The 121,896-nt window shown below is 37.4% G+C and overlaps 1 protein-coding gene across 3 annotated transcripts; it reads right to left on the bottom strand.

The window, feature by feature from the left end:
• Positions 1 to 24,530: 24,530 nt before the first annotated feature.
• insyn1 (inhibitory synaptic factor 1) lies at positions 24,531 to 114,121 on the bottom strand. Of its 3 annotated transcripts, none has more exons than XM_046863825.1 (4): positions 113,676 to 114,121; positions 112,823 to 113,217; positions 111,674 to 112,155; positions 24,531 to 26,085 (listed from the first exon to the last, which is right to left on the bottom strand). In XM_046863825.1, the coding sequence occupies exons 3-4, from the start codon at positions 111,815 to 111,817 to the stop codon at positions 25,279 to 25,281; spliced, it is 951 nt and encodes a 316-aa protein (XP_046719781.1). In that variant the 5' UTR covers positions 111,818 to 112,155; positions 112,823 to 113,217; positions 113,676 to 114,121; the 3' UTR covers positions 24,531 to 25,278. The 3 variants fall into 3 exon arrangements, with proteins under 3 accessions (XP_046719781.1, XP_046719783.1, XP_046719782.1); XM_046863827.1 differs by having other exon boundaries at positions 111,674 to 112,055; XM_046863826.1 differs by having other exon boundaries at positions 112,823 to 114,121.
• Positions 114,122 to 121,896: the final 7,775 nt, after the last annotated feature.

Raw genomic sequence — 121,896 nt, 5'->3', positions numbered from 1 at the left:
AATAAACAAAAACTGCAATAATAATAATAGCTAGAGATGTCAGAATGAATGCATTATTAGCGAGTTCATTTTAGTTTAGAAGTTCAAAATTCATTTTACGGCACACATTTTTTATTAACGTGCGATTAATGCAGTGTGCATTTCTGTTTTAATTACGAAAAAATTGATTTGAAAAATCCAAATGAAAACATTCAACGCAACACACATTTGTTCACGACATTCTTTCTTTGTTATCCTTTATGTGTATTTTGCACTGTTTATGCACTTTTTTTTGGACCACCCATAACTCACATTTGCACTACTGTACATTCCACCCGTATTTATACTGTATATAATACAGTATATACAGTATAAATACGGGTGGAATGTACAGTAGTGCAAATGTGAGTTATGGGTGGTGCAAAAAAAAGTGCATAAACAGTGCAATTGACGTGTGTCGTTTGCACAGTATATTGTATATTACTATACAGTATATACCATATATTATTACCTAATGCATCTTCTGAACATTCATCACCTCATCCCTGTATATATGAACCTTATACCATATTTATCTCATTGTTAATAGGTCACTTATGCACTTTTAGTTAGATGCTAATTGCATATCATTAGCTCTGTAAATGTACCTTGCACAATGACAATAAAGTTGAATCTAATCTAAAAATAATAATAACAATAAACATATATTTGCATAGAGCCTCCAATTTTTGTCCATGCCCATGTTGATTAGTGTAATAAAAACTTAAAAAGTATAAATTTAAGTTACACATGGAACAGATAAAAATGTGCGATTAAGTTGCGAAGAAATATTTGAATTGATTGACAGACCTAGAAATAATAAAATAAGATTAATAATAATAATAGTTTAAAAAATCTTTGACATTATTATTATTATAAAAAGAATAAAATAAGATAATAAGGCAGACAGCTTCTAATGACGCATGCTAATGGCATATTCTTACTACCTCAAGCTAAAAACTTTTTTGTTGTTTTTATAATCCTCCCTCCATGAGTCAGGGAATGAGTGAGAGAAGCAATTACAGCACGAGTGAAAAAAACAATACAAATAAACAAGCAAAAGCTTTTTCTCCTCCCTCACCTTGCTCTCCAGCAACTAACTGCTTCCCTAGCTATGCCGAACATCCTAAAGCGATCGTTTGCACATATTAGCTCCATTTAGCATTAGCCACAGCTTTTATTTTGTCTCCTCTTTAATTAGGTTACTCTAATAGTCAGACCTCCCGTCTGGATATCATGCTGCTTTGCTGAGAATGGAAGCTGGAAGCCTCGGATTTTCTATCAATCACACCCGGTAATGAACACCTAGTGCTGCGTTACTATCCGAGAGATCCGAAGCTGAGGATCATGCTGCGTTCACACTCCGTGGTGTCCGTAGTGATGAAGCAGCTCAGGCAATGGTACAATGCTAAGAGAAAAGGGGGATGAAAATGCGGAAAGGAGACAAAGGCAACTGGGAGAAATTCCACCACAGAGGCTAGGACCGATTTAAACGTATCCATAAAACGTATGAAAAATGATTAGGCTGTGACTAATTGCCCATTTAGCATCGCGGAAAGTTGTTAAACAGACCATTGCTTTTTAATACCTCAAGTAAGGAATGGGATTAATTAAGCAGAAATGTATTCTTCCATCCTGCCAAGTAGAAGTCGCTCCAAATGCTGCCAAACAATAGAGTCTAGTGACCTGATCACCTCAGTAAAACCTATAGGTAAGGAATGAAACACAATGGGGTGCATTGTGGGTAAATATTTCATAGCAGGGAATCAGGGAGCCATTTTTGTCCCCTGTAACGACACATCCTGTAGTCTTATAGCACGTTAAACATGAATAGAACAATTTTTGTCACATTTTTCTAAAGAAATCCATGTATAGGTACATTTAATGTTATGGATAGTTATGATAAAGCAACTAGAAACCTTTTCTTGCCAGTCAAACCTTCTCATTATATCTCTGTGTCTTTCTTTATCTCTCTCTCTTTCTATTTACCTTCCCAACACAAACATGACGTGCAATCTGCAAAATGTAAAACTGTCGAAAACTGTTCTCCAGACTCCAGATGTTCAGTAAACATTCTTCTTCACTTTTAGTACATTTGAGAAGATCATCAAGGTCTTTCTTGCCTCCATTGTGGTCATTTACACCACATGCTGCATCTGAAGAGCCAATAGCATTATGGCTGACCACACACATCCTTTACACCCACACTTCACCCTTCTGGTGTCTGGAAAAAGGTACTGAAGCATCCGAACCCTCGCATCTGGACTGTGTAGCAGTTTCCTTCCATAAGACATTTAACTAATCAACACAAGAGATTGAACTGACACACACACACACACACACACACACACACACGCACTCAAAAGAACAAATTGTTTCCACTGTAGGGGAAATTGTAGTGGAAATTTGTTTCCATTAACACACATCTACTGTCCTGGTCGTTGCTATGCTGTTGTTGTGTTTATTGTCTAGTGTTGTTTGCGAATGTTTTCATTCGAATACGCATATTTCTCTCTCTCTGTTTTGGCCTTCTGTCTACACTGAGACGGCGTTTTCAGTAAATGAAAAGGTAGCATTTTGAAAACGCTCTCCAGAGTGGATACATTTGAAAACCCAGTTTATGTGCGCAATGTGGGCCGTGAAAACGGAGGCTTTTGAAAAACGACGACACGTTTTTAGTCATTGCCGCGACGATTCATAGAAACCGAAAAGTAAACAAACGGCAGGTGGAAATAACGCAGGACGGATCGCCTGACGTTTTGCTAAAGCACAGTACAGGGATGTGACCGTTTTTAGTTGTTTCATTGGGAATCCGCTCTTGGGAAAAGTTTTTAGACAAAACACCTTTTTTAAATTTATTCAGATTAGTGTAGATATAGCCTTAAGGTTCCCTGGTGGTCTAGTGGTTAGGATGCGGCACTCTCACCGCTGCAGCACGGGTTCGACGCTGGTTAGGGAACCAATCCCAGCCACTTTCAGTGCCGGTCCCAAGCCTGGATAAATTGGGGAGGGTTGCGTTAGGAAGGCATCCAGCGTAAAAACGTGTCAAATCGAACATGCGGAGGATCCGCTGTGGCGACCCCTAACGAGAAAAGCTGAAAGAAAGTTTGGTGTAGATGTAGCCTTAGTTAATTTTCGTTATATCTTGCATTAATTGCTGTTAATTCATGCAGCCCCTCTGTCCGAGAAAAACGTTCCATACTATAGATGGCCGAAAGGACAATAAATGCCTACTTGACTAAACTTGACTTGACCTACTTGAATTACACACCGCTTTTAATCCATAGATGTGCAGCCTCATCTTTTCAAGCCCTCGTGTATGCTTTTACTACAGAAGCGTAATGTATGAGCACGAGTGTATTAACGTAATCTTGTGATGTGAATTACCTGTCGGAACTGCTATCAGAGTGATGAAAAATGCATCAACGCTGTCTGACCAATCAAGTGTCAGAATTCAACAGCATGTGATGTGTTGTATAATAAACTATAACACACAAAAAAAATAAAACCCCTCAAGGGATGCATATTTTACAATTATAAAAAAAACTATCCATATGTCAAAACATGAAGTAGAACTGCTAAGCGAGCATTATGCATTTTAGGGAGCTATTATCATATATAAATCTGGCGCAGTAGAATAAAATTAGAATAAAGTGCCCTGTCCTCTTTATTATAGTCCTAAAGATTTGTGGTCTCGAGGTTTTTCTAAAGGACTGCTCCCAGCGTGGCTTTAAAGTTCATTTTAAGCTTTCCAGTTCCTCACAATGACAGACTCTTGGCACGTCCTTTTATGAACAGAGGTGAAGTACTTTCGAATTGGCCAATAAACCATCATCTCAAGCATGGTGTGAGTGTAAAAAACATATACTGGCGACGCCACACACCTGCGAAAGGAGAGCCTGAAGAGAGCTTTTTGAGCGACTAGAGTCACTTGCAAATCAAATGGATGATGTGAAGTATAGACTTGGTAATTGAGATCATAGATGTGGATGAGGGGAAAGAGGAGGTCAATTTTACTGGGGCAAGAGATAGTTCTATTTATATTTCCTATAAAATGCTGATCCCAATTACGCCTGACTATAAGACCTATGAGTTCCCATTTGCTGTTATAATAATCTCCAATCTTCTGGGAAGATGTTCTACTAGACTTTGGAGTGTAGTTATGGAGATTTGTGCTCATTCAGCCACAAGGGTGTTAGTTAAGTTTGGTACTGATGTTGGTGAGGTGAGGAGGTCAGAGGTGCAGTGTTCAGCGTTCCAATTAATCCCAAAGGTGTTTAATAGGGTTGAGGTCAGAGCTCTATAGCAGGCCACTCAAGATCTTCCACTAAAACCTAGTAAACCATATCTTCATGGAGCTGTCTTAGTGCACATTGGAATTGCCATGCTTCCATGCCATGCATTTGAAAATTGACATTTTAAGGTTTCTAAAGACATATTCCTATATTACTATTTATATACGCCATGTCTGGGAAACAATGTAAATGCCGAGTTTCAGGTTTATTTTTGTGGCACGTTTTTATGCAAAAACCCAGAGAGTTGGAGAAAGCAGAAATTGCATTCGGTTTGTTTTATATCGTTTACAAAATATTTTTTTCAAATATAGGTAAATAAAAATAGACCTGGGGTAGTGTAGAATGTTTGTAGTTTTTTTTGTATGGCTAGAAATGATGGAGTATTTTAGCCTCTAGCTACAGTATATATAAAACAAACAAACAAACAAACAAACAAACAAACAAACAAACAAACAAACAAACAAATAAATAAATAAATAAATAAATTTATAATTGAAGTGGTCTCACCTGTGCTTTTATAAACTAATTAATTGTGATTCAATAAATGAACAAATAAATAAATAAAAATGTATCTTTTTTTAAACAAAAAGTGTAAGTATAAAATAAAAGTATTGAACAGCTTAATTAAATCTTTTAGCATAATACATTTAATTGAATATAATAATTGAATAATATAATTTTAAATATCTTTTTTTTTTTTTTTTTTTTACAGAACCATTTTATAAATGAAAGAGAAAAATCAAACACTAAAAAAATTACTAAATGTATCATCCTGTTAATAATAATACTAGTCTTTTTTTAATGATGTAATGCATGTGCTATGTGTAATTCCATCTGTTTTCTTGGTTTTTGGATTTCCTTCTTGGCTGCTCGAGTATTCTTTTTTTCACATTTCTAAGTTTGTTTGCCTACAACTCTGAGTACAAATGATCAAAACCATCAAATTACTGCCATTCTTTATTTCGCTTCCCAGCAGTCTTGGTAAATTTCCCACATTACCAAGAGTGCTGGATATTGATCATTTTATCATCACATTGCTTTCACTCATTAGCCCAGTTAACTCATTTGTATTTTATAAGTGCTATCAGAATTCTTTGTCAGTCAGCAGCAATACAAAAAGGTTAAAAAAAATCTGCTGCTATGGATCATGTTAAGGTCTCTTAAGGCAAATGGCTGAAGTTTAATTACTTTCTCTCCGTATTTTCGCACTCCCCAAGCAAACGACTTAATGAAATTCCACAGCTATTAATCTTTTAGCTTTACCTCTGAGCTACTATGCCAGTAAGCCATGGAGAGAGGTGGGAATGGGACATGACATTTGACTAATTACTCTCATTTGAGAACGATCACTGCTCCGATGTATTTGTGACACAGTGCCGAGCAAAAAAACGACACAAGGAGAACCCCTGACAGGCTTATGACCCTCGGTGCTGCCAGGAATCTACGAAACTAGTAAATATGTCCAATTAAAGCCATAATTGCATGAATTAATTAAACTCCAGGGGAGCAAAGGTGAAATTAAAGCTGGTGAAATTTCTTTCGTTAGCCCCTCTGGATGGTGGTGGTTGTAGCATGGCAGGTCAAGGCCTCTGAAACAATTCGTTTTGTGAGACGCTGTCAACTTAGTGTAGAGCGCAAGTACTCATAATGGCATTTATAGTTGCCTTGTAAGGGCTTCATTTAAAACCTGTCACTCTTCAAACCACAATAATGCTAAATGTGGAAGGCCAGAGAAGATAAAAATCAATGGAATGCTTTGCACCTTTTTTTTTTTTTAAAGCATGTTAAACATTCTTTAACTCTCACAATTGCCGTTTTTGAAATTAGAAATTTCCCCACTGTGGGACGAATAAAGGTTTAAAGGTTTATCTTTTGTGTGTCACTGATTTCACATTTTAAAATCAGCAAACCACTCGAAAATTCTTAAAGAAATTAATAAATAAAATTCCCCCACCACATCTATGTGACATGTGATCCTGGAATGAATGAATAACAGCTCCATAGGTTTTAAACACTAATCTCTAATATATTTCACCTCCAGCTCACTGAAACCATTTAACATGGCCTCCTGTTCGCTCTAAAATATTCACTCAAGACTGTTATCTGAACACATATGGAATATTTAAGGCCAAGTTACATGTTTAGCAGGAAGTTCACAAGAAGGGAAAAAACAATTAAAGAGGACATAACAAACACGCACACACACACACACACGCACACGCACACGCACACACACACACACACACACACACACACACACACACACAGTTTCAGTTTAATCTCATGAATATCTTGCGTAACTATAAAGTAGTATTGCATCCTTAATAATCCGAAGTCTTTAGTTTGATCAGATTTACAAAAGAAAGATGCAGCTTTTCTTTGAAAACAGCCGAACTTCTAGAGGCGTGTTGTGGGCGGAGTTAAAGAGTCACGAGCATGCACAGCATTTGTGTAGTTGTAACATTATTAATAAAGCAGAACAATAACTTTTTAGTCTTAAAGCATCGACTGTTAACAATCAGATCCAGACGTACATATTTCATCTAGAATCGGATACTGAGTCTGAATTTGAACATCAAGAACAACATCAGCAACACGTGTCTATATGGTAAGTATTAAACAAGGTTCTCCTTCCTTCACATTTAAAAATGGATTTCTTTGCAGACGATCTTCTCGAGCAAGTCTTGTATAGCGTTACTTAAAACCTCAGTAAACGAATGAAGAACAGTGATGGGTGTGCTCTTTTTCTCTATCTCTGGGTGCTGTGGTTCATCTGCTCTGCTTCCAGAAATTTCACCATTCATGACGTCACAAAAATTCATGACCCAGAAGGAGTGTATTTGGCAAAGAAATACTCCATCATAGGTCCAAATAGTTTTTTTAAACTTTAGCCATGTTTAGAATTAGCATCCAATTCTTTAACAGTGTAAATAACTCAAAATGCATGAAATACAATTTTGCAGGTACAAATCCTTTACCTAAATTCTAGATTGAAAGCTAATGAATTCATTTATTTTGTATTTTGTAATGTTTGTGTGCTAATAGCATTATGTTAAATTTGCTAGGTTTATGCTGAAAAAACATCTCCCTTAAACCTGTCAGTTAATTAACAGCAAAATGTGAACCATTACAAGTAGGGGAAAAAAGCCTTTTGTAAATTGTTAAATGCATGCTTTATTAATTCATTGTGGGAAAAAAATACAAAAAGGCCACATTTTCTAGATTTTAAAATGCCATTCTTCATTGGGCTTCATAAATGTCCATATATGTTTTTAAGGTGATAAACTACACCAACACATAAACCGAAGAGCGACTAGTTACACTTACACCTCCATTCAAGCTCATTTAACTCAGATTGTTTCCCATCCTGTAGATGGTCTTGTAAATAAGTGCTTCATCTTTCCTTGTTGTTGTTGTTGCAAAGTATTTCTGCGTGTTGCGTAAGTTAAATAATTAGATCTCAGCCTTTAAGTAGATCACATCACTGCTGTTGTTATTGTTGTTGGTTTCTTGCCCTGCAATAATGTTAAGTGAATTTACTTAATGTTGCCGCTGAGATTGCTCGCTAATTCAATGTTTTATTCATTTATTCTCAGTAAATTCTTTATCCTTGTCTGGGCCATGGTGGATTCAGTGTTTATTGTGGGAACACTGGATGGGATGAAAATGTACACAAATATTCACAGAGCTTAACAGTCAATGTTCTTGAAGAAATTTGAAATAAAATCCAGTAAAGCAAGCTTAGGATTGAAAAAAACCCCAGGACATGGAGCTATGAAGTAGTGTCTTAAGTCTGTTGCTTTAGACCCTCTCATCATAATTTGAAGCCCTAATTACTGTAAACACACCTTCAGGACGTTACTGATTTAAATGTAAGAACTTCTCATACACCATATAGACAGAAGTTTGTGGGCATATATATATATATATATATATATATATATATATATATATATATATATATATATATATATATATATACACAGTGCAACCTCGTTACTCAAGGGGTTACGTTCTATGACCCCTCGCGAGTAACCAAAAATGTCGAGGTTTTGACTCTCTTCTTAAGATCAAGGGGAATTGTACATGCACTGTACTGTAAACTCAACAAAAATTGTGAATTACTTGTCATAAATGTTTTATTACTACATTTTACTCTGTTTTGAAATCCGAACTTTCGAGCCACTCGCGGCTTCTCAGAACTATCAGAGTTTTCATGAGTTACTCTTGAAAAGTACGGTTCCAAATGGAAAGTTAAAATGTAATTATCTACTTAAAAATGAATAAATCTTATTATTTAGATACATCCATATTAACAATTTTTGACCATAAAATTCATATTTTTGTAATATCAATCCCATTCCACTTTTGGACCCATTTTCTGTTAACCTTCATTCTTCTGGGAAGCTGTTCCAGTAGATTATGGAGTGCTGATGCAGCCACAAGGGTGTTAGAGTGTTAGAAAAGTCAAGTATTGTCATGCTGGAACAGGTTTGGGTCTCCTAGTTCAAATGAGGTAAAGATTTCATGCTACTGTATCCAAAGACACCCTGTTCAATTGGGTGCCTCCAACATGTTTGTGGAAGGACCTCATATAGCTGGAAAAGTCCGGTGTCCCAATATTTTGGTTTGTATAATGTACATATGAAAAAAATAATAATAAAAATTGATTTTTTTTCTAATTATAGCAGATTTATATGTTTGTCTCTTATCCAGACCGACTTACAATTATGTCATCTACAGTATATTTTGTATAATACAGTGTAGTTTGGTGGCGCTGGGATTTGAACCTTCTGTTCATAAGTCCAGCAACTTAACCAGCATCTCCCATTTCCCCATATCATTACACATCAGGAGGACTTAATGTTTTGAATATTTATCTGACCGGAGGGAAACTAAACTAACGTCTGTCATATTCGTGCAATAAAAATAAGACGAGAAAACGATTGCATATGCTGTAATGTCTTGGGTGAACACAGCTACGGAAGACAGAAATGAATTTATATGTTCCCGAAGACAGCTACATATTTAACTGTCAAAAGGTATCGCCGTGCAGCGCGACGTCGATATACGCCATCCGAAATAAACTGTCTCAGTGCATTTGTGGTCATTAACTTCAACGAAGTGTCAGAAGGAAAAAGTGTCGTCGAGAAAATGCTTGTGTACGAAAAGATGGTCAGTTTCGATTGCTTTTGTAAAACCAAACGCCCATTTTTTTGCTTTCACCTTGAATGTGGCTTCCAGTGGTGGACGGTACTGAAGTGTCTTTACAGTTTTGTACATAAGTTCATTTTACATGTATTTGTACTTTATGTGAGTATTTTCATGTGGGGAACTTTGACTTCACTTGCATTTTAATGTGTAATTTTTCTTTTTTTCCTTAACCTTTTTGCATACGTTGCATTAAATGAGAAGCCGCTCTCATTTTTTACACAAAGGGAACACCATGGTAACCCCACTGTGTGTCTGTAACTATAGAAAACTCTCTCCTTGTAAAGGTCTGATAGGCAGGAGAAAGAAACACTGAATACATTCATTATTAATTTGATTTCTCACAGATCAGTACTTTTTATACCTTTAAAAGCAAGTACTTAAGTCAAAATATATAGGAAATGTAGAACAGCATTTATGAAAGTAATAGTAAAAAAATAAAAGTGTCACCTTATGAGTTCAAGTCTATGAAGCAGCTGAGGTGGTTGAATTTTTAATAAGGTGTGGCCACTGGGGGTTTTTAGGTCCTAGCAAAATTCACAAGTTTCTGACGCATTTCTGATTCATCTCACAACAACCAGTATAAGCCTTTTGGTACAGCTATTAATTCTTCTTTCTGTTTTTTTGACATACACAGCAATACACTTCAATCGCTACTGAATCATTCAGTAAATAAGTATTAATGATATGGTAATAACATTTACCTGACCTTTTCCAGTCCAGGACATTTGTGTTTGCTATGTGTATATAAGTAATAACCTCCACTCTTTTCTGGAAAGCCTGTCTGAAAGATTTTGGAGCATGGCTGTGGAGATTTGTGATCATTCAGATAAAATGCATTATCTACTGATATCAGGTGAGAAGGTCTGGGGTTTGGTTGGCATTTGATCTCATGCCAAAAATGTTTGTGCAGGACAATATTTTCACTCGAAACTTAACACACCATGTATTCATGGAGCTTACTTTGTGTAGAGGTATTTTCAGACAGAAGCAGGTTCAAACCTCTAAGTTCTAGAGAATGTAAATTATAATGTTACAGTACACAATGAGATTGAATACAAATTGTGTGTTTCCAACCTTGATTCTGAAATGACCACTATAAGGGTGCAATGGTCTGAAAGAAAGAAATGGTTTTGCACATCATTGTTGCAACTTTATATTTTGTTGCAACTTGTTGATTTTTTATTATTTTTTGCAAAATCTCTGTGACTTACACTTTGTATTTTGACTACTTTGGCTACTGTGCTTGTGGAGTTGATAATGTAAACCTACAGACCTACAGTTCTATTGCACATTTTATGTCATTATTTTTTTTTGTATTTGTATTTCTGCTTTAACATATTATTATCAAACAAACAAACAAACTAACACATAAATAAAAATCAGAAATCATAAATGATAACAGTTTACTCTAAAATGACCATTGCGGTAGTCCTGTAATAATGCTTGGAATTAAAAAAAATTCTCCCATTAGGGGGCGCCACAGCGGATCATCCACATGTTTGATTTGGCACATGTTTTTACGCTGGATGCACTTCCTAACGCAACCCTCCCCATTTATCCGGGCTTGGGACCGGCACTTAGGTTTGTGCAACCCTAATGGCTGGGGTTGGTTCCCTGACCGGGGATCGAACCCACGCCGCAGCGGTGGGAGCACCGCATCCTAACCACTAGACTACCAGGGTAACAATGCTAGGAACACTTGTTTTTAATCCCTGTACGTAGCTGTGTACTTGCACAGTTTTCATTATAATCAAGGCTGAGCAAAATTCAGAGAAAATCAAGGTTTGTTTGTACAGTAATCTCTACAAAAAAAATGCAATGATTTCATTCTTATTATTGCTTGACATTGATATAGACTTCTTTCTGTCATCATTAAAACCTTATCTTTTCATACCAATTTTTTCATACCATCAAATTTTTCTTAAAGTTATATTATTAATTTTTGCTATAATTCTATAGATTAAAAAAGTAAACATTGCCAGTATGGGTACATGTTTCTGTGTCTGTTTGCATGACCTTTTCTTTTTTGTTGTAATTAAATATACACCCAAGGAAATAATTTTAGCAAATATTCTGATAATCCCAACACTCTCACAGTTTATTAGCCTTAGCTTCATCACTCCAGGACTTTATTGTGCAGGTGCAGTTTGTAGTTTTGTTTATACCTGTTGTGATATTTTCTATTTAGTTTCATTTGTTCCATTTATTAATAGTAATATAAGGTACACTATATGGACAAACAAATCGGTGAACCTGACCTTTCTAGCCATATGTAGTTCTTCTTTAAACTCTTACAACAAACTTGAAGACACATAACTTTATGTCTTTGGATGTGGCATTAAATTTTCCTTTCACTTTAACTAGAAGATCCAAACCTGTTTTGAGATGCTAATACTGTGCACAAAGTAAGTTTAATGAAGATTTAAATGGGATGAAGCAGAAGATCTTGAGTGGCCTGCTATAGAGCTCTGACCTCAACCCTACTGAACACCTTTGGGATAAATTGAAACCCTGATTGCACCCCAGACCTTCTCACTTCACCCTAGATCAGTATCTGTCTTTACTAACATCTACAAACAAAAAAAAATCTTAATTATTATACAATACAATGCACTTTGGCTTTTTATTTAAATCTAAACATTAGAAAAAATTCAACATTAAGAAACACATATTTTAGATAGAATAAGTATAGTTTAAGTATTTGTTTTTTAATCCAGACCCTGCCACCCAATCCTTGAAAAGAGACTTAAAGTCCAGCATTAGTGATGCGACCACGGTGCCTACCTTGTCTCCTCGTCATTCCTCTGAAGGTCTTATCAGTACCCGGACTGAGGCTGTTCATGAATCACTCACAAAGCCCATTGAAAATGTGAGTGATGTTGAATATAGCCTTGTGCAGAACTCCCTCTGCGAATAACAACATAGCACTTCCTTTCCTTTCATGCTTACCTGTGGCTCAGTTGTACACATTTGCTGTGATTTAAGTCATAGCGCTGTTGAATTCCAATCGGCCGGCTCCCGATTATTTTCGTTCGGTTGGATACTTGAATGTGATTGGTCAGGAGGTGTGAACGAATTATATGTAACAGTACCTGAACTGTGGTTCTGCCTGAAGCATATCCACACATATACAGTATATATATATTATATATATATACTGTATATACTGTATATACTGTATATATAGATAGATAGATAGATAGATAGATAGATAGATAGATAGATAGATAGATAGATAGATAGATAGATAGATAGATAGATAGATAAAATGGTGGTTACATTTTTGCATACATTTTACATTCACAGCATTTCACAGATGCCCTTATCCAGATCTTACATATAATTAATTTATACAATGAGGCAATTGAGGGTAAAGGACCTTGTTAATGGGCCATATCAGTGGCAGCATGGTGGACCTGGGATTTGAAGAAATTACATTCTAAACAGTGTCTAAGTGTCTTAACCCTGAAATACCACTTCTCCAGCAGTGCTCGATGCAAGTCTCTTCCATTGCTGGTTAGAAAATGTTGAATTAATACGTCAAAAAAAAAAAATTTAGATTGTAGAGTGTAGCTTTATCTGGATCTAGTTCTACTAGTAGAGCAAATATAAACAGTAATTTGGACATAATATGTTGAAAATTAACTTCTATACTTTTTTGCTTAGGGAATGTAATTACTGTTATATAAATGCAATATTACACTCACAACTGTGTGGTTGTTTTATATATTCACATTTATGGCATTTGGCCGACACCCTTATCCAGAGTGACTTACATTTGTAATATTTTTATACAACCGAGCAGTTCAGGGCTTTGCTCAAGGACCAAACAGTGGCAGCTTGGCAGTGCTGGGGCTTGAACACCCGACCTTCCGATCAGGAACTCAAAGCCATAAACACTGAGCTATCACATACCAAAATATCAGAAAATTTGCTATGAAGGATGAAGGTTTCATTCCTTAATGGATTACAAGTTTATTTCTGTATTATTTGTATAAAAAGGCACCCCTTTAGTTTATTATTTCTTATATAAACATCACTCAAAGTAGTTTCAACTAAAAGATAAATTACTAATATTATAATAATGCACAGGTTCTAAAGTGTAATTGACTTAATTAATTAATTTCTTTGGCTAAGGCTTAACATTGACAGTTTCGTACATTGCAGTGGCCCAATATTGTGAACTTCTTTCTTTGATCATTTTTAGTTTTCTTTTTTTTTATTTTATGTCAATGATTTTATTTAATTTGGTTGAACAGTGGTGGCTGTCTTTGTGTCAACAAATTTTAGTTATACTAAAGTAAAACTGGTTAGTTGTATACAGTATTATTTATATTTTAGTTAACTGATTACAGAAACCTCAATAATCTCGCCTCAAGATGAACCAACTGTAGCTCCTTGGAACACCAATCTCAAGAGCACAATGGAATACAAGGTACATGGACATATCTAAAGCTTTAGTTGTTGCTCAAGGTTGCTCACAGATCTAATAATAATTCCTAATGGAAAAACTATACAGTAAGTCTCGGTTTTATATCATTGTAGAAAAATAGAATCGGCTTTATATGTCACATAAACATAGCAGCACAGTGAAATTTCTTTCATAACATATTTCAGCTTGTCCAGACCCTGGGGTAAGAGTGCAGGGTCAGCCATGATATGATACAGAGCACAGAGGATTAAGGGCCTTGCTTAAGGGCCCAATAGTGGCATCTTAGCATTAGGATTGAACCCTTGACCTTCCAATCATTAATGCAACATCTTAACAAATGAGCTACCACCTCTTCAGATATCTAGAGTTTAGCTCCACCCTCCTCATGGTCACTGTTGTTGTATATTAGCATTTAAAAAGCCAAGGATAATAAGTTTACAACATGCCTGATGATTACCAAATCAACTCACAATAGGACAGAAACCCTTCTAAACACTTATAAACCAGACAACCACTTAATAGCATTTTTAAACAGCAGACTTATCTTTTACAAAACAACCGCTCGAGACAGATCAGAAATCTGCCCTCACACAGGGGATTTCTTGAAACAGAATGTGATTAAAGGCCATCACTGATTCATACTTGTCATTGCACTGACCTGTGTCTAACCCAATTTGCTGAGACATTCAAACACCCTCTAGTGAATTACAGTAGCTGGTTTCAAGATCCACTCAGAAGACCTGTTAGTCTTTTAGAGCCCATGAATAATATCCAGAACATTATTACATCTAAAAGGTTGTAGAATATTTCCAAGCAAAAGTTCATGTAAAAAAAAAACCACAGTATTGCTTTACACATATTGTTTGAAAAAAAAAGAAAAAAGTTTGTATTTATTACTCATAGATGAAAAAAAAAATTACTTGCGATTGGAATGCAAATAAATTGTAAGAACTCTTTGTCTTTTCCAAACACACCACAAAAACACTGGACAATTTCTAAATTGCACTTTCATCAAATCAACCCAGAGGTCCAAACCCTGACTCTACGATGTCTGTTCCATTTAAATATAACATCAGAGTGTTCTTACGTGAGACATTTCCATGGTCCGTCCAATAGAGTAAAAAAAAAAAAGAAAAAAAAAGAAGAGAAATAGTTTGTTCTGGATGCGGCAGGACATAAATGACAGAGATGAAACAAATCAAGCCTGAGTAGCGATGGCGAGCCAGCCAATCCATAGTAATCAGTGTGACTGTACTGAGCTCTCTGCTTCACAGAGTCCCATTCGCCAAGCAAAACACACACCTGTCATCCATTTTCCACAATTCAGTAGAGGAGTGACCTCTAATGTCTCCGTGACATGTGCCTCCATCATTCGGCGAGCGTCTGATAGAGGCTGCGCTGACTCCCGAGAGCCATTTCAGACACTGATAACACATGCGGCACACTCTCTATGTAATTGGACAGTGACAGAATTTTTGTTCTTTTGGCTTGGTGCTCTGGTGCACTGAATTCAAAATGAAACAATGCTGACATTAAAGCTGACATTCAGCACTTTAACCACACAGGTATTGTTTCATTTGAAATCCAATGTACTGGAGTAGAAAACCAAAAAAATTACAGGAAGAAGGAAAAAAGAGGAAACATTCATTCGGACTGGGTCCAATTACGCACAAACTGAAACGTGTCCCGGAAATGCGAGCGCCATTGCTTTTAGTGTTATAGTGTTATAGGGGACAGGAAACGGCAAAGTGGAACGTGCCACTTTTACATGCGTTAAAGATTATTGTCGTTTTCGTTAACCGCGATCTGAACACATAAACAGTGCTTTGCTTCCATCAATCAAGGGGCTGTTTACAATGCAGCCATTTCCTTTGGGTTCTCTCTGATTAGCATATGATAATAATGTTAAAACAAAATAGCATTTTAATAAGCATATGCTTTATATCGCCACCCAAATGAGATCCATTTTACATCCATTATATATCCATTGTGCCTGTGTCTCATTGTTAAGACTGTATTATACCTTCATTTCATTTCAAACTGGATTGAACTCAAATTACAATACACGATTCAGAATCAAATTTGTCGACACCTGACCATAATAAAAAACCTGGTATCATTTTTTTAGAAAATCCCATTCTACATTTAGTCCCCATTTAGTCCCTATATCTTCTGGTAAGATGAAAGTCAGCATTCCGATTCATCCCTATATCTTCTGGCAGTCAGCATTCCAATTCATCCCAAAGATATTAAGAACCCAAACATCTTTTTAGCTGGGGCTGATTTCTTTTTATCTCAAGCTGTAGATATACAAGTAGATATGCAAGTGGAAAGCTTTTTTTAAAAGAAAGCTGAATTAAAATATACTATACAACTGGGATAATTTACTAGTTATTACTGTTTCACTGTGTAATAATACTACCTGTGGTTATAATATTATACGTATTGCAATATTACCTGCAAGACGTGCAATATTACCTGTGTGCAATACTACCTGCAATACATACTTTTTCCTCATTTGTATTTATACATTGTGTTGTGTATATACTTGTATACTATAGTATGTCTATTAGTCTATTCTTTTATATATTTGCATTTATTTTTTCATGCTGCTGTAACAAAGGAATTTCCCCACTGTGGGACGAATAAAGGTTTATTTTATCTTATCTCTTAATGTGAAGCAGCGAAAGCTAAAAACACTGAAGTTCAAGGTACTGTCTGTGTGGAGGATTTTTTTCATGCACATAGGTGGATTAGCTGTTCTTAAACAACTCTTAGTTTTTTATATGCACATGCATAGTGGACTTATTTGCCCAGTGTTACCAGAAAAATGCTCTGGAAATCCTGTAACAGTGGCTAAATTAAGTGTGGCTAGCTGTCTAAAAGATAACAGAAATAGTTTTTAAAATCAGATGCTAAGCTACTTTTTAAAAAATCATTGCATCATACTTTTACACTTTTTCTGTTGGTAGTTGCACCATAGAACTTTCATTCTGGATTCATCTTTAAGAAATTATTTATTGCTCTTATTATTCATTGCTCTGTACCAATGCTGCACTACAGACGCTTTAATCCACCAGTTCTGAATTATTGCATTCATTATAAAAAAAAAAGCAATAAATGTGATCGATTATTTAATAATTTCATCATATTATCTCATTCTGACTTGTTATTTAATCCAGCAATCCATCACTAGCACTAATTCTTGAACGTAACTTGGAATTCTCTTTCTGTATGCTGTTTTCCATATTTCCAGGCTTATGCAATTTTGTTCCCACATGAGTACACAGTATGTCTCATGAGTGATATTTATTCATTATTTATTTATTGTTATTGATCAAGGTTTTGTCTCCTGATTGTAGGAATAGGAGTAGGCGGTGGTGTAAAGTATTTGAGTAAATGTACTTCGTTACTGTACTTAAGCAATCTTTTGGCTAATTTCTGGATTTTCTAGAGTATCAAAGAGATAAGCAACTTTTACTCTCTACTCAACTACATTTTAGACTGAATAGATGTGCTTTTTAATCCATTATATTTTAAGCAACAATGAGCGCTACCAATTACATTTTGCACCACTGTTAAAGATGTCATTAAGGCTCAACATCCCCTACCCACATCTACTGCCTATGAGGGACATTTTAGCACTGCTGGCCTCATTTTTAGTCCGAAAAGAGCTCGAATAAAAAGAGGGTCTTCTCCTATTAGGGGTCGCCACAGTGGACCCTCCGCATGTTTGATTTGGCACGTTTTTACGCTGGATGCCCTTTCTAATTCAACCCTCCCCATTTATCCGGGGCTTGGGACCGGCACTGAGAGTGCACTGGCTTGTGCAACCCTAATGGCTGGGGTTGGTTCCCTGACCGGGGATCGAACCCGGGCCGCAGCGGTGAGAGTGCCGCATCCTAACCACTAGACCACCAGGGAACTTCCGAAAAAAGCTCAAATAAATTCCAAAAAATTTTAGAAACAGCTTTTGTTGATGTTGAATAAAAATAGACTGAGAGGTATCTGAAATCACAGCCAGCTCTAAATATTTGCTTCTACTTTATCTAAAATTATCTACTTTACTTTTATTTGTCCAGTGAATATTAATGGTTCTTTTACTTTGTCACATTATGCTGTAATTGTATTTGCTAATTGAAAAAACCTTTTTAAAAGATTGTTTTACTACTTAGTTTTTTAAGGACTTGCTTGATCTGTGTTTCACTCTGGCATGTTGAAAAGGCTGTTGTGTTGATGGTTAATGCAGTGTTGAGGTGAACAATTTAGTTTAGATTTTAGGAAATTAAACCTCACAGATCAGCTGTCTGAGGCTTTTCATTAACACGTGTCTTGGTGTTAAGGATTAGTGCATCTTTGAGCCTACAGTCAATATGACTCAAATACTTTAGTGCTATTAAAGTCAGATATTCTAAAGACTTTTAGAATAAGTTTTGCAGTTAGTTATTTATACTTTTACTCAGATATGATTTTTAGGTACACCTCTCAGATTAGGAATTCGATAATGGTCATGAGTGTCATTTTTCAATAAAAAAATATTTTTTTGTTTATTATTTATATATATATATATATATATATATATATATATATATATATATATATATATATATATATATACATACTTTTTTTATAGAAAGAAATATGCAAATGATATTCAGGAGACTTTTTAACTATTAAAAAGAACCCTCATTTCTCCAGCAAATTTCATTTGCAGATTAAAAAAACTAATTAATAAACTATCTATAACAAACTAAATGTGTATCAACAATGGATAAAGAAAAGCTAGCCATTAGTGCCAGATGCACAAACTCTGCTAACGTAGATCACTGTGTACTTTTTGAGAATAGCAGAATAGTGACAGTAAAGTAGAACGATAAATCAGCAAGATTTATCAGGTCCTGCAATATAAGAACATTTTGGTCACTGAAAATGTATTTCTCCATATGCTGGTCCTATTTTTATCTTTTTTTTAAAATAAAAACCAGAAGAAGTTTCCAGAGTAGACATCTGGTGCACAAGCAGAGAATACGCTATGGAATAGCTTACCTGTACATCCAGGTTAACTCTGTGCACTCTGAACTGTATGAGCAGATGAACTGAAATGTATTTAAAGAGATGAAAAGTTTCTTTTTTTGTATTTAAAAGTTTGGTTTCTAAACTTTGTGCGGTGGAAACAAGTCGAACAATTTTACATTTAAAAGTCTAAATTAAAAAATGTTATAAAAAAAAGGTAGATAGATAGATAGATAGATAGATAGATAGATAGATAGATAGATAGATAGATAGATAGATAGATAGATTGATTGATTGATTGATTGATTGATTGATTGATTGATTGATTGATTGATTGATTGATAGATAGATAGATAGATAGATAGATAGATAGATAGATAGATAGATAGATAGATAGATTACACTATAAACAAACAAACAGACAAACAAATAAATAATTGTTTCCTTTAAAATAAATATACACAAAAAAATTCAATGTACAGTACATTGATTGGCCAATCAGCAGTCGATACACTTATATTGGTACATACATGTCATTAGAAAACACCCTTCATCTATTCTATGTAAGAATGTGAAATATTAAGCTGAAATAAGAAGAAGAAAAGAAAAACGCGCTAGCAAGTCAATAACGATAACTCAAATTAACCATTTAAGTCACAAAAAATGAAATATTAACCTAAAATAAAACAATTGTAAAAAATAGGATTATTTGATTAATGAGATTTAATATTGTGATTAATAATATCATATTTTAAAATGAGAAATGTCCAAATAATGCCATCTGATAATATTTTTCTCTCAATATGTGGTTCAGGGCTTACACACCAAACAACTGAGGTTCATTTCAAATACTTTTCATTGGATCAAAAGAGGTATTTGATTTCAGAGTGTTTGTGCTTATTGTGGGTATTGGCTAGTTCAATCACTTATGGTTTGCTCACAGTATTACTATGTGACTTGCTTGGAAATGCATTCTTAGTATATACTGTATACACTTTCTGTTCAAAATGTATTCAAGTTATTGTAGCCTACACTTTACTGTGTCATTTTCTGCTGTGGATGAAGGCCAAGGATGATGTAAAAGAAGGTTTGGATTTTAAAATGATGTCTGCTTTTTTGCCCAAGATCACATATGTATTTTTTTTTATTCCAAATAAGAACAAGCATCAAAAAGCAGCTACATATTGCACCAATAATGATAGAAGTTAATGTTGGCCTTGAAGCAGTGGAATCTTAAAGTCTGAAAATGCTGTTTTATTTATTTATTATTTCTCCTTGCTAGTTAATAATATTCTTCAACCTTCTCCCGAGCTCTCAAAGCTGGAAGGCGTATTACTTCCTGTCTCTTGGATTGGACTTTCCAATAGGTTTGCACCACCAACCTGCACTTCATTATATGTTTTAATTGGCTAAATAACCTCTCAAATCTTTCCCAGCAGTGTTTTTTTTTTTCACAGTGAGTATTGAGTTGTTGCTTCTGGGGAGTTGTTGAGCTCATAAGATGAACAGCAGGACATCAATGTTCTGATTTATGACTACATCATCATTCGTCTATAAAACAGAAATATTTGCTTCTTTTTTGTCTGTTTATCTCGATTGTTAAGCCCATGTCTATCATTTCTATCTGCGCATTTTCTTCCTTATGCTTTTTTTTAAATAGGCAAGGTTAAAAACAAAACAAAATCAATCGATAAATAAATCATGGCTGGGCGTAACGAGTGGCCAAAGCATGGCTTTTAGAGCCTGGCCGTGTTTCCATTCATGGTGATTGATGCGCTTTCTGCGCGCCAGAGCCGCTGCTTTGTTTGTTCATGTTAATGTGTCTGCTGACCTGTTGGTCCTCAATCTAGCTGAAGAAATGACAGGCAGAACAGCTGGGTGTGATTTTTTTCGATTGTTATTCGATGCACCCTTCTCCCTGAGTGTCTCCGGAATTAAACGTGCAAGACAAATGGAAATGTAAGCAAAATGTCGACCAGTGTGGCAGCTCTACTCAGGTCTGCCAAAGCCCTGCATTCAAAGATTATCAAGAATTTGTGTTACCTTGACCGCATAAACAATGCGAATCAAGCATATTGACACTGTTGAGGAAATTGCATGCTCTAGACAATGTTAGATTGGACAACAAACTCATTGAATGTCTTTATGTTAAACTGTTGTTTCACTAATAACCTGTAATATTCAGACTGGAGAGATGGAAGTACATTATCACATGTATATGTTTTATACAAATCTCAGTAGTGGTTTAAATGAACTTACTTTGATTTAGTCAGTTGTAAAAAGCTATTGATTTTTATAAGAAACTTCCAAAAACGATTCTTCATTTTTGTGCAGTAATAAAAGTAAAAAGTAAAAAAGGTGTTTTCTCTGAAATCAGGAAAAAAAAACATAGGAAATATATTGTTTAATAGGAATTTGAGGTGAGCATGGCTGTTTTTTATAATGAGCCATTTTACAATGTTACATAAGTCCTAAGAGGCCATGCATTATAATATATTTCTTTCTTTCAATATTGATTTTCTCATGATCTCCACATACGTTTTTTCTTGTGATCATTACATCATTTTCTTGTGATTTTGACATTGCATTGTTTCCTCGTCATCAGCGCTTCATTTTTCTGTACATTATTAGTCACCATTTCAATAACTATAAAACAGGAATAGAAAAACCTCATGGTAATACAGAATCTTAACAACAGGCCTACCATTTTTTTTTCATTTTTGTCAGTAATGTAAAGATAAAGCCCATATTTTTGAAATTTACTTTTGGTATTATTATAAAGTAATAAAAAGTCTCGAGATTTTATCGTGACACAATTACGCCGTGAGAATTTTTTTTTTATGTTGAGATTATAAGAAAACTATTTTTAATCATGAGAATATATCTAATTATGTTGGGATTATAAAAAACATTGTCATGAAAAAATAATCGTGAGAAAATTATTTATGTCAAGGTCGTGATCACGAGAAAACAAGAAAGAAAAATATTGTATGTACATTGTAATGTACATATTTGTATATTATAATGTATTGCCTATTAGGACTTTTATACTTTACATAAAAAAAAAACTAGTAAAGGTGAATATGTAAAGACTGTCAGCATGTTCTCGCCCTGACAAACAAATATTTGTTATTCATAACAAACTCAAGATTTGTGTACAGCACTTATGCAGTGTGTGATTAATTTTCTGGTTGTTGTATGCTAATTTAATTGGTTCTATCACCTACAATCTAAACAAAAGTTACTAACGATGAATTAAATATTGAACTCGCGACATATTATTTGCCTCCCCCCTTCTAATGTGAATAAAATATAATTTGTATAATGATGTATTTGCATTTGGTTTTGCTGTGAACAAACAACAACAAACAAACAAACAACAACAAAAATGCAATGAATATTTTCCTGGAATAATGAATAGACCCTTATGGATAACTATCATATGATCCCCATATAGATTTTCATAGAAATTGAATGAATATTTAGACGGAAGCCAATTGAGCGTTCAATTGGTGCCCATGGAATATACGATTTTTTAATAGGGATTCGTGCTACATTACAAGAATTACTTCACAAACCAATTGATTTTTTATGGGTTTCTTATTGGAGTTTGATTACTGTGGTGTTCCTTTTGGGTTTTCACTAGACAAGTTATAAACAACATCATATTATATCATAGAAAAGTATACCGAACTTGTGTTTGCATTTTAGATGAACTTTAATGAATTTTAAGCTTTAATGGTAGCGATTTAATGGTTGTCATATGGCATTTAATTAGTTTATGGCTGCCATGTGCACGTCAAGTGAGTCCCTAAGAGGCTCTAGAGCTTATAGACCCGACCACACGAGCCATAAGCCAACGAGACAAATTACTTCACTTAGAGTTCCAATTGATAAGCCATGGATTGCATTGGAAATCCTTTTGGTAGGCATTTTTCCAAAATTTTCACTAATGATTTCAGTAAAAATAATTGTTGATTGCCTCGAATGTTAGGACACAACTTGACAGTCGTTTAAGCTTGGGTTTGTTCTTATAGATCACTGAGGAGGAACCTAGTGCATTGCCCATTCCCCTGGGAGATGAGTCAGCACTAGGTGATTTGGGAAGCAAATGATCATGTTTGGGGGTAATTAAGACCAATCTGTTCCTTTAAATGGTTACATTGCCCTTCATTTATACTATTCTACAGCCTCTCGTTCTCTCCCTTTTTGTCCTGTTTATCACTAACCCACTATTTCTCACTTCCAGATCGTTTACCCCTCATAGATTAAATACCAAGCTCTCTGGCGGAGAGGTAGGTTTTGTTATAGAATCTCTGAGCACACAGTGTAGAAGCCCACTCGCTGGGCCTTGAACCAACGTTATCGATCGGACCCTATTGGCATCATCCCTGTGAATAAAACACAGTACTATTGAGTCTCAACTCCCTACCGGGCCTCCAAATGGAGAGACATAACCTTTTGCATCTCAGCTTTGTGCTCTGGGTTTTAAGTTGTCGCCCCCAACAACCTTGGCCTACAAGTTCATGGAGAGGGAGGGTGGTGCTGCTGGTGGCGGTGGTGTTGATGGCTAAATGTCACAGAGGAGAGGAAGCACACTCGAAAAAATTGTGTTTCTTTGCTCGAACCACTTTCAAACTCAGCTGCAGATGAAGTGTTATACAGGAATGCTTTATAAAAAATCAAGGACAACAACCATGGTTTAAGGTCAGCTTGCTTTTCTCATATTAGTGCCCAGGATAATATACTGCAGTATATTCATAATACCCATGACACCATGATATACTGTAGTTGTAAGGTGAGGGCAAATAATGACATAAAATCAAAACAGATATGTATAAGAATGAGTTGTGCAGTATGGCTCATGTACTGAAACAATATTTTTCAAGCATCTTAATATTTATGCGCAAGATCCGTACTAAAGTTGATTGCCTAGGTTGCCCGGTGGAATAACTGAAATTACTTGCATGCAATTTGCAACCTGAAGGTCACCATACATCTCTTGAGTAGAATTGGTCAAAATTGGGTAATTCATTAACATCCGTATTACCGCTTTAGAACACAAGCACTTGCCTGTAAAAAGTCTAGAAATTCTAGAAAATGAAAATTGAACAATATCATACTTTTAATTACACCGATCAGGCATAAAATTATGACATTATAACTTTATGACCAATTAAATTAGTAACACTGATTATCTTCTTATCATGGACCTGTTAGTTGGTAAGAAATATTAGGCAGCAAGTGCACCATTTCTCCTTAATGTTGTGTTAGAAGCATTAAAAATTCGAAAGCGTAAGGAGTTTGACAAGGGCCAATTTGTTATCTCTAGATGAGTGGGTCAGAGCATCTCCAAAACTACACCCCTTGTGGGATGTTCTCTGCAGTGGTCAGTATCTATCAAAAGTGGTCCAAGGAAGGAACAGTGATGAACCAGTGACAGTTTCATGGGCGGCCGATGATCATTGATGCACGTGGAGAGCGAAGGCTGGCCCGTGTGGTCCGAGCAAACAGACGAGCTCCTGTAGCTCAAACTGCTGAAGAAGTTCATGCTGTTTATGCTCAAAAGGTCATGATTGTTTTGGCAGCAAAAGGGGGTCCAACACAATATTAGGCAGGTGGTCATAATGTTCTGCCTGATCGGTGGTCATAAAGGTATGCCTTGTCAGTGTATTATAGGTTATAGGTTATAAATGCAGAACATTGGATAAACATGAACAAAAACTTAACAAATGTGATGCTATACGAATAGGAAAATGCATTCAAATAAGCTTTTTACAGGAATTTGGTATAGTGCCATGAATATTATACTGCATAAGTAGTCCTCATTGTAATATTACTAACTGCAGTTCTGGATAAAAAAAATAGCCCCCCTCCTCTTCATTATTGTGACTTTGTAATCGTAATCAATATGCACACTTTGGGGTCAAATTCCTCATTAGAGATATATAACCCAACTCTAAATATGCTTTTATATATATAATATGTTTAAGCAGCACTCCAGCTATTTATTGTGCATAGAGAACCTTTATACAGTATATATTAATTATAAAATAATTGTATGAAAATATATGATGCTTCCCACAAAAACTGGCACCATGAACCATGAAGTGCACCTCTGTGTACGTGCTCCAGCTGTAGAATGACTTCAAAGTCAGACTGTTTTCCCATATATTATTTATTTTATTTAGTAATTCATTTTATTAATTTGTGTTTTAATCTAGTATCTATGTGTTTGATATTAAATAATATACAGTCACTCAAATATTCTTTCAGTTTGCTTTGCTCTTTCGGTTGAAGGTCTCCTTAGGGCTCTTTGCTTTTCTGTTTCGCTGGGACGTATGGCAATACTGTTTGCGTGCTTTTGTCTGAGACTGTCTGAGTGCTGCTGTTGCGCAGCAGTTTTTTTCGGCTGCCCGGTTTTAATGGACCCTTTCTAGGCAGAGTGTGTGGCCCTAGCATAGCCATCTTAACGGGCGATGGTCCGGCCGAAGAGGTTTCCCGCCATTTGTGAAGAGTGGTTGAGCATTTGGAGGAAGAGGAGAGAGGAGGGACAGGTGAAGACGCCAAAGGACTTGGCTCGCTGTCTGTGTCTGGCATCCCGCAGTCCACTTTGTCATCATCCTCTCCTCCGTCCTCCTCCTCTGGTTCATCTTCTTCATCGTCATCGTCGCAACATAGCGCGTGGTAGAGGACCTTATCGCTGAAGCGAACTCGTTCTCTCGTCCCCGAGTTGCGTGATGTTTTTTGACTGTGTGTTGAACTCGATGCCTCCTCACTGGAAGAGTCTGGAGTGACCATCAGAGGTCCATTGGGGATTGGGAGGCCACCGTTCATCTGCGAATATGTGTTGACAGTGGGCGTAGGTGTGGCCGAGGCCGAGCTCCCTGGCTCTTCCTCTTCCAGCAAGTCGTCTTCTTCCCGAGCCATTTTGCGGTAGCCGCAGAAATCCCAGGCGTCTGAAAGCACATCGTGGCTGAGGAAGTCGAGTCTGAATGCCTCAGTGAGGCCACGTTCACTACTCGATGTGCTGCTCGCTGTCGCCACTGTCCATTCGTCTGGCTCTGGGTCGAAGTCGAAGTCTGCTGTGAGCTTGTCGATCTGACCCACCACCTGACATGAGAAAAAAGGAAGAGATCACTGAGCAGTTTTGGATCACATAGCTTAGGAAATTGGTAATTATGCATATTGTCTGTGTAATATTTAGATAGCTTGTATCTGGTTAACATATGATGAGTTTTCATCAGTGTCAGATGTGGTGCAATAACACCAAGGTTTTTTTGTTGTTGCTGTAGTTTTACCTTATTTTGTCTTTTTTGACTTGCATATTATTCATCAAATGCTAAGTGCAAAAAGGGCGAATAAAAAACTCACAAAAGAGTCAACATAAGTAGCACAGTGTCAATCTCAAATAGAAAGAATCTGGAACTGGGACTATTACACTCTGGTATCATTTCCTTCTTGCTTCTTTCCCAGTTTCTAGTCCTGTAAACAAAACTCCTAAAAAAGGTTTCACCCAAGACCCAGAAGGGTTTCTGTCCAAACAAGGAAACTTCTTATGTCTTTAGGTAGTTGTATATCCAATGCTTCAATCCAGCACCTCTCCAATTCAGCAAAAATCATTAAAAATGATTGTGTGTATTGTGAATTGTAACAAATTGAATACACTTCCTTAATTGGTTGAAAGATAATGAGGAAAAAGTCATGAAAGTCACCTGTGTTCAGTTTGGTATGAAGATCGAAATATGAACTTAGAATAGGGTTCATTACGAGCTCATAGTTACTTATAAATGTTGTAGGGTTATACTTAAAATCTTTGTGGATGTTCTCCAAAGGTACAACAACAAAAATTAAAGGAGACTACATTCCAATGTAGGTTTCTAAAGTAAGTTCTAAAGTTTCCTCACTTTTTTATTCAAATATTTTGTATGTATTTTTGGTACTTTATATGTTTTCTGCTTTGTATTTTGATATCAAGCATAATGTTTGTTTTAAATTCCTGAAATACATGGTATATATTACATTTCTACATACTTGCTATAGATGCTACACTTTTCTGAAAGCATCCCAATTCCATGAAGGCCTATAAACTATGAAGGCCCTACAGTAACTAGGAATAATGCACAAACGTTGTTGAATAAAGTTTCATATATGTGTCCTTGCAATTTTTCAGTTGGAATATTATTCTTTTGACTTATGGAAAGATTATTGCATATGAATAAAAGAAATAAAGTCCACAATTTGTTCCCAGAGAAAGTGCTTTTAAAGAAGCAATTACAACATCCGAAGGTCTTGCCTATGCCACAGTACAGATGTAAAAGGCACAATGTATCTCTGATCACTGACTTCTGCGCGATGTGTTAAATCAGTGATTTTCTGACTGATTTAACAGATGAATGGTCGCGGTGCGCTTGTCTCTCTGAGTCTATAATCACTCAATGTGCTTTAAATACGGTTTATGCACATACACACAGTATAACCGTTAAAAGACAAACAAAAAAACAACAGCAGGGAACTATTTGGTTGTCAGTTGCCAGGCAGAGAAAAGCTCTATACCTTGTGGAAACGATTGCTTTATTGTTGCGTATGGAGTGCTATTGATAGTTTTTCTTTGGCAGCATATGTTAGCCTGAGCAGGTTTAAATTCAAGTCAGGTGGAAAGGAAGACATGTTTGTTTATGGCTATAAATAAAACACTTTTTATGTGGTTATGTTTTATTTTTTACTCTCACCTTCACCTTTTTCCTTTTTTTTAACTAATGCCTGACCAAAACTTCAAGATGTTTTAGTTAGTCTAATTCTGTTCAGGCAAAATCCTATTCTCTAGCCAACTCTCTCTCCACCCAGAATGAAGGCTAGCACAAGCTTCGTTCAAGACACAAGGATCGAACCGTTCTTTATAATTCTTGCATCACAAAACAATGTAAAACTTGAAGAAACAACTTTTTTTACTCTGCGTAAGTTCATGGTGTTGGTAATCGTCTCACAGATTGACAAACCAAAAGGAGTTCTACTTGATGCATCTAAGCATGTTTTAGATGACCATAAAGAAGCCAATGTAATGAAAAATGTAAAACAGTCCTTGAAACTCCACCTCTTTTGTCCTGCTCTCCTAACCTTATAGCTAATCTTTAGTCTGATGTGTCCATTTATGTATTTATTTATTTATGTATTCATTCATTCATTCATTCATTAGGCAGTTTATTATGCTCAGGGTGCCAGATCAGCACAGGGACTATAAACACACATTAAAACCTGGAGCAATTTTCAAGTGTAAGGAAACAAAGAACCCTGGAGAAAACCCACATGAATTTAGGATTAACATAACGTAAAACAGCTGATCTACTTTATTGGCTAAATCAGAACTAGGTCTAGAACTATTTGGACAAAAGTATTTGGACACCTGACTTTTCCTTCCATATGTGGTTATTCTCCAAACTGTTACCACAAAGCTGGAGGCACACACTTGTACAGTCTTTTGATGCGATATAATAAAATATTTCGTTCACGTGGACTTCGAAACAAAAACCTGTTCCAGCATGGCAATGGCCCTGTGCAGATATGGTTTACATTGTTTGGGGAGAAAGATCTTGAGTGGCCTGCTATAGAGCTCTGATCTCATCCCTACTGAACATTTTTTGGGATGAATGTGAACACTAACTGCACCCCAGGCCTTCTCACCTACATCAGTACCTGATTGTGGCTGATGAACACAAATGTCCACAAGCACACTACAAAATCCAGTGGAACATCTTCCCAGAAGAGTGGAGGAAATTATAAGAGAAAATTTGGACTAAATGTGGAATGTGAGGCTCAAAAAGCACATACCATACTTACATATAGTGTACAGTATGTATGTGCCAGTGGGCATGTGGACACGCTGCTACGTTTGCCTATTTTCACATATACAATTTTGGTTACATCGTTATTGTCACTGAAAGATCGAAAAATTGTAAGTTGAACCATCTTAAACACTGGACCCCACTGACTGATATACTTTTTACTCAGTCCATACCCAGAACACAGTTCTCTAATTGATAACCCCTGGCCTAGAGTATGAAACATGAACAAGTTATTGTTTTATGAATTGGTGATACAGTATTTGGCAGGTTTGTTAGCAAGATACAATTTCCCTCTTCCACCACAACCAAAAAAGGGATTTAATTTTATCAGTGAAATTGACTAGGTCCAAATGCTGGCATTTCAAAAAATGATTTCAAAATCCTTTGTCAATCAAAACAGTGACCTAATTTCCTCTTCATCTGGTCCGTCCTGACTCACCCTATTTTTAACAGTAATTACTACCATAACATAATAACGCATTTTGCCAGGAACAAGTGAACTGTCAGTCAAGATAAAGCTCCATTTTAATACCATTATCATAATCTACTTGAACAGCACAAAAACAAATGAGGACCACCAGCAATCACGTTTTTCTAAAACACTGTAGATTGCGCCAAATTTCTACAGCCGTCGACATAACTGCAGTTCCTCCTGCTCTGAGAAACCCAACTCAGCATTGAAATGATGTCAAAGTACAGTGTTTTTTCCCCAATATAAATCCAAATCACACAAATGAGCATGCATTGAGCTTCACGCCCGCACCCTGTGCTATAACGTAGCCTGCAGTTCCACCAGCAATTCAGCTAGATAACAGTGCCAGGAGCTTAAGGCGGATGCTAAAGCTTTCTAGGTCACAGATGGGCTTAACAGAGCTACAATGAGATGAAATTCCTGAGCTTTTTTTTTTTTTTCTCTCTTCTTATGAGCCACACTGAGCGGGTAGGCTATGGAGTAAATTATTGGGTAAACACATTGCCTAAGTGCAAAAAGGATGAATGAACACATCAGGAACAAGTCATTAGTGAAGGGACACAGTGTGTTTTAAATGGAAGAAACACAATGAGGACCTGCAACCGTAATTGCAGTCTATAGACTAAAAATCACATCCTTTTGTTGGCCCCATCCCCAAAAATGGTGGAGTTTGCAGCTGGATTATTCAAAGGTGAAAAAAAACCTCCTTATCTTCCTTAGATGTATGTAGATACAGTTTAAACTAAATTATATGGCACCAGGCTGAATAAAAAAAGCTTTCAGGCCACATGGGAAGCCTGGCAAGAAATGAAACAAAGAAATACTAATATTCAAGTCATCGTATATCAAATTAGAACAGATTGTTGACTATTTTAAAGGTAGACGAATGTAAACTAAGATAAGAAGACATCCCCGTCATCTTTTCTAAACTACCAAATCCATCCTGATGCCCTACTTTTTACAAGGAGTTCTCATCAATTGAAAACCCACTCGCTACAGCTGAGGATGGTTCCACATGAACAGCCTAAAGATGTGTGAGATTACTGTGGATGGTTCCGCTTACGAACCATAAAGATGGATTTCGGCTGTAATTAATATGAACAATTTGCTACAATGGTTTAGGGCTGCAATTACCCCAAACACTCAAATGTCCATTGTTGAAACAGTGATGAAATAATATGATGAATTGGCATTTGGTGTCACCCAGATGAGGACATACTTCCTATTTCAGTCTGGTTTCTCTCAAAGGTTCTTTCTAAGATCATTTCAGGGAGTTTTATCTAGCCACTGTCAGCACTAGTGTGCTCATTAGGGAAAAACGTATCACTACGCACAGTCACAGGGAGCACTGACCTTTATAAGTCTGTGTGCCAAATGACATCATCCAGTTTAAATTGGGAGATGTGCAACTGTTCCTATTCTGACCATGTGCATTACCACGTCTGCTATTCTGAACACGTGCACACCCTGTCTCCTCGCTCTCCTTGCAGGTGAGTTTCTCGTCTGAAACAACATGATTTCACTTCCTCCCCCACCCTACTAGCCAGATTTGGCTTCTGCAGACTTCAGCCTTTTTCCAAAGAAAAAGATTCAGAGCTTTATTGCCAAGTATGTATGCACTTGGTTTACACAAGAAATTTGTTTTGGTGACAGAAGCTTCTAGTTGAACCTTCCCCTGTAGTCTTCTGATGTCTGATTGTGTAGCTAAGCCAAACCAGACGGTAAACAAAGTGCACAGGACAGACTCAATGATGGATGAGTAGAACTGTTTGAGTAGCTCCTTTGGCAGGTTGAACTTCCTTAGTTGCCAAAGGAAGTACATACTATTTGATTGTACCACTTCAGGCCCTGAGATGGTGGTGCCCAGGAACCTGAATAAGTCGACTGCGGCCACAGTGCTTCTATGATGGTGAGTGGGGGGAGTGCAGGGGGGTTTCTCCTGAAATCCACAATCATTTCCACTGTTTTAGGCGAGTTAAGCTCCAGGTTGTTATGACTGCACCAGACAGCCAACTGTTGAACCTTGCTTCGGTGTGCGGACTCATCACCGTCATCAATGAGGCCGATGACTGTAGTGTCATCTGCAAACTTCAGAAGCTTAACAGAGGGGTCTTAAGAGGTGCAGTCGTTGGTGTAAAGATAAAAAGAGCAGTGGGGAGAGGACACATCCCTGGGGGGCACCATAGTACGGCTGATAGTACAGCTGTTTGACATGAATTTCCCTATTCCCACTAGCTGTTGCCTATCTGTCAGAAAGTTGGTGATTCATTGACAGATTAAACTAGGAAAAGAGAACTGGGTTAGTTTGGTCTGGAGGAGTGTTGGAATGATGGTATTGAAGGCTGAACTCAAGTCCACGAACAAGATCCTCACATTAGGCCTTGGTTTGATCCGATGTTGCAGTATGAAGTGCAGCCCTATGTTCACCGCATCATCCACAGACCTGTTTGCTTAGTAAGCAAACTGCGTGGGGTCCAGTGATGTCCTTCAGATAAGCCAACACCAGTCTCTCAAAGAATTGTGATCAGTATGGTCCAAATTATTGATATTAAATGACTAACAAATTGCAGTACATAATTTAGCAAAACAGAGTAATTTACACTAAAGTACTATATAAACTTTACAGGATATTTGTAGGTAGGAGAGGCATGTGGACGAGTGGAGAGCTGAGCAGGACGAAACGAGCGGTAAGAAGCGTCTCTCTGCTTTAGTGTCCGACAACATCGATAAAAATAAGAGAGACAAGAGCTTAAATTGTGCTTTGAAACACGAAAAAAACCCACAAAAATATACATGTTCTAATACAGAGAAACTAAACTCTGTGGACCCCTGGCGAGATTAAGACATCTCACAATTGATGCCTTACTTGATTCAATTCAATTTTATTTGTAAAGCACTTTTTACAATGGATTTGAATTTGAATTAATAATTTAAGAATACATGAAAGTCAATTATTTTTTTTGACTATTGATAATACAAGATGTGAAAGGTTTATGGTATCTCTCTGTGCAGTAAACAGTACCACCCTGTCCATGCTGTGCTGTGTGTATGTGTATGGGTATGTGTATGTGTGTAGTGGTGTGAATGTGACTCCAGCTGAGCTCCATCTGCAAAGATTGGGTCGGGTAATTGCAGGTCAGAGTGGAGGCGGCCTCTTTCCACCGTTTGGGCCGAATGCAGGCTGCTGTAACTGAGAGTGACACTTGACACTCTGACCAGGACGCCTGCAAAATGGCACTGGCAGCAGCGATCCGTGAACGCAACCCAAAAGTGCTCCTTAAACAATAGCCACTATACCATATACCATATACACATCATGGCCACACACTTCTAGGGATCGCTGAGAGTCTGTGAAGTGAAGCAGGGAGGAGCCTGTTCAACTAAAAGCAATAATATACTGTCAATGGCATTTCTTTGATTTAAAGTCCATTTTAATGTATAATATTTTACTTTACCACATTTCAGTAAATCATTCCATCCTACTCTTCATTGAAGTAAGAGAACAAGAGTAACCATATGGTATGGTTCCCTGTGTAGAAAACCATAAAAAGGTTTGATGTGCAGGAGAATAGAACACATAATAATAATAATAATAATAATAATAATAATAATAATAATAATAATAATACTTGTTACATGTACAATCACTTGTAGTTTAACTTTTCTGCCATCTGTTTTCACTTCTGCTGCACATTTCATTTCATGCTGCTACACATTTCATTTCACTGAATATCTAACTTAATATGTATATTTATTTAAATATTTGTATTACTTTGATCTTTGCATATTTTTTTTTATGTGAGCAACTGCAACTTGATTTGATGTGACAAATAAAATTTGATTTGATTTGAACCAAACAATTTCCCAATTTCCTTGGGATCAATCATGTATTCTGATTCTGATTAATTCTGAACAGTGACAATTTTTAAAATATCGTTTTTATAAATCAGTACTTTTGATCCAGTCCATCACAAATTCTAGAGAAGTTGTAAGGCTTTGTGGGTTAATGATCGGAAGGTCGGGGATTTAAGTCCAGATCGCCACGCTGCCACTTTTGGGGCCCTTGAGTAAGACCCTTAACACTCTGTGCTCTAAAGGTGCTGTATCATGGCTGACCCCAGCTTCTTAACATCACTGGGATATGCAAAGAACAAATTTCATTGTGCTAAAATGTATATGAAAAGCGCATTTACTCAACCCAAATTGTAAAAGGAGTACGATATTTTTCGGACTATAAGCCGCTACTTTTTTCCCACGTTTTGAACCCCTCGGCTTAAACAACGAAACGGCTTATTTATTAATTTTTCCTGGGTTTTTCCCGGTTTCACAAACTTCAAGCCAAAAAACATTAGACCAATGAAATTTCCGAACGGAAACGAAAAAACGCACCTCACCTGTGTTCTGAGCTGCACGGCATCGGGAGAAAAAAACGATGTTTTTTAAACGCACGACGATGCCAAAAGAAAAACTCCTGAGAGAAATAGTTGTGAAAGGAAGGAGGAAGACAGTAAACAATGACTTTCTTGGTAGGCTACTGTTTAGATACAAGCCGTTGTACTGCGTTGAGTCTGGGTGAAGGGAGAGCTCGCTAACTCCAGTTGCAACAGAAATCATATAAGCACAGACAGGTTTCCAAAATTCGTGCTTTTTTATTTTTCTTGGCAACAGCGTTACGGGTTCGTCAAAGAAACTTAGAAATGAGCATCAGAAAATAATACGGACATAATCTTTGTCTTGCACACATGCAGTCATACCGGAAAAAATGCGGCGGCAGGCGATTCCCAAAATGCCGCTATGCTCCTAAAGGAGCCACAACATATTTCACCCGTGTAACAGACACTGTCCTTAAAGCCTGTGTAAAGTTCATTAGTTTCAGTGTAGACGGCTTATTTATGTTTAAAATAAAAATATTTGTCAAATTCAGTGGGTGTGGCTTATATTTGGGTGCGCTTTATAGTCCGAAAATTACGGTACTTTTACTTTCATTGGATTATTATCTAAGCAGGAGATTTGAAGTAATTTAACAGACTTTTTATATTAACACCTTCACACACAATCGCTTTTTTGGAAGGAGACTCCATTGTAATTTCTTTCTAGCAGTCAAAAGGTCAAGCTGTAATTTGAAGTTTTCTGCCATTGGAGGGTTTCCAATTTTAGTTTGAACTGCTTTGCGCTGGGATTTTAATTTTTATTAGTTTTACAACAAATGAAAAAAGATGCCAGGCTTCCAATAAAACAATCTTTTTTAGCTTCCTGAACATGAGCAATAATATTAATAGACATTCCAAACAATTTCAATGACTAAAAATGGATAAACTGGTTCAGAGTGATTTCTATCAAAAGACATTTTACTATAAAACTGACGCAAGAGAATGCAAGTGTCTGAATGAATCAGCGTTTATTTCCCTACTGATGTAGAAACAGAGATCAGTGGAGTAAAGAGACAGCGATGAGATTTGTGTTTAAACTGTGTGACTGATTCATACCTCAGGTGACAAGGCAGAGGCTGACGTCGATCTGATCAACTTACAATATGAATGTGAGTAGATTACAGTATGAGAGAAATCTATAAAATGTTATTGTCAACTCAAAAATGATCAAACATTATGATTCAGATACTTCCTATATAAACAAAACGTTGTAAACACCTCACTATAAGATTCATATTTTTTTAACTACATATAATTATCATTATACATTGCTGTTAGAATAACCTCCACAAGACGTTCCACTAGATTTGGAAGTGTGCGTGTGGAGATTTTGTGCTCATTCAGCCACAAGGGTGTTAATAAAGACCGGTACTGATGTAGATGAGGTGAGGAGGCCTGGGGTGCAGTCAGTGTTCACATTCATCCCAAAGGTGTTTAATAGGGTTGAGGTTTGACTTGTACAGCAGGAAATCTTCCACTCTGACTCATGTGAACCATATCTTCATGGATCTGACTTTGTTTACAAATGCATTGCACAAATGCACAGGTTTGGATCTTCTATTTCAAGTGAAGAGAAACGTAATGCTTGAATGAAACACTCAAAATAAAGAAAAAAAAAAGAAAACCAATAAAGACAAACACTATAATCTGAAGTGTGAGCCATGAAGCATGGGGAAATAGAGACACTGAGTGTGGTGTTAAGTGTATCTTTATACAAGTGCTAATTATGAGTGAATGTGAATCAGGTGCATGAGATCATGTGACATGGTAAAGTGGCTTATGGGTTCTGCAGTCTTGTGCAATAAACCTGACAAATTGACCATAGTTTAAGGCATCTAACTGACTAACTAACTACTAACTAACTAACTTAAAAATATGTCCATTGTATTTCTAATAAAATAAAAAGAAAGAAAGAAAGAAAGAAAGAAAGAAAGAAAGAAAGAAAGAAAGAAAGAAAGAAAAAGAAAGAAGGAGAGGAAGAAAGAAATGGATGGATGGATGGATGGATGGATGATGGATGGATGGACGAATGAACGAAATAACAAATAAATGAACAAATAAACAAATAAATAAAATAAAAAAAATGCATCTGATCTGTGCTTTTTATTTCTGAGACTAAAGTCATGATTCGAGCATCTTTTGTCAAAACTAATCACATTTCTTTTCGAAGAAGCTTTGTAGGAGGAGCACACTTCACCTTTTTCTCCAAGAGACATCTTCAACGTCACGTCTTGTCCCAGAAGACGTTCAAAGAAAGTTTGCTGAGCAAAGTTTTCATGCTTATTTTTATATAAAGCTTCTAGTGTGATTTTCTCCCTGAACCTGACAGAAACCTGAGCATCCTGTGATAACAATTAGAAACGTGTCTATGACTAAGGTGAACATTTTTTAATCCCCATGCTGATTTTCCTATGAACAACATCTGAGCGACTTTCACTCATCCTGTATCCCTGTAGTTTGGGCTTTTCTCTGCTCAATTTAGTTTTGTTTTCGCCCAAGCAAAGCGGACTCTGTTGACTCTTCCTCAGTACTGTTTATTATACCCCGCTGAGGGGAATTCATCATCCTCTATATTTTCCTGAGCTGCAGGGATACTCCATTACTGCTGGTGCAAAATGTGGAGTAGGTCTTTAGTTGATTATGGATGCTCTTTCTAGAAAGTGTGAACTTCTATTGTGTTTATTTCAATCATTTTCTGATGAGTTTTAGATGGCCACACTCTCCATAAGTGTCTATCCGAGCAGTAACAGAGAGAGAGAGAGAGAGAGAGAGAGAGAGAGAGAGAGAGAGAGAGAGAGAGTGTGAAACAGATGCTTCTAATAGCACATGTAAAGAAGACTGATCTAAGACTGGTTAGACATGTCACTCGCACTTGGCTTTTGTACAGTATAAATAAATTGGGTCTTTGAAGTCCTCCTTTTGAGCATTAGCAGCTAATTATAATGACATACACAGGGGGTAGCGGCCAGGGCGTTCATTAAGAACGCACCTCCTTCTTTTTCATCTCACCTCCAGAATTGCTCTTCAGCCAAGACCTTGGTCCAAACGGCAAAAAAAAACAACAACAACACCATTTTGATGAGCGCGTTAACAGGCCTCTCGACAGTCAGCTAATCAAAGACAGCATCAGAACGTTAGTGTGTAATGGGCATCGGGGCATCAGCTGGATTGTGCAGTGTGGGTTTGTACCAAGTGTCTGATCCACAGTGTGGATTGTGCTACTCCTAATTGCTTGTCAAAACAGGCTATTATTTTTCCTCCATTTCCCTGGACTCTAGAAGTGTTTGAGGACTTGAACAGTTATTATATGTGGGCCACTGCTATAGATATGGGTAAAGCTATCTTTAGATATGGGTTTGTCTATTTCAGGATGTGGGTTTGCTAGTTATTAATGGAAGTATGCAGATGGTAGTGAGTGTCGAAATCTTTTTACATAACTCCGAACCTGCAGGAGGCTTAAAGTAGGTTACACGTCAAGTCAACGCTGAAAGCCTAAGAAGGTCATCGTGAAAATATAGTTACAAACATCAATCCGACTTCAATCACATGAATGTGTATCACATGCAGGATGTGAATTGTGTTTATATCAGTTATGAAGTGGTGATCACTCTCACGTTTACAAATGGTATATATCCTGTATACTGTATATGCAGGATGTAGACAATATGAACAAGATAAAAAAAACCTACATTAGAAGATCTGTTCTCAAAAAGTCTTGGGAAAACATGTTTACTATCGGTTTTGTGGCCTTATTTCAGTGAGGTTTTTTTTTTTTTTGCTTTTTCAAAAACCACGCATAAACCTTATTTAGTCAAAAATACAAACACACACATATAAGTTGTTAACATATTATGGTAGCCCAGTTTGTGCTGAATACAGTGTAATGAGTCTTTTGTCAAAAATATATTTTAAAAGCAACTAAAAAGAACCAGATGTAAGAGCACGTCAAAATCTCTCAAGAGGCCAAAAACACCCTCAGACTCCAGAGGGTTAAGTATTAGAAGTTAAAAGAATAAAAGATGTTAAAAGAAGATGTATGTCTAGAATGCAGTTATATGTGGTTTCAATTTTGCAAACAGGATAAACTTACAAACAAAAAAAATGAATGAATGAATAATAATAAAATGATAAAATAATAATAATACAAAATAAACAAACACACAGCTGATTTAAATCATTATAATGATGATAATATAGTTATTATTATTTATTTTATTATTGGGCAGTTTCACTGTATAATAATAATAATAATAATAATAATAATAATAATAATAATAATAATAAGAAGAAGAAGAAGAAGAAGAAGAAGAAGAAGAAGAAGAAGAAGAAGAAATAATAAATAATAATAATAATAAATAGCACATCTGTATCGAGTTCTGTATTGTATTACATTCCAAACATGGCAAAGAAACAAAGAACTAAAAAAAAAAATAATTGTCCATTTTTATCCTAATCAGTACAAAGGTTCATATCACATTCACACCAACACCATAAAAATGACTCAGTTTCTGTGAGTTTTTCTCCCACTCCCAGTAAACGAACACTGTATGTGTGTGTGTGTGTGTGTGTGTGTGTGTGTGTGTGTGTGTGTGTGTGGGAGGAGAGTCCTGAACCTTGAGTCATGAACCCTGGTTGAGAAATAAAAGGCTTGCGATCTGTATTTCTGAAGCTTTACATGTATGTATGAAAACGGAGCTACAAATTCAATCAAATGCTCACTGTTGGTTTTACACAGAGTTTGAAACAGATCAGTTTGCTACCACGATTTACGAGATGGATAGTTACAGCAGGACTGAATGAATGTTCTTTTCTGCTGAATGTTCAAGATGATGAAGTGGAACACTGACTGCACCCCAGGCCTCCTCACCTCACCTATATCAGTACCTATTTTTACTAACACCCATGGTTGAATGAGCACAGATCTTCACAAGTACACTCCAAAATCCAGTAGCGCATCTTCCCAGAAGAGTGGAGGTTGTTATAACAGTAAATGGTCACTAAATGTGAAACGAGATGTTAAAAAATCACATGCAAATCTAAAACAGTGTGTGTGTGTGTGTGTGTGTGTGTGTGTGTTTAAAGAAAAATACAATGGAATAATGTGTTGATTCTGGTGTAAATGATGATATAAACTTTATGATGCTCCTGAGCATATGGCATGTATGTTGTAAATTCATTGACTCAAGTAATGAATCCACATTTGGCATTAAGCATGCTGGAAATTCCTGCAAAATAATTATCGATAATATGTCAGAATTGTGGGGAAAAAAAAAGAAAAACCTAATTTAAAATTTGATCAGAAAAGAACCATATTTGTGAATGACCTTGCTGGACCCTGATGATTGACAGTTGTATCAGGATTGAACCGTATGTTGGGAGATGTAGTGTATATGTGTTCTATTAATACATTACAGGAATATCTTATAAGATGTTCTTCCTTTTCCTATAAATCTTCCCAGCGTATGTAGTCTGAATTCAGAGCAGATCAAATAACCGTCGTTCTCTGATGCATCTTTCGCTTATCTTGTCAGTGCTCGCTAAAGTGATAAAGCAGCAAATGTCTTCTCTTGCAAAACATGAGCAGAAGTTTCAATAAATACAAAACTTCACTGTGTGCATGCATAGGTTATATATAATTTTATAATCCGATTCGGGAATAATCAATTGGTAGGTACAGTATATTTACTGTCCTGAGATCAGAACCTCAGAGATATGAGGTAATCGATCTAGAAAACTAAATGCTAATGCTAACATTAGTGACTAGCACCTAGAGCAGAATTGTAACTGTCATTTTTTTCCATACTGAAATTATGTCCTATGTACAAATCATGCATTTTGTATGTCTTATTGCGTCTTTCAGCAAAAATCATTGTAATCGATGATAGTGCACAGGACTGGCCAGACGATTTCTCCAAGTTTAGCCACTCATTTTGCATTTGTTTTTATGTTTGAAGATAACAACTCCATTTTATTTATGCATTTTAATGATAGCCTTAAAAAAAAGGACCTAAATTATACATTACAGGCAAATTGACTGGCCTGTCTTGGTGTTTGACAGCATTTACTGCACTTTTTTCCAATTCCTGCTGTGTAGCGAGGAAAATTGGAAGCAAGTTGAGGGAGTGTGTAAGGAACGACTTAATAAGACCTCATTCTCACTAATGAATTTGCATGCATTTCCTTTCCCCTGACACATTCATCAGCTTTTAAAACCTCCTGCAAATTTCCCAGTAAGAGAGATTGACATTGGGAGAGAGTGAGAGAAAAAAGGAGGTAGGTCAAGAACTGCTTTTAGAATAGCTGCTGTGGTTTTATCATTTTTTGGTGCTGTTACATAAAATCAGAAAAAAAAAAGATAAATATAGATAAATTTTGCCTGAAAACTATGAACACTAACTCTTTTCCTAATCCAAACATTAACATCTGGAGCTTTGCTGCCTGAATATTGATGTCCAGATTTCAAATCATGTCACGTCATGTAAAACGTGTTACACACCAGTTGTCAGAGTTCACATCAAACCATCTGCTAGAACAAAAAGCTCAGAGCACAGATTAATACAGTAACAGATTCATGCAGATGGGCTTTATGTAATAGACGTTTATTTGGGAGAAACTAAACTCGTGAATATGTATCAAATTATTATCTACCTACTTCATTTTATACTATTTCTTTAATGTTTTATACCATTTCTTTAGTGTATTTAGAGTCTCGATCCAATCAGATTTCAGCAGTCACATCACATGTTGCCAGGGTCAAAGGAATCTGCCATAAGGCCTTCAACATAAACTCAACGTTATCAAAGCTGTTGCTTTAACCAATCAGATTGTGGCTTAACTCCCTAGAAGGCGTCCAAACACATCTGAGCTCTCAAACCACATCTGTAGCAAAATGCACAAGTACAAATATGTTCATGTGGATGATAAAAGCTGTAAAGTTTTTATCATTCCATTTTGGCTGACAGAGGAGAAATGAATTTGTTTGGAAATACACTTACAAGGACATTAACAAGTGGATATATATAGAAAAGTTGAATTTCGGAAAAGGAAAAACACAGTCGTAAAGCTTCTTCATGAACCATTTATACTTTTGCGTTTTCTTTCCTGTCGAATGAACACAAAAAGACACAATGTGCCTTCATTTAAGATCTCGAAAACTACGTGGTGCCGGATAAAATGCACAAAATACATTGATTCATTTCTTTCTTAAGTTAATATCGATGCTTCTGCTGGAGATGATGCATGTGGGTGGTGCAGCTGTGGCTGCATTGAAAGGAGACTTGTTGAATTGGGATTAATGGGTTTCTTGCTTTAGTAATGACATTAACTCTTACTGCATGATATACCATTTTGTGATGCAGCCCTTTGTTATACTACATTTTTCTATAACATTGATAGTTTCTATGGCCATGTTGTCATAATGATGGTATTTAGAGGTGGATTGTCTCACCACTAAAGGCCTGCCAGTGGTCAAAATGGAGGTGGTTTCATGTGTTAACCAAAATTAAAAGACAATGGGAGTGCTTTTAAAGAAAAATAATCAACGACAGGCTGGCGTTACGCATCTTTACTCAAAGCAGGATGTGCTGTTAGATAATTATAATGCTTTGTTTTATTCCTAGACCAAGGTTCCAATTATGCTAAACAAGTTCCTCATCTGAGGTAGGTTATAGCAGCTATAAACACTCATTTCCTTACCACTCTCTCTACAGACCGATCAGATTTATGAACTGTTGTTGAATAAAGTATTTTATGGAATAGCATAAAAATTCTCTGCACTCTTGCACTTTGTTTAAGCCTGCAAACGATCTAACAAAAATAAAATAAATAAAAAAATCACATTAACCTCTTATGCTCCTTTACATTTACACAACCTGAGGCAGTGACTGCATCAGAACTAATGCAAAATGAATGAGCTTGTGCTCAACAAATGAGAAACTCTAGAACCATCAACAGTTTATTCTCGGGTAGAAGGTTAAGTATCAGAATTTAGCAGCTACACTTATGAACATACTGCATGGACTAAGGTTTGTGGACACTTGAACTTTAGATTTTTTTTTAAACATCCCATTCCACATTTAGTCCCTGTTTTCTGTTATAATAAGCTACAGACCTCTGGGAAGATGTTCCACTAGATTATGAAGTGTGGTTATGGAGATTTTGTTCAATTAGTCACAAGGGCAAGTCCAATAATCACCAAAGGTGTTCAGACCATTTCTTCATGGAGATGGCTTTGTGTACAGGGGCATTGTCATGCTGGAACAGGTTTGGATCAGTTCAATTGGAGGGAAAACTCAATACTACCACATCCAAGACTACAAATAGGACAGAGATATAAACAGTCAACCATCAGGTCAACACAAACTGAGAGAATTTAGTTTAAATGTAGAGTATAAGTTGCATTTTTCTTTTCAATATTCAAAACACAAAGAGTGCTTCAGCAATTCGGGCCTTCAAGGAAGTTCAGCTTACTACCTGGGTGTTAGTGCAAAGAAGAGTGTATCCTGGAAGATCCTGGGTCAAGTTAAGCAATGCTAGGGTCTTGAGTGGGGGTTTCACAGTGGTGTAAAGTATTTGAGTAAATGTTCTTCACTACTGTACATAAGTAATGTTTTGGCTACTTAACTGAGTATCAAAAATATAAGCAACTCTCTACTCAACTACATTAATGATTCAGTAGATGTACTTTTTACTCCACTTTATTTTAATTGACAATGAACTTTAGCAATTAGATTAGCAGCTTTATCTGCCATGGCTTGTTTATTTAGCAGAAGACGTGACATTTTATTTATCTTCTACTTTGTGCCATGATACTGTAATTTTATTTGTTAATTAAAGAAACCTTTTTGGAAGGTTAATTCACTACTTTTTCCTTTGAATTTTTTTACCGACTCGAAGAGTCTCGTGTGTTGATGTTTAATCCAGTGTTGAGGTGTACAATGTGATTCGGATTTTAGGAAATAAAACCTTACAAATCAACTGTTTTTGGCTTTTCACTAATATGTGTATTAAAGTCGACAATTAGTTCATCTCTGAGCTTACGTTCAATATGAGTAAAATACTCCAGTAGTGTTTAAATCATATTTGCAGTAAGCTACTTTAAATCAAAATATGATTTTTTTAAATACTTTCTACACCTTTGGGGTTTAATACTATACCATAATAAACAATTGTAATAAATAATAATGCATGTATTATTATAATCTATTCATGTTAAATAAAAATGAAAAATTCTCCAAATATGTAATTTCTATAGAAACAATAATGTATTTGAATCAGCATTTTGATAAACTATTAAACACTGTAAAAACATTTCACATATTTTCTCATATATCTCCTTTAATCCCAGCCCATCTCCTTTAAGAAAGAAAGCCAGGATTTGCATGATGTGTCCAGGGACCGGTGTAAAACTTGCAGAGGCTGAAATAGAAACTAATTAATCAGGTTTAGACCTTACAATATGTTGAGGAAAAGGTTGTGTTTGGCCATAAATATGCAAACTCTGTAGCTAAGCAGCTCGAGGCCACGGCGCAAAAAAAGAAACGTATAACGCATGCAGTACAGCAAAAGTAATTTTTTTTTTTTTGCTCAGGTACTCAGAAAATCCCAAATCACTGAACATTAAGGAGCAAATAAACAGCGGATTATGCAATGTTTACAGGGTATGGCAAACACTTTCTTATTTGCCGAGAGTTCGCTGGTCAGTCCAGTACCAGGGAATATAATTAAAAAATAAATCGAATCGAATTTAATAACATTTTATGTGATTTTCCCAAAGTTTAACAAGCTTTCGTTACGGAATAACATATTCATATTCTAGCCACAGTTCAAGTGCAAAGCATACCCTTAAAATAGAATAATGACTACAGAGACTCTGCAAAGCTCTTTCTCTTGTACTCTCTTTCTTTTTTTTACTCTCTCTTTCTGTGTCCAGTTTAGGCCAGTGGATCAATTGGACTCTGGCATTTCTCAGCATTTTCTTTTTCTTCCCTTGGCCTACAGTGCCATTTTAATGGCACCCCTTTCCCATTCAGTTTTATTGTGCCGTTTTAAGTTCCATATATCATTACCCAACAAACATAGCCAGCTCGACCATAGCAAAGTGGAAATACCGAAGCCCAGGGAGAAACAATTTATGCAATTTATTTTTATATTCACAGAGCAGCTCAGGCTGTTTTGGGAGGCATGGCTGCTACAATTTTTTATTTATTTATTTTTCTTCTTTCATTATTTTTTTATATGGCTCTTTTGATGTCAAGGCCTCTAGAACCTCAGTTCACACTCAATGATGCACTGATTATTATGTGGAATGGGTCAGGTCAGATCATAAAACAGAAACAGTCAGCAAAACATATGAATTTACTGTTTAAATAATTCACTTATATAACGTCATGAGTGCTTGCTTAGGATTTATAGCACAGCCATGCTGAATTCTTAACGCTGATTGGTCGGATGTTGATTTATTTTTATGTAAAACGGTTTCTACATATTACAGGTTTATCGTCATGCGCTTGTTCCGATTCATTATAAAAATGTGTTTTATGTATGGGTTTTTTTTTTGGAACATATAATTATTATTGATTAATAACATTAAATATACTATATATATTATATATCATAATATTATTATCATAATATTTATAGACAGAGTATCCCAGGTAAGCGTTTTGTAATGGGAAAGGGATATTGAACTGTGATTTGCAGTTTCGTGTTGAGTTGTGTTTGTGGTAAAGGAAGGAAGGAAGGAAGGAAGGAAGGAAGGAAGGAAGGAAGGAAGGAAGGAAGGAAGAAAGGAAGGAAGGAAAAAAGAAAGAAACATGAAAGTTTACAGCTACTATAACATAAGCAATAACAGGAACTAATTGGTTTCTCTTTTATTACATACATTTAAAGAGATAAAAAGTTGGAGGTTTTACCAAATAAAATTTGGAAACCAAATGCCTATTTACTATAAGGACAAAAGTTTGTGGCCACATGATCATAAAATTGGTACAGTATGTGATTTCTGAGCATCCTATTCCACATTTTGTCCCAATTTGCTGTTATAATAACCTCCACTGAAGATGTTCCACTGGATTATGGTGTGTGCTTGTGTAGATTTTAGCTCATTCAGCCACAACAATGTTAATAAAGTCAGGTACGGATTTACAGTGAGGAGGCGTGGGGTGCAGTCAGCGTTCCAACGGGTCTCCTAGTTCAAGTAAAGGGAAAATGTAAAGCTACGACACCCAAAAACATCCTATACAATTAAGTGCCTCCCACGTTGTGGTAACAGTTTGGGGAAGAACCACATATGGCTGGAAATGTCAGGTGTAACAATACTTTTGTCCGCATTGTGTAGCACAACTTATAATACTTTTGAAAGTATTTTGAAAATGAAGGAAATATATTTCATGTGTGCTCTCACTTAATATAAAACCATAAGCATGATCATGCCAGTAGTTTAATCGGTAAGGAATAAACCACTATCGGACATTTTCAGGGGTCCTGTTAATTTAAAAAAAGATTCCCAAAGTGGTTTATTAACGATTTTAATACTGTCATAATTGTGGCTTATGGATTTATATTGATTGAGTGCACACACTAAATATGTTTCATTCATTTTCAAGCCACTTTACAAAATGCAGCTGTCTTTCAGCTATCAGGATTCGGAAGTCAGCAGAGGCGTTAAACACTGACAGGAGCAATGCAAACGAAGGAAACATCCCAATTCATCCCAAACAACCCTTTAGTGTGTCTTTTTTCAGACAATTTTCTGGACAGACTTCCTTAGAAAGTGACCAGTCCTGGTATGCTAGGTATGTCTCTGTTAATCTCCATCTTTCTCTCTCTCATGGATCCAGAATTATTAGGATTCCTTAAATCAAATGAGCAAAAAACATAATAATAATAATAATAATAATAATAATAATAATAATAATAATAATAATAATAATAATAATAAAGGCATAAATATAAAGCCATATGGATCTCACTTGTTTGGGTGTTTTATAGGTAATACAGGATTGGGTAATGCATTTAGAATGCACCTACAATTTAAATGCTAATTATGTGAATATTACTTATAGAATAAGTTCATGTCTATGTCTTTATCTTTGTTTATTATTTTATTATCATATTTTCCAAGTTGTTATAGATTTTCGTGTTATTATAGCACCAGCACACCATGACAGACTCCTTGTACATGCAACCCACGATACTTGGCAATAAAGATGATTCTGATATTATCTTAAACATGGAACTATACAATTTTTAACATTTATTTTTAATTATTCTAAGTCATACTCGACATAGTGAGTTTTATTTATATATTAATAGTAACAAAATTGTATTGATGCAGCTTTCAATGCCAGGGCCAAAACTATCATTGAGAAGATCCAAGAAACGTAAAAAAAGAATTTATTACTGTTATTCCTCAACAATTAAAAAACAATTAAACTGTATACTGTATATGTATCGATAAATTTATGTTGCTTCCAAAAAAAAAAAAAAACAAGCAAGCTTCTGTTAGTGATTTAATGCTCACATCTAAAAATAATCTTGTCATGATAAAGTCACTCTATAAGTTTTTACTATAGAACTAATACCATATTAAAATGAGCATGTTAATATACACCACTCCTCCACATGGTGGATGAAGTCTGTTGCTATAAATCCTAACTTTCTCACCAATCAGATTTCAGCATTCAGCTGCACCATGTGATTTATTTACTTTTTACTCAAAATAGCTGAAATGACATTAATTTGAACCCGTTTGACAGTTTAAATATTAGTAAATTTACTACAGATTTTTTAAATGGATAAACCCCTGTCCATTACCGCACCAATAAATTACCTCAAGAAGTGCAGTTACCATGTAATCATCATTTTCTGGTTTGCAGTTTGGACATCAGCTTCAAGTTCGAAGACATAACGTTGATTACTTGTCAAGCAGATCCTCAATTAACTACCTTTAAAATACAGAGAATAACACGTTGTTGTCAGGGTTTCTTTCCTTGCTGCTGACAGTATGCTCGGTGCTTTACAGCCCATAAACTGGCCATTAGTGTCATGATTCTATGGATCGTGCCACTCCTGGCATCTTTGCTTTACAAGCTGAGCATTTCACATTACTTTCTTGCGAGTAAGCAGGTTCTCTGGATCTATGTCTGCGAATATACTGATTAACTGCTGGCGTATTTAGACTAATATAGCAAGAACTATGTGAACCCCATGTGCTTATCAGCATATTTGACAAATAAGTGCATGATCTATTGTTGGCATCATGGATTAATGTATAGTAATGTGACAATAAAAAAGTACTAAATGTTGATAAAGATATTAAAAAAGCACACATTTTTAACACTTTAAAAGCATATGCAGCATTTTTATTTGAAAAAATCTCTAAAAACAAGAAAATAAAGAAAATACGAAACCACAAAGAAGGTGTATATCCAATATTTTGGTTCAAGCTGCCATTTATATATGAGAATATAAAAATGATTAGCAAATTACAAAAGCAGTCATTACAAAGTACAAATCGAATAAATTTTTTTTTCAGTGTTATAAGCAACATTTCCCGATTCACACAAAAAAAAAAGAAAATAAAATAAAATAAAAAAAGAGAACATTTTACTGACCAAAAATTTACGCAAAAAATGTAAAAACCAAAATCCCACTTTGAATAATACACTATATGGACAAAGGTATTGGGAAATCTGATCTTTCCTGCCAAAGATGGAGACACACAATTGTTTAGAATGTCTTTGGGTGCGGTATAACAACTTTTGCGTTCACTTGAACTTGTAAACCCGAACCTGTTCCAGCATTGCAATGCCCTTGTGCACAAAGTGGGCTCCTTGAAGATCTGCTTTACATGGTTTGAAGAGAGGAAGATCTTGAGTGGCCTGCTATAGCGCTCTGATCTCATCCCTACTGAACACCTTTAGGATGAATTGGAATGCTGACTGCACCCCAGGCCTCCTCACCTACAGTACATCAGTGCTTGACTGTATTAACACAATTGTAGCTGACGAACACAAATGTCTACAAGCACACTCTAAAATCTAGTGGAACATCTTTGAAAAAGGGTGGATGGAATAATAGGAGAAAATTGGAACTAAATGTTGAATGCGATGCTCAAAAAGCACATACCATACTTATGACCAGGTGTCCACAAACTTTTGGCACTTTTTGTGTGTCTATATGTATCCGAACAGAACCTCAGACACTGCACCGAATCAGCCGCTGAAAGATTCTCAAGCTTTCTGTGCTGCTTAGCATATCGTCCCGGGAGTTTGCATGCATCCCTCCTGAGCTGGGATACAGCGTAGGGGATCGAGGTTTTCTCACCAAACCTCATGGGAAAATTCTCATTGCAGACGGCTGGCGATAAAAAAAAACAACAGAGAAGTGCATAGAGGGTGCACGATAAGTGACGCGTTTTAGATGAGTCAATGAGTGGGCAGGGCCTGTGGCCCTTGAAAAGATGGAGGGAGGTGATGTGAGGCAAAGAGTACGATTGTAGAGAAGCAAGATAGCAAACTGAGGTAAGAGACAGATGGAGGGGGGGCAAGGAGAAGAGAGGAGGAGATAAAGGATAAATGATAAGAGAGTGAAAGAGAGAAAAGGGAGAGAGAGAGAGAGAGAGAGAGAGAGAGAGAGAGAGAGAGAGAGAGAAGGATAAGAACGTGAGAAAGATACATGAGTACAGGGAGATTAGGAGATCAGTGCGGCCAGAAAGATGGTAAATATAAGAGGGGGAATAAAGAAAGGATGAGCAAGGAAGAGAAAGTAGAGATTGAAGCTTTGAGAGTTTCGCAGCAGGGTTCCGGTTACGCACCACTGCCTCCATCTTGCCCCTCTCCATGTGAGGAAGATGATGACATCACAAGGGATCACCGAAAGCTCAGTTGGAGCCAAGAGGGGAGTTAAAACAGAGTTCCAGAGAGAGGGGAAAAGACAGACTCACCACACCGCACACACACACACACACACACACACACACACACACACACACTCTCACTTTAAAGCCGAACTGAAATGTGTGAGCATCAGAAAGCAGTACTGTTTGATAACTGCAGTACATTTACCTAATTATGGAAGGACTCTTTGTACATAGCTGCCATAACCTACAATGCCCTCCACTTACACTATCATGTGTGTTACCTCATAATTGTACCCTGTGAAACAGGAAGTCATAGTTGGGTAATTTCTGCTCGCTAGCCACCCAGGTGCAGTAAAAAATGTAAAATATGAATGATAATTATAATTATAAATTCATAGTGTGCCACATTGTGCCACATATATTTTACATTTCAATACAAGTAGTATTCAGTATATAACGATGTTTGTGACTAATAAAAATCTTGAATCTTGAATTTAACACGTTTTTATGTTGTGTTTGTAATTGTTTGATCTACATGGGACCAAAGTCTTTGTTTTAACAATATACAGTTAAGCAATATACAACAATTAGGCATAACATTATGACCACCTGACTAATATTGTGTTGGTCCCCCCTTTGCTGCCAAAACAGTTCTGACCCATTGAGTATTAACAGCATGAACTTCTTCAGCAATTTGAGCCACAAGAGATCGTCTGCTGGATCGGACCACACTGGCCAGCCTTCGCTCCCCACGTGCATCAATGAGCATGATGAATGAACAGTTCAAAAAAAAAAATGTAAAAAACAATATCATTTTGTGAGGTTAATATCTATGCTTCTGCTAAAGATGATGTATGCAGGCAGTGCAGGTGTGGGTACAGTGAAACAAGACTTGTTGAATTGTGTTTATTGGGTTTCTTGCTTTAATAATGCCATTCATTCTCACTGCATGGGATACTTGTCTGTAATGCAGCGCTCTGTTATACTGCGTTTCTCTATTATAATGATAGTTTCTATTACCATGGTGTATACTGTCGAAGAACAACTGACAGTAGTTTGATCGCTGTCGAGCCTGCACCCGTTCCGATTCTTGCTTTTCTGCTCAACACTGCTGTAAAAAGTGGGTAGTTAAATTACAGGAGCTTTATCCTATGACCTCTTTTATTAACCTGGAGTGCATTCAATAATTTTTTGGTCGTCCAATTCAGAAGCTCTTCACCAGCATCCGCTTGATTTTATGTATAGTACTGTATAGCAATTGGATGAATAAAGATAAGAACATGCACATGTTCTAATTCAAGTGAACACTGAGACAGTATCCACTGTATATAAACCATAAATGTACTGAACTGTATACATCTGTATGTGTCTATGTTTGACCATGTATTGTTCTGTGTGTGTGTGTGTGTGTGTGTGTGTGTGTGTGTGTGTGTGTGTGTGTGTGCTGGACTGCTTTAAATAGCTCCTGATTTTAATCTGCAGACAGCAGCACACTCCTGACAGCTTCAGCCTGCATGCCTCCTCCTCCCACTGCATGACACATTCTTTATTTATTTCTCCAGTTCTCGCTCTTTTTGTGTTTCTCTCTCTCTCTCTCTCTCTCTCTCTCTCTCTCTCTCTCTCTCTCTCTCTCTGTCTGTATGTCTATATCCCTCTTACTCTTGCATCTCCTGTATTCCGCCTATAGTGGTCCAGCCCTTGAAGCCATTGTCACTTCTATTCTGCTTCTCTGTCTGAAAAAACTATGGATTTACTGGCTAACTCCTTACTGTCCTCTCTTTCTCACTCCCTCTCTCTATAGTTAATTCTCCCCATGTCTCTCTATCTCTGTACATGTCCCTGTCTCTCCCCATGCTTCCTGCTTTCTCACTCTCTATCATTCTCTTCTCCTCCGCCACATGCGATTCCATTTTTTCACGCCATCTTCTCAGTCTGTTGACACTGTCCTTATTCTCATTATGCTCTCTGTGCCACTGATGTCTAGCTCAATGGAGAAAGTGCCACTATCACTTGGATGTGTCTAGCATGTCTATGTGTGTGTGTCTGGGTGTTTATGTGATTTCATGCGTCTGTGTCTGTCTGTATCTGTGACTACGTCTGCCGTTCTATCCCCTTGTCTCTTCCTCTGTCGGGTACTTTAATAATCACGATAACATAAAGAACTCGAAAACTGTACACCAAATAAACACACCTCCACCTGCTACTCCTGACGTTTCTGTCAAATCTGTACAGGTGACACCTTCCTCGGAGAACCCATCAGCCATAATGACATCTCTACAGATGGCTCGTTGGTTATGTGGTGCACACGAAACAACTCGGAAATCACCAACCGAGAACATTCCAAATGAGTGCTGGCAGTTTTTCACAGGATTTATTATCTACAGTCTTCTAGAGTATTGGACTAGCAAAGCCAGTTCTTTTCAGAATCAGAATCAGGTTTACTGGCCAAGTGTGTTGACACACACAAGGAATTTGCTTCCAGCTGTTGGTGACTATCAAAAGTACAGACATAAATAACACTACATTTAGCATAGACTACACAAGAAATACAGACTACATGAGACAATACAGATTTAATGAGAACCCAATATACGGAGAACATGAAAGATCAGTAATGTACATACAGTGTAAGAGTGCATGGTAGTGCAAATAGCAATATTGTTTGTCACATAAGATAAAGAGGTTACTTTAGGAATTTTGTACAATATACAGCAGCAATAGTGTGTAACATATGGGGTTGATGTGATGCGTGACTGTTCTGATAATGCAGTACTTATAGATATGAAGCAGGGCATATAATTAAGGTCAGTTGTTAATGAGGGTGATTGCCTGGGGAAAGAAACTGTTCCTGTATCTGGCAGTTTTGGTGAACAAGTTCTGTAGCACATGCCAGAAGGGAGGAGTTGAAAAAAGTTGTGTCCAGGGTGTGAAGGGTCAGTAGTGATTTTTCCTATCCGTATCCTGGTTCTTGCATAGTCCTGGAGAGCGAGCAGGGGAGCACCAATGATTTATTCTGCTGTTTTTATTGTTTGCTGCAGTCTGTTCCTGTCCTGTTTTGTTGCTGCTCCAAATCAGATGGTGATGGATGTGCACAGGACTGATCCAATGTCTGCAGTGTAGAACTGTATCAACAGCTCCTGTAGCAGACCATGCTTCCTTAATTGGCATAGAAAGTACATTCTCTGCTGGGTCCTTTTGAGAATAACGTTTATGTTGTACTCCAATTCAGGTCTTGGGAAATGGTAGTTCCCAGAAACTTGAAGGTCTCCACAAAAGACACAGGCCTGTTGGATATTGTGAGGAGAAGTGTTGAGGGGTGTTGCCTAAAGTCTACTATCATCTCCACAGTTTTGAGTGTGTTTAGCTCTCATATATATATATATATATATATATATATAATATTGAAGCATGATTAAGGGTGTAAAAAGCTGATTCAACAACTTGCAATGTCCTCAAAAATAGAAACAAATCCAGACATCAAACAGGTCAGCCAAAGGAAATTAACAAAGAAATTCGGACAGCTTTGAAGTAAAACCCTAAAACGAGAGTCTGTGATATCTGTAGCAAGAAGGGCAAGAATTAAGGCATCCTAATCCACTATTTAAAAAAAGAAAGATAGAAGCCATAACACTTGATACATACCGCTAATCAGCAGTAAGGATTAGAATGCTAGAACTTCAGAGAATGGCCACATAAATTTTGAAACCAATATTAGCCTTTAACAATGTAATAAAAAGGCCAAAACAGAAAGGATCTGCTCATAATCCAAAGTAAATATAGTATTTGTCAAGCACAGTGGAATACTACCATTGCCAGTGCTAGCATGACTATTTCTGGAACAGGCTAAATGATCTTTACTGATGATGTAAGTAGTGTAAGATGTAAAATGATGATAGAAAGAAGTCAGAAATCTACAGAAAGATTCTAACAATTTACAGAAAAATGCACCCAGTTTTATTAGGAGGGACTCCATCATGAAGCAGGACACTGAGCCAAAACACACCGCCAAATTTAACCGAAAAAAAAAAAAGGAAGTCGATTTGCCAATTTAATCACCAGACATTAACCCAGATGTGCGTGCGTTACACCTCCTAAATAAAGAGATAAGATAAGAAACTGATAATTTTGGGTATTATTTTGTGTGTGTGCCCAAATCTGTATTTTTTGTACCAGGAGAGTCTCTGTAAACCATATCACTTGAAAATGTTATTTGACTGATCCTTATCAGTTTGTTGATTTAAATGGTAAGGTCTCCACACTCTCTGAGGTAAAGTTCGGTGTTCCGCAAGGATTTGTCTTTGGCCCACTGCTTTTCTCTTTATATATGCTGCCTCTGGGTGAAATTATAAATAAACATGTTATTAGCTTCCATTGCTATGCTAAAGATACACAGTTGTATGTTTCAGCGAAACCAGATGAGAGAGATCAGCTTAACAATGTTGAGGAGTGTGTAAAAGACATAAGACAGTGGATGCTTGATTACTTCCTTCTGCTTAACTTAAATATGATAGAAGTACTTTTACTGGGACTATCTCTGGATGGTCTTTTTTCTCAGCATGTACAGCAGTCAAAAACCTTGGTGTGATTATTTACTCTAGACCTTGCTTTCGAGGTGTATATGAATAACATAACCAGGATAGCCTTTTTTTCACCTCAGAAATATTGCTTATATTAGAAATCTGATGTCATTACAGGATGAAGAAAACTAGTTCATGCTTTTTATACATCTAAATTAGACTATTGTAACGCTTTAATGTCTGGCTGTACTATCAAGTGCAGAAATAAACTTCAAATAGTCCAGAATGAGGCAGCAATAGTCCTTACACATCACCCAGAAAACATCACCAAGTTTATTTATTTTGTCAGTAGGTATTTCTTAGGTAAAGAAGCAGATCTGTAGGGATCATTGTTATAGAGTGTTTGGTGAACTGGGATATTTATATGCTGTCTTCCTCTCACTCTCATGTGTTCACTCAAGTTTGTTGACAGAGGTGTGGTGGGCCGTCTCTTATCCCAGAGATCCCTTATGTCTGAGTTACCTTCTGGCTCTCCATTCTAATTAAGCTGGCATAGCGAGTTTTGCCAGAGTCCCAACCTTAACTTTTATACAGCAAAAAAGACACTTAATAACCAATATTTCTGCCCCACTGTCACCCCTCACTCTCTCTCTCGGTCGAGTTAAACATGCTCCTGAGGTACCAGTGACCAGAGTGTTTGTCTTTTCCCTTTTCTTGGATCTGCCCGCTTTGTCTGGCCTGCCTCTGGATGAGGTTCTCTTTGATTCAAGGCCACTCTATGCAACTGGGAATGGGTTCACATGGTTTCACATCAGCCTGGGGATCCATGAAATTACGACACAACACAGGAGCTTTTGAGGAGGATTTGGACTGCATTTAATGTCAAAAGTCTTCTACACTGACTCAAGACTACAAGTTGTATTTGATTACCATCACTGCACACCTCAACAATGTTTAACTGTAATAAATGGACATTCGTTGCCACACAGATGAGGATGGATTCCCTCTTGAGTCTGATTCCTTTCAAGGTTTCTTCCTAATGCCATCTCTGGGAGTTTTTTCCTTGCCAGAGTTGCCACCGACTTGCTCATTAGGGACATTCGTACACTTATAAAGAACATCTTATTTACTCTTTATTAACACATTATCTGTGTAAAGATGCTTTGAGACAATGTCCATTGTTAAAGCGCGATACAAAAAAATTAATTTGATTAAATATAATGGAAACTAAATTCATCAGCTTAACCATCTCTAGATGCTGAAACAACCTCTGGAATTGAGGTTGTTTCAGTAGCAGAAATCATCCTAAACGAAACTAAATACAATTTAAGGAAGCCGTCAATCCCTTACCTATTCCAAATAAGCTTCTGGGAATCTAAATTCATTTTGGATTCTTCAGTAAGCTCTTGAACATGAACCAGTGACCAATCCAGAGACAACCTAGGGCGAATTTATAATCACCAATTCACCTACATGATACACTATGTTAATAGGAGGAAACTAGGAATCCCAGAAGGAAACCTACATAGACACAAAGAAAAGATGCAAAACACTGCTTACCCCACAGCTGTGATGAAACAATTCTAGAAACTGCATCACTGTACCACCTTCTACAAGTACAGCACACTAAATTACAATCGCTCTGTATTAAAAAGTGAAATTTATCGTTTTAATAACTGCATAATTGTTCCCTTGTTAACGGTTTAATCTTTTTTTTGAAATTATATAGTATTAAATTCTGTAAATCTGCCTTCTGAAAATTGAAGCTACTGTACCCTGCACTGTTAAACACTCTATATAGAACAATGTGTAGAAAGTATATATATGATTTTATACTTATATGCTTTTTAAAATAAAGACCTTTAGTCAGATGTAATGTTAATGGCTAGATAATGTATTAATTAATAGGGAAATGGTGTCATTTTTACCTGGAAAAGAAACAGAATTTTATGGAAGTCCTAAGAGGCCATGCATTATAAAAATTCTTTTTTTCTTGTTTTCTCGTGATCAACACTTAATTTTCTCATGATCTAGACATAAAAAAAGGCTTCCTCTATTTTTGTCAGGTTGACCTCTCTCTCAATGCAGAGATAAAGTCAATAACTTAGTAAAATTAATCATTATATATTAGTAACTTCATGATAGATATTCCAGATGTGAATGGACACTCCATAATCTATACCAGAAACATTCACAATGCGTGAAATTATGTCTGAGGAAAATGTGTTTTTATGTTGAGATCATGAGAAAACTAAGTTGGGATAACGAGAAGACAACATCTGTTATGTTGATATCATGAGAAAATTAAATCGTGTAATGAGAAAAAACTTTTGTTATGTTGATAAAATTAAGTTGTGATCACGAGAAAACAACTTTTTATGTCGAGATCACAAAAAAGTATGTCTTTTTTGTAGGCATTTTGTAAAGATAGTAAGTTGTGGTATGGTATGGTATGGTATGGTATAGTATGGTAAGGTAAGGAAAGGAAAGGAAAGCAAAAGGAAAGGAAAGGAAAGGAAATGTAAGGAAAGGAAAGGAAAGGAAAGGAAAGGAAATGTAAGGAAAGGAAAGGAAAGGAAAGGAAAGGAAAGGAAAGGAAAGGAAAGGAAAGGAAAGGAAAGGAAAGGAAAGGAAAGGAAAGTGATGTAAAGGAAAGGGGGAAAAAAAAGAAAATAAGTTTAAGCCACACCCACTCCTTGTTTAATTATAAATAACAACAAAAAGATAAACATATACTTCATGGCATTGTGTTAGACCCATGATTTGTTTTTTGCCAGATATTAAAACTGAAAGCATGTCATTGCCCTATATCAAGCTCCGATCCAGTCCCAGTTCCTCAGGCACATCAATGAAAACTACTGTCAGTTCATTTAATTGCAGTGTGGTTTCGTTCGACCCTGGCTTGCACTTAGGACAAACAACTGTGAATCGTTCCCATGGCAGCTCTCAAGGAAGTCCAGAAACAAATATGAAAAGATCATGCCAAATGACATGTTTCTACAAAAATGCCGTTTTTGCCTCTGCATCAGCTGGGAGATATGACACATAAATACTAATCCTAGTCTCATACTGTAACTATATGAAATATAGTGCAAAAAGGCCAGTTGCTTGAACTCAGCACTATAGCCACAGTAATACTGGCAGTCACTCCATGTCATTTTCTGTTACAGACCCACCCGGCCACCGTTAAAGAAAGAAAAATGATGTGGCCCTCAAAGAAAAAAATGTGGGGACCCCAGACTTAACTCATGAAGCCTACATAGAAGTCATGGTGGTGAAGTGCACTGTCTCTGTGACAAATATCTTTCAGGTATTCTTTCTGAATGTTTCTTGCATCTGGGCCTAGTTTTTTGACTAACCTTCAGATTCTAGAAATTCATCAGTAATCATATTTCTTATATACAGTAAAACATCCATTAATTTCGAAATGTTTTGGTAGAGGTCTTTGACTCTTCCCATCATGAGATACTTGCATTCACAGGTAGGTAAGCATTTTTTCTAACCTACCATCAACATGAACTAACCCAGCTGATCCCAATTTGCACAGGTAGAAAATGCTTAGTGAAATCGTCTCCAGCCTTGCCTGGTCTTGGTGTACTGCTTTTTTCTAACATATTCAATAAATTGTTTCTCCTTCCGATTTATTTAATATATTTTTAATATATTTATTATATTTTTCCTATATTTTTATGGATTGATGTAGAGTTATTATTATTGTCTGGTCAAATTTTTATTAGAACCTTTTTGTTCAAACTTTAGTTAGAAAACAGTTTTAATAACAGAAAAAAGGGGGATTGTATCAAGGATCGACTCTGAGCCCTTTCCTGTTTTCAGTGGTGATAGACAGGTTGACAGACAAGGTCAGAGAGGAGTCTCCAATGACTATAATTTTTGTGGATGATATTGTGATTTGTGGGAAGAGTAGGGAGCAGGTTGAGGAGAGCCTGAATAGGTGGAGGTACGCGCTGGAGAGAAGGGGAATGAAAGTCAGTAGGAGTAAAACAGAGTACATGTGTGTGAATGAGAGGGAGGGCAGTGGAGTGGTGCAGTTGCAGGGAGAAGAGGAGGAGAAGGTGGAGGAGTTCAGGTACCTGGGGTCAACAGTGCAAAGTAATGAAGAGTGTGTTAGAGAAGTGAAGAAAAGAGTGTAGGCAGGGTGGAGAAGAGTGATAGCAGGAGTGATTTGTGATAGAAAAGTATTTGCAAGAGTAAAAGGGAAAGTTTATAGGACTGTGGTGAGACCTGAGATGTTGTATGGTTTAGAGACAGTGGCAATGAGTAAAAGACAGGAGGTGGAGCTGGAGGTAGCAGAGCTAAAGGTGTGAAGGTTTTCGTTGGGAGTGACAAGGATGGACAGTATTGGAAACGAGTTAATTAGCGGGACAGCGCATCCAGGACGTTTTGGAGACAAGGTGAGGGAGGCCTGATTGAGATGGTTTGGACATGTGTAGAGGAGGGACATGGGGTATATTGGTAAGAGAATGCTGAGGATGGAGATGCCAGGAAGGAGAAGAAAGAAGAAGGCCAAAGAGGAGGTTTATAGATGTGGTGAGGGAAGACATACAGGTAGTTGATTTGAAAGAGGCAGATGTAGAGGACAGGGGGGTATGGAGACGGATGATCCGCTGTTGCGACCCCTAATGTTATTAAAAGAAAAAAGACCCAAAAGAAACCTCAATTTTAGTCAGCAACTGATTTTTTTATCATAAGCTACAAATGTATTGTAATTGTATTTCGATTACAGGAGACACGCTACATGTATCCAATGAAGAATTGAGACTTCCACTCCTCTGTAAACACCTGTGGAGCGATAAGCGCACAGGCATCTCAGTGGAACGATCCACAGAAACTCCCCAGCTTACCTGCTTCTGTATCACTTGCTATTTGTTGTTGTGATGAAGGGCTCCCTTTCTGGATGAGACATTTATCCCTGTGTAAATGCTGGATGTGTAGTTAATACAGGCTAAATTAGACCTGTGTGAGTCACCCACTGCTGGGGAAGTGCTGCTTTCTTCCTGGCTCAGCTTTTGCGAGAGGCGAGCACCTGTATGAGCGTGTTTCATAAGCCTTGTGATTACTGCTGCCACAGGAGAAAAGACTCATTCTGGAAGAATGGGTTTCTTTGAATGCTGCAAGATGTACACTCCTGGGCAAAAGAAATATAAGACAGGCCCAAAATGGCAAAATATTGTGCTTTTAATAATTGTAACAACAAATCATTGGTCAGGAAATGGGCAAGAAGTAAACATGTAGATAAACTGCATAAGTATGAGTTAGCGTTTAGCTTTATCTTATTTAAAATGAGCCTTATGGGTGAACATACAGTACAGACAGATTGTTAGACTTAAAACGGTTCATGAGTAGTTTGTTTTTCATAAAATTTAAATATATCATTCTATTGCATTTTATTTCTACATACATATTAGCATAGTAACATATTTACTATATGTTTATCCCCCTTGGTGAAAGCCAGTGGCGAAAGTGGAAAAACTTCCTTAGATGGGATAAGGAAGAAACTAGAGAGAGGAACCAGACTCGAAAGGGAACCAATGCTCATCTAGGTGCTACCAAATGTTTATTCATTATAGTTGAGACTATTAGCTGTTCACTGATGGACACTTTAGTGTGTTCAAGCTGGCAGGTGCAGCCCTAAATCATTGTAGCAGACTGCTTATATTAAATACAGTCCAAATCCATCTTGATTTTTCTTGAGGTTAACCCTCAACTGTCACCTCATGGATTTTTAGGCTGTTTATGTGGAACCCTAACTTAGTTGCAATGAGTGGAGAGAACTAAATCCAGAAGAAAGGCATCATGATGGTTTAGTTGGGTGCAGAAGAAAAAAAAAAGATTATTGATTATATAAAACAAATTCATATGTTCACAAGCCAGCTTTGGGGAATAAGGTGAGGTAAATTGGATCTTTTTGGAAATATAACACCTTTTTCATACAAACATGTCAATCATAAGAAAATCAAGCTTTCTGCATTCTCAAGCTTTAATTGACATTCCACATTGAAGCAGCTTACTAGTGGAAAACGCTCTCTACACCATGCCGACTCATCCACCATGCTTAACTATGTTACAGGTGTATTTCCCTCCACTTCTGTAAAAACACCTTTCTGAAATAAGAGAATACAAGTCAAATCATGATTCATCACTTTCCACATCCAGGTAGTTCTCCACTTACGACGGAGATACGTTATGACGACGCCATCCTAAGTCAAAAATATCGTGGGCTGCAGATGGTACTATGACTGTGACAGTCTTTCCTGCTTCATGCTGATTTTAATTGTAATTTTCTGCTCTAAACTGATGGCTTTCCTCTTCTTCTTTTCATTACAAGCAGAAGGCATACTTGGCGCTTGAAAGACACGCTTTTATCACTGAAATGACAACTTTACTCCGTCGACCGCTAGCAAGAATAGGACATCTCACAGGGCAGGAGATACGGTCATCCCAGCTACATGTCTAATGTATCGTACATCATACGCTGCTGCCTGTGGCTGTTGCGTGAAATTTTTTAGATTTGTACAATTTTGTCGTATCGTCATCGTAAGATAAAAAAATATTATGAATGGTAAGACAAACCATCGTCGAACCATCGTAACTCGGGGATGATCTGTATATGGTTTTCCTTTAGATGATTTTATATATATACTGTATATTTTTGTATTGTCAGGAATTTCTCCTTTTAAAATAAATAATTTTAGCTATAAATAAAAACACAAAACAATCTCTTTTTTTAGACTGTCCGTGATATTTATATATTTGATATTTATGGTATTTGGCAGACGCCCTTATCCAGAGCGACTTACAACTGAGCAGTAGAGGGTTAAGGGCCTTGCTCAAGGGCCCAGCAGGGGCAGCTCGGTGTTGGTGGGATTTGAACCTGTGACCTTTTGATCGAAAGTCCAATGCCTCTACCACTGAGCCACCACCTCCTGGCGAAACGTTGGTGATGGCAGGAAGTGGCAGCAATTTTGCGCATGTGCATTTCGCATAACAAAATGCAGAGTTTTCACACATGCACATTATAAAGCATGGTTCTGGTACGGATCGAGTAGCCACACTGACAAAACTTAACAAACTTGCCAAGACTAAACAAACTTGATATTTGTACTTTATATAAATACGTTCCTGAGGAACTCAGATTTGAACTATATTTCACATGTGAAATGAGGATTGCATTTGGTACACACCAAATGTGCATGTATATATATACATATAGTATAGAAAGTATATTGTATTTAGGTTTATGGCCAGTCATCAGTCATACTCACATGAAAAATGGCGCTCGTATAAACCGACCTTCCCACGACCTTCAGAGGTGTGTCAGGCTGTAAAGTCTCTTGAAATGCAGTCTGTAATTCCACTAAATAACATGTACAACAGCAGGACATGCACACATGGGCTTTTCCATTATCTTTGTCCCTTTGAGTCATGCAATTCCTCAAACATGCTGAATGATTTCCCTGCCCTGGAGGACACCTAGTAATATTTAAACACTCCTGTGCATGCGCATCCAGGCTCAGTGTGCATCGCAGTGCCGCCTTTTCGCATGTTAATTCGAAATATATTACACACGAGGACAGATGAGCGAAATGTGTTCGAGTCTGGGGCGTATATTTTTTAATAACACGAGAACGAGGTGAAATCCATTTCTGTAAGTTATTCTCCTTGCCCTATTGCCAGTATGTGCAATTAATGTAATACAAGCCCTTTTCAAACCCCCTCCCCTTCCCCCAAACATAAATTCCCAGATGATTATTTGGTGTTCAGGAGTGAGGAGCGGCAGATATTCCAATCTGCTGCTGCATTAGGAAATTACTTGTGTTGTATTATGCAAAAGTTGTTACATTCTCCATGTTCCGAAGAAGAGGAACGCTGAAGAAAAGAGGGCGCTCAGTAGGAGCGGACATTAGATTTAAAAAAATTACATAATTCATCGCGAAATGGTTTGATGATGCACACCAAGATGCAATCCTTGCTTGTGTTTGTGCTTCACTTTAATAGGCACCCTGTTTTTTTTTTTTCTTGTATTAATGTTGCAGGTTGGAACACTCCATTTTGCTCTCCATTAATAGCATGTGACAAGGAGCCTTTCTTTTATTCATTTAGAGCACACTTCGGGGTTCTTACCTTAACCACTGAAAGATTGCCCAGTAGCTCGGAGTGTTTCCACAATTTTCCACACTGCAGTGCAGTAAATGCTTTAAAAGGTGCTTTTCTGCTCTGTAGACTTAGATTCCAAGAATGCTTTAGGAGACAGGAAACTGCTAAACCATTACGGCTTCATTACAACGTTTATATTTTTGATAATTTTTTTGCCTTTGAATTATTACAGATATATCACTTTTTTTTTTTTATAATTATTTAGATTTATATCACAGTGGGGATAAATTCAAAAAGATGACTGGTGAGACAATTTAGATTTATTTTCCTTTATAACTTATATTGAGGTTGTTCGGATTTGTAATGTGTGAGGTGATGATTATTAGGCATGTCGTGACATTTTCAATGAAATGTTCAGTTAGATTTTATGGATGTAGTCCCAGTAAATATGCACTTTTACAACTCATTCACTTAGATATCAACATATCCATTTCATAGATTATTGTGTTTATTGAACATATCACATTTAACATAAACTATACCTTTATTATTCATGTATTTTTTTAGAGCGAGGGTGTATTGGTGATCGACCTGAGTGTGCAGAACAAAACCAATAACAGGGTCATTCACAATGGCCGCAAGTAAATTGCACCTTGATCCAGTGGTGTAAAGTATTTGAGTAAATGTACTTTGTTACTGTACTTAAATCTGTTGTTACTGTAAGTAAATCTTTGGCTACTTTCTAGTTTTGCAGAGTATTAAAGATATATGCAACATTTACAAAATGTTATTTACATACATTCCTTTTATACTTATATTTTAATTGACATTAACAGTAACCAACTACAATTAGCAATCAGTCAGTTAGCTCCAAATATTTGATACATTTTTCATTTTTATTAATATAGATAAAGTAAATATTGACTTTATCTAAAATGATTTATTGGAATTTTATTTGTCTGATGAATACTAATGACCAAAAGTTTGGACACACCTTCTCATTCAAAGAGTTTTCTTTATTTTCATGACTATGAAAATTGTAGAGTCACACTGAAGGCATCAAGGGCTATTTGACCAAGAAGGAGAGTGATGGGGTGCTGAGCCAGATGACCTGGCCTCCACAGTCACCGGACCTGAACCCAATCGAGATGGTTTAGAGGTGAGCTGGACCGCAGAGTGAAGGCAAAAGGGCCAACAAGTGCCAAGCATCTCTCGGGGAACTCCTTCAAGACTGTTGGAAGACCATTTCAGGTGACTACCTCTTGAAGCTCATCAAGAGAATGCCAAGAGTGTGCAAAGCAGTAATCAAAGCAAAAGATGGCTACTTTGAAGAACCTAGAATATGACATTTTCAGTTGTTTCACACTTTTTTGTTATGTATATAATTCCATATATAATTCCACGTGTTCATTCATAGTTTTGATGCCTTCAGTGTGAATCTACAATTTTCATAGTCATGAAAATAAAGAAAACTCTTTGAATGAGAAGGTGTGTCCAAACTTTTGGTCTGTACTGTATATATATATATATATATATATATATATATATATATATATATATATATATATATATATATATACGAATTTAACAGAAAGGGATGAATGTCTGTGAATGATATTGACAGATGGTTAATGCAATAAACAGTTTTAGGAAATAAAACCTCACAAACCAACTGTTTTGCGTTTTTCACTAACATGGGATGGAGTGGAAGATCTTGAGTGGCCTGCTATAGATCTCTGACCTCAACCTTATTGAACACTTTTGAGATGAATTGGAATCAGGCTTCCTCACCCTACAACAGACCTTGACTTTACTAACACCCTTGTAACTAAATGAGCACAAATATCCACTAGAACATTCCAAAATCTAGTGTAACATCTTCCTAGAAGAATGAAGGTTATTGTAATAGCAAATGGGGACTAAGTGTAAAATGGGATGCTGAAATAGTACATGTGAATGTTATGGTGAGGTGTCCACAAAACATTTGCCCCTATAGTGTATAAGACTTAAACTTGCACCTTGCTTTAACCTTGACATCATGACAATTGATGCAAGTTGGCTCGTGTCTTTCCTTGCACTAGCAAGACTTTGTAGCTTACAGAGAAGGTCACAATCGGACGAGTTCGATACAATTAAAGCCAGATGTTTCGAATAAAGCAGCTTCCGTTCGAGGTAAGTAAATCCCTGCCAGCTAACATCCATATGGCCAAGCAGGCTGCCGTGAAAGCTGGCATGTGCTCAGCTGGAGGTATGAGGAGGAATTTCAGTGACCTTTTCATAATCACCATCGACATGATCATAACACAACACAGGAACATGTAGTGGAGGGAGCAGGGACAGTACTGGAGCTGGAACCTGGATGCAGGCCAGATGTTGGAGAATGACCGCTGATGATGTTACTCCAATGTGCACATACATGCACAAACACAACACACTCACACACATACACACACTCAAACACAGGAACACGCCGCCATACGTTGCATGACCGCCGTGCTTGTCGCTCAAGATGATGAACCACCTGGACACTCCCTTTTCTCGTCCTTATTCCCTGACTCACTCCCCCCGACTCATCTGAATCTCGCTCTTTCTCCACTCTGTTTTCGAATTCATTGTCCTTTCTGCTGGCTCTCATGCCAGGGTTATATCTGGATTTCTCTTTATCCTGGTCATCCTTCAATATCCTTCAACTTTCTTCGCCTCGTCTTTGATTTTTTTACCACCCCTGCCTATTTTTTATCTCTTTCTCTTTTCTCACCCTTTGATTTCGATTTGTCTTTGACCAACCCTCTGTTTTTGTGCAAACCAGTTTGATCTGTATCCTGGAGCACTGAAGTTGCCGAACGCTGTCTCTGAAACTAAAACCAGTGCTGCCTAAATGATTTGTGGGCACTTTGAATAATCCATGTATGTGATTTTACTTGATTTTTATTTTTTTTTTATATGAAAAATGGTAACTACAGAACTAACTTGAACCCCAGGCTAATCTTGACTATTTTAGACTTTACACATGAGTTGGCCTGAATTCTTATCAGAATTCTTAAACTAAGTGCATTAATCACTGGGGTCGAGTTTAAATTTTACTGTAGACGATCAATCTGGGCTTCACACAATTTTGGCTAGTCATATATAGATGTCTATAATATTATATATATATATATATATATATATATATATATATATATATATATATATATATATATATATATATATATATGGGTGTTAGCGTGGCGGTACTACATGCAGTAGTAAGTGGCTAACGTGTCCTATTACAGATAGGTGGCGCACATGTCGAGAAGAATGTCCAAAGACTGTAAATTAAGATGCCAGATAACAGTGTTAGTGCTTGCATGGAACAGCATTTGGTGGTGAAGATTCTTGTGAACAAAGGTGTAAAACCTGCAGATATCTACAGAAGATTTCAAGCACAGTACGTCAAAAACGACGATCCCAGTCATGGTGGTTCTCATCTCATCTTTCCAGGAATTAGTTAAACGATGTGATATGTGTCAAAAATTTAGCAAAGTAGTATGCAGTCTTGGTTTGATTGAATACCCCTTGTATCTATATATAGTTTATAACTAATGGAGCACAACCTGTTCCAGCATGACAATATCCCTGTGCACAAAGCAGGAGCTAGGTATCCAAATTTGACTGTCTTGCACAAAGCCTTGACCTCAATGCTATGCTACAGTGGGACTAACTGGAATGCAAATTGAACCCAAACCTTCTCACTCAATATCAGTGACTGATCTCAATAAATCTCTTGTGGTTGAATGAACACAAATTCCCTCAGACACACTCCAACACACTAAATCTAGAAAGAAATGTTCAACAATCACATATGGCTATGATGGTTATCTGTCCAAAGTTTTACACAGATTGCATAGTTAACTTTAGGAGCCTGAAGGTTTTCTTATGCACAAGAAGCCAATGAATAATATTCTATAACCGGTGGTGATCATATTATTTAACATTATTTAATATTATTTCATGATTTCAAGAATTGATACTATTTAATTTTAGTGAAAAATGCTATATTGTTGATGTAATGCTATACTACCATCGATTTTTGTGAATCAAAGTGAATTTCAGGCTGAATTATTCAAAATGACTACAAAAGACAGGCATTTATAGTCTCATACAGGAAATGTTGGGCTATATTTGTCTAATTCCAACTATGCAGAAGCCACCCCTGAGTCACACTCCCATATTTTCTACTCCTACACCAGCCCTTACACTGTGGATACACTGTGGTACATGCTTCACATAAGAAACAAAGGTATTGTGGGCTGATATCAGATACTACTACTACTATTATTACTACTTTTAAGATAAATAAGTTTATAGTTATATGTACAGGAAACAATCAGTTAAAATATTCAATGAAGTTCTTACTATGAGAATCCCCAAGCAGCTTATGACATAATTTAAAGATATAAGGAAAATCCTGAAGTGTATTATTCCTCATATCTTATACCACCAACAAAAACACACTGTTTATGTTTTTATTTGAATTTTTATTAGACACCAAATCAAATATTTGATCCATTTAGAGTTATGGTTAATGTTATGTCTTTGAAACAAGTACCTGATGTATGTTATAGCAGCTGTGAACAGTTATTAACTCACTGAGAAAACCAGAGAGAGTCAGAGAGAGAAGAAAAACCCTGTCAGGAGCATGCAGTGTCATTTGGGTGTTACAAATACATCCATTAGAGACTTGTATAAGAAAATACTGAAACTTTTTCCTCACAGAAAACTCCCACAATTACTTTTTTTTATAGGTCATCTATGGTTTGTATAGCACATCCACCATATAATGTGCAGGTTAATTTAGACTGTTATATATTATATAATATATACCACCAACATCAACACCATCTTCCCTATATTTCTATATATCTTCATGCTGAAGCATGCCTGGACACAGCATCAGTAATGCAGGTGCATTGATATCTTCATCTGAATGCTAGTTTTTGGTTTCTGCTGTTTTCCTTTGTCTGAGAGAGAGAGAGAGAGAAAGAGAGAGAGAGAGAGAGAGAGAGAGAGAGAGAGAGAGAGAGAGAGAGAAAGAGAAAGAGAGAGAGAGAGAGAGAGAGAGAGAGAGAGAGATAGTTGGAGAGACGAGAGATAAACCAGACTTTGGAAATGAACAGCTGAGGTAGGCTGAAAGTGTAAACGTTGTGAGAAGTTGTGCTATCTGAAGAAAAGATAAATACACTGAACCAGCCTTCCACATGACACAGCTTTATATCCAAATATAGTTCTGTATCCACACTATGTGCTTCTTTCCTAAAAATGTTGCAACGAAGTTAGAAGCACACAACTGTGGGTGTCTTTCTATGCTTTAACAGCACAATTTCACTTCACTGGTTTGCAACTAAGAAAGTAAAAATAATGTTCCAGCATGACAGTGTAACTGTAAAGCAAACTCATGTGTGTTGCACAAAGCCTTGACCTCAGTGCTACAATTGGGTGAACTAGAATGCAGATTGAACCCCAGACCTCACTCAATAGCAGTGCTTAATCTCAGTAAATCTCTTGTAGCTTAATAAACAAAACTTCTCAGCCACACTCCAAAATCTAGTGGAACATCTTCCCAGAAGAGTGGTGCTTATTATAACAGCAAACAGGGACTAAATCTGGAAAGACATGCTCAAAAAACACGTCAAAAACCTGACTATAGAGTGTACATACTGTATGTTCTATGATTCTACAGATTTCTAACAAAACTGAGCAAATATCTTCTGGTATAATATTGAAATAAAGCCTCTGATGAACTCAGTCTCGATTTCATTTCGACTTGATCTTGACTTTCCTTGACCTCCTTCATACTAGTCATGGAGCTGGTGGATGTGAGTTGAGAATAAGGGATTTGAATACAATCTTACAAAGGGCACTATTCAAAGAACTGTTGAAGGAACCTTTGAAGAATCGTTGTTTTTGAAATGTTCATTCATCCACATGTTCATCTTTAGTTGGGATTTTATCATGGTTTAAGTATCATCATCTTACTTTTACTAACTTTTCAGTTTAAATAGACATCCAGAAATGCCACTATCCCTTATAGGCCAAAGCTCATTTAAAATGTACTAAAGTAAAGTGGAAATTGTAAAAAAAATAATAATAATAATAAAAAAATGGATGGCGGTGTCTCTGGATCATGTTCACGCATACCTTCTTTTTTGCATGATAGAGATGTTACTGTACTGTATTTGTCGAAAACTGTGTTCACAGCTAATGATTTCTAGAGGTGATAATCAGCCCATGCAGTGATTTCTATTACAGAATCATGACTGTTTTAAATGCAGTGCCACCTGAAGGCCAGAAGATCACAAGCATTTAATATTGATTTTCACCCTAATTTCTAGTGCACAGAAATTTCTCCAGATTCCTCAAGATTTTTGATGATATTATGTACTGTAAATGATAATATATTTACCTGTTTTGCAATTTTATGTTAAGGAATATTATTCTGAAATTGTTCTACAATTTGTAGACAGTCTTTCATAGATTGGTGAAGCTCTGTCCATCTTTACTTCTGAGAAACTCTGCATCGCTAAGATACACTATTTATACCTAATCATCTTACTGACCTGCTGCCAATTAACCTTATTAGTTGCAAAATCTTTCTCCAACTGTTTATTTTAATAACACTTAGTTTTTCCAGACTTTTATTGAGACATGTTGCAGTTATCAAATTCAAAATATATATTTTTTTCCTTAAAATAGTTCATTTTTCAGTTTAAATATTTGATATGTTTTAGTGTAAATAAAAAATGGGTTTATGAGATTTGCAAATTACTGCATTCTATTTTTATTGACATTACGCAGTGTGCCACAGTGGTTGTATATTGATTGATATATCATGATGTCATGTTAATCAACATTCTTGGGTGAGGTCAGGTTATATGAACGGTCTATAGAACTAAAAAGATTATATAGACTAGGGAGTTGTCATAACCTAAATGGCTTTTTGTCAGGACTTGATAATTATATTAGTGAATGCTAGCTAATGTTATTGAAGACAGGCGCAGTAATTTATCCTGGTTGACCCGAGCCCTCATTTGAACCACTTTCCTGATGCTTTAATTTATACAATATTGATTGTTGTTGTGTGACTTTAGTTTTAAGAGCAATATATTTTCCAGTGTATTCAGATCCCTCATAGCAAGTATGCTTTAATTCTGTAAATAGTATTCATTTATTTTACTATATTGTTATGTTTTATCATAATTCGTTTTATATTAAACATCACATACACTATTACATTATATCTCAAGGTGGTGTACTGTGCCATACCCAGTAGCACTACGTTCCTAGCAGTTAATTAAGTTAACAACTAAATTTCCTCTGATTCACTGACTGCTACCATTTCCTGTGCTTACATCTAAAGCTTCCTACACAACGTTTGCGGTTGAGCAAATTAGTACCTGATGTTAGCCGTATCCATGGAGAGCCCATAGAGAACGCATTTAACATGCGTGGAAAACATTTCGTCTGGCTCACTGCGTTTTTGAAAATATGTGTTCATCACCGTTTATAGCGGCGTCTCTATAAGGGTTGATCGATATCCCAAGTCAGCCGAGCACATAACCGTTTCTGCAATGTTTATCCCTTTTCTCAGGCGTTCCTTTTCCAGGCATTCCCTCCTCCTCTCGTTTGTAGATCAGGGCAAAATTTGCAATGAGACAGGTGGATGGAAACCCCACTAGAGCCCCTGTTTCATTCTCCCAACCATATTGGAGAATTTATTATGGGAAGTGAACATTATTGGGCTGGGAGATTATAGTGCACTCAAGTTGTGTGTGTGTGTGTGTGTGTGTGTGTGTGTGTGTGTGTGTATGCATGAGCTTAACGGTGCAGAAAGATGAGTCTGCCACTTGCTATCCACTCTGGCTCTGGCTTCACACAGCACTCATTAGTATTCTATCTGCAGAGGAGCAGGCCACTCTAAATATAGCCAATGAAAACAAGTCCAGTGGCACGATGCTGTAGCAGAATGCCTGACCGGCTGAGCGTGTGGAGCCGTCAAAAAAAAGAACAAACAAATCTGTACTAATGATTCCTGGATTGTCCTCCATTGTCCCTATATGGTCCTGGTATATATATATATATATATATATATATATATATATATATATATATATATATATATATATATATATATACATACATACATACATACGGTATATACACACACACATACTATCTCTTCATCACGTGGGACTTATTAGGCAGCAAGTAAATATTTTGTCCTCAAAGTTGACGTGTTGGAAGGAGGGAAAAATGAGCAAGCATAAGGATTCCAGCGAGTTTTACAAGGACCAAATTGTGATAGCTAGACAACTTTGTCAAGTCATCTCCAAAACAGCAGCTCTTGTGGGGTGCTTCTGGGCTGCAGTGGTCAGTATTTATCATAAGTAACCAGCGACAGGTTCATGGGCAGCAAATATTAATTGATGCAGGTGGGCATCAAAGGCTGGTCTGTGTGATCCGATCCAACGGACGAGCTCCTGTAGCTCAAATTACTAAAAAAAGGTCATACCAGGCAGGTGGTCCTAATGTTATGTCTGATCGTTACATATATTATATGAGTTTATATGATAAAACGTTTTTCAATGATTTATGGAATAAGTACGTACATCCTAGAACAAAAATAATGAAAAAGAGTACATCATGAATCGCACTGACATGGATTTATTGTTTATATGTTGTGGTAGAGACTCTAGCATTGGCTCATGGGAAAATTCTTGAAATGCACACCATGCTTACAAGTGTTGATGCTATTTCCACTGAAACACGGTCAGAGCATCTCATATCAAGTGTCCTTATATCTCACTATGTGGACAAAAGTTTCATAAGATTTGTAGGTACTTTTTGAACATTCAGTAATTCATCCCCATTTGTTAATAACCTCTATTGTTTTGGGAAGATGTTGAACTCAATTTTAGAGTCTGCTTGTGGATATTGTTGCTCATTCAGCAACAGTGTTCCCCAGAGGGACAACTAAAGACTTTAAGAAGCTCTAGAGAAACAGGAAGAAAATCACATAAGGCTGCATACACACTAGACATTCGACAGGCGAAAAATCAGAGACTTGAAGTAACAAAATATGACAATGTTAAAATATACAATTGGTTTGTGTTTGCAGTGACACCGCAAACCAGAGAGCTTTTATGCCACGACATATCGATTTTCTATCACTCACATGTTTTCACGTGATATGAATTGACAGGTCAGACAGGTCAAAAAAATATAGCTATATATAACTTTGCTGTACAGTGAAGTGTAAATGTTCTTCGCACTACGATTGTGTTTCCACGCTCCACTATTTATTATTTAAGCAGAAAAGTGTAATGTGACTGTGGCTTGAGGGTGTTTTTGTGAAAGTAGAAGGATTAAAAATCAATCAAAGTACCCTTGATAAAATAAATAATCCAATTATTAAGGAGATAAGTATCCGTATATGAAAATTATAAATGCAGTATGTCAGGAAAAAACAAAGTAAGAACATTGCTTACAAGAGTTAATAATTCAACAAATTACAGTATATTATTTAGCGAAACAAAATTTGCTGATAAAAAGAAGAAAGAGAAAGACATGAGTTAAAACTGGGCTTTAAAACAACTAAAACACAGAAAAATAAACCTTGGCTTTGTGCGAAGGGGCATTGTCGTGCTGAAAGTAGGTATATAAGGCATTTATTTAAATGTATATGTAAATGTATAATCATATATAGATTATGATTTTGTTCATAATGATTTTATGATAATGTGATAAATGTGATAAAGCCTTGCAAACCATCATCCGGTATCAATGCCAATCAATCAAAAATGTATCATGCAACATTCGATCTAATAAAAAAGTCATGCCCTTTTTTTTCAGTGTCTTTTTTTAGCTAATAAGAAAAAAACTGAGGGTTTCTACTAGGAAACCACTAAGGAAGTCTTCTGTCATTATGATCATTACAAAAGTAAGGAAAAATGTAAACCACCAAAGAAAAATCTTCACTGATTGTTACAAAGTGTTGACACTGGAGACTCCTTTGAAAAAAACGTTTGCGAAAATGTTCCTTATGCCGTAAGAGTCCTTGTATAAAGTGTTACTATAGAAACGATAATGCATTAGAATAAGAACATTAATCAACACCTTCACACAGCTCTCATCAGCTTGTGCGTGCACACACACACACACACACACACACACACACACACACACACACACACACACAGAGACCCACACTACAAACTGGGACACAGTCAGTCTATTTAAATGATAGCAGCAGTGCGCTGTTAAATCAGAGCACCGCGATTACTTGCTGGAAAGGCAGTGTGAATCACACGTGTGAGATCTAAACGATAATCACTACCTTTGTAACCAATTTAGGGATTTTAATTTATTTATTTCAGCCACACTAGACAGGCAGGTAGGCAATAAAGCTCAGATTCTTGCCTGGAAATTCAATTGTCTCTTCAATGTGCCCCACAAAACACATACACCCCCCCCCAACACACCCCAGGAAGATCACTTATTTACCCATCAGTGTCATAAAGCAGCATTCAACGTGTTGACGTGCTGATGTGTGGTGTGATCAAGCTGTCGTGACGTGCCTGTCGTTTTGTTTTTGACTATTCAGAAATCTGTTAGCCACTACCCCTGACGCTGTTCTGTCAGTTAGCGTGAATCAGCTTCGCCTTGGAGAACCGAATCGTCTGAAATACAGCTTCCATGAATTTCAAGATGTCTGCCAGTCTTCCCAAAGCAGAAAACGCTCTTGACAGATTTCTAATAAAGTACTTCCACTGTGTTGTTTTCTATTATAAAACAAAATCCACTATTTCAATCCATGTTTTATCTACTACCTCCATGTACAGACATGATTCCATCAGCGCAATCATGCTTTTGTCTTAGCTACTATCTAACTACTAGATCTTTTTTATATTCTTCTATATCTCAAAATAATGAACAATAAAGCTTTCAAGCACATGATTCAGAAACTCACAAACCCTCACTACAGGCTCAGAGGTAGTGATCACTCTCCTCTCCAAAGGATGCCGTTGCTCAAATACTTTTATCCGAGGTGGCCTTGAGTATTTTACAGTCGACTGCTGAAGGGGTTAATGCTACACCAAGAAAAGAGAAGGCCGGCTGTCATGCTGGCCTTTACTGCAGTGCTTAAATCTAAACGCGTTGTGTTCGCTATTTACTCGAGCACTTATTATTACTTGTGCAATATTGGATTTGTCATTTTTTTACTATTCAGAGCTTCAATTATACTGTAGCATTGGTGATATAATAATAAAAAAAAGTGTCTCCAGGCTCCTGGGTTCTAGGTTTTAACTTGGTAATTATGTGGGGAAGGTAATAAATAACTATTATGGGTGATAAGATATGAAATAAAAATTTTGGGGGGAAAAATCATAGATATTAGGGATATTAAACAGATTTTTTAAACAGATACACTATATAGACATAAGATTTATAGGTGAACATCCCATTCCACATTTACAGTATATATATATATATATATATATATATATATATATATATATATATATATATATATATATATATATATATATATATATATATATATATATATGTGTGTGTGTGTGTGTGTGTGTGTGTGTATATCGCCTGATATACACACGCCTGATATATATATATACAGGAGTGCAGAATTATTAGGCAAGTTGTATTTTGAGGATTAATTTTATTTGAGGATTAATTTGAACAACAACCATGTTCTCAATGAACACAAAAACTCATTAATATCAAAGCTGAATATTTTTGGAAGTAGTTTTAGTTTTAGCTATTTTAGGGGATATCTGTGTGTGCAGGTGACTATTACTGTGCATAATTATTAGGCAACTTAACAAAAACAAATTCATACCCATTTCAATTATTTATTTTACCAGTGAAACCAATATAACATCTCAACATTCACAAATATACATTTCTGACATTCAAAACCAAACAAAACAAATCAGTGACCAATATAGCCACCTTTCTTTGCAAGGACACTCAAAAGCCTGCCATCCATGGATTCTGTCAGTGTTTTGATCTGTTCACCATCAACATTGCGTGCAGCAGCAACCACAGCCTCCCAGACACTGTTCAGAGAGGTGTACTGTTTTCCTCCTTGTAAATCGCACATTTGATGATGGACCACAGGTTCTCAATGGGGTTCAGATCAGGTGAACAAGGAGGCCATATCATTAGATTTTCTTCTTTTATACCCTTTCTTGCCAGTCACGCTGTGGAGTACTTGGGCGTGTGTGATGGAGCATTGTCCTGCATGAAAATCATGTTTTTCTTGAAGGATGCAGACTTCTTCCTGTACCACTGCTTGAAGAAGGTGTCTTCCAGAAACTGGCAGTAGGACTGGGAGTTCAGCTTGACTCCATCCTCAACCCGAAAAGGCCCCACAAGCTCATCTTTGATGATACCAGCCCAAACCAGTACTCCACCTCCACCTTGCTGGCGCCTGAGTCGGACTGGAGCTCTCTGCCCTTTACCAATCCAGCCACGGGCCCATCCATCTGGCCCATCAAGACTCACTCTCATTTCATCAGTCCATAAAACCTTAGAAAAATCAGTCTTGAGATATTTCTTGGCCCAGTCTTGACGTTTCAGCTTGTGTGTCTTGTTCAGTGGTGGTCGACTTTCTGCCTTTCTTACCTTGGCCATGTCTCTGAGTATTGCACACCTTGTGCTTTTGGGCACCCAGTGATGTTGCAGCTCTGAAATATGGCCAAACTGGTGGCAAGTGGCATCTTGGCAGCTGCACGCTTGACTTTTCTCAGTTCACGGGCAGTTATTTTGCGCCTTGGTTTTCCACACGCTTCTTGCGACCCTGTCGACTATTTTGAATGAAACGCTTGATTGTTCGATGATCACGCTTCAGAAGCTTGGCTATTTTAAGACTGCTGCATCCTCTGCAATATATCTCACTATTTTTGACTTTTCTGAGCCTGTCAAGTCCTTCTTTTGACCCATTTTGCCAAAGGAAAGGAAGTTGCCTAATAATTATGCACACCTGATATAGGGTGTTGATGTCATTAGACCACACCCCTTCTCATTACAGAGATGCACATCACCTAATATGCTTAATTGGTAGTAGGCTTTCCAGCCTATACAGCTTGGAGTAAGACAACATGCATAACGAGGATGATGTGGTCAAAATACTCATTTGCCTAATAATTCTGCACTCCTGTATATATATATATATATATATATATATATATATATATATTTTCATGATTCTTAGCTTTACATTTGTGTTACAGGTGATCAGGGCTAAAACGATGTTTTTAAGGGCTAAAACACACACTTTTTCAAGACTGAGACAGTTCAGCAGTTGTTAAATGCTTCCATCCTGTATGAATTATGCAAAAAGCCGAATCCTTTTAGCACTGCATTATTATTTTACATGATGGATTAGATGTTACAAACAGCAGCTTGGAGATTGCACGACTCGCAGCCGCTATTGCCTCATGCTGCCACACCTCGTTGAAGTTCTACCTCGATCTAACTCCCCTCCTGCTCCCTCTGAATGCCAACAGCCTATGACACCCTAATAGAAACGCCACTTTAGGGATCCTTCAGGCCGTCACCTCTGCCTGTCAATCAAACCATGAGCGCAGTCTAGTGAGATGATATGACACCACTATGGTAGGCTTTCGGTCTTATGTCATATTAATGATAATGTAATTTCTTTAAATATAAACTGTATAAGCCAGCATAATGTAAGAACTGATGATGTGAGCATTAATACAAACCAGAAAAAGGAATTTGCATTTTAATATGTTTACCAAAAATACATTCTAGATTATTATAATGTCAAACTGCAGCTTGGTTCCGGATTTACACAACTTTTTTATTGTTTTTAGAAGACATGTCTATGTTCCTTTTGTTAATATGTAACAAAATGGGTTGTTTAACAGCATTAAGATTTCACACAAATATATAAATGTACAAATGATATACTTTATTATCATTGGAAAATCCCCCCTTAACATAAGTAACAGCTTTACACACTGTTTTTAAACAATAAGACCAAAGCCAAAAATGTCAAATTTGCTTTGTCCACAGAACTTTCTTTTAGTCATTCATTGTCCAATTCTTGTGTGTTTTTGCCTTTTACCTAGTTTGTGGTATATAAACTAAAGGAACATGCATATTTTTTTTTTTTTTTAAAACATGACAAACTAGGCGTGTCCAGTCTGGAAATGGCAACCGAACAATGTTACCATTTTCGAAAATGGTAAATTTCACCTACACAACAAAGTTGACTGAATGAATCAGTGATTAATCAATGATTATTTCAGTAGAAGATAAACAGTGACCAGTTGAGTCAAGAGTGATGATGTTTAATACTGACACTCAGTTTAATACATTTTTGTTGAGCGCTTTTAGCGATAGACACGGTCAATGGTCAAAGCAGCTTTACAGAAATAAAGTGGTATAAAAGAATGTATAAGTTAAGTGCCTATAAGTTTGTTCCATATAATTTAATGTTGTTCCCTAATATGTGAGCCAGTAGCGACTGTGGCAAAACTCCTGAGATGGCATTAGAAAGAAACCTTGACAGGAACCACAAACAATGGAGCCCATCCTCATCCCGGTGCCACGAAATGAGGATGAAGTTGCTCAGTAACTTCATGGATCTTTAGGCTGTTGATGTGAGATCACACAGTGGTCTACAGTTAAAGACGACTCCATCCAAACTATTATTAAAGTAATATCTTGTCTTCTATTGCCGTTTATTATATTGAGTATTTGTGTGTGTAACAGCATTAAGATTTCACACAAATATATAAATGTACAAATGATATACTTTATTATCATTGGAAAATCCCCCCTTAACATAAGTAACAGCTTTACACACTGTTTTTAAACAATAAGACCAAAGCCAAAAATGTCAAATTTGCTTTGTCCACAGAACTTTCTTTTAGTCATTCATTGTCCAATTCTTGTGTGTTTTTGCCTTTTACCTAGTTTGTGGTATATAAACTAAAGGAACATGCATATTTTTTTTTTTTTTTAAAACATGACAAACTAGGCGTGTCCAGTCTGGAAATGGCAACCGAACAATGTTACCATTTTCGAAAATGGTAAATTTCACCTACACAACAAAGTTGACTGAATGAATCAGTGATTAATCAATGATTATTTCAGTAGAAGATAAACAGTGACCAGTTGAGTCAAGAGTGATGATGTTTAATACTGACACTCAGTTTAATACATTTTTGTTGAGCGCTTTTAGCGATAGACACGGTCAATGGTCAAAGCAGCTTTACAGAAATAAAGTGGTATAAAAGAATGTATAAGTTAAGTGCCTATAAGTTTGTTCCATATAATTTAATGTTGTTCCCTAATAAGTGAGCCAGTAGCGACTGTGGCAAAACTCCTGAGATGGCATTAGAAAGAAACCTTGACAGGAACCACAAACAAAATGGAGCCCATCCTCATCCCGGTGCCACCGAAATGAGGATGAAGTTGCTCAGTAACTTCATGGATCTTTAGGCTGTTGATGTGAGATCACACAGTGGTCTACAGTTAAAGACGACTCCATCCAAACTATTATTAAAGTAATATCTTGTCTTCTATTGCCGTTTATTATATTGAGTATTTGTGTGTGTAAAAAAACATTAAATGCAAATAAAATCAATAAACAGTAGTTATTTTAAGGTAACACTTTTTTAAATTGTACTCAAACACATTCAATTCATATACTTTTTTAACATAATTTAATTCGATCCTTTAATATAATTTTCTCTTAGTTTCCCTTTAAAAGATCTGCACTTGTGTTGTTTTTTAAATATGTACAGTATATACTAAAAAATATTAAAAGTATAGATACTGTGTTAGTCATTAAGTTGTGGCATTAAAATGTATATAGTTTGACACAAATTCCATATGAATGTATTCATCCTGTGCTACACAGCTAAGTACACTTCAGTGATTAAATGAGCCACAGTTAAACTTGATACGTGACTGATTTGCGTAGCGCATGCATTACACATCCGTTACACTGTAGTAACATGTACAGTGTATAATCAGTGGTATTGATTTTGAAAAAAATTCAAATGCAAATGTAGATGTTTAGATGGAGTGATATTATATTACATAATATTGCATTCATATCATAATAGCAGAGACGATAATACTTTACTTTATTACTTGTATAATCTGCATAATGTGTCGCAGTCCGAAAGCTGTCAAGGTTGATGTTTGGAAGGGGGTGGGGTTAAGGAGGAGGGGGATGGATCTTATATTGTAGAGATGGGTGAGATGCAGATTCATTAAGCTTTAGTGCAAGAATATGGTTTATATATATATATTCAGAGAGAGAGAGACTTATTGTCAGTGGTGTAAAATATTTGAATAAATGTACTTTGTTACTGTACTTAAGTAATTGTTGGCTACTTTCTACTTTTACTGAGTATTAAAAATAAAAAAACCTACATTTTTTATTTAATTTTAATACTACAGTATTTCCTAGGTTTGTCCTATTTTAACAACAACAACGAAAAAATCGTATTTTTGTTACAATCGCAACTCTGCACCTGAGTTCACTTCCTACAGTGTTCGTTCGTTCATTCTTTTTTTTTCCTCCTGGCTTCACTCTCTCCCAGGTGTCTGGCTGTCCCCTGCATGCCCAGTTTGACTAAATCATCTCATAGTGTGAAATTTCCTGCAGGTGCACCTTTAACAACTCGAGACCGCACGCCGGAGTGTCACACCGAGACACATTTTGTTTTTCTCAGCCTGAAGCATTAATTAGTGGTAAAGCAAAGCAAAAAAAAAAGGGCGGTAGAGATGGAGATACATTCTCAACATGGCTGTGTGCAAAGGAAAGATGCTTTATTTAAAAGCAGAGCTCCATCCGCAAGACACTTCTAACTTACATGCATGGGCTTTAGTGGTAACTCAGTTTGACAAATTAGAGTCCTTTTTTAGAAATCCACTTTCGCCATCTGGGTCATCATGGCCTCCTGCAAATCCAGTGACTCATCAGGATGTCCGAGCATATTAAAAGTATAGATACTGTGTTAGTCATTAAGTTGTGGCATTAAAATGTATATAGTTTGACACAAATTCCATATGAATGTATTCATCCTGTGCTACACAGCTAAGTACACTTCAGTGATTAAATGAGCCACAGTTAAACTTGATACGTGACTGATTTGCGTAGCGCATGCATTACACATCCGTTACACTGTAGTAACATGTACAGTGTATAATCAGTGGTATTGATTTTGAAAAAATTCAAATGCAAATGTAGATGTTTAGATGGAGTGATATTATATTACATAATATTGCATTCATATCATAATAGCAGAGACGATAATACTTTACTTTATTACTTGTATAATCTGCATAATGTGTCGCAGTCCGAAAGCTGTCAAGGTTGATGTTTGGAAGGGGGTGGGGTTAAGGAGGAGGGGGATGGATCTTATATTGTAGAGATGGGTGAGATGCAGATTCATTAAGCTTTAGTGCAAGAATATGGTTTATATATATATATTCAGAGAGAGAGAGACTTATTGTCAGTGGTGTAAAATATTTGAATAAATGTACTTTGTTACTGTACTTAAGTAATTGTTGGCTACTTTCTACTTTTACTGAGTATTAAAAATAAAAACCTACATTTTTATTTAATTTTAATACTACAGTATTTCCTAGGTTTGTCCTATTTTAACAACAACAACGAAAAAATCGTATTTTTGTTACAATCGCAACTCTGCACCTGAGTTCACTTCCTACAGTGTTCGTTCGTTCATTCTTTTTTTTTCCTCCTGGCTTCACTCTCTCCCAGGTGTCTGGCTGTCCCCTGCATGCCCAGTTTGACTAAATCATCTCATAGTGTGAAATTTCCTGCAGGTGCACCTTTAACAACTCGAGACCGCACGCCGGAGTGTCACACCGAGACACATTTTGTTTTTCTCAGCCTGAAGCATTAATTAGTGGTAAAGCAAAGCAAAAAAAAAAGGGCGGTAGAGATGGAGATACATTCTCAACATGGCTGTGTGCAAAGGAAAGATGCTTTATTTAAAAGCAGAGCTCCATCCGCAAGACACTTCTAACTTACATGCATGGGCTTTAGTGGTAACTCAGTTTGACAAATTAGAGTCCTTTTTTAGAAATCCACTTTCGCCATCTGGGTCATCATGGCCTCCTGCAAATCCAGTGACTCATCAGGATGTCCGAGCATGTTATAAGTTAATAACTGATCAATAGGTTTGTAGCGCAGCATCATTCATTATGCACACGTGCCTACGTGGACAGGTTTTCTCTTTTTTGTCTCGTTGCTGTCGTTATGCCGTCTCTTGCTTGCTCATGTTGGATCGAATCAACCTATTTGATCTATACGTGTTCACAAATGAATTTAACTGGGATTATTGAGCCATAAATGCACATAAAAAAAGACCCTAATATTAAAATATGTGTGTAGGTGTATAAGAGCCTAACATTTGCTAAATGAAGTAAAACAACAGAAATGTTGTCAGTGCAGAAGTATTCACCTTCATTACATTAACATTATTCACATAATTAGTTCAGTGGTCTTCACGTATGTAAATCTGAGGTGTAAAAATGACCTGAAAATCATACTCGAGTAAAACTAAAGATACCTTACTGCGAAACCTACTTCATTAAAAGTCACCAATTCTAATATAACATGAGTAAAAGTCTTTGAACAGTACTTGAGTATTTTATCATATTGAATGTAGGTTCATAGATGCACTAGTCCTCAATACCAAGTAAGTAAAAAGAAAAAACTGTTTATTTGTAAGGTTTTATTTCCTAAAATAAAATCAAATTTATTAGAGGGACCGAGCAGGTAGGATGTTTTAAAGACGAGGTGAGATTGAGATGGTTTGGTCATGTGCAGAGGAGGGACATGGGATATATCAGTAGAAGAAGGCTGAGGATGGGGAAGCCTGGCAGGAGGTAAAGAGAAAGGCCATAGAGGAGGTTTATGTATGTGGACATGCAGGTGGTTGGTTGAAAGAGGCACATGGAGAGGACAGGTTGGCATGGAGATGGATGATCTACTGTAGAGACCCCTAACGAGAGCAGCTGAAAGAACATGACAATGAACAATGTCTTAAAGCAGCTTTACAGTTAAAGTTGTATAAAAAAAATTCAGAATTTACTGGATCCTTTTTAAACTTTTCTTTTACTCTGATGATTCCATACATGCTGATGTTTTAATAACGACAGCCAGCATTTACCCAAACGCTATCTTTAGTAGAAGAGTGGATTCTTTGATCGGACACAAAGGACTGGCTGTGTATGCAGAGTATAAGTGCAAGTACAACAGTCTAACTAACTGCTGATATACTCAGCAAAGTCCTCAGAGGGTTCCTTTTTGGCTCAGCAAGTGCACATGAGGTCAGTGACATCCTGGAAGAACATGCCTCCAGTCCTTTTGGATGTGTGCATGTGTGAGTATGTGTGCTTTTCTAATCCCTGGACTCTGTTCCGAAAAGAACGAGACAGTGCCACGGGTGCACAATAGGATGAAACGGCAAATTTGACTTTCAAAATGCATTTCTGACCTTCGACCTCTTCTCGATGTACCGCACAATTCTGTGCCATTGCTGACTTCCGTGCACCACGATGAGGCAGATATTCAGGCCTTAATTTCATGTCAGTGACAAAGAAAAACACAGAAAAACATATTAAAACCATAACGCAAAATAGACCCTTTAGTGTTTGTGCTAACGTGTGTATGTGCCAGAAATGCTACTGATATAATATTCATAAAATAAAAGTTTAATTTGTATTTTTGTTGTGACCTTTCGAACTATATTTTGTCAAGCAAACTGGTGTTTCGTTGGGATGTGAAACATTTTGTAAAGGGATTTTTAAACATTTTATTTACAAATATACTTACCGTAATTTCCGGACTATTAAGCACCCCCAAATATAAGCCGCACCCACTGAATTTTACACAGATTTTTATTTTGAACATAAATACGCCTGTCTACAAGCCGCAGGTTCCTACATTGAAACTAATGAACTTTACACAGGCTTTAACGAAAGACAGTGTCTGTTACACGGCTTGTATCTAAACAGTAGCCTACCAAGAAAGTCATTGTTCACTGTCTTCCTCCTTCCTTTCACAACTATTTCTCTCTCGAGTTTATCTTTTGGCTTCGTTGTGCGTTTAAAAATCACCATCGGTGAAGCTTTTCTCCCGATGCAGTGCAGCTCAGAACACAGGTGAAGTGCGTTTTTTCATGCCCGGTTGTTTTCAGTGTGACGAATGATTCGCATTTCCTGTAGACAGTCCGAGTGAGCGGCAGGTCAAACGTCAGAGGAACATCATCCATCTGATTTAATATAAAGAATTTCATTGGTTTTACTTTAACCAGTTCGGCAATTGAATTGGTCTAATGTTATGGGGCTCAGTTTTTTGGCTTGAAGTTTGTGAAACCGGGAAAAACCGAGGAAAAATCCATAAATTAGCCGCTTCCTTGTTTAAGCTGTGGGGTTCAAAGAGTGGGAAAAAAGTAGCGGCTTATAGTCCGGAAAATACGGTATGTAAGATGTTTTGCCCCAAAGTTGCTTATGAGATGAAGGAGAAAGTGTGATTTTTTTTTCTTTGTATTAATTATTTTCTGCACACCAGGAAGTAAAAAAAAGAGATTCATTATATATTTTTATATTTATTATATTACTATGTGTAATACTTTTAATACTTGAAACAAACTGCCAATTTAATGTATGAATGAATTTAAAACAAAATATATAGTAAATAAATCTTCTTATATTAGAATTTGTTATGCCAGTTATACATCAAAAAGTTTGACCATCACATTATGTGCTTTTTGAACATCCAGTTCCATATTTAGGCCCTATTTGCTGATATCTTCTCATACTTCTTGGAAGATGTCCCACTAGATTTTGTAGCGTGTAGTAGTAAAGTCAAGTACTGCTGCAGAGTGAGGAAACCTAGAAGCAGTCAGCGTTCCAATTCATCCCAAAGGTTTTCAAGAGGGTTAAAGTTAGAGCTTTACAGCAGGCCACCCTAGATCCGCATCAAACCCGTGTAAACTATATCTTTATTGATCTGGATTTGTGCACAGGACAATTTCTTGCTGGAACAGGTTTAAGTCTTGTAATTCAAGTCAAGGGCAAATTGAATGTTACTTCATCCATAGATATCTACAGTAATTGTGTGTCCCCGGCTTTGTGGTCACAGGAGAAGAACATATGGTTAGAAAGGTCAGGTGTCCAAATACCTTTTTGCATACAAGAAATAAAATTAAAGAAAAACCATATTGATCCATAAAATATTGACATTTAACCTCAAATTAAATTCGACTGTTTCATTATAGCACAGACCTCAGAGGTCGTATTGATCTTTGCGGTGTGATATTAAGTAGCAAGACAAAAAGATGTGGTTGTAATTTACATAGCGGTTGCTTATGAGATAATGTTGTGGTGCACATCAAGGCTTGTTAAGGAAAACTTTCATTAATTAGCCAATGCAATGACATAACAAAATGCGTAAGAGTGCAAATGTCAGCTACGGGGGTGACGTGTACGCGCAAGCCGAAAACAAGCCTGAGCGTGCGGTGAAGCTGTCAGCACAAATGTCACCGCAGCCAACAAACCACGATTGATTGCAGTCATCAAATAGAAGAAGATCTTGAGTAGCCTGCTGTAGAGCACTGATCTCAACTCTACCAGAGACATTTGGGATGAACTGGAACACTGACTGCACCCCAGGGCTCCTTAACTTACCCACATCAGAACCTGACTCTACTAATATCCTTGTGGCTGATGAACACAAATGTCCACAAGCACATTCCAAAATCTAGTGAAACATCTCCCCAGAAGTTGAAGTTAAAGTCCCATTTATTTATCCTATGTTGTGACAGTACAATAAAAAATATGGAAGTTCAAGCTGAGTAAAAAGGCAGTAGATGAGCTCTGGACAATCCCTTTAGTTGTGTATGGTTTATCATTTTCCATCAGGGATTGTGTGTGTCTTAAACCTTAACACTATACTTGCCCCTTCAACATCGATAAATTCCAACGACCTTCAGTCTTCACCTCAAGGCTATTGTTTTTATGGCCATCGCTAACACAAGGCACTTTTCACAGATATGTCAGACTGGGCTCTGAGTCCAATGAGCACAGGAATTAATGTCTTCGCCCATTAGTCATTTAATTGCCTTTTGGGAGTGTGACATGCATGCAAAATTAGTGCTTGACTAAATCTTGGGGGTCAGAAGATAAAGGGTTTATGAGAGATGATAAGGGGGTAGCTAGCCATTTATAGTTTCTGTCTTACAGCTTTTGAAAGTTTTAAAGCTAAAGACCAAACCTGGTCCCATTCTTCATCTTTTCTTGGCAAATTATAAGCTTTGAGAGACGCAGCGCAGCGCAGCACAGCTCAACACGATCACGGGACCAAAGGCAAAGCAAGGTGACAAGCATCCGAGGTGACAGACGAATTGCGTCAGAGTTGAGCTGAGGACAAAATGCTCTTCTCTTGTCACTCAGATGGATCTAGAATGCGCGTGGCCTGTAAATAATCACAGCATGCTCCATAAACTGCTCCAAGCCTTGGCTGTTGATCCCTGAGGAAAACCAGCATCGTCTGCCCTGTCACCTGGAAATGAACATTCAGTGCTGGTAGAACATTGAGAGCAGAGGGCAACAGGACTGGGGCGTGTTCTGAAATACCGCCTCGGCCTCCGTGCGTGCTCTGGAGCTAAGGATCAGATCGGGATGGTTGTCATCGGTGTACTCACGACACTCGGTTAGTTATTTTAGAAGTCGTTCTCTTGATCTAAGTAGAAAGCATAACAGAGCAGGAGGAGGAATCGCAAACTCAGACACCCTCTTATAAACTGGTATCTTGTCAAGCTGTCCCCTCTAGGTCCCTTCAGCACTGGAGAATGCAAATACATCAAGTCGAAAGGAGACTCTGACACATCATGTCCCTTCGCCTTCCACAGTGCAGCGTGAATAATGAATCCATGCTCAGTTTGGCAACCTTTTTCATCATTGCCTGCCCAAAGCAGACATGCGAGCACCAGATCTGTGACATGGACAGAGACAGGCACGAAGGCTGCCCACCTCAGGATTGACATTTGTGTATACACAGCCAGCTGGCATGTAAACACCTCGGAAGGTGACAGTAACATTGAGCCCGATTTATCAATCTTTTTGTAAAGCTGTTTATTTTTTGTGGGTGAAACTGAAAGCCATGCCAGATGTACAAACATTGCTGGCTGAATTTCACTAAACACAATCACATGCACATGTTGATTAACCGATTCTACTCCCAAAACATGTGATATAATTTAAATGATGCCAAAAATGCAACCAAATAAAACAACAAGCTTACAGACCAACTCAATGGTGAAAAAGTTACACTATGTTAAGTGTATGTAAAATCTTACAATAATGCAGCTAAGCTATTGCACATACTCTTTACATAGCTTACTATCGATATGTCCTATCCGAATGGCGAGTCTAGTTTGTTTTGAATGGGCCATTTTCAAGTGAACCTGAATTTATATATGACTACCCCTTTTTCCTGTAATCCATTAAAAAAAATCATTCATATCTATTTTAGTTTCTGACTCACCAACTAATATAATCTGGCTTAACAACTACTAGCTGAACATTGTTCTGGTGTAATTTTACTTCTATTCTATTCTAATCTATCTATTAATAGAATGATATTAATGAGTCAAACACTGATTGATATCTATTAAAATGATCAGGTCATAGAACATCTATTTATGTAAAAGTTTCTAAGTCCAAATTTACTTATATAAACTCTGAGTCTGGATGGTTTTCTCAGGATAATCATACTACAGGACCAATTTGCCAGCCAAACATCAAAATACAAGCCTAGTCACTTGAAATCTTCTTCAAATCCATCTGGTGTTCTTGCCTGATTATCAGCTCATGATGCATAAATCTGGTTTGCACTTTATTTGTCAGCTGTTTACAGCTTCATGGCCCCTTTATAAGTATTGCAGGAATCTTTGCATGAGTACCCATTTGTTTTCATGTCTGCTTGACAATTTGCTCGGTTCTGCATTATGTTAGAAGTTATTATCTTTAACCCATGACATTATGATGAATATTTAAATATGTTCAGCCTGTCATCGTACTTGTTTTTTAAGTTTATTTCTGTATCTGAACTATATAATAGTTTCAACCTGGAGTAATTGTGGGTCATCTGCATTAACAACTAAAAACCAATTCACCATTTCAAAGCAATGTATCAACTGAAAGCCCAATGCCCGTGAACTAGAGTCATCAAATCCGTGTTTGGATACGTTTTCCAAACTTTATATAAGAATATAACGTCAATTAAATGAAAATAAGAGGAATATGGCACATATTACGTCTCTAAGCTTCAAGTATTAAAAGAATACCCATAAAATGCAACTGTCTGTATATGATAAAGAAAAAGTATTCTCTTTATTGTCTTTTATAGGCCCATCAGGCATTTTGACATTAGCCTTTAACTCCATTATTGCTTTATAAAGGATTTAGGGAGGGGTTATGAATACCATATGAAGCCCCAAAAAGATAGTTCATATGTTGCCACTGTCTGCTGATGTAGAGAATCAGCAATGGTGGATGTTCACAAACCATGTACTTGAGTTAAAGTAGAGATACACTCGGTAAAATATGACTCCAGTAAAAGTGAAAGTGCTCCTTTTAAACTTTCACTTGAGGAAAAGTACAAAAATATTTGCCTTTAAAATGCACTTAAGTATCCAAAGTACTATAATTTATTATGGCTACAATGTTCCTATTAAACCCAAAACCTTCTTTTCAACTAAAAAAAGATACGTCTGTTGTGAGCCAGGAGTTTCTTCCTTTTTCCATTTATTCATTAATTCCTTTTAAAATGCTCTGCTTGCTGTTGAACTGATGCTGAACTGTAGGTTCGTGCTAAGTAGATACCGCCAAGTGGCAATCAAAACAAGTTCAAACCAGAGCATGCGCTCTACACTGCACGGTTGACCAGTTATGTTTTTATCCACTATAAATAAAAAGGAATGACTGATTTCACAAAATGAAGTGAAGTTAAAGTAAGTCTCCCTTAAATGGAAACACTTTAGCAAAGTACAGATGTGTGAAAAAGCTACTTAAATACAGTAACAAATTACGGTTACTTTGTAACTGTCCAACACTGGGAATCACACAAATGAATAAATGAAAATACTGTATAAGTCTAATAAGAATGTCTTATGGAACATACTATCCAGGGATGGACAAATCATTAGATATAGTGCCTATCACTAGCGTTTATGTCACACCTCAATGTTGTTACTAATGCGCAAGTGACTCGTTTCCAATCGCACTACCTGTTGCACTACACACATGACACATTGGGGTGAGATCTGGCTGGCTTTAATTACTCAGTGAACAGAGATGACAGACGTTCAAAAACACCCAGGGTGAATACACTTCATAACAAATGCATTAACTAGCAAACTGTCAAGCCATATGTCATTTTATTAGACACCAACTTTAATCCTAATCACTTTCTAGGACACAAAACATACTGAGCAGAACATTATACTGTATATTTCCCTTGAGCAATGGCCTAGTTCATTTAGTCATGATTTGTCCACCCAAATATTCTATAAATGTATTTTACAAGTATATATTATATAAATAATACAAATGTATGTATGTATGCATTGATAATCCATGAGGCAGAACAGTGTACTGCTGTGTTTCTGTATTTTTATTTCTTTTATTCGTTTATGAATAAAATATTGCTCTGCAAAAACTCATCATGCATTCAAGCCTTAACACAATCCTACTCGACGCTGATAAAAGCATCCCTTCCCCACTCTGTGTTAAGCATGCTTGAAAAACAATTAACTCATGTAAAAGTCAGAGTGCCATTTTTCACTCCATTAAGTCCAGTCCAGTGGTTTAATTCATAGCGTAAAAATGAGGTAGAATCGTTCCCTCAACACGCCCATCGGTGCAACTGCTGCAATTGATCACAGCCCGTGTACGCATGCTGTCAAGATCCAATGCTCCCTTCCAAAGTGAGAACGTTTAATAAAATAATAAAATTTTAAACTTGAACTTGGAAACCCAAACTTCAGCATGGCAATGCCCCTGTGCACAAAGTGAGCTCCATGAAGATAAACATATCTTCATGGAGCTCACTTTGTGCACAGGGGCATTGCCATGCTGAAGTTTGGGTTTCCAAGTTCAAGTTTAAAATTTTATTATACAACATCCAAAGACATTCTATACAATTGTGTGCCTCCAGCTTTGTGGTAATGGTTTACATGGTTTGGAGAGGAAGATCTTAAGTGACCTGCTATAGAGCTCTGCTGTTCATCCCTTCTGAACACTTTTGGGATGAATTGGAACACTGCACCCCAGGCTCCTCATCTACATCAAAACCTCCTTTACAAACACCCTTGTGGTTGATAAACACAAATTTCTACAAGCACACTCCAAAATTTAGTGGAACATCTTCCCAGAAGAGTGAAGGGAATTATAAGCAAGTTTGGACTAAATGTGGAATGCGAGATGCTCAAAAAGTACATTATAACCTAGTGTCCACAAACTTTTGGAAAAGTACACTACCAACATTATCCATCTCCTGAGAAGTTTCTGAACACTATGTAGCAGCATTTATTATAATATAAACATGGTGCTAAGCTTATAGTTATATCTTGGGTATAACTACACACATAAATATGTTAATTATTGCTTCCATGACCCTCGGTTTGTTACATCATAATAAATGAAAATGCTTGGCTGTAATGCCAAGCATAAAGGTCTTCTCATTTATGGTGCAGTCAGTAGTATTTGGAATGTATCATGGACCATTATTCATTATTATTAGGGGCCCAAACACTTTGCTGGGAGAGAGATTGCTGCAAGAATCTACAAAATCTGCACATTTGCCTTGATACTGGACACACAACACAATGCTTTTCAACCTCAATCAGGAAACCGTGCTAAAGAATAGCACACGCTGAGGGCTTTATTGTGTCCCTGAAATCAAAATAGATCATCAGAGATAATCATATTTTTACAACTTTACTATAGAATTTTGGAGATATTCATATTGACTAGTTTCATGAGTTTAGTATAGTTTCATATTCATTTTTTATTGACTCACCTATCAAAACAATGCCTGAGACATGTGTTGAAAATCTAATTTTAAATGTGTTTTACTCGTATCATATCTGTATTTAATAATAAAGGTCAGCATTAAAATCTAAATTTCTTTTAGTTATTAACAGAGATTGATAGTTAATTGCTGGAACTATCTGCTATCAGCAAAAATAAATACCAATAGTTTTTCCAGCCTTCGGTCCACTGTAATTACAAAAGCGGCCTCTAGAGGCGAATCAATGACGCTACATGCTGTTTGTTTGTGCACGAGACAGCGTGCTGCTTAAAGAGTGCATGTCGCACGGAGAGTGCTATATTACATGTATTAGTTATAATTTATTAATTATATAATTATTGATGAAATATTAATTTCTTTAGCACATTTTCACAATTCAATACTGTTTTTGTTTTTTTGTTAAAAGTGCAGTACTATTTTACATGGACTGTTTGCAGACAACCTTGCTAATTGGTCAACTAATTAATAACGCAGCCTAATTATTTGCTGGATTCCCCCCAAAACTAAATGCACATGCATAACTAAGTAAATGTTTTGGTTTCAATAGCAATAAATATGAAAATATGTCATTATGATAGTAATAATGCTCTTTTATTAGGCGATATATCTCTTGAAAAGTATTGCTCATTTGTCTGTATGGTGCAGAGGAAAATAAAAAACTAATCTAGCATTTGGAGGCATAATAAATCATTTCAAAACTTTTAAAATTTTTACAATAATACTGGTAGTAATTTCACAATTACTACCAGTATTATTGTAAAAATTGTAAAATGTTAAATTATATGGCCCACACAAAAAAATATTTGGTGACCCCTTCTCTAAAATATGCATTGTATGTATTGGGAGCTTGATTGCTCCACAGTAGCTGATAATTTGCAAGCAAACAAAGTTCTTCAATTGGTCACTGGCATCTTCCTGCAGATTATTCCCTTTTCCAACCATCTCATGGTTGAGTTAAATTTGTGCAAGTTGATGGTAACAATAACCAAACTGGCTTAACAGACTTATCAAGAACATAAGAACATCTTATCATCTTTATATAATTCCCAAACTTCTAACATTCAAATCTATCAATCTGGTAATGACTCAGTGACTTCAAATCAACATCAGAGCTTCTGATGGTCAAGCTTAGCTTAAGAATGATATAATCATATATTAATTAACATATGACATATTTATCTATTGCCGCTAAGCTACTTTGTGGTATACTGTATCTCGAATATGAAAAACACTATTAGGTATTATCTAAATCGTTCAAGCACTTCAGCATGTCTGACTTCCCGTTTAAGAAGGAAATCTGATGACATACAGAAGCAAATCATGGCTGTTGAGTCATTTCTTGAGAATCTGTACTTAATCAAAAATGCTACATCGAGTCAGGTAACGTTGTAGCATTATTTACTGTGAGTTCAGGACAAATGTGCTGCAGTGGAGTGGATCTACATGGTCTTGGTGAAGGAGATAAGCAGACACAGAATGCTAATCCTGTGGATTTTTTTTCCAGTGTGAAGCTAGGCATTACGGCCTGCATGCCAAAAAGCAAGAAATTTGGAGCTCTTGTAGTTTCTTGATTACTCTTAACATGGTGTTTGGATAGCAATTTGGTAAGAATTCCTCCAAACCATCTCACAGGTAATGTTACCAGTTAGCGGTTCATAGTTAGGGAGTATATTGTGATAGAAGCTGTAGATGTTAATTGTACACAATTAAAAGTATCCTCATTTAATTAGTCAAAAAACTAGTCAAAGCTCACAACCCTCACCTGAAGTAAACTGCACAAGCTCAAATATATTTGTTGAGCTGTTTTTTTAATCCACAATGGCTGACAGAGGAGAAGAAAATGATTTGATTGCACGCTTACAAAGATGTTTACAAGATGGACTTTTCAAGAAAAGCTGCAGATTGCGAAGAAAGGTTGGCCAAAACAGTTAAGTTTTGTCATGATCCATTTTACGAATTTGCACAAAAACACACAATTTGTCTTCATTGCAAATTCCCAGGAAAACCGTAATGCATGCAAAAAATGCACGAACATTTACTAAGGTAATTTAACGAGGTTAATCTTGATGCTTCTGCTAGAGCTGATGTGTGCGGGAGGTTCAGCTGTGGCTGCAGTAAAACGAGATTTGTTTGAATTGTGTTAATTGGCTTTTTTTCTTTAGGAATGACATTCGTTCTCACTGTATGTAATACAGCACTCTGTTTTACTGCATTTCTCTGGAACATTGATGGTTTCTATAGCCGTGGCCTCATAAAGATGGTATTAAGAGGTTAACTAATTCAGGTAGAACACTAAAGGCCGAAATTGTGTGAAATTAGAATATAAAGAGGGACATTTTCTTGCATACATCAAGTTTAATTGAGAGTTTATCATTTTCTATTTTAGCTTGACAAAGGATTTTAAAGCCGTACTCCATATTTAGAAATGGATATAGATACTTAAAACAGAACTTTGAACATAAACATGGAACACTGCATTTCATCGGCTCTGTACTTTTACTCAGCGCAATGACAATAAAGTTCAATCTAATCAAATCTAATCAAATCTAATCTAATCTAATCTAATCTAATCTAATCTAATCTAATCTAATCTAAATAAAACAAATATTCAACCACTTATCAAACTGACCTCACTGATACATACTTTAATACATGAGAATGTCATTTTGACCTTATTACCAAATGGCTGCCTGCATTTCGCCCCTCCCCAGAAAATCCAATTTTTGTTGTTTCTAACTTATTTATTCCATTTAAAAAAAATTGCATCATGCCATGACTGATGCATTGTATTGCAGTTTTTATTGAACAAGCTTCCTGTTTTGCTAGTGAAAGTTTTAATATTCACAGCAGTGTGTCCACTTTTACAGGTTCTGCTCTTGCTATGTTTTGTGTTTAACCTTCTTATTTTTGCTCGATTCTGTGAGAAATTATGGCAAAACAGACCTTGTGGACATCTACACAATGGGTAAAATGTATTGAATTCTGTCAACTGCTGCTATGCTGATAATTGAATGAGGCGATGCAACGATGCTTAAGTACTTTAGTATTTAAACTAGCTCTCGCCGCTTTTAATCTGTACACGCTTAAAAAACTCAACTCAACTTTTATGCTAATATGATACATTCATCACCATATTTTAGAGTACTAACTAGCCAAGCTAAGTCTCTTTATCATATAGCTAGGAATACACTGTATTCTGTACCTGCCGACATAGTCAGCAGGCTTTTATGTTAATTCAGATACACAGTGCATTTAAATTTAATCCAATTTTATTAAATTCATAATTTTCCAAAAAATCTACAAAAAACATGTTGACAACGTAAAAGAGGTTTGTTTAAAATCTTTGTAAATTTATGAAAAAAATAATAAAATAAAACATGTACATAAATATTCACAGCCTTTGCCATGACATTCAAAATTAAGCTCAGGTGTTTCCACTGATCATCCTTGAGATGTTTCTACAACTTAATTGGAGTCCACCTGTGGTAAATATAGTTGATTGGACATAATTTGTGAAGGCACACACCTGTCTATATGAAGTTTCACAGTTAACATTGCATGTCCAAGCACAAACTAAGCCATGAAGTTAAATAAATTGTAGACCTCCAAGACAGGATTTTACTGAGGCACAGATCTGCAGAGGGTACAGAATAATTTCTGCAGCATTGAAGGTCCCAATGTGCACAGTGGTCTTCATTGTCCATACATGAAAGAAGTTTGGAACCACCAGGACGCTTTCTGGCCAAACTGAGCAATCAGGGGAGAAGGGCCTTAATCAGGAAAGTAAGCAGGAACCAGATAGTCATGTTAAGGAGCTCCAGCATTTCTTTGTGGAGAGAGCAGAACCTTCCAGCAAAAAACAACCATCTCTGCAGCACTCCACCAAACAGGCCTGTATGGTAGAGTGGCCAGACAGAAGCCACTCCTCAGTAAAAGGCACGACAGCCCACCTGAAGTTTGCTGAAAGGCACCTGAAGGACTCTCAGACCATGAGAAACAAAGATTGAACTCTTTGGCCTGAATGCCAAGTGTCATGTCTGCAAACTGGACCTCAGACTGGAGCGACTGTTCATCTTCCAACAAGACAACAAACCTAGCACACAGACAAGGTAACAAAGAAATAGCTAAGGGACGACTCTGTGAACAACCTTGAGTGGCCCAGCCAGAGCCCAGACTTGAGAGAGATCTGAAAATGGTTGATGCTCCCCATCCAACCTGACGGAGCTTGAGACATTTTGCAAAGAAGAATAGGAGACAAAAGTATTTGCCTTCAAATGTACTTAAGTATCCAAAGAACTATGATTTATTATGGCTATTCTTCTTCTTCTTTTGGCTTCTCCCATTAGGGGTCGCCACAGCGGATCATCCGTCTCTATACCCCCCTGAACTCTACATCTGCCTCTTTCAAACCAACTACCTGCATGTCTTCCCTCACCACATCCCTAAACCACCTCTAGGGCCTTCCTCTTTTCCTCCTTCCTGGTGGCTCCATCCTCAGCATTCTTTTACCGATTTACCCCATGTCCCTCCTCTGCACATGTCCAAACCATCTCAATCTAGCCTCCCTCACCATGTCTCCAAAACGTCCTACATGCACTGTCCTTCTAATAAATTCATTTCTAATCCTGTCCATCATCGTCACTCTCAACAAAAACCTCAACATCTTCAGCTCTGCTACCTCCAGCTCCACCTCCTGTCTTTTACTCAATGCCATTGTCTGTAAACCATACAAACAGTGACTCAAATGACTCAAGTGACTCAAATGACTCAAATGACTGTATAAGACAGTAGAAAGAACATTACTCATAATCTTACATTCTGGTGATCATGTTAGTTCCCACTCTCCAGTGTTCTGTAATGTTTAAAGATTTATAATCACACTCTTGATGTCACCCAAATGAGGATGGGTTCCCCTATTGAGTCTGGTTTCTCTCAAGGTTTCTAAGGAAGTTTTTTTCTTGCCACAGTTGCCATGGCTGCTCATCAGGGATAAATACACATCATTCATCTTAACTCTTAAATTCTGTAAAGCTGCTTTGAGACAATGTCTGTTGTAAGCGCTATAGAAATAAACTGGACTTGACAACATTGCAGGTCTCACCACAGTCCTATAATCTTTCCCTTTCACTCTTGCAGATAACCTTTTATCACAAATCACTCCTGCTATCACTCTTCTCCACCCACTCCACCCTGCCTGCACTCTTTTCTTCACTTCCCTAACATACTCTCCATTACTTTGCGCTGTTGAACCCAGGTACCTGAACTCCTCCACCTTCACCACCTCTTCTCCCTGTAACAGCACCACTCCACTGCCCTCCCTCTCATTCACACACATGTACTCTGTCTTACTCCTACTGACTTTTATTCCCCTTTTAGGATTTATTATGGCTATAATGTTCCTATTATTATTTTTATCAGGAAACTCAACTTAATCAACCCAGTTTATGTGAAAAGACTCTAATGTTACTCTCAGCACAACAATCTATAATTAAAATGATATTAATGAGTCAAACACTAATTGATATCTATTAAAATAATCATGAGCCCAAAACCTTATTTTCAAATACTTGGCAACAGGTGCTGTGGCAAGTTCGAGTCTGAAGTTTCTTCCATAATTTCTTGCTTTCTTAATGTTCTGCTTTCTGTTTAACTGATGCTGAACTGCATTGTCGTGCTGAGTAGATACCACCAAGAGGAAATCAAAACAAGTTTGCACTCAATCCTGATTGGTTGTTTGCTGGCTGCTTGACCAGTTAAGTTTTTATCCACTTCTTAAAAAAAAGGAACAACTGGTTTTGCAAAATGTAGTTGAGTAAAAAGAAAGATATTTGACTTTGAAATGTGTGAAATTAAAGTAAAAGTCTCCCCAAATGGAAACACTTTAGTAAACTACAGACACAAGAAGAAGTTTCTTAAGAACAGTAACAAATTACATTTACTTCATAAATGTCCACCACTGCCAATTTAAATACTGGCCAGTATACCCAATGTGTGTTTGTGCAAAATATGTCCATATAATAAAAAAAACCTATACATTTAAACATTGATGGCTTTGCAGCATTTATTTGTGCAAAAGGTTTGAGTGAAGGTTTTTTCTGTGTGTGTTCAATCAGTTTGTACTGAGAATTTGAATAACTTGCACAGTCTGATCATGAGGGTCCTGATGCCTCTGTACTTTTTATCCAGATGGCAGGTGGGTGAAGAGTGTTTGTAAGGAGTGCATGTCTCTGCACCAAAGCCTCTAATACTTCGACACCAAATTTCTCATTGACATGGAATTGCTAGAAAATGTTGGGTGAGAAAACATGCATTTTGTTGTTAAGATCTACCCAATAAACCTGATCGTTATGCGACTTTTCTCAAATTCTGTTTAACTACGCTAGCAGCGTCTCATTAGCACAGCGGACAGCTGCTCACTGGACAAGTTCTCACTGGAATAATAATAATAAAACAAGTACCAACCAACAAATTAGCATCAAACACATTAAAAAAAAAGATTTCATGTTGTTGCATTATAGAGGTTTCTACGTATTTACTCGTTTAGAGAATGTGCTGCATGCAAGTAACAATGCCTGATAACATTTGTAGAAATGTTTGAGTATGGAGTGATATCTAGAGCTTCATATACACTATATTGCCAAAAGTTTGTGGATACATAGTCATACTGTAATTATGGAAGGTACTTTTTGAACATCCAATTCCACATTTTGTCCCAATTCATTCTTTGAATTCCCTATAAACTTCTGGAATGATGTTCTACTAGATTTTGGAGTGGGCTTGTGAACATTTGTGTTCAGAGCTCTATAGCAGGCCACTAAAGATCTTCCTCACCAAACCATATAAACCATATCTTCATGGAGCTCCTTTGTACACAGGGGCATTGTCATGTCATGTCATGACAGGTTTGGGTTTTTAAATTCGAGTGAACGTAAAATTTTATTATACCGCATCTAAATACATATTATACAATTGTGGGCCTCCAGCTTTGTGGTAACAATTTGGAGATGAACCACATATGGTAGGTCAGGTGTCCCAGGACTTTTGCCCATATAGTGTATGTTCTATACTATAAAGAGAGTCAGCTTCCTTTTGGTAGCCTGATGTGATTAGCCTGGAAGTTTGCATTTTAGTTAGTGTGCAGTCGAAGCTCTGCGAGTATTAGTCCAGCAGTCCTGCCATGTGAAGTCATTTGTGCTTTCTGACATTGCCACTGGGCCCAGAGCACATTCCTTTGAAGCACTTGGGTCAGGCTTGAAAATCGATTGAACTCTAGCCATCATCAGTCCTACAGTTTAATGTGCAGGCTTTACAAAGAACCCATCTGTTACATTGTGCACACCCAGTTATGATATATATATAAATATATATATATATATATATATATATATATATATATATATATATATATATATATATATATATATATATATATTTTCATGCGGTGCTTATTTTAGAATGATAAATGAACGTAATTGCCTTATACAATCTCTTTCTCAGTACTTGGCGAGAGAATATTATACCATCATCACAGAAAAGAAACCTAAGCCTCATTAGAAGATCAATAGGGCTAAAAAAGAGCTGCGCTCATATATCTAGATCACATCTACAGTACATACATTGTGAACATTTATATATGCTTACTATAAACTGTTTGGACAAAAGTTTGTGGACACCTGACCATACATTTTAAATGTGCTTTTTAGAAACATCCTATTTCACAATTGCTCCAGCCCCAGTCATGTCCCACCTCATGAAGATTGTGGTCTTTTAAAGAAGTAGATGTCGACCCCGCAAACATCCCGAACCATCTAGAGATGTACCAGCACCAGTTGGATTCCACTTCATGTGGAGTTTGGACACTGGACCTTCTTGATTGTTTAAAGGCTCTGGCATGGAGAAGCTGGTGTTGGATCTTTGATGATCGCAAATGTTGAACAATTTTATGAGTTGCTCAGTAGCTTTAAGTTTTATAACCACAAATGACTGTAAAAGACTGTAGAAAGATCATTACTCATAATCTTATACTGCAGTGATCATGTCAGTTCTCACTCTCCAGTGTTCTGTATTGTTTAAAGATTTATGATCACACTCTTGATGTCACCCAAATGAGAATGAGGTTCCCCTTTTGAGTCTGGTTCCTTTTCAAGGTGTCTTCCTCATAACATCTAAGGGAGTTTTTCCTTGCCACAGTCGCCATGGCTGATCATCAGGGATTAATACACATCGTTCACCTTAACTCTTAAAATTCAATTTGTCTCCATTTGCTTGTATTATAATATCCACTCTTCTGAGAGTTGTAAAGATTTGTGCTCATTCAACCACAAGGGTGTTAGTAAAGTCAGGTGAAGTGAGAAGGCCTGGATTGCAGTCAGTGTTCCAATTCTTCTCAAAAGGTGTTCAGTAGGGTAGAGGTCAGAGTTTAGAACTCTATAGCAGGCCACTCAAAATCTTTCACTCCAACACATGTAAACGGTTTCTGCAAACTTGGATGAAACATACTGGAACAGGTTTGGGTTTCCTAGTTCAAGTAAAGGAAAAATTCATGCATCCAAAGACTTGTATAAGACAAAGTTCTTATACTTGTGCGATTCCAACTTTGAGGAAGCTAAGGAAAAAAAACGTTTGGCTTCTGTTCTGATTATGTTAATGAGAATAGAGAAAGAATCCGATTGGCTGTCCCTCCTAGTGAATTCCGAGTTGGGGACCACATATGGCTGGAAAAGTCAAACCCTTGTCAAACTCACACAAATCCTTCCATTTGCCCATTTTTTTCTAAAGGACAAAATGTTAACTTGCTGCCTAATATATTGGCTGATCCAACAGGTGCATGATGAAGAGATGAAAATCAGTGTTTTTTAATTTACCAGTCATAATGTTATAAGGTCATAATATTATGACTGGTCAGTGTATACATTACCAAAGCACAAAAAATATGGAGGATTCTTTGTTGTTAGTTTGACTTATGAAAACATTTCTGCTCAAATATTGATAAATGAGTTTCAGTGTTCCCAAAAGAATAATGTGATCTTCCTGAATGCACTTATTAAAAAAGATGTGAGTGAGTTCTAGATGTACTGCTGGACTGAACTGTCAACACTTCCTCCCTTGAATAAAAACACATTGTAAATGCAGTGTAAGTGTTTCTTTAATGGCGTTATGTCAGTGTCAATGTCAATATCGACCAGCAGCTGATGGTGATGGCAGGATTGTTGTAAAACATAATTAACACATCCTCTTTTTGACAATCGGTATATGAGAGAAGAACAAGCTCAGAAATGCTGACATGTGGTACATCAGTAAAGTAGGGGAATGTACATATTACACGTGTAATGTCTGTTAGAGTAAAGACAGAAGGGTTTATCTTCTTCTTGATCAAGAAATCATACAGTATACACATTACAATGGACATTGTCTCAAAGCAGCTTTACAGAAAAGTTATAAAGTTGTATAGAAGAATGAGTAACAATAGAGCCAAGACATTTGAGCTCTAAAATTGTACATTTGTTCCCAATGAGCAAACCTGAGGGCACCTTCAGCAAGGAAAAACTTACTCAGATGATATTAGGAATAAACCTTGTGAGGAACCAGACTCAAAAGGGAATCCCATAATCATCTGGGTGACAACTAATGTTAATTTATTACAGTTACAGTACATATGCTGCTTTTCACCCATGTGTTTAAGGTATAGTAATATAGTAACCACCTTTAAGGGCAGTTTCACAAATGTCCTTTTGTTAGTAGAGTCATAATCAAAGATAAAATAGATTAAAATTTAAATAAAAAATGTGGTTGTTCGGCTTCATACTTTTTATTGAAAAAAAAAGAGAGAGCTGAGTAAATATTTAGATAATTACACAAATAAGATCAATGCTTTGTATATATGCTATAACCAGGATATATTGCATTTCTGCAAAGCATCAGCGCATAAGGTATTCATACATACTGTATACAGTGTACCAGGCTGCAAATAAAACACACAATGTCATGTCACCCTCCCATACTAGCTACACCAAGACGACAAATACACCAGGGTTTGATACAAATGGACTTAAGGACCCTACGATTCATTACAAGTCGATAGCTGTAGTGTACACTCTGAACACTCTTCCACTTCAGCTTATGCACCCAATTCAGAGGTTGCACTCATTAATTTTAGAATTTAATTTCAAAGAAATGAGGACAAGAACAAAGAGAAATAGGTCTGGACAAGTAACAGATATAAAGACAGAGGTGGCTTGAGGTTAAAAAAAAAAGTTCTACACAGACAAGTATGAATTTTGGGGTCAATTTGGATAACGATATACAATTTAGAGATTATGTTTAGGTAACAAGATCAAGACCAAGTGGACTAATAATTTCTTTTATTATTATTACTATTATTATTGTTGTTATTGTTGTTGTTGTTGACTCCATCATATGAGACTTTACATGTGGCAAAAAACCTTTCCCTGATCTCAAACCAACTAAGTCTCCATCACAGACAAGAAAAGACAGTACGAAGCACTCATTTGGCACAAAACAGGCAGTCAGATTTGGACACAGCCATAGCACATGGAGAATGGGACCAAAGGGAAACTGGCTTACATCTGTCATGGCAGTTAGTGATTTGGTGGTTGATAATCACCATCTGAGGTGCACTAGCTTGCTCTTGTTGAGAGATCATTCAATAAAAAGTCTTGTTGCATGTGTGCTTAGTTAGCTTGAGAAATGTTCACTACTGGAGTCATTTTTAGATGAATTTCTATGCACTTTTACAGCAAAAGGCAAATGCAATAGCAAGTGTAGGCATTTTTACATACTAAAATGCGTCATGGAAATCTCAACATCGATGCAATCCAAATTCGGCAACCTAAGAATCATTGTAAACAACACAAACAAGAGAAAAAAAGGTGCATGCTTAACAAAAAAACAAAGTACAGTAATCCCCCGCTTTACCGTGGTTTTCCCGGCCTTTCATGGATAGCATGATAGACCAAACAACTTATAGGGAATTGTTTTTATGGAGTTTTATGTTGAAATAATGAAATTTATGAATACAAATATAATTATTAATTATCAAATGATCAAAACTTAATAATGGGACACTCAAGATCTTCCACTTCAAACCATGTAAACCATATCTTCATGGAGTTTGCTTTGTGCACAGGGGCATTGTCATGCTGTAACAGGTTTGGGTCTCCCAGTTCAACTGAAGGGAAAATGCATGGACATCTTGTACAATTGTGTGCCTCCAGCTCTGTGATAACAGCTTAGAGAAGAACCACATATGGCATAATGCTAATAAAGCATTACAAACTCATTACAGACAAACCACTAATGATGCTACCTGTATATGAGGTGATATCAATAAGTTTTGGGACTGGTTCTGTTTACAAGAAAGTCCTATATTTGTCTAAGTTTACACACAGCGCTTCCAGCATTCCTGCCACTTCTGGAATATGTCCTGAAAATCTTCTTTTCGAAGCGTGTCAAGCACCTTCTGCAATGTTTCTACGCCAAGCTTTGAGCTGGATCTTCATCTTGAGAAAATCTGGCAAGTAGGGTGGGTGGGGAAGTGAGATCATGTGAATCGTTTTCCAACGATCATCATGCACTCGTTGCGAGATGGTTTTGACATTTTCAGGAGTTGAGCTCGTTGAAGGTCTTCCTGATCTCTTGTTGTCTTCCAGTGATGTTCTTCCACTCCTGAGTTATGCGTGCCTCTAGAAACACCACAAACGACTGGTTGCAACTTTGCCGTATGTCAAGCGTATACAGTATCATGTCATAGGTCTCTGTGGCAGATTTAGACAGTTTCACACAGAATTTTATGTATTTTTTTTTGTTCTAACTTGCTGTTAATGATGAAATCATAGACGTGGCAACACACGTAGTCAGAATAGCACCAATTATCAGCGTTAGTCTCGAAACATTTCGATACCACCTCATATCTTCAGGTCGATTGGATGGTTTGCGCCTCATCAGTCTTACAAAGCCATCTCTGAGGGAACTTTTTGTATTGCATCGCTCAACCATGATAATATCATTATCAAGATATTGATAGATGTCAAATTCTAGGCCATCTAATTTCACAACCACCCGTGAGTGCCTTGATGAACTGTCGTTCCATATCCAGAAGAAATTCAAAGCAACTATGAAAGCAACCTGAGCTCAGGGAATGAAAAGGTAAAGCTACCTGCTCAGCCAAAGGGCAACCCTTTTTCACATAATTTTTTTTTTTTAATACATGCAATATTAGTTGTGCGACAACATGAGGGTTGTAAAAATGTCTGCAAGTTTACCTCCATATAGAGAGGTGCTATAAAAATAACTAAAATGTGAAATATGACAGTAGTATCTGGAATTCTCAGTCCAACTTGGGTGAGGATCCTTGAAATAACCAGATGCACTGTATATTTTATATATTTTCAGTTAATGTGAATTACAAATGGCTGTGAACTCGAATACAAGAAAATATTTTCTGGATAGAACATTTTAACTCAGTTCTGGTAGAGGCCAAAGATGGAATTTTTAGTGGCGCTAACATTGGAATACGATTTGAGCCATGAGTGCATTTTTTTATTTTTTATTTTTTGCATACTACTACATTGCAAGATTACTTTTCACTCAGTTCCAGCACAGCAGATATTTTATGGAACTCCAGAAGCTTGGAATCAAGGATACATGCACTGTAATGGATAGTGGTTATTTTTTAGCTTTTCTAGTGATGAGCAGGCAGTCCTTGCACTCAGGACCAGGTTGTCTCCCCACCCCTGGAGTCGGAGGAAGCAAGATATAACAGAGTAAACCATATAACAGAGAAAGCAGCAGCCTTTAATTCAGAGTTTAAGATGTTGTGTGTGCCCTGAGCTGAGTCCCCCTCCAGGCGCAACACCTCTGCTGGGTAAAACACAGGGGGTGAAAGACTTTCTACTTGGTATTCTTTCACTGTCTGCCTGTATCCTCACACCCCTCGATGCTGCTCGCTTCTTCTCTTTCCCAGACCGAATGTGGTCCACGGTGCTATGTGATCTGACTCCAGATGCATGCACCCCCAGTCTCTTGTTTGCAAGAACATGCCACATGCTGCGTATGGACTTCCTTGAGGTGGAACTTTTTTCCCCTGGTTCTCTCCATCTGCCACCCATTTCTCCTCTGACTTTTCTTTGTTCCTCTCATTCATCTTACTCGCTCCAGAGGACACTGCCTGTTTTGACTTTGCGATCATACAGCGCATCATACGGGTTCAGTTTTCTGTCCAAGCGTTTTGCTTGATTAAGATCGTGTATTGAATAAGGCATGTCTCTGATCACGGAGCATTTATTGAACCACTCAGGCACTCAGTGTGAACCGGAACACATCAATCCTGGTGGTGCAGTTCTGCCTGGGCTTTAATGCAAAGATGGAAAAACAGCTTAAAATCATTTCATGATCTATGGTGCATGTAGTATGCATTATGCTACATATGTAATAGGTAAGTATTTATGTTGTATCCCTTTTTCTGCAAAGGTCAGTGTCTGAGAATGCTCCAAATATTTATATTCATATCCTAATTCAAACTTAGATTGACAAATACAAACTCAAACTTATAGTTCTAGTTCATTGTTTGACTCATTAGCTCATAACCATTTGCATATACCTGAAATAACGTGAAAAGCACCTGCTCATGCCCATTTCTGGCAGGGGAGAAAACAGTGTATTCATGGTGTTCATGATGTCCAGGTACAGTACAACATCAATAGAGAATACAATATTAACCAGGTTTGCATTCAACCATGCAGTTCCTTATGTCCATGAAACTAGATATTCCAGGAACAAAAATAAACTCCTGTTAGTCAGCTCAGAGGCATAGTTTTCCAATTGCCCAAATATAGAGAACTAACTATTGACTATTCACTATTTCTTATTTTCCACTGATCTATTGTAGTGTACAATTTAAGCCTTCAACGTACTGTATAACATACTATCATTAAAAAATAAGAAACCATTTAAAAAGTGTCAGAATTCTTATTCTTCCCATCACCAAGAAAGATGTCTGATGGAAACACATCTATATACAAAACCAATAGAGCAAGCACTGAACCAAGCACAAGGACAAACTATCAATTTTCTCTGCAAATTTACACCGTAGTTTGATGACAGAAGGAAATGTTCCACATTGACAAACTGGGGTTTGCTAATTACACCAATAACTATTGTTTTGAACAAAGAATTAAAAAGATGCAAGGAGCGTGAGTAAAATTTGAGTTTTACAGTCTGCTTAAAGGGTATGAATTCAGATCCTGTATCAGAGTATAGCTTGTAATGACAATGGACACTGTGATTGTTTTTAGGGTCCATAGCACCAAGTGATGTAGTTCCAACATTAATATCATAATATCAAAACATATATCAAATTTGAAAATCTAAATTTTCTTAAGTTAAAATCTAAAAGTCTTAAGTTTGCTGTTCTAGGTCTTAAATTATTTTAAACAGTTCTTAATTTTCCGTCGTCCATGTAACGCCACCTAGAATGCACATTAAAATGCTCAGGCAGCCCTTCGAATGGGTTGGGGTTTTTTGTTTCTGTGGTGTTGTAGTTCTATCTTTTTTTAGTTGAAAATGTATTTGCTGGATTATGACTACAAAAGAGACCAACATGCAACAGCCAATCAGCTTTCTGTTATTGGCACAAATCTCTTTGGATTGTATCAAGACGTAAAACTGATTTGATTTTTCCAGCTAAAGAACGGAGAAACGCCTGACTTTTTTAGCAATATTTTGTTCTTTACACTGTTAAATATAAAGGCGCACAGAGTGTCTTTGGATGTAGTAGCATGAAATTTTCCCTTCACATGAATTAGGAGACCCAAACCTGTTCCAGCATGAAATTGTCCCTGTGCACAAAGCCAGCTCCATGAAGATTTGTTTTACATGGGTCGGCCTATTGAACACCTATAAGATGAACTGGAACACTGACTGCACCTCTGGTACACTCTATATTAGTACCTGACTTCACTAATGCCCTTGTGGCTGAATGAACACAAATCTCCTCAACCACATTCCAAAGTCTAGTGGAACATCTTCCCAGAAGAGTGGAGGTTGTTCTAACAGCAAAATGCTTACAAATCCTATACAAATCTGATGCTCAGGTGTCCATAACCTTAGCAGAGTTGAACACAACAGAGATACCCCCTGACATGCCATAAAACGTTGTGCAACTAGCTGCAGATGTCCATCTTTACCCGGACTCTTATTTTGAAACATTTTATATGCCTGAGCACTGCTTAAATCTGAATCACCAGACAGGAATGTTTGACCTTTCAGAAAATTGTTGTATCTCAGATCTTTAACCTTTTTCTACCATGAGACAGCAAAGAGCCACAATTGTCTGTACAAGTGTTATTCCTGGACAAGTTTGGTCGTAGGTGTGTCTGAGAATACAAAGTTTTGTATTTTTATTCTCTTTCATTTACTCATTTCTGATTCCACTGTAATTATTATTTTAAATTTTTTTTACCGGAAGTAGCTCATTGGACATTTTTCATCGTAGTCTCCGGGAGTTCATCTCTGTGAGCGTTATAGTATTGAAAAAAAAAAGCACCACATTATTTACTTGTTAATGAAATGTATTGATTGTTCAATTTGCCTGTAACTACTGCGAGCCCCAACCCCCCGGTTTGAGAGCATGTTTGTTGTAGCAATGACAACAATTACTTATCCTTTACCCACAAGAGGCTATTTCTTGTTAGAGATCTCATGCAGTGCTGGAGTCCATTAAAAGAAAATAATCGTAGATAAAGCAATGCTTTGGGGCTTGTTTGAGGTAAGGCGCCATCAAAGGGGGATTGTTTTCACATTGAGGAAATTAAATGAAACTTTATTAAGTTAGTTATTTAGTTGGTTATATATATAGTTTTTTTATTTACACAGATCAGGCATAGCTTTATGACCACTGTTCAGGCATTACATTATGACTATCTGTCTAATATTGTGTTGGTCCCCTTTATGCTGATAAAACAGTTCTGACCTGTCGAGCATTAACAACATTATCTTCTTTAGCAATTTGAGCTACAGGAGTTCACTTGTTGGATCAGACCACACGGACAAGTCTTCACCCCCTACGTGCATCAATGAGGCTTGGCCACCTATGACCCTGTTACCGGTTCACCACTGTTCCTTCCTTAGACCCCTTTTGTTAGAAACTGACCACTGCACAACAGGAAAAGTCCACAAGATCTGCAGTTTTGGAGATAATCTGACAAAATCATCTAGATATCAAGATTTGGCCCATGTCAAATTCACTTAAATCCTTACACTTTTCCATTTTTCCTGCTTCCAACACCTTAACTTTGAGGACAAAATCTTCACGTTATACCTAATATATCCCACCTACTAACAAGTGCCAAGATTAAGAGATAATCAGTGATCACTTCACCAGTCATCATGTTATAATGTCATAATGTTATGTCTGTTAAATGGACATCGTTGCTTTATTCATGTCCATTTGATAATATTAGAAACATTACAATTGTGATGATTATGGGAAACGGACAGCGCATGTAGGACATTTTGGGGACAAAATTAGAGACACTCAATTGAGATGGTTTGGACATGTGCAGAGAAGGGACATGGGGTATATCGGTCAGAGAATGCTGGGGATGGAGTCACCAGGAAGAAGGAAAAGAGAAAGACCAAGGAGGAGGTTTATGGATGTGGTGAGGGAGGACATGCAGGTAGTTGGTTTGAAAGATGTAGAGAAAAGGGGGGTTTGGAGATGGACGATCTGCTGTGGTGACCCCTAATGGGAGTGGCTGAAAGAAGAAGAAGAAGGAGAAGAAGAAGAAGAAGCAGAAGTAGAAGATGAAAAAAAGTAGGTCACTGGTTAAGATGATCGACTTCTCATGGAAAGGTTGTGAGTTCAAGCTGCCACCGCTAGGCTCTTGAGCAACGCCTTTATCCCTCAACTGATCAGTTGTATGAAATGACAAAATGTAAGTCACTCTGGATAAGGGCATCTGCCAAATGCTGTAAATGTAAATATAAATGCTTATGTTTTTGCAGATCCACCTGCAAATGACTAATGATTTACAAGTACACAGTATGCCCCTAATAAGTTTCAATCTACAGCATCTGCGTCTGTAGAATTTTGTGCCTCTCCTCTAGAAAAAGTGGCACGAAAAAAAAAAAAAAAAAAATCAGATTGAAAACTGGCTCCCAAAGCGAACATGACTCAGATATTTTCAACTCCTCAGGATCTGAAAAAGTATCCTGAGAATAATAATAAAAGAAAAAAAGTTTTTTTTATTGCGCACATCAATGTGACCATCAAAGCTCCTGAATAGCAGATGAAAGAGCAAACCCTATCAGCAGGAACTTGTTATTTAGCTACTGTCAGCGGGTTGGCTCTCACTCTGAATGCCTGTTTCAAGAGCAGTGCCGGTGCATTGCTGATGCCTTAGCTCGTTCTGAAAGGTCACAAATAGCACATAGCCTACAGAACAAACTAGTCAGCTCATGTTAGCTTGCTTGATATAAGGTCTGGTAAAAATCTCGCAGCACAGCACACTTCAGGTGTCCTACACTGGGATAAATGTAAGGGCTTTACCTTAGGCATTGTGTATATCTGAGGCTAAATCTAGCTAGCTGGCTAAAATCAAATATAGATCAAACTCAGCACATTTGGTCAATCATCTGCCATTCAGCTAGATGGCTAGCTCTGTGCGGTAAGACACACAGTGGTGGCATGTGTGTTTATATTAACATGGAAAGGTGCAAGAAGTTTGTGCTTGTCTCCAGGTATTGCTAGTGAAGTTTGTGACTGTAGATGATGAAGATGCAGGCCATTTCATTTACCACAGGTATTTGCCACTGCTTTCATTGTCGGAGTGTACATTCCCCCCAGCGCTAATGCTAAGGAGGCACTGTGTGAACTCTATGGGGCTATTAGCAATGTGCAGAATGCTCATCCCGATGGACTGTTTATTATCGCTGGAGATTTCAACCATGCAAATCTCAGGACAGAATTCCAGCATACAGACCACTCGTCAGACGCTCTAAACCGGTTCTAAAACAGGTGAAAACCTGGCCAGCAGGAGTCACCTCTGCTCTTCAGGACTGTTTTGAGTGCACTGACTGGGACATGTTTAGAAAAGCTGCAACCAACGGCGATTCCATCAACTTGGAGGAATTCACATTATCAGTGACCATCTACATCAGTAAGTGCATTGATGACTTGATCATCCCGAAGACCATTATTACACGCTCCAACCAAAAGAACTTCCAGGACAGTGGAAACACCCGGCGCATGTGACAGGGCATCCTGGCGATCAAGAACTATAAGACAACTTGGTGCCTCCCTCCCAGATGCGCTTAGGTGCAGAACAAGGTGCAGACCACCTCTCTTCCCAGTGACCAGGAGCTTTGTCTATCCACGGCTGAAGTGAGGAAAGCTCTATGCAGAGTTAACCCACGGAAGTCTGCCAGACCAGACAATGTTCCTGGCAAAGTGCTGAACAGCTAGCGGATGTCTTCACTGACATCTTTAACATTTCTCTGAGCAGCGCCGTTGTTCTTACATGCCTCAAGACAATGACCATCGTTCCTTGTCCCTGTGCCAAAGAAGTTTACAGTCTCCTGCCTCAATGACAACTGCAACTGGATCTTGGGCTTTCTGACTAGGAGACTGCAGTCAGTCTGGATCTGAAACAGAATTTCCAGCACCACCACACTGAGCACTGGGGCTCCTCAGGGCTGTACGCTCAACCCACTGCTGTTTACTCTGCTGACTCATGACTGTGTAGCAATGCACAGCTCAAATCACATCATCAAGTTTGCCAATGACACGATCGTGGTGGGTCTCCTCAGCAGGAACGACAAGTCAGCATACAAAGAGGAGGTGAAACAGTTAACTGCCTGGTGAAGTGTCAACAACCTGTCTCTTAACATTGACAAAACCAATGAGATGGTTGCTGACCTTAGGAGAGCACAGAGCAGCCATTCTCCACTGATCATTTATGGATCCTCCATGTAGATCTTCAAGAGCACCAAATTCCTTGGTGTTAATCTAGCAGAGAACTTCACCAGGTCACTCAACACCAGCTCCATCACCAAGAAAGCCCAGCAGCATCCCTACTTCCTGAGAAGTCTGAAGAAAGCCTATCTCCCTCCCCCATTCTAACTATGTTCTACAGAGGGACCATTGAGAGCATCCTGAGCAGCTACATCACTGCCTGGTTTGGGAACTGCATCGTCTTGGATAACAAGACTCTAGAGAGAATTGTGAGCACCTTTTGCTGCTAAAACAGTTGTAACCTGTCAAGCATTAACAGCATTAACTTCTTCAGCAATTTGAGCTACAGGAGCTCATCTGTTGGATCACACCACACAGACCAGCCTTCACTCCCCACATGCATCAGTGATCCTTGGCTGCCCATGACCCTGTCACCGGTTCACCACTGTTTCTTCCATGGACCACTTTTGAAAGATACTGACCACTGCAGACTGGGAAAAGCTGACAAGAGCTGCAGTTTTGGAGATGCTCTTACTCAGTCGTTTAGACATCACAATTTGGCCCTTGTCAAACTCCCTCAAATCCTTATGCTTGCCCATTTTTCCTGCTTTTAACACAAACTTTAAGGTCAAAATGTTCACTTGCAGCCTAATATACCCCACCCACAAACCGGTGCCATGATAAAGAGATAATCAGTGTGATTCACTTCACTGCTTATAATGTTATGTCTAGTCGGTGTATTATTACACTATTTACCATTACACTATTGACCATAAGATTTCTGTGTTATTTGTACATCCCATTTCATAGTTTGTTGTTATTGCAGTTATATCCAGTCATCTGAGATGTTCCACTAGATTTTGTAGTGTTGTTTTAGTGATTTGTGCTCATTCAGCAAGGGTGTTAGTAAAGTCAAGGACTAATGTAGGGTGCAAAGACCTGGGGTGCATTCAGTATTTTAATTAATCCAATTAGGGGTTATTAACTTTATTTAAGATCTTCCACTCCATCCCATTTACACTGTGTCTTCTTGGAGCTGGATTTATGCACAGTGGTACTGCCATGCTGGAACAGATTTGGGTCTCCTAGTTCAACTGAAGGGCAAATGTAATGCTACCGCATCCACTGGCATCCTATACAATTGTATGCTTCCAACATTGTGCAAACAATTTGGGGAAGAAATACATACGGCTGGGAAAGTCAGGTGTCACAATACTTTTAGTATATATAATTTAGAATTGCAATTAATCCAGAATATTCAACAACAGTGAATCCACTGTGTTTAGGTGAAGTACTTGAGCAAATATACCGAACTCATTCAGCAAGCGCTTGGTTTTTTTTTTTTACATCTAGGCAATGAATAATAATAGAAGATCCAGTCATGACCTTTAGATATTTGTGTTGCAAGTGGCTGAAAGGCAATGGCCAAATTAAGCTCTCGTACTGTGTGTTGCGCTAGCAAAGTAGCAATACGAGTAGATTTCTGCAATGTGTGAGATTGCACACTCTTCCAGAATGGCAGGCTTGATGACTACTGTAACTCCCAACTGCTTGTGTTATTTTATGTAAGTTACCGGCTGAGTTGCATAAGTCTTCTCTCGCACTTTTGCTCTCTCCTACACACACACACACACACACACACACACACACACACACATATTTTTCTTACTTTTTATTTAATTGTCTGATGGGACATCTAGGTCAACAACAATCCAGTCATGCTGTTCTGCCAGGCATCAGGTCAATATTTGGCCAGCGACCGAGCAACACGTCTTTAAAATGGACAATATTGTAACTGGGAAGCCCAAGTGAGGTTCACCTGCTACCTCATGGACACATCACATGTATATCGTTAAATGTATACAAGCAATACCATCTAACACAATCGTTTATCAGTAATTTGGCAGACACCTGCCATATATCTAATTCCCAATCTCGCATTAGAAAAGATTAGAGATTTTATGGAAAGTTATTACACAGGATGAGAAAATACGCTCTGAAAAATCAGCACGTGGCTATCACTGCAACCAGGATGATGCTACGATGTCATCATCACGACAGAAGGTGGTATTCGTCAACTGTTTCTCAGCGTGCTAAATTTTATTTAATTATTATTTTTTTCATAATTATTGTTCATGTGCCGGCATCTATTTATAGTGGCGTATGCATATGGGAAGTGGGTGCATGTGCAGGACAGTGGCTAGCTGTGGTGTTTATAAATAGCTGGAGCTAGCGATCTTTGCAGCGCTTGCCTCCGATGATCATCAATCACGTTAGTGTCTGGAGAGCAAGCGGCGTTGTACAATGCGCCGTAGCACGGCCTTTTTTTCTCTCTTGACTGAGACACACTCCTGTAAAAGGGATGATGGGATGCAGAGGGGGATCAGCGTGACAAAGTACAGGTCCGGCTGCCTCTGGGGGGATCCTACATGAGGCCAAATACAGAGAGGTGTTGCAGGTGATCAAGCGAGCGGGGGCGCAGAGATAGAATGAGTGATGAATTGAAAATGAAATTGTAGATAGAGATACATCTTTGAGAATGTCTTCCCCCGTGGCTCTCTGTTTGCCTTTTTTTGTCTGTCACATACATACACACACACACTCTCTCTTTCAACTTTGGGTCGTTTTTATTAAGGTTTCCAGCCCCTTGCTGTGAAGGATAGGACAGAGTCTAGGACAAGCAGATCTTATTCTGACATTCAGGGTCAGACTTGCTTTGTTATTCCATGCAGACATGCACACACCAGTCTCCTTTTTCATATAGACTAAGGAGCTGACAAACACCTACACACACACACACACACACACACACACACACACAAACACACAGGAGGACTCGTTGCCTTTAATTTTTTTGTCTTGTACACCACAAGAGACTTCAATATGCACATTATTCCTTCTCACATAAGCCATACGAACATCCTCTAGCCGTTAATGTTATTCTAGCACCTCGATCACAGCTCTAAACAAACACTCTCTCATCTTCTTATCGCTTTCTATCATGCGTGAACGTACACACACACATGTAACACTCTCTCTTTCTTATTCAGCTCAAGCCTAACATTGACACGTACACACAACTTATTTGTAGTTATATCCGACACATACAGATACACAAACACACACACACACAAACACGCACAATGGAATCTTTTGATCTTGTTTCCATGGCACTTGGTAGAATACAGTAGGAATCCAGCTGATAGCAAAGTGCTTACATAACGATTGCTGGGCCAAATCCTACCTAGTACACCTCAGTGCTCTACCTCCCTCTCCTCTATTGCACATATTTCCCAGCCTCACGTTCTGCCTCCAAAATCCAAAACCGTTTTGCCAAATTCCTGGATGAAAAAATCCTGTCAAGTGGTCAAATAGAAAATTCTTTAGCACAACCATTATATAGGGTTTTTCTTCTCCTTCACCAACACCTCTTCAGCCATCCCAGGAATAACCAGCAAGTCACATAGAGGAAAAGACAAACACTTGTATATGAATATAGAAAAGCAAACTAAACTTTGTTCAATCCATCTGAATGTGTAAGACCAAGAAACAAATGATTAACAAAACTAAGATGATATTTTCTCCAAATTTGGACATATAACAGTCTACTGATTCAACTTTTGCAGAAATGTTGCTGTCTCTGAGATAATGCTGGTTTATTCATTATTTTATATAGGAATTATATTGGAAGTGAGTCATATTTGCAAAGGAATTAATGTTTGTTTGATTGTCTGTAGGACAATGGAGAAGTGGTTTCCAATCTCCATCAAAAAGTACCTCTTGTGTCTGACAGATAAAAAAAATGTAATAAGAAAACGTTGACAGGAAATATTTACAACATGGTTCATATTTTGGTTAGTGTGTACAGTATGACAGAAGTGCAGAAAAGTCTAAATGCATCACCTAAGTAGATTGCCAGGTGGGTCTGGTGTGTAAAAGCAGGGACCAGACAGAAATATGCAAAGCAGGTGTACTCCTGGGCCAGGTCTAAAAAAGGGTAATCTGGAAAGTGTTCAATTGCTGAACCCCAAGTCAGCTTGACAAAACCAAATACCACGCGTGCCCCCACTTTCCTATTTCCATTTTGCAAGTTGATATTCTCAGTTACCTAAAAGCACCTTCAGATGCTTGTTAATTTGGAAAATAGACTCAAGTCTAAAAGCCCTTATGCATCCGACTTCCAGATTCTTTGATTAAGCTAATCATATACTTAGGACAAGGGTATATAAGTGCCACATCAATTTTGCAGCTTAAAAATCAAACCCCATTTTATTCAGAAAACTCCCAAAGTCCCCTACAACTTGGAAGCAGTCTTACCTCCCGCAGCTCTTTGGCCACATCTTTGAGCTCTATGAGAATGCCTTCCAGCTGCTCGATCACCATCTTCATGTGGCTGCGGATGCGCTCTCTCTGGCTGGGGATCTCAGAGGGTTCCTGGGCAGGAGCTCGACTCTTGGACATCCTTCACAGGCGGAGCAGGGGCGGGTGGGCGGAGGGCTGAGCACGGGGGCAGGCCGAGCCGTGGCCCATGTCTGGGGCCGCCAGGAGCCGCAGTGCTACTGATCCGATCACTGATCCGATCTCGGGCTCGGGCCACGCAGGCAGGCTCCAACATCTTAAAAACACCCGCAGAGCCAGGAAAGCTGGTGGGGCCTGGGCACAAGCCTCCTCCTGCACAGCACTGTGGGATGTCCAAGAGCTTCGCAGGAAGAGGATAGTAGAGAGGACAATATGGGGGTCATATAAAAGGTTTTAAATCCGAGATAAGTCCTGAATGGTGCGATCCAAGTACATGGAATCTAAGACAAAAAAAAATGGGGTCATGTGGAAAAAGTTTGGTTACAGCATTTATTTCTGATGGGTGACTTATTATATACGGAAATCTGCTGCAATTTTCTATATAATGACATTACTTTCTGTCTAGTTGCTTGAATGAATTCATATTGCTGATCAAGGAAGAGGCTCTATGATTGTCTAAGGTCCTTTTTATCACCTGCATCCATGCAAAGTCCTGCCCAGAAAAAAAATCCTATTTCTGGACCAAGTTCTGCTTCAGAGATTAATTTTGATTTCAATAAACTGCAGAGGCTTTTTTAAGATTTAAAAAAATGTGCCAAAGATCTCTGCTTTGTAAATCTTTTTGAAAAGGGAAAGAAAAGGCAACAGATTTCAGTAGACCAGATTTCCCAAGATGTCCTTTGCACGCCTTCTTTAAGCGGAGTGTGGGTTTAAACCAAACAGAGAGAACTGGCAGACATATTCAAGGTTAGCTTACATAAAAATAAATAAATAAATAAAACAGCTAGTCAGGCTTTACAGCATGCAACCATTTCAACCAAATCATTCAGATGTGTCCTTCCTCGTTTGAAGAAAGGATAGCTTGCTTGTCTCTGTGTAGGTGTGCCTTTTTGCAAAAACGTATTCATCTACATATTACCAGCAAGACATAACGACAATTATACTTACAATGGCAGCCCTAGGAGGACATGTACGATGAAGACTTTTTGGACAGTGACATGTGTATCCAGCTTCTCCAGCCTTGAGCACCATTAACATGTCCTTGATCCCAAATCGAGTCTATTGCCTCTCCTCATGGTGATAGAACCGTGGCTTTTCCAAATTGCTTAAAAAACAAACAAAAAAAACAAAACGCTTTTTCACGAAAATTGCTTTTGATTCAATTCCGTTTGAAAGCGAATGGCATCCAGGCCACATGGAAATTGTTTCCCAGCGGAGAAATGCAGTTTTCTTTTTTTCTTTCCTTCTTTTTTCTTTTTCAGAAGTGGCCAGAGGTGGTAAATCCCATATCTGCTCCCCAAGGGTGATTAAGAGGAGAGGACCATTCACTCGTCACATGGCACCTAAGGAGACACGAAGGAGAATGGTTCATCCTCTTGCTTTCTTTCTTTTGCCCCTCCGGTCTATATACCCATCTATCATTGCCATACCTTCACCTACACAATCTCACGTATCTGTCTATCTTTTCCAACTAACTTTTTTAAGGACTGTGATTGGCAAACTGAAGGCTAAAAGAAAAGAACAAAACACTGCCCTGGCCTCAGACAGATAGTGACCTAAGACAACGACTGCAGGTGAAGACAGAGGACTTGGTCCCTGGTCTGGTTAGCAGCGAAGACTAATTTTGTCTTTGGCTCCCAATGAGGCAGTAACGGAGTGCTTTACCCCTCATCCTGCCAGCACTGTTGCCGACAACCTTGTTCTGTCTTGTTCTGACACTCGCACACATGCACACGCATAAGCTCATGCTCTTTCCTTCTTCCATTCTCTTTTACTGTGTCTTTTCTACACCCTCCCATACCTCTCTGACTTTCCAGCCAGCAGGAGAATTTCCATCCATTAGCAAGAAGAAGAAGAGGAAGAAGAAGACAAGGCACAAGAAGAACAAGCCTGGGAATCCCTTCCTCCAGGAAGCTTGTATTGCTGCGTTGACGGTTGATCCAGGGTGTTGAGGCTGCCGCCGTTGCCTCCGTCTCTACGGCGACGCCTCCCCTTGTCCGTGACGACAGCCTGGTTCTGAAGAAGATATGGTCCCTCTGTCTTTATGTGTGAGCCCTGTAGCTCACACACATGCAATCACACACAATCATCGCCTCTTTTTCTCTCTTTCTCTCCCCCTCTCTCTTTCCCTGTCTCTTGCTCGACACTCTCCCTCAGTCCCCTCCTCTCGCCCCCTCACTCACTGGCGGATGCGGGTTGCTAGGAGCAGGAGTTTATCGAGTGGCTCAGGTGACTGCCAGAAATGACTCTCGCTCTCTTTCTCTCTCTGTCTCTCCTTCTCTCACCAGTCGTGATGGGAGGAGCCAGAGAGTTTAAAAAGACAGCAGCGGCGAACAGTATCTGTTGAGAGCTCAGCCTCTCTTATTCTTTCCTTCTCTCTCTCTCTTTCTCCATCTCTCTGCCTCTTTTCCTGCCTCCCATTATTCTGAATTCCCAATCTGTATCTCCGTACATCTTAAATGACAAGCTCTTTTTCATGCCTTACATCATATTATCCATATTAGCATAATAACATCCAAACCACCTAGAAGACAAGCCACTGTAGTACACACTTTCAAGCTCTTTGGTGAATCTGTCAGTTATTCCTTCCACATAGTTTACTTTGGAGTTATAATACAACAGTCGTCTTATTGGCCATCCATGGACAAAACAATTGAATCAATTCACAATGACTATAGATTATGGTGAAGCCGAATGACATGAATCATGAATAATGGCATGAAAAAAATAAAATAAAATAAAGGCAAAGATAATTCTAAAACTTCCGTCAACAGATCATCTTCTATTGCAAATGTTTATACAACAAACAGTGTGGGGCAGCGTGATTCCCTCCCCAATGGGCTTTCAAATAGACATATATATAGGAATAATTGCCATCCTGGTGGAATTCATGTATGGAGTCAAGTTAAGGACTATGTAGACTATGAAGATTGTATGAAAATCTGTTGAATGCCTAATATACATGGTGAAGCTGGGATGAGCCACTATTACTATAATAATTATCTGAAAGAAAATATATAATCTAAGACATAGACATCCACATATAATCGAAAAAACATATATTCCATATAATCTAAAACCTACACTTTCCACATGATCTGGGACTCGGGCATTCCATATAACCTAAGACTGGACATTTCACTTAATCCAACAACAGAGCATTCCACATAGTTGAATATAAAGACCTGGAAGTTCCGCATAATTTAAGATTGGACATCCCACGTAATTTAAGGCTCAGACATTCTACATCATCTAATAAACAAACATTATATATATATTTGAAGACCTACATATTACACATAATCTCTAACTCAGACATTCCACATAATCTAAAACCCCGATATTTCACACAAAATTGGACTTGGGCATTTTAAATAATCTAAAACCCAGACTTTCCACATAATCTTTGAAAAAGTCTTTCCACACAATCTAAGACTGGACATTTCACATAATCAAAAACTGGATATTCCAATAATTTAAGACCTGGACATTCCACATAATCTATGACCTAAATATTTAATATAATTTAAGACACATTCCACATCATGGAATATGGATATTATTCATAATTTTTAAGACTTTAAGTTTTTTTTAGACATTCCACACAGTTTATTACAAATTATATTTAATTTATAGTTGTTTATAGATGCTACAACATAAGCAATACAAGGAACTAAATTTTTTTATGGATGTTGCACAACAATACACATGGTTGAAAAGTGTTACATAATAACCTAGGTAAGAAAAAAAAAAAAAGAAGAAAAAAAAAGAAAAAAAAAAATTTGCCATAGTGTAAGAAGTGGAAAGCTCAGGATTTTAGGATCTGCTGTTAAAAGAAAATAACCAACATTATATAGGTTATGTAGTATTGTCTTGTAATACACAACACACTGTATCTGTGGGTACTTTCACTATATTTTTTTTTATTGTTGTGTTGAAAATGTGTGTCCTACACATGGACGATCATTGTGGATATTTTGTGTTTGTATGTCTGTTAATTAAAGCTTTATTGATCAGCAACAAAGAATCATCTCTAGGGTTCATTCTCCATTACCAAAGGGAAATGTGTCCCAGTGGCTTTGTTCTGGCTCTCTGTGAAATAAGCCTATCAGCTTTTCTAAGCCAATGCAAGGGTGCGTGACTGTGTATGTGTAGGTGTGTGTGTGTGTGTGTGCTTGCGCGTGAGTGCGTGCATTTGAGAGCAAGATATCTACACACACTCTCGTACTCTCATGTGTGTAGGAAGAGGAAAAAATCAGTCCTATTCACTCGTAGCGCTAAGCTACGTTGAACAGATGTGGTTCTTTCAGGCAATGCTATTGAACAAAACACAGAAATCGAGTTTGGATGTCCTTGGGAGAGTCTCTGACTTGCTGCTTATGTACATCCTGGTTTTATTTTATTTATTTACAGACAATTGCAGTCACTTTATCATTCATTTTGAGCGAGCCTGATTGGCACAGTTTGTTATTTAATATGTACTCAAAATGTAAGTTGTTGTTTTTTTTTTTTATCACGGCAAAGGGTGCCAATGTAAATAAAATTATGGTGTGCGTATTCAGTATTCTACACCTCTCTCTTTTTCTGTCTCTCTCACTTTATCTCTCTCTCTCTGTACATACATGTACCTGTGTCCATAAATCCATAGAAATTCCAAGTTTCAAGATGGCGTTCACTTAGAGTGATAGTCTGGAATTACAATCTACAATATATGGACAAAGGTTTGGGGACACCTGACCCTGAGATCCATGTGCTTTTTGACCATCCATCCCACATTTAGTCCCCATTTATCTTTCCATTCTTCTTGTCAGATGTTCCACTAGATTTTGGAGTGTGTTGGTAGAGATTTGTGCTCATTTTCTCACAAAATCAAGTACTAAACATTTAAATTCATTCCAATGGTGTTCAATAGGGTTGAGGTCAGAGCTCTGGAACAGGCAACTCAGGATCTTTTACTCCAATTCATGAAAACCGTATCTTCATGGAGCTTGCTTTGAAATGCTGAAACAGGTTTGGGTCTTGTAGGTCAACTGAAGAGAAAATGTAATGCTGCCACACCCAAGGACATCCTACACAAGCATTTGACTTCACTAATGCCCTTGTGGCAAATGAGCTCAAATCCCTACAATCACACTCCAAAATGTAGTGGAGCATCTTCCCAGAAAAGTGGAGGTTATTAAAAGAGCAAATTACGGGCTAAATTGTTGAATTAATTGCTAAAAAAGCACATACAATCTTATGTTTAGGTGTCCAAAAACCTTTGTCTTGGTTTGTGTAGCTCAGAATTCCAAACTTTAATCTGAAGTAAACAAAGCATTGGAATTGCTCGACTTTTAGTTTCTACCCAAGATGTCAAATTGATTGGGCTGCACATAGTATTAGCAGTAAACAAACTAGCACAACATACATTAAAATGTGTTTAGGGTGTCTAGACAAATATTTTCTCAAGTCATTATTAAAACAGACATTTGATGGTTAAATCTGTAACACTGACTATATGGTATGATGTGTTGAGGAGAACATATGCCACTTAACTCATTTAGCTGGCTAAAATGTTGCCCCCTTTTGTTGACTGACTGTACAGAGGCTGAAATTATATCATTCCATTCGCCGACTTCCCACTTCCGAAATAATCCGATCGTAGCATCTGCATGGAACACTAAACACATGCAGATACAGATAGCTATGGTGTGGTGTGAACAGATTCGCACAACATGACATCATTAGCACTGCCAGAGAAACACTACAGAAAATGCAAACCCCTGTAATGTGCTTAGCCCACCCTAAGCATCCACAGAAATGTGTTTCAGCCATGTTAATTCTTTGAAAAAATACGAATCAATAGTGTTGATGTTTTCATTGCAGCTGCATTGCTAATCTTTAGCTCTCTTTCAGTCTGTCTGCTTTTTTTCTTACTCTAACTGCCAGCAGCCAATTAAATGAAGCCTTTGGGGCACAAACAATCATGCTTGGTTAAGCGTAACCACCACTGAAAACAGAGAAGAGGAGGGACATACTGCACTTTTTTACCTTTAAAGGTGACCTCAGCCTTTAAAAAAAAGACCACTCCAACATTAGGTGAAATTTATCTCACTTTTTAGCAGATTCTATGACAATTTGAATCTGGATGCACAAAACAGCTAGCTTTAGCTAATTGCTCAGATTATTGACCGAACCTTTGAACAGAGAGCCCATGTCTGGAATTGTCCATTAGCCAATTGAAAGATCTAACTCCAACACCACATATTGTTTTTATTAATATTATTATAAATATGGTTCTCAATTCAGTTCAGTTTAGCACATTCAACAATGGACATTGTACCAAAGCAGCTTTAAAGCAGATAAGGTAAGGGTTCTCTTTTTGAGACTGGTTCCTCTCAAGGTTTCTTCCGTATGCCATCTCAGATAGTTTTTCCTTGCCACAGTCATCTATTAGGGATACTATTAGGGATATTATTAGGGATAAACCATAAGGGTAACCTGGTAGTCTAGTGGTTAGGATGCGGTGCTCTCACCGCTGCGGCCCGGGTTCAATCCCCGGTCAGGGAACCAACCCCAGCTACTCTCAGTGCCGGTCCCAAGCCCGGATAAATGTGGAGGGTTGCGTTAGGAAGGGCATCCAGCGTAAAAACGTGCCAAATCAAACATGCGGATGATCCGCTGTGGCGACCCCTAACAGAAAAGAAAGTTTTTATTAGAGATAAACCTTATAGGCGCTTAACATATACATTATTTTATACGACTTTTATAATAAATATAATGAATTGAATATTTTCTGAGTCATATGTAAGTTTCCTGTGTAAATATTTAGGTTAAATAAGAATGCCTCACATCTATACATCAAGTCTCTATCAAATGCCACTAAAACCAGAGTTTTCAGCAGCACTGTTTGTGCAATATGTGCTAACTAGGCGGTTGCCTACAGTAGAGCGCAGGAAGCCCTTGCCCTTCCCCCTCAAATATGCAATTTTTTTTTTTTTTTTTTTTTTTTACGTCCTTGGAGTTACCAGTTACTTCCTGGATATGCATAGTTATTTAACTGAAAACTGAGAACAGGCATTATTTTATAACACTTAATAGCTGATAACAAGAGACTGTTGTGTCAAACTAATTCTATTTTTGCATTTAAATTATTAACCTGTTTTTCTGCTGGAGTTTATTATAGTGTATGTTCACATACTTGAATTCGGGTAATTTTGCAATGATAAATCTTTGAAACCCTTTTTTTATGGAAGTATGTGAATTAATTGTATGGTGTGGGGGTGGAGCATTGCGATTTGAGGCCAGAGACATTGGGGGGTGACAATAGGAATGTGGCTTAGTGTGTCAAAAAGGCTAGAAACGGCCCTGGTTTTCAGTGTAAATGAACCTGCATCAATTAATTATTATTTTTTTTAAACTGTTGTTCTGCTACATAACACCATGTGGCACTGTGGTGTAAAAACGCCTCTGATCCAAAATACTCCACTGAGCTAGTGCGTTAAAAACAGTTCTCCAAAACAGTGTTCATTACAAGTGCAGGAAGATCAGATGCATTCTGTGACACCATGTACATCCTTTCAACCCAAAGCCTCAGCGTGAACCATATTATGCATCATAAAATCTAACTAACTCAAGAACTATAACCAAAAAAGCAGAATAGGTATTAGATCTAGATCTGCTCATGGCTACCAGGGGCTTTAGAGGGTTAAATGTGGAGAAAGGGGTTTGATCATGGGAAATGAAAGTGCCGAATAATAAACCACACGTGTTTGATGGTGTATTTGGAGTGGTGTATAGATTATACATCAGCCTGTATAATCATGCTGTAAAATTCTGAAAGATTAAGGAACTGTAGCTTGAGATGTTGCATATTCAGTGTGAATGTAGCTGTAAATACAGAAATGTGTGCTCTCTCTCTCTCGCGCTCTCTCTCTCTCTCTCTCTCTCTCTCTCTTTTTTTCCATTCAAGCTCGCTCTTTTTACAACCTATCTCTTCAGATCTTTTTTTCCTTTTCATGCACAGTGATGGCTCGATATTAGATAGGAGAGGGAAAATCTATCAATACCTTGTCAATAAAACCTATTAGTCTTGAGCTATGCATTATATCATGAGGTCTCATTGATGGGAATGATTCAGAGCAAACTACTACAACCTTTATGGCATTATCTTATTTATACTGTACAACTGAGCATTTAAGAGGTAAGGGTCTTATTTAGGGGCCCAGCAGGAATAGCTTTGTGGTTGTGAGGTTCAAACTCATGACCTTCCGATACAAAGAACTACAGAACTATTACTTCCCTGGCAACCTGGATGACTCAATGGTACAGTGCCTTTTAAATATATGGTTAGTCTTAAGTCTTAGTTTTGGAGATGTAAATGCTGCCTTATGTACTGTGTCTTTAGCAACACTCCCATAAGGAAAGTGTCAGCTCAGTGGTTAAGATGGCTGTCTTTTTATTAGAAGGTTGTGAGTTCAAATCCCAGCTCTGCTACCATTCGAAGGAGCTCCTCAATTGCTTAGATGTTGCATTAGATATGGGTTTCTGCTAAATGATTAAAATAATGTATGTTGAAAAAAAAAATGAATCAGTACTATAACAATCACATGAAAAAAAAGGCTAAAAAAATTAATTTCACCTTATTTGTATTCACTTTTGTTTCCATTTCCACTTCATTTGCATATACAACTGTATTTCCTGTACTATATGTACTGTATGTACAGTATGCGCTAGAATTACCATACTGAAATCAAAAGATGAACTATATTACCTTGTTGTCATCTGTAAGTTTATACCCATCTATATTAAGACAGGGGCCTTAAAGCTCATGTTCATACACTCAGCCACAGCATTATGAATGTACTCCTTTATTCAATTTCACCTACAGTATGGCACTCGAGGGTGTGCCTCAAGTTTGTGTCTGTGTCTAAAAAATTAAAAAAGAAAGAAAGGAAAGATCGGTCAAAAGGAAAAGAGGGAGTGCATGTAGTTGTGTATCCTTTTCTTCTCTTACTCTTTTCCGCTCTTTTTTTTAACTCCCCTGCTACCTCGCTCACTCTTTATTTCCATGTTCCTTCCAGCTCTATGTAATCGCTATCCGCTTTCCTTTGCGCTCCCTCTCGGTCTCGTTGTACAGTCCTGAATCTCTCTCTCTCTCACACACACACACACACACACACACACACACACACACACACACACACACACACACACACACACTTCCTCCCAGAGCTAAAGTGCTAACACATTACACACCCTTTATTCCTGAGCTAAAGTGCTGAAGTATTGTTGTGGCAGTGTTTGCCAGCAGCCATAAACAAGTGTAATAGAATTGCAGAGTGGAATTAGCAGCCACGCTAGTCAACTAACTGCACATCCCCAGTCCCCTTTCGCTTCCCCAGTGGGGTGCTAACAGGGCAAAATGCGTCATTGTGTATTCAGTAGCAGTTGCTCCAATGTGGGTCATCACAGCACTGCTCTCATCCTTCACTCCTCTCTCTCTTTCTCTTAGCCTCTTCCTGTCTTTTACCACAGCTGGTCAAATTCTAAGAGGTTTTCTTTTTTCTTTCTTTTGTGTGTTTTTTTTTAAAGCTTATCAATGAGGCATTAGCTAATATTGCTTACATAGGAACTGTGTAAAATGTATATATAGGATTTTCCACCAATATTTTGTAACTTGTTCAGTGGTAGCTGAGCTTGATAAGGCAGGGAATACATTTAAATTTAAATGAAAGATGTGATGTGAAAAAGTCAGCTAGCTTTCAATACAGAATTTGTTTTCAACTGAGATTTATGAGCTGGCGAATCTCCCTTTTCTTTCATGGGTATCAATCATATGTTAATATTAATACATTTAAAGGTCAAGAAGGTCCCTCTTGGACTTTGTCATTGGTCAATAGCAATGCTACAGTGTCAAGAGTGCATCAAAAGTAGGCAAACATTTAATTAAGGAAAGCATAATATACACTATATGGACAAAAGTACTGGAACACCAGCCATATGTGGTTCACAGCACTTCACATCTACATACCTACCCCATA

Source organism: Silurus meridionalis, chromosome 13 (assembly GCF_014805685.1).
Source record: "Silurus meridionalis isolate SWU-2019-XX chromosome 13, ASM1480568v1, whole genome shotgun sequence".
Lineage (NCBI taxonomy): Eukaryota > Metazoa > Chordata > Actinopteri > Siluriformes > Siluridae > Silurus > Silurus meridionalis.
This window is presented reverse-complemented; position numbering and strand designations above follow the sequence as displayed.

What these genes read in the sequence shown, in the direction of transcription:
- insyn1 (XM_046863826.1), bottom strand. Translation starts at nt 111,817, where the DNA reads ATGTCCAAGAGTCGAGCTCCTGCCCAGGAACCCTCTGAGATCCCCAGC. An exon ending in TGGCCAAAGAGCTGCGGGAG is followed by an intron (nt 26,086 to 111,673) that starts GTAAGACTGCTT and finishes TTCTCATGTCAG; the next exon opens with GTGGTGGGTCAGATCGACAA.